The 144179-nt window shown below is 33.5% G+C and overlaps 10 protein-coding genes and 2 pseudogenes across 10 annotated transcripts in view; 5 read left to right on the top strand and 7 right to left on the bottom strand.

Annotated features, from left to right (window-relative positions):
• The window catches only part of LOC124108210 (olfactory receptor 6C76-like), a 4792-nt gene extending 3750 nt beyond the window's left edge, over nucleotides 1-1042 (bottom strand). Inside the window, 1 exon segment of the mRNA XM_046466610.1 lies at nucleotides 1032-1042. Coding sequence (XP_046322566.1) covers nucleotides 1032-1042 — 11 coding nt within the window.
• A 5191-nt stretch (nucleotides 1043-6233) lies between these two features.
• Nucleotides 6234-7172, top strand: LOC124108164 (olfactory receptor 6C74-like). Its single transcript, XM_046466487.1, has one exon. It carries the CDS (start codon nucleotides 6234-6236, stop codon nucleotides 7170-7172), a length of 939 nt encoding a protein of 312 aa, XP_046322443.1.
• A 14882-nt stretch (nucleotides 7173-22054) lies between these two features.
• On the top strand, nucleotides 22055-22993 carry LOC124108161 (olfactory receptor 6C74-like). The gene has a single exon (XM_046466485.1). The coding sequence runs from the start codon at nucleotides 22055-22057 to the stop codon at nucleotides 22991-22993; it is 939 nt and encodes a 312-aa protein (XP_046322441.1).
• A 21200-nt stretch (nucleotides 22994-44193) lies between these two features.
• Nucleotides 44194-45129, bottom strand: LOC124108254 (olfactory receptor 6C75). The gene has a single exon (XM_046466678.1). It carries the CDS (start codon nucleotides 45127-45129, stop codon nucleotides 44194-44196), a length of 936 nt encoding a protein of 311 aa, XP_046322634.1.
• A 7096-nt stretch (nucleotides 45130-52225) lies between these two features.
• On the bottom strand, nucleotides 52226-53164 carry LOC124108282 (olfactory receptor 6C1-like). Its single transcript, XM_046466732.1, has one exon. It carries the CDS (start codon nucleotides 53162-53164, stop codon nucleotides 52226-52228), a length of 939 nt encoding a protein of 312 aa, XP_046322688.1.
• A 25861-nt stretch (nucleotides 53165-79025) lies between these two features.
• LOC124108312 (ubiquitin carboxyl-terminal hydrolase isozyme L5-like) lies at nucleotides 79026-80550 on the top strand (annotated as a pseudogene).
• A 1416-nt stretch (nucleotides 80551-81966) lies between these two features.
• On the bottom strand, nucleotides 81967-82905 carry LOC124108281 (olfactory receptor 6C3-like). Its single transcript, XM_046466731.1, has one exon. The coding sequence runs from the start codon at nucleotides 82903-82905 to the stop codon at nucleotides 81967-81969; it is 939 nt and encodes a 312-aa protein (XP_046322687.1).
• A 20217-nt stretch (nucleotides 82906-103122) lies between these two features.
• On the bottom strand, nucleotides 103123-104079 carry LOC124108209 (olfactory receptor 6C1). Its single transcript, XM_046466609.1, has one exon. The coding sequence runs from the start codon at nucleotides 104077-104079 to the stop codon at nucleotides 103123-103125; it is 957 nt and encodes a 318-aa protein (XP_046322565.1).
• A 7819-nt stretch (nucleotides 104080-111898) lies between these two features.
• Nucleotides 111899-112837, bottom strand: LOC124108310 (olfactory receptor 6C3-like). The gene has a single exon (XM_046466788.1). The coding sequence runs from the start codon at nucleotides 112835-112837 to the stop codon at nucleotides 111899-111901; it is 939 nt and encodes a 312-aa protein (XP_046322744.1).
• A 12748-nt stretch (nucleotides 112838-125585) lies between these two features.
• LOC124108194 (developmental pluripotency-associated protein 2-like) lies at nucleotides 125586-126353 on the top strand. Its single transcript, XM_046466586.1, has one exon. The coding sequence runs from the start codon at nucleotides 125586-125588 to the stop codon at nucleotides 126351-126353; it is 768 nt and encodes a 255-aa protein (XP_046322542.1).
• Nucleotides 126354-128732: 2379 nt separating this feature from the next.
• On the top strand, nucleotides 128733-129677 carry LOC124108279 (olfactory receptor 6C6-like). Its single transcript, XM_046466728.1, has one exon. It carries the CDS (start codon nucleotides 128733-128735, stop codon nucleotides 129675-129677), a length of 945 nt encoding a protein of 314 aa, XP_046322684.1.
• A 12041-nt stretch (nucleotides 129678-141718) lies between these two features.
• Nucleotides 141719-143172, bottom strand: LOC124108208 (olfactory receptor 6C6-like; annotated as a pseudogene).
• Nucleotides 143173-144179: the final 1007 nt, after the last annotated feature.

Here is a 144179-nt window from a genome sequence, read left to right as displayed (position 1 = left end):
TCTGCTTCTTTTTTTGTTTACTACTCCAAAATGACACAGGGGATTCTTGTTGGAGACCAGAACTGAAATGTCTCTGGAGAGCATGGTACTGATGAGAGCACCCTAAAGAAAAGCTGAGTAATTTTAATTAGGCACTTTTAGAAATTATATTTTTTTCTCAACATTAAATAACAGAAAATTGCCCAATGCTAGCAACATCGATGAAGAAATGACAGTCTTGAGTTACTTTGGACTTCATATTGCCAATCTTATTTTTTTTAACCTGAAACAAATGTCTGCCACATAATATAATCTCATTGCATAGAAACATATCAAAAAGCAGAAAATAGCAAGAGGAGATACCATAAGAATATTGTGTTAGTCAGCTGTTGGTTACTCTGACCAAAATAACCAACAGGAACAATTAGAGGGTAGAATATTTGTTTGGATGACAATTTCATAGGTTCAGACCATGGTTGGTTGATGCCGTTGCTGGGGTCTGAAGTGAGATGGTGCATCATGGCAGAAGGATGTGGTGGGGAAGAGCTGCTGACTTCCTGGCAAACAGAAAATATATATACATATATATATGCATATCTGTGTGTTAGGGAGGGAGTGTATCCAGGCACTGAGGACAAAATATAAACTCCAAAGCCATACCTCCAGTGACCTACTTTCTCCCCACACCCCATTCACTTATATAATAACCTCCCAGGTAATCTTTTCAAATTAGGATGACCTCATTTGTTCACCACTCTCATACACTGATCATTTTGTATCTCAATATTTTTCACTGATTTAGGAGCTTTTTGCAGACATCTCATATAAAAACCACAACAAATATTAACTGTGCCATTCAGATTATTATTTGTTGATTGAAAAAAAATTGACTATATATTTTAGGCTAGATTAAGTTAGTAGATAGGCACATCAGCAAGTTATAATGAAAACTAAGAATATAATATAAACATAAAACTCATGAAATTGATCTCTTAAAAAAATCAAATATTGTTTTTTCTGTACTCTGTATGGGTAAATATGTGAAAATACACTCTACCGGCATGGGTATCTAAAAAAGAACAAATAAAAAATATCATTCCTTTCACATTAGAAATCAAACAAGCTAAGTTTATGTGCTGCTTTTATAGTCTGTCTGATTTTTCTGTTGGACAATTTAGGGTCTGGTACATTGTTCCAACTACTGAATTCTTCGAGTACAGTATGTTTGATAGGTATGCTCAATTGGAATTGTTTTTGTTCTTAGAATTGTGTTGTATCTACATGGATGTTCTACCACAGATAAATCTATGGAAATGAAGGAAAAATACTGGTGACTTAGATGAATTGGCTTATTTTAAAAGAATGTTTAATGAAGGACAGGATTTTTCTAACCGAAAAAATGTATCTCCCCACTTTACTGCTTTTTAATTGATTCTTTTTAGTTATATATAATGTTAGGGTTCATTTTGACATAGTATGAAAGAATGGAATATAATTTTCTCTAATTCAGTCCTCCCTGTTACCCATTTCCATTCTCTCCTCTCCCCCACTTCCCTTTTCTCTACTGATTTTTCTGTAATTGCCTTCGAGCAGCAAGATACAATGACAACTGAGAGTAAATAATATAAACATAAAGCTCATGAAATTGGCAAATGAAAAAAATATCCTTAAGTATTGTTTCTTTCACAGTAAAAAATAAAGCAATCAAAGTTTATGAGCTTGTTGTGACCTGCCCAGTCTTAGTAACCAGTGAGAGGTAAAGGGGGGTTAAGAAAGACAAATACTTATAGAGAGAAAGCTGAGACCAGGTGGGACATTGGCCTCTGATGGAGGGACAATGACATAGAGCTAGTCCAACACATTTATTTTATAGGTTTTTAATATCAATAGGTTATTTGTGGGAAGATTTCGGCAAAGCAGACAGGTCTGCAGGTCACAGCACTTGTGAGAAATTGTGTTTATTACCTTATTGTGCTCAAAATTCTCTATCCGCAGAATCTGGTGTTTGAGTGTAAGGTCAAGACTGATATAGTTCTGTATCTTTGCACAAAGCCTGCTCAGGAAGAGCATCACCATATCAACTGAGCAATCTTGTCCTTCAACTTTGCACAGAAAGTTCCCAGCACAAGCACAGCCACAGCCATGAGGCATTCAGAGACTATGATCCAAGTCACTGCTCTTTACATCTTTTATTATCTTGGTCAGATTTTTTCCTATTGGATGATTTGGTGTCTGTTACATTGCTTCAACTACTAAACGATTTGATTACAGTATGTTTGGCACATATGCTGAATTGAAATTATTTTTGTTCTTCAAATTATTTTTGTGTCTACCTAGATTTGCTATGGCAGAAAATATATGGGAATTGAGGAAAAATATTGGTGACTTAGGTTGATCATCTTATTTTAAAAGAAACATCAACAAAGGACAGAATTTTATTTTTTTAACCAAAAAAGTGCTTTTCCCTTTGTTTTCTAATATTTTATCAATATTTTGTGCAAGATATTTCAGAACTTTTTTTTCTTTACATTCCCCACCAGGCTTGTAGGAAAATATTTGCTTTTGAAGATGTTGCAAGTGGGATTTAATGAAGGCTCCATGATTGGCAACTTCTGGGATCAGACCCTTTTATAATCACTTCTCCACCAGTGGAAGAGAGGCTTGCTTCTAATGTGAGAAAGCTGATTTGTTGCCCTTCTTATCATTATGTTGTATTACGCAAGTCTTGCCAGATTAGTTGCTCTCCAGCATCTTTCCATTGCTGTCTCTCGAGAAACAGGCTTTCAGGAATTCCAAAGCCATGATAAACGTGCTGGCAACAGCCTGTGTAATCCTGGAATGAACTCATGATCCCCAATTGAAGCTCAGGATAGAGACCCAGCCCACAGGATGCCTTGGTGAAAGTATTGTAGAACATTCAGGTTTTCTACTCCTGTGAAAGTGCTCAATTTGTAAAACTTAGTTATAGGACACCAGAAACTACTACAAAACAGGACAGACTGTGCCTCCAAGATGAAAGCTTTGTAAATAAGAACATTAAAATCCATTAGGCCTGACATCCATTCCTTTGGATTCTTTTGTACCTGGCAATACACTGCACCAAATTTCTTATTTTTTTCATTTAATGGGAACGTTTTCCTTCTGAGTGAGCTTATCAGTTTGCATTTATTTTTTGTGTTTTACACTTTTCTCATCTAAGATTCCAGCCAACTTTCCTTTACTCCACAATATTTCTACTTTACTCCTTATTTTGCTGTGGACATGGAGATAAATTTTCTATCTTCTATTTATACTAAGTTCTTTAAATGATGAGTAATCTTATTGACTCTTCATATTCATATTTTTTATTTGTGTGAAAATATTTGTATCTAGGGAAACACAATATTTCTAAAAGAAACTAGCACATGCAAAATCTTTTTACCTCTTTTCTCTTCAGCTAGAAAAATGGGAGGAAAAAAATTCAGTTATAAAATGCAAGATGGGCAGCATAGACTCCTCCTGTGATTATTATGCCCAAAAAACACACAAGCCCAAACAAAATCTTTATCTATATAAAACCCTCAGACAAGAAAATGGAAAACCATACCATTTCCCAGTATGAAATTGCTATCTCTCAAACCATCAAATGCATGCTCCATTTCTTCAGTAAAGGGAAAAACAGACTGTAATAACTTTTATTCTTTGGGTAACATTCCTCTTGTACTTTAAAAAAATCTTTTTTAATATTTTATAAATGTTTAAGTGCTAAAGGTCATGACCACAACTTATCTTTTTATAAATTAGTTGGAAATGTAGAAAATGTAGAGGAGTAACAGTAAGAAACACAGTAATATTTACTACTGAGCTATTTTCAGCAATTTTTTATAAAGGCATCATAGGAATATTCTTGAGAAGTTTTTTTTCTCTTCTTTTTTTATTTCTTTTATTCCTTCTTCCTCTTCCTTTTTTTAAAATTTATTGTACCATCTGGATTGAACCCAAGGTCTCATGCAGAATGCATGGGTGTCCTATCATTGGGCTATATCCCCAGCCTTGGGGGTTTTCCAGGGTGTTATGATTTAGATATGAGGTACGCCCTAAAAGCTCATGTGGGAGACAATGCAAGAAAGTTTAGAGTTGACATTACTGGGTCATGAGAGGTTCAGCCTAATCAGTGCATTCATTAATCCCTGGTGGAATAAATTATCTACATGATTTAAAGAACATGTATACAAAAAATGTGCTTTTTTAAAAAGAACTTATTTAATTATATTTCTATTTAAAGTTACTTTCTAGAATGTTGGTTATCGCATTGTTTTTCTGGCCATCATATTCACATGTAATACTTCATGCTTTGAGGTGGTGTGGAGACTATAAGAGATAAATATGTTTGATGCCCCCAAAATGAATACTATGAGATAATTTTAAAATATTCAGCAATTAATGATTATGAACAACATTGTCATTAGCTAGACAATCCTCTCTCAGTTCTTGTTTTGGAAGGGAGAATAGATCATACACTTGATACAACTTAGTTTTTCATTCATCATTTGAACACCACAATAGAAATTAGACTCCACTTTAACATCAACATTTCAGACTTCCCTGTAGACACTGTAACAAGGCTATTAATTAGCTTTGATATTTTGTTTCTGGGGTTAATGATGAAAATCGTCAATTAGTATGTTTTCCCATAAGAATCCCCAGAATCTTTACCAGTTCTGAGTAAATATTCTCTTTATATAAAAACTGGGTATATAACATATGGCAATGCTTTCATTCAAAACTGTTTTCATTCAAGACAGAAAAAACTGTAGCTAGTTCTTAAGAAAAACAGAAAAAAGAAGCATTAATAATAAAATAGTACCATTTTGATACAAATAAATAGCTATGACTTCTAAATTTTAGGTTAGGCTGAACCCAAAGGTTAATCATTTGATTTGTAGAGAAATTAGAATAACATGTTGAAATACCACATGTATGCTGATTGGAAAAAGAGAGAGAGAGAGAGAGAGAGAGAGAGAGAGAGATACATAAATGTTTATGTATATTTCTAAATATCTCTGGATTTTAATGTAAACAGAGTCTCTGATGAAAGGGAACCAAAACAAAAACTGTGGGTGAGAAATTAATTTTTAGAAGATTTTTAAAATATATATATATATATATATATATATATATATATATATATATATATATATACTTGGTTATAATAAAAAAAATTCACAATGCATTAGCAAAGAAAACCCCTGGGGAATATGTGGAAAGTAAGTATTTTTTCTATTTTGTTGTTTTGTGCACAAAAGATTTGTCATGTAAACAATTTTATTCTGAATCTGTGACTACAAGATTCAGCCAGTTAGACTCAGATTTAGAGAAACAAATATCTGTGTAACTCAAGATGAAAGATTCAAAGAACATATTTGAAAGTATCGCTGTTTATCTATTGAACTAACATCATGAGCAATAATTCTCAAAAATGTATATTAAAAATGTGACTGATACATATTATATTATATCTACTAAAGAATTCGGTATTTGAATATTGCAAAATGCAAATTATTTATTATATAGGTAAATCTAATGATGAAGTGAAACTTATTGCAAATTCCATGTAAAATTTCAACTCTCCATTTATTTACTACTTTTGCAACTCATATTGTATTTAGTCTTAAAATTCGGGAAAGTTATTTTTCTGTTAAAAAACTTCTAGTGGTCACTACCAAAAAATATCAAAACTAACCATACATATATCATCAGGAAATAACCATTTAGAAAAGATTTATTGCAAAATGTCAGTTTTAATTAGCTACACGTTTTGGAAAACAGATATATTCAGAAAATATACATCTTTAAAAAAAACTGAGCAGAAGATCATTTTACTAATAACAGGATTAACCATGTTAACCTAAAAATGTTTTGGGTGAGATTGTAAAAGGTAGGTCTGCATGTGTTAGGCAAACTAGGTAAATGTGCAGATACTTCTAGCAGGAAATTATAAAACTAACCATTTGTAAAGTAAAAGTATCTGAAAAGAGAATTAGGAAAAGGAGTATCCAGAAAGAAGATAAGAGTAAGAGGGGTTAGCCTGGAGTTCTATTATGTAAAATTTGAAATCTCTAGAAGGAAAACAAAACTCCTGCATGTCTATTGAGTTTCTGGGTGCTTTGTTATCACTTGGAAAACTGCACTTGATGTATCTTTTAAAATATCTTTCTATTATTTATCACCTCCATTCCCTTGCAGGTCAGATGGCATCTTGACAGAATTGAACCATGAGGAACCACACAGTAGTGACAAAGTTCATTATTGTAGGACTGACAGAGGACCCAAATTGGGAAATTGTAATTTTCCTTTTTCTATTTGTAACATATCTTTTGAGTACTACAGGAAATCTTACCATCATCCTTCTGACCTTGCTGGATCCCCACCTCAAAACACCCATGTATTTCTTCCTAAGAAATTTTTCCTTCTTAGAAATCACACTGACAACTGCCTGCATCCCTAGATACCTGGTCAGCATAGTCACTAAGGAAAAGACTATTTCCCGTGATGCTTGTTTGGCACAGGCACTTTTTACTGTTTTCATAGGTATAACACAGTTTTTCCTGTTGGCAGCTATGTCCTATGACCGCTATGTGGCCATCTGCAAACCCCTTCATTATGGAACCATTATGAGCAGCAGAGTGGGCCACCTGCTGGTTGCTGCCTGTTGGATAGCTGCTGGGGTAGCTATCACCCCTGGAGCTATAGTGAGTCTGACCATAGAATTCTGTGATGGCAATGTTATTGAACATTTTATTTGTGACTACTCTCCTATCCTGAAACTCTCCTGCACAGACACCAAAGACATAGAATTCTCAAATTTTATTTTAGCCATTATCACCCTCTTGAATACTCTGGCACTGGTATTGTTCTCTTATATCAAAATCATAACAACAGTTATGAAGATCCCTTCTGCCCAGGAGAGAAAAAAAGCTTTTTCCACCTGTTCCTCCCATCTGATTGTGGTCTCCATCTCTTATGGCAGTTGTATTTTTATGTATATCAAACCTTCTGCAGAGGAAAGAATATCTTTAAACAAGGGGGTGTTAGTGCTCACTGTTTCTATTGCACCTGTACTAAATCCTTTCATTTATTCCCTAAGAAATAAGCAAGTGATACAAGCCCTGAATGATCTAGCAAAAAGATGTACCTTTACAACTTTGAAATAACAGCTTTGGCTTTTGTGAACACATACTACTGAAACTTAATTAAAAGTTTACACTGTACCAGCTGCTTTTAAAATACATTCCTTTAATTTGTTAGTTTGTATATGGCAGTCATGTACGTCACCCATAAGGAGCCTTCATTGTCCTCCTGGATATTTATCATTGTAGTAGCATTTTGTATCCCCAAGATGTTCTCTCATGCATTGCTTGAGTTCTTTATTCTTAGGATGTAATTGAGTGATTTTGCTCATCAAAATATTCTGCTATGAATCCTTATTAGAAAAATCATATGTCAATAATATTTAACAGTAGATAAGCCATTTGTGAACTCTGTAAATATTAAATGATTTTATTTTATCAATAACTAAGGAAGACTGCCCTCTTAGCCACACAATGTTAATGTTTTATTAAAATATGTGATGTTGCTAGAAACCAAACTGACTTCTTCCTTCACTTCCTTCATGCCTCTGTTCTTTCTCCTTTTTTTCTTATTTTTTATCATATCAAATGACAGTTATTTCCACATATTTTATTATCCTCATATTTTGTATGTGTTCTATTACTGTTTTTAAACATTTCTTCTTTGTTTCTCCTTTGTCTCAGCTAAATATCTAAAAGTATATATTTGTAAAAGTGAATATTTCACATAGATTCCACTACTACTGTGTCATGTTACGGTCTGGTATACCCTGTCTGCTGCATTTGATCTACAGAACTAAGGAAAGCAATCAGACATCGAATCATCAACATGGTTTATGCATTATATTCCCCTTCCTGTGTATGTGTATATCATATCTATGAGAATTCAATTAATCACCACTAGTACGCATCAATGACATGGAATTTTATTCTTTTTTCATGAGTGTGTCTGTATGTTTTGAAGATATGTGATCAGGTTCTAAAATCTCACTCTGTTTCACACATTAGAAGCTATGGGGATAGAAAATTGGTTGTAAGATTTTCTTTGTTAACAACAAACCTGCCTATTTTCCAATTTGAGAACAAAGATTGAAGTTTGAAATATTATTTTCAGATAGACTGAATTTCTTGAGTTAATGTCTTTATAGATTTTATAGTGAGTGTTGCATTCAAAATTTTTCTTGCTGCATAATAATCATGTACAGTGGATTCAATTGAGGCGAATTCATACATGCACATAATTTGACCAGTTTCATTCCCCAGTACCTATATCTACCCTCCCCACGTTTCTCCTCCTGATCTCTTTCTGTATCCTACTCATTTTCCTTCTGCTTCATGAGATCCCTGTTGTTCCTTTTTTCTCTCTAACTTCTACATATGAGGGAAATTTAGAAGACCCTTCTTTCTCACCTTTTCTTATTGTATAACTCAGAAAACTTTTCATTAGTGGGTTCGTTTCAAAATCCTGTGTTAGGTCCTGTGGCTCTTCTCTCAGTGCTTCATGATTATCAGTGTTTGCATTATGTGTTGACAGTTATCTACAGGAATTGCTGCTGTGGGTGTGGACCAGGCAGAGAAATTTTAACAGGTTCTTTTCTTTTACCTTATTATATCAACTAACAATGTCTCATTCTTTCCAAAGTTACTAAAATCCCATCTGATACTAGCCACACTAATGTGCTTTCCTTCAAATTTTGTACATGTTCCATCATTTGTAACATTGTAGTACAGATTTTTCAGAAGAGAAAATAATGCAGAATGTATACTTTTTGCTCTTTAAAATATCTGCAGATAATTCTATTTAAACTGGGAATATAATAAAGCAAGCTGTATGTTTAAAAGCAAGAAATATAATTTCTGAACATGTTTTTCACCACTAGGGCTGCCCTAAACTCTCTGTCACCTTCACATGAGTTAGACTGCAGAGGCTCAGTTGAAGTAGGAGAATTACACACATGGAAAAATCCACTGCCTTCTTTATCAGGATATGCCTAGTATATGAGTTATTATTAACTGATGATGAATTCATAGACAAACACTGGACAAATATTTCCATATTTGAAAGCTAAATCTATAAAGTTTAGATGTGCATACAGTATCTTTGGCAAGGAGGGATCAGAGATATCCATGAAGTCAAAATATAATTTTCCTACTTCCTTTGTGTTTTACCACTTTAGCTGTTTACAAAAAGCTGTGAAATCTTTCAATTTCCAAAGTTTCTTACTCCAACTGAACAAGAATTATTTTCTTGTTGGTGCACAATAGAAATACAAATCCCTGGCATCTTGCACCTGATTATATGTAAATAAACATAGAGTGCCAACTGAGATTCTGTTTGGTGGGAAGACTCATAGACAATGTCATATAAATCCTAGTTTGACCTTAATGAAAACAAAAGCAAGTCAGTCCAGAGTTCATACTCTTCCTAAGTGAAGGAAATGGAGACTTACAAAACCTCAGGGGAAAACATGAGCTCAGGAATCTGACCTATAGCAATCTCCCTTATCTGCCAAATCCCCACTGCCTGCAGAAAGTAAGCCTGCCAGCCCCTCCCATGGCCTGGCCCTGCTAAACCCTATAAAACTCAGATGCTTCTTCAGCCTGTTGCCGTTTTCCCCTCTTGAAAATGTGCCCCTCCACTGCTTAACAAAGCATGGCTAATCTGTTGAGGTCTGTCTCCCTCTCTTTTCCTTTTGTATTCTCTTCCATTTGCTTTCACTAAGTAGCCTCCATTAACACAATATGCATCCAGTGAAATGATTTAAATTTGTGTCAACATAAAACTGAATTATGTATTCATTTATTCAATAAGTACATGTGTATTTATTCCTCTGATAGATTTTTATTGATAATTTTAGAACCTATAAATATAGTGAGAAACATGTACTCATATGAAGAAAATGTGGAACATAGTAGACTATGTCTTGCTTATTTTTTTATAAGCCACACACCTGCTCAAACGATTTAAATGTCTTTTCCCTTGTTTTTAATATTTTATTTTTAAAAAATTCTATTATAGTATAAAATGCACCTTTTTAAAGTGTACAGGATAATGAAGTTTGTCTTATATGTATAACTGTGGAATCAGAATATTCTTATAATTAGTAACTGAATAATTATAAGTAAATATGCCATTATAAAACTATGGGTTTTATAAATATGTCATTATAAAACTAGAGTCAGGAGACTGGAGAGTTTGCCTCAGTAGAACACAGGAGGTATCCCTGTGAGTAAACAGAGGGACTGAAGGGCTGTCCCAGAAACTGCTGACATCCCTTTTGCATTGGAGAAATCCTGCCTTCCTTCCCTGAACTTTATGGATTGCTCCATCTTGGTCTACTTTGAGAAAAAGAAAACTCAAAGCCCATATTTCTTACCTTTGATTTTTTTTTTAATGTTGTGGCCGATTTTCTGAGTCCTCTGGTCATAGCCTATTATCTTTACTTTATTGTTAGCTCTATTTTCCAGATTATATATCTTGTGTCTTTGAGGCCTGAAAATATGTCTTCTCTATGGTTTAATTAGTCAGTGATTCTTTCAATTGAATTTTACATTTTATCTATTCATTAATTTCTGGGACATCTATTTGATTCTTTTCCAAAATAGCTATTTATTTAAATGAACTTTTAATTCCTTTATTTTTTCTCCTGGCTCATCCTTTGATTTTCTTTTAGTTCATTGATCATTTTAACTCTCATTGATCGCTTCATATAGGCTTTCGTCCACTTTGGTGTCTGTGGATTCAGTTGTCAGGGGTTATAGACTTTTGGAGCATGCTAGTGTCCTGTTTTCTCACATTTTCTGTATTTCTATGTTGACATTTGTCTTTTTACTCATATGTGTCATTCTCCCACTGTTGTCTGAAGGACTCTTGTGAGCTGCTTTCACTTTATTATAAATCCCAATCCAGGAATTTATCCTGGCCCATGTCAAAGAGCCCAGTCAATGTGTTTTCAGTGCTTTTTTCCTTACACCCCTTTGAAGGAACATGATGATCACCTGTGACTGAAAATAATTAAGACAAAACCATATGCTAATAAGTCTTTCAGCTTGCTAAATAATTTCTAAACCTCCAATTCATCTGAAGTGGAACATGAGGATAACACACTACAATAGGCTTAAAGGTCGGTATAAAAGAGGAGGAATTGTTATTGTACTCATATGGCATGAACATCAAAGAGAAAGAGGTCAAGGTACAACGAGAAAAAATGGAGAAAGTGAGGAGAATAATGGGGGCAGAAAGTGAAAAGTGAATGAGATTATTAAAAATAGAATGAATAAAAAATCAAATGTATTGATCCAGTTCCTACTTTAACCTAAAGAAGATGACACTGGCAAACAACCCCTCATAAAAAAGTAATAAAATAAATCATTCAAACAAATAAAACTAACAAAAAGAAAGAAAGAAAAGAAAAGAAAAAAACTAGGACCAAAGGAGAAAGCAGGAAAAAAATAAGTAAAAGTATAGAAGGAAAGAGAATAGATCTAAAGCAATACAAAAACAAAAACTAAACATCTAAGCAAGTTAACAAAAGAAAAATCAAACAAAAAGCAGAACACACACACACACAAATCACATACATGCACATACTCATGCACATATGCACTTACCAAAATCAGAACAGAATACAACAAAATAACAAAAAGAAAGAAAAAAGAAACCTACAGAAATTAAATTAAGATATATTATATATAAATATATATATATGTATCTCAGGGGGCACATAAGGTCAGTGAAAGTGACAAAAATAGAGAAATAATGATGAGAAGAGAAAGTATGAGTAATGGAGAAACAGAATATGTAAGTCCAATTAATACAACATTTTCCATTCAAAAATATCAGAGAAACAGACTCTTTCTAGGAACCCAGCCAATCAGAGGTCTGAGGCAATAGGGTCACAGGGCTGAGCATCCCTTGGTTCATCCCTAGTGCTACAAAACTCAAAATGCAACAAACATAATAAATAATCATATAATTTTTAAAAAATAGAAAAAATTTTTAAAAAGAGAGAGAAGAAGTAGAAGAAAGGGGAGTGAAGAAAGAAATTAGCCAGGAGGGGAAATATCAAAACAGTGAAAAGGAGGGAGGGAAGATCATCAAAAGATAGAACAGTGGTGTATTCCAATTAATAAATTATAACACTACAGATTTTTAAAAACTACTGAAGAATGGATTAAGAAATGTAATTCTTGATAGTTGTGTGGGGATCTCAAATCAATACACAAAGTGATACAAGTGATATAGCAAAGAATAACATTAGAGAATCAAAAGTTATTCCTTGGTGATGTTTCTGAGATGGAGGGAGTTCTGAGACTCCCTGTTTGGATTCTGCACAATATTGGGAGGTGCAGAAGATATTTAAGCCTCTACAGTATAATCTCTGAGTGTCTCTGAGTGTGACAGAAGCAGTTGCACTTGTCCTTTCAGCAGTATGTTTATTATTTGACCTATTTAGATGAGTTTTCTGCTTCAAATACTTCCCTACACCCAAATTATTTTACCTCTTCCACCAGTACTGACTCTGACCAAAGCCTCTTTGGCTTCAGAGTTTTTAATGGCATTTCCTAGACATCTAAAATGTCTTAGGATGACTTGATACAACATTGTTGGTGGGACTGCAAATTGGTTCAGCCAATTTGGAAAGCAGTATGGAGATTCCTTGGAAAGCTGGGAATAGAAGCACCATTTGACCCAGCTATTCCCCTTCTCGGACTATACCCAAAAGACCTAAAAAGAGCATACAACAGGGACACAGCTACATCAATGTTCATAGCAGCACAATTCACAATAGCTAGACTGTGGAACCAACCCAGATGCCCTTCAATAGATGAATAGATAAAAAATGCTGCATTTATACACAATGGAATATTACTCAGCACTAAAAAACAACAAAATCACGGCATTTGCAGGGAAATGGATGGTATTAGAGCAGATTATGCTAAGTGAAGCTAAAAACAAATGCAGAATATCTTCTTTGATATAAGGGGGGAGACTCAAAACAGAGCAGGGAGGAAGAGCATGAGAAGAAGATCACCATTAAATAGGGAAGAGAGGTGCCTGGGAATGGGAGAGAGAAGGGAAATTGCAGGGAAGATGGTAGGAGACCCTCATTGTTATGCAAAATTACATATAAGATGGTGTGAGGGGGAAGAAAAAAGAGAGAGAGAGAGAGAGAAACATGTCACAGTAGATTGGGTAGAAAGAGGGGAGGGGGGAGAGGGGTATAGAAGGGCAGCACAATACAATAGACACTAGTATGGCCCTATGTATAAACGTGGCTGTATAACCAGTGTGATCCTGCAATCTGTACATGTGGAAAAATAAGATTAAGATTACGTTCCCCATTTGAATCAAATGTATGATATGTCAAGATGATTGTAATGTTTTGAGCAACTAATAAAAAAATTTTTAAAAAAAGAATTCTTAGCCTTAGTCTCTCTCTTTTCCAGGATGGAAGAGTGGTTTTGTATTCCCTATGAAATGCCTTGTCCCTTGAGTTAATTGTTAAAAAAAAAAAAAAAAAAAAAAAAAAAAAAAAATATCCCTTCCCTTCTTAGAGGAAGGAGAAAGATAAGGGGAAGAGGGCTGGAGTACAAAGGAAGCCTAAGACCTATAAAAAAGGGAGAAGACCCTTGCTTCTGGTGATACCAGGATTCCGGCCATTTTGCGTGTGTTTGTGTATGTGTGTTCTAAAATAATGTTAGAAGGGTTTGTTTTGGATGGAAACATAATACAAACATCCCTGGAATCAGAAAATTGAGGGCATCTACAGCACAATCAATTTGGGCAACAATTTAGTGAGATTCCTCAGGAGACATTAAGTATTGGAGCAATGTAGAATTTCACCTAAAATGTTAGTCTTTGCATGAAGCAAAGAGAATAAATAAGGTTTTGAAATTATCCTTTCAATTACCATTTTTAATGAAGAGAGATTCATTTTGATTCCTTAGTAATTTTCAATGAGAAAACATGAATTCTGAGAAAACATAAATTCTTAGAATTGTGGCCTAAAAGAGATCCCAGATATTCCATAGCACAAATAAAGATGAATAAATGGTTTTCTGGGTAAAACTAAAATTCTTTGGGAAGATCATTCATTCTATGGGGCTGGGGCTGGGGCTCAGTGGCAGAGCAATTGCCTGGCATGTGTGAGACACTGAGTTCGATCCTCAGCACTGCATATAAATAAATAAAAAGCAAAAGTATATCAACAACTAAAAAAAAAAAAATTTAAAAGATCATGCATTCTAGTTAAGAGAATTTGCAAATTACTACAGGTGTCTTGAACACATGTCATTTGAAATGTTAGGGAGGACAGATGAGAGTGACCCAACTCAGTTAAGTCTGAAAGTCTGAAACTCAAGTGGCATTTCAAAGTTGTCCTTAAATGAAAGTGACTCTGGTACCAACTTATTATGTAGGAGTAGAACTATGAGCTGTAGAATTGGGGATGGAAGTAGAAAAATGGACAGTTTAGAACTGGTTACAGGGAAATATTTCACAGCCAGAGATCATGCATTCCTGGAATGTGAAAAAGCTTCCAGAAAGAAAGTTTTTTATCCTCCTCCAACCAGACACAGGGGATTCTTGTTGGAAAGCAGCATTAAAATGTCCCTTGAGAGTATGGTACTGCTGTCTCTCTGACCATAAAATGAGAGCCTCCCAAAGATAAGAGAGTAACTTTAATTAGGCTTCTTTTAGAAATTATGTTTCTTCAACATTAAATACCAGATTTGCAATGCCAGCAACAACAGTGAGGATATGACAGGGGCTGGGGTTGTGGCTCAGCGGTAGAGCACTTCAAGGCCCTCGGTTCTATCCTCAGCACCACATGAAAATAAATAAATAAAATAAAGCTATTGTGTCCAACTACAACAAAAAAATAAATATTAAAAAAATTAGGACATGACAGTCTTGAATTATTTTGGACTTCCTATTGTCAATCTCATTTTTTTTCAACCTGAAACAAATGTCTGACAAAGTCATATAACCCCACAGCATGGGAAATGTAAAAACAAAAACTGAAAAAAGTAAGAGGAAAGGCCACATGATATTGAATTTGCAATTCAAATGTTTTATTCATTGATAAAAAACATATTGAGTGTCTATTTTAGGCAGGAGAAAGTACATAATAATTTTATCAGCAAGATAAAATGACAACTGAGAGTATAATATAAACATAAAACTGATGAAATGAAAAAAAAAAGTCACCAAGTATTGTGTCTTTCACAGGAGAAGTAAAGCAAGCAAAGTTTATGCACTCTTTTTATTTTCTATGTCTGATTTTTCCTATTGGACAATTTGGGGTCTCTCACATTGTTTCAACTACTGAATTGTTTGATTGCAGTATGTTTGGCACACATTTTTCATTTGAATTTTGTTGTTGTTGTTGTTGTTGTTCTAATTGTTTTTGGCTTACCAGGCTTTGCCATGGCAGGTAATGGGGGAGAAACATTGGTAATTTAGGTTGATCATCTTATTTTAGGAGAAACTTCAAAAAAGGACAGGCTCATCTTTCTTTTTTTTTTTAACCAAAAAAGAAAATCAAAAGTGCCCTTCCTTTGTTTTCTAATATTTTGTAAATGTTTGATTCAGTATATTTCAGAACATTTCTTTTTCTTTTCATTTCCACCAGGCTTGTAGGAGAATACATGCTTTTGAAGAAGACTTGGCAAGTGGGCTCTACTGAAGGTTCCAAGACTGGAACCCCCTGGGGTCATGCTCTTTCAGAATCTCTTCTCCACCAGAAGAATAATATGACAAAGCTTTTTTTGTTGACCCTGTTTTGATTATGTTACTTATATATAACTCTTGCCAGCTTGGTTGCTCTCCAGCATCTTTCCATCGCTGTCTCTGGAGAAACAAGCTTTCAGGAATTCCTAAGCCATGATAAATGTGCTGGCAAAAGCCTGAGTAATCCTGGAATGAACTCATGATTCCCAGCTGAGCCTCAGCATAGGGACTCAGGCCACAGGTGGCTTTGGCAGCAGTGTTGTAGAACTTCCAGGTTTTCTACTCACAGACCCTGTGAGATTTCTACTGTGTGTCCTTTTGAAGTGCTGAATTTGTAGTACTTAGTTACATGGCATTGGATATTACTACAGAAGATCCCTGACTGTACCTCCCAAGTGGAAACTTTGTAAGGAATAGCATTAAGATCCAGCAAGTTTGACATCAATTTCCTTTTGGCTCTTTAATACCTGGAAATCTAGAGCACTAAGTTCCTTAATTTTCCTCTTAATGAGAGCAGTTTCCTTCTGAAGTAAACCCTTGGTGAGCTTATCAGTTTGTATTTATTTTTGTTTTTATTCTTTGTCACAACTCCATCCAACTTACCTGTACTCTACTTACTCCTTATTTTGGTGTAGACTTGGAGATGATTTTTCTAATCTTCTATTTGTACTAAGGGCTTGTTAGTTATTCTTCTTGTTAATATATTGTTCTTTATGTGTATGAATTTTTTTTGTATCTAGGAAAACAAAAAATTCATAAAAGAAATTAGAATTTGCACAGCATTTTAATCCCTCCATGTCTTCAGCTAGAGAGATGGTAGTAGTCAGTCAGAAAATGCATGGTGGGTAGCCTAGACTCCTCCAATACACCAATAAAAAACACAAACCCAAAACAAAACATTTATCCGAATGAAATCCTCAGCAGAGAAACTGAAAACAATACCATTGCCCAATATAAAATTGCTGTGTCTCTGACCATAAAATGCATGCTTTATTTCTTCAGTAAAGGGAAGAAGGACCTTTGTTATAACTTTTATTATTTGGGTAACACCCTTTTCTCTTGTTCTTTGAAAAATTCTTTTTTACTATCTTACATATCATGTTAAAAAGCTAAAGGTCACTACTACAACATACTTTTTAGTTTTAAAAAAACCTGGAAATGTAGAAATTGTTGAGGAGTCACAGCAAGAAATACAGTGATATTTATTACCAAGCTATTTTTCTACAACTTTTAATACAGGTACCATTGAAATGCTCTTCAGAAGATTTTTCCTCTTCTTTTCTATTTTTTTCTTCTGTGTAAATAAAAATTATTGTAGTGTTCTGGATTGAACCCAAGGCCTCCTTCATATTAGGCAAGTGTTCCACCACTGGGCTATACCTCCAGCCTTGGGGATTTTCCAGAATGTTTTGGTTTAGATATTAGATGCTCTCCCCAAGCTCATGTGTGAGACAATGCTACAGTTTAGAGGTGAACTGATTGGGTCATGAGTGTTTTCAACTAATCAGTGCATTAATCCCCTTGATGGGGATCAAGTGGGTTGTAACTATAGGCAGGTAGGATGGGGTTCAAGGTAGTGACTTTGGGGTTACATGTTTTCCATGGTGGTGAGGGGATTCTCCCCTCCCCCACCCCTCTCTCTTTCTCCTCTCTCTGCTTTCAATTCCATGACCTGAGGCCCTTTCCTTCACCACACTCTTCTGCCGTGTGGTTTTGCCTCACTGAGGCCCAAAGCAATTGAATCTGTTATCTATGGACCGAGACCTCTGAAACCCTCAGCCCCCAAATAAACTTATTTTCTACTGATATTTTTCTTGTCAGGTCTTTTGTTTACAGTGGTGAAAAAGTTGACTAAAACACAAGGTGTTCCTTTTTTTTATTAACATCAAGATTTCAAGGACTTAAAAAAAAGTATTGCTCTCCTGACATGTCAAATATATCATGGGTAAAGGTGGTTCCACATCTTGCTCGTCCAGGACCCATTTAAGATTGTTTAAGTGAGTAACTATAAGAAGGAAAACATGGTGAAGCATAATCAAAGGCTCTTACATGCTTTCACTCATGATAACAGCAGTCTTCTATATTTCACAGTCAAAGGGTCATAGATATATATCTATAGTAATTACTATGAAAAAAATACCAAAATTGGAAAACAAAATATGATAATTTTTATGGATTATATTGCAGCAACAAAGCCAGCATTTATTTACTTTGTGATCTTGGGGATGACACACTGTAAACTGTATTACTCAGTCTCCTTTGCAATAAGGTCCCTGATAGACATTGACAATGAGAAGCACTACAGTATAATTAAAGTGTAAGACAACACAGGGATTCATTTTACCCATTTTTTTTTTGTTTGTTTATTCTGAGTATCTGTCTCTTGGCCCTAGAAAAAGCACATTACTTCATAGAGGAATTGGTCTCAGGCTTCATCTTATGTTCTTGTTCACAGAGCTAGCTTTATCATAGGTTTTAGCTGTGTAAGCAACAATAGGCAGTGTTCCATCTTCCCAGATAAGAATGCTAACTCTCTGGGGTCCCTGCACTAAGTTTCCAAGAACTGAAAGTATTCATAGAGTATCCCACCTTCAAAAGCACCAATTTCATCTAGCAACTACTCCCAACTCCTGTGTTCTGAGAATCCACCTCTTTCCCTAGAATAGAAAGTCCAAGAGACCAAGGCAAAAGCATGAAGGCCATGTGATCATCCTGAGGGTCCATGCATGGGTACATTCTGTTTTTCAAATTTCCTCCGTGAATAGATATTTATTAACTTGGAGTTACCTCCATGTTCCTGTTTTCTTTTTTTTATTGTTGTTGTTTGTTCTCTCTCTCTCTCTCTCTCTCTCTCTCTCTCTCTCTCTCTCTCTCTCTCTTTTCCCTTTTCTAACCTGAAAAAAAGTCCCATGTGTAAAATTTGTTCCAGCAATATTTCCCTTTTCCATTCTAGACCCTGACTTATGAAAAAAATATAATATTAGTTAATATTAATATAATTAATACCATATGTGGTATTAATACATAATTTCCCCATTAGGTACTACATCTCCTCTTTAGCATTGATCCAGATGTAAACTAACTATATTTACTTACTAGCCAGAGAGATACTCAAACTCATATTGAAGGTTTTGAACTTACAATAATTTTACCTGATCTATATTCCAGCTGGCTTCATTGAAGAGAAACCAAGCATGGTTTTCCCTTGAGGTTCATTGAGCTTTGAGTCTTTGTTTTTTTTTTTTTTTTCTTTTTTTTTTTATTGTTGGTTGTTCAAAACATTACATAGTTCTTGATATATCATCTTTCACACTTTGCAGTCTTTGATTGACACCTTTTATTTCATTTTTAGTGATTAATATTTTTTATGATATGGAGTCTTGCATATAACTCAGGTTGACCTTAAACTTATGATCCTCCTGAGTATCCTGGGTTGATAGCTTTAATGTGTAAAGAACTTTTTTGCAGTTATTATTTTGCATATTGCTTCTGTCCTATATTTTCTCTGTTCTTCTGGGATACCAATTCACATGTATATTAGAACTTTAACTATGCTCCCATGGGACAGAGACAACCATATTTTATATATTCATCAATTGTTCTACATTTATGTATGACTAATAGTTCCATTTCTCTCAAATTTCTTTTATTTCATGCTAGTCATAATAAGTTTCTTTTATTATCAGACTCTATCAAGTATTTCATTCTTATGAACTCTTTTCAAACTTAGTGTGAAGAAAATATATCTATAAAAGAAAAATATGATATTTTCTGTTAGTTTAATATTAAAATATTAGACATTTTATAAAATATAATATAGAAAATAATCTCCTATAAAGAGAATATCCTACTCTACTATATGTGTCTTAATAAATTACTGATATCAATCTCTATAGAAATTTATCTGTCTTTTTTCCTTACCAATTAAAGTAGTTTTTCAACAGTTTTTAAACATTTTACAATACTTCTTAAAAATAAGGAGTAAACATAAAATATTTACTGATTTTAATGTAATTTTACATATGGTTAATAAAAGAATAAATCGGGGTGGGAGGGGAAGGGAAGGGACATGGATTAGAAATAGGGTGGAATGTGATGGACATTATTATCCAAAGTACAAATATGAAGATACAAATTGGTGTGACTATACATTGTATACAAGCAGAGATATGAAAAATTGTGCTCTATATGTGTAATAAGAATTGTAACTCATTGGGCTGTCACATATAAATTAAAATTTAATTAAAAAAGAATAAATCTTCTTCATGATTTAAAGGACACATACAAATATCTGGATGTGCATTAAAAAATCTTGCTTAATTATATTTCTATTTTAAGTTATTTCCTAAAATTTTGGTTATGCCATTATTTTTCTGGCTATCATATTCACATGTAAATAATTCAGGCTATGAGTTGGTAGGGATATTATAAGAGATACAAGTGTTTGACACCCCAAAACACATGAGTTAATTTTAGAATTTTCAGTGATTAGAGATTGTGAACAACATTCACCTCTGAATTCTTCTTTTGGAAGGGAGAATGAGAAGGCTCCCCATAGCCCATACACTTGGTACAACTTAGTTTTTCGTACATCATTTGAATACCACAATATAAATTAGACTCCATTTTAACGTCAACATTTCAGTTTCCCCTACAGACACTGTAACAAGGCTACTAATTAACTTTGATATTTTGTTTCTAGAGTTAAAGATGAAAATAGTCATTAGTATGTTTTCCCATAAGAATCCCCAAGAAGCTATACCAGTTCTGAGTAAATATGCTCTTTATATAAAAAGTGGAAATACAATGCATATCAATGTGGAGAGAAAATTACTTCATTCAAGTCAAAATAAGAAACTGTAGCTAGTTTTCAAGAAGAACATAAAAAATAAGTATCAATAATAAAGTAGTACAGTTTTGATAAAAACAACATCTTAGATTTCTAGGTTTTAGGTAAGGCTGAATCTGGATGTTTGATTTCCAGAGAAGTCAGAATAATGTGTTTGAAAATGAGGCACATATGCTGATTGGAGAGAGATACACAAATGTTTATATATGTTTCTAAATATCTCTGGATTTCAATGTGAACACAGTCTCTGTTGAAAGGGAAGCGAAAAAATATGGGTTAGGAATGAATTTTTATAAGACTTTTAAAAACATGCCTAATACATATTTGATCATAGTAAAAAGAAATTTTCACAATGCATCAGCAAAGAAAACCCCTGGGGAATTTGTTGAAAGTAAGTATTTTTTCTATTTTATTCTGAATATGTGACTATAAGATTGAGTCAGTTAAACTCAGATTTAGAGATACAAAGAAAATATTTCTATAACTCATGATGAAAGATTCAAAGAACATATTTGAAAGAGTTGTATTTTTCTATTAGAGTAGCACCATGAGCAATAATTCTCAAAAATGTATATTAAAAATATTACTAATACATATTCCATTTTCCCTACTAAAGGATTCAATATTTTAATATTACTGAATGCAAATTATTTATTATATAGCTAAAGCTAATGATGCGTTGAAACTTATTGAAGAATTGGGAAAAAATATTGCAAATTCCATTTTCAACTGTGCATTTATTTACCACTTTGGCAAATCATATTGTATTTAGTCTTAAAATCCTTAAAAGTTTTCTTTTCTTGAAAAAGTTCTAGTGGCCACCAACAAAAACCTAAAATCTAACCATATATATCATCAGAAAATAATCATTTAGAAAAGATTGATTGCAAAATGTCAGTTTTTATTAGCTACACATTTTGGAATGCAGATATATCCAGAAAATATACATCTTTCTGAAAGAAACTGAGCAGAAGATGATTTTAACAATAGGGGAATTAACCTTATTAACCTAAAAAATGTTTTCCTGTTTAATGGGTGAGATTGTAGGAGTTAGGTCTGCATATATTAGGAAAACTAGCTAAAGTGTGCAGATATTTCCAGCAGGAAATTATAAAGCCATCCTTTTGTAAAGTGATATATATCCCAAAAAGAGAATTAGGAAAATGAGTATCCAGAAAGGAGATAAGAGTAAGAGGGTGGTCTGACTGCTACATAAAATGTGAAAACTCTCGAAGGAAAACAAAGCACATGCACATCTACTAAGTTGCTGGGTTCTTCATTATCAGTTCAAACTCTGCACTTGATGTATCCTTAAAATATTGCTTAATTATTTATCACCTCCACCCTCTTGCAGGTCAGATGGCATGTTGACAGAATTGAACCATGAGGAACCACACAGTAGTGACAAACTTCATTATTGTAGGACTGACAGAGGACCCAAATTGGGAAATTGTAATTTTCCTTTTTCTATTTGTAACATATCTTTTGAGTACTACAGGAAATCTTACCATCATCCTTCTGACCTTGCTGGATCCCCACCTCAAAACACCCATGTATTTCTTCCTAAGAAATTTTTCCTTCTTAGAAATCACACTGACAACTGCCTGCATCCCTAGATACCTGGTCAGCATAGTCACTAAGGAAAAGACTATTTCCCGTGATGCTTGTTTGGCACAGGCACTTTTTACTGTTTTCATAGGTATAACACAGTTTTTCCTGTTGGCAGCTATGTCCTATGACCGCTATGTGGCCATCTGCAAACCCCTTCATTATGGAACCATTATGAGCAGCAGAGTGGGCCACCTGCTGGTTGCTGCCTGTTGGATAGCTGCTGGGGTAGCTATCACCCCTGGAGCTATAGTGAGTCTGACCATAGAATTCTGTGATGGCAATGTTATTGAACATTTTATTTGTGACTACTCTCCTATCCTGAAACTCTCCTGCACAGACACCAAAGACATAGAATTCTCAAATTTTATTTTAGCCATTATCACCCTCTTGAATACTCTGGCACTGGTATTGTTCTCTTATATCAAAATCATAACAACAGTTATGAAGATCCCTTCTGCCCAGGAGAGAAAGAAGGCTTTTTCTACCTGTTCCTCCCACCTGATTGTGGTCTCCATCTCTTATGGCAGTTGTATTTTTATGTATATCAAACCTTCTGCAGAGGAAAGGATATCTTTAAACAAGGGGGTATCAGTGCTCACTGTTTCCATTGCACCTGTACTAAATCCTTTCATTTATTCCCTAAGAAATAAGCAAGTGATACAAGCCCTGAGGGATCTAGCAAAAAGATGTACCTTTACAACTTTGAAATAACAGCTTTGGCTTTTGTAAAAGCATATTACTGAAAATTAGTGAAAACTACAGCCTGTACCAGCTATCTTTATAACATATCCCTTTAATTTGTTTGTTTTATATTATGGCAGTCATGAAAGTCACTCATAAGGAGCCTTTGATGTCCTTCTGGGTATTTTTCTTTTTAATAACTTGATGAATCCCCATGGTATTCTCTCTTGAATTGCTCAAATCACTTCATTATTTGAATGCAATTGTGTAATTTTTGTTCACCAAAATATCCCACTATGAATCCTTATTAGAAATCTCATACATGGTTTTCTACAACAGATAAGCCCACTTGTGAACTCTGTAGATATTAGCTTATTTTATCAATCTCTAAAAACGACTGCTTTCTTAGCCACACAATGTTAATCTTTTATTAAAATATGTGATGTTGCAGGAAGTTAACCTGCCTTCTACCTTCCTTTCCTCTTCCACTTTCTCTTCCCTTCTGTTTATTTTTCTTCCATTCTTATTTTTTGAACATATAGGAGGACAGATATTTTCATATACTTTCTTTCTCCTCACTTTTTGTATGTTTTCTATCACCTTTTATTAATCATTTTTCCTTGTTTCTCTCCTATCTCAGTTAAATATCCAAAGGTATATTCTTGTAATGGTGAATATTTTATATAGTTCCCACTACTACTTTTTCATATTATATTCTGGTATCCCATATCTTTATGCATTATATCTCCACAACTAAGGAAAACAATAAAAACAGTCATCAACATGGTATATACCCTCCTACCCCCATCCTACGTATGTGTGTATTGTATCTACAAGAATCCAATGAATCACCACCAGTACTCATCAAAGACATGCAATTTTATTCTTCTTTTCATGAGTGTGTCTGTATGTTTTGAAGATATGTGATCAGGTTCTAAAATATCACTGATTCACATTTAAAGAGATAGGGATAAAAAATTGGCTATACATTTTTTTGTTAACAAAAAATATATTCTCCAATTTGAGAACAAAGGAGGAATTTTTGAAATCTTTATCGTTTTTAGATAAACCTACTTTTTAAAACTTATTTCCTTGTAGATTTTATACTGATTACGTTGAAAATTTTCTATTGGTGCATAATAATTATACATAATAGTGTATTATGGCATAATAGTGTATTGAGGCATATTCATACATGCACATAACATAATTTGATCAGTTTAACTCCCCAGTACCTACATTTACATTTACCCTCCCGTCCTCTCTCCACCCAATGTCCCTCTTCTATCCTACTAGTTTTCCTTTTATTTTCATGAGATGTCCATTTTTTTTCTTTTTTTCTCTCTAGCTTCCATATATGAAAGGAATTCATGAGATCCTTGATTTTTGTATTTGGCTTATTTCACATGATAAAACTCTCTCATTCCATCTATTTTCCAGCTTATGACATCATGTCCTTTCATTATTTTTTGTTGTTAAAAATACACACATATACATGCAATATTTTCCATTCATTTGTTGTCAAATACCTAGGCTGAGGGTTTCAATAGAAATCTCTGTAATTTTGAAAGAAGATTTGGAGAAGTAAGTATCTGATTCTCTGGGAAAGAGATTGAAATACATGCTAGGACCAACATTATACCTGGATGGGGGCAGAAGCACTTGTGAAGGACAAATGCTAAAATGGAGGTTCACATTCCTTTGTAAAGGCTGAGAATCAGAACACCACAGAGTGCCCCTTTTCTCGGCTCCCCACCCCATGCATAGTAGCATCCTTTGAGTAGTCATAATAGTAAAATACAGCCAACAGAGCTACAAAAAGACAGATTCATTTTGGGAACAGTGCAAAGAGAAGAGCCAAAGTCAAATGAGAAGGAAGAACCCAAATGGAGACAGATATCTGCACCCACCCTCCAAAACAACTCTGATGAAATATTCTGCCCCCAAAATATAAGTATTACTAAGCAATGCCTTACTTGTGATTACTGAAGTTAACCACAGTAATAGCAAGCTTGAAGCAGAGCCCATCTCCTGGCTGGATTATGCAGATGTCCTCAAGAAATATTCAAAGAATTAATGGCTGATAATTTTCCAAAATTGATGGCACACACAAAATTACAGACCTAAAATGTTCAGAGAATACCAAGAATTAGAAAACTGTGGAGCAAAACAGACCTAGGCATATTACATGAAAGCTGCTCAACAACTAAGACAAAAGGAAGAAGCACCAGGCTGCCAGACAGAAGTTGTTTTAAAGGAACAAGGATAAGAATCATGGCAGATGCTCATGTGAAACTCTGAAAGACAAAAGATAATGTCATGACATCTTTAAGTTCTGAAAGATAAAAGGCAAGTTGACTTAGATATTTTCTATACACAGCAAAAATACTCATTAAAATGAAAAACATAATTTGTCATGCAAATACAAACTAAAGTTTTTATTTACCAAAATATCTAATGTACAAGAAATGTTAAGGAAAGCCTTCCAGCTAGAAGGAACTTGACAGTAGTAAGAATTTGGATATCTATAAAGAAATAGTTGTAATTGAACTAAATGAAGATAAAATTAACTGTTTTGAACTTTAATTATTCTAAAACAAAACTGTCTTTTTAAAGTATAGCTAGTAAAACTGTGTCACATGTTTAGAGCACATTTAAAAGTGAATTACAAGACAGGATTTGGTGATATATTGTTACAAGAATCTCACAGTACACTAGAAATGGTTTATTATTGCTGTTGTTGTTGTTATTATTATTATTATTATTATTATTATTATGGTACTGGAGATTGAACTTAGGGGCACACAACCACTGAGCCACATCCCCAGCCCTATTTTGTATTTTACTAAAGACTGTCTCACTGAGTTTCATAGTGCCTTGCCTTTGCTGGGCCTGTCTTTAAACTCAGGATCCTCCTGCATTTTATGTTAAATGCTAATTAGTTAAAATGTATATTGTGCATTGTGAAGAAATTTATAAATAAAAATTATTTCATGATATAAATTGTACAGAGTGTATATAATGGAAAAATAATAAGTGCCCATTAAAAACCAAAAGAAGGCAGAAATACAGAAAAAGAAGAAATGGGCAAATGGAAATACAGATGATCCCTGACTTGTGATGTTTAGACTTATAGTGTTTTACCTTTATGAAGGCATAAAAGTGATATGCATTCTCTAGAACCTAGCAAGAGTAATATGATATTCTCATGACTCTGGCAGTGGCAGGCAGCTATAGCTCCCAGTCAGCCACAAAATCACAGGGACACCATGTATAAAAGAGGTTTTGTTATCTAACTATAAGCTAATGTATTTGTTCTGAGTACATTTGAAGTAGGCAAGGCAGGGCTGTGATGTTCAGTTGGTAATTTGTATTAAATATATATTTGTGTTAAATATAAATTTTTGATATGATATTTTTAACTTTCAAATAACTTATTAAGATATAACTACATTAAAAGCCAGGGATATTCTAATTGTTACATTTGTGTTTTCTTTTTCTTTTTTGCCTTATTTGATTAAATATTTTACCAGCGTGATGATGTTGAATAGGAGGTGAGAGAGAGAATATAGTGGTCCTGAATTTAGGGGAAAAGTGTCAAGTTTATCAACATTAAACACAATGCTAGTTTTATGTTTATTAGGTGAATATTCTTATTAAGTTATGGAAGATTTCCTCCTATTGCTAAGACTTTGAAATGAATCTGTTTTTTCCTTTCTTTGTTTCTTTTTTTTAAGTATGCTCTTTATAAATCACTTGCTATCCAGTAACCATATGATTTCTCTTTTAACCTGGTGATATTTTTTAGCCTGGTGATAGATTTACTTAAAGTGACTTTCAAAATTGAACTAGACTTGAATATTTGGAATAAATTCCATCCATTCTTGGCATTTAATTAAATTTACATATTGTTAGATATGATTTACTAATATTTTGCTGAGAAATTCTGTCATTATGTTCATGAGAGATATTCGTAGCCTTCCTTCCTTGCAATGACTTTACATGGTTTTTGTATCAGATTAATGCTGATATTATAGAATAATAAGACATGTGCCTTCTGCTTTTATTTTCTGAAAAATTGTAGGCAATTCATATGTTTTCATCTTTATGCCAATTGAATTCACTAATAAAACCCTTTGGACCTAGTTCTTTGTTTTGGAAGGCTGTTAATGAATGACTCAATTTCTTTAATACAGATGGACTTTTTCAGATTATTCTCTGTATGGGATGTGACACCTTGCATTTTTGAAGAATCAAAAGGTTCATTTCATCTACAATTTCAAGTTATGGGCACAAAGTTTTTCATTACCATCTTTATCACTTTTAATATTTACTGAATCAGTAGTGATGACCACTGATTTCTTATTTCATTAATTTTTAATTTCCTTTTTTGGCGTATTTTGTTCAATTTAATTAGTATTTATCAATTTACCCTTCTTTTCCTAAACATAAATTTTATTAAGTTTTGATTTTTTATATTACTTATTTAATTCTTCTTGCTTTTGCCTTAAAAGTGCTCTTCTGGCAATATTTTATAAATGTCTATAATTTACCTAATTTTTATAGGGCTACACCAGCTTTCTTTTGACTAGTTTTAGAATAATATAATTTTTCTATCCCTTTACTTTTAACCTAATTGAATCTTTTTACTTAAATTTGGTGTATTTGTAGATTACTTAAATTGCTTTTTTCCTCAAAAATTCTTTCTTTTTTGGTGGAAGAATATTGGAGATTGAACCCAGGGACTATTTACCACTGAGCCACATGCCCAGCCCTTCTTATTTTTTAGTTTGGATTCTATAAAAATTCTTTATTTTGATCATGCTGGTGAATACATAACTGCATAAATTTTTTATTTCCATAAAATTGTGTAAAGCTGAAATTTGTACAATTAGCCTGAGCAAAAATAAAAGATAAAGCCAAAACAAAGAGGTAATTTTGGTAGTGTGGACAAGAAAACTACAGTAATATCAATAAAGTTAATGGGTCTTTGGGAATAGATATATGCAGAAATATATAAACTGGAAAATCCTGTTACTGATGGTGTTTGTATGTTATTCTGGATGTGTGCATATGTTTTCCTTATTATATAGAAATTTGCATTATTGATTTTGTATACTTTCTATAAGATACATTTAACAATAAAAAATAGTGACATGAGTTTTATTTTAAAAATGTTTATTTTCCATCATATCCAAATTATCTAATTTTTATTTTGTTTATAATACAGTCAAGTGTAAAATTAAACTATAATGTATCGCTTTATTTTAAAATTATTTCTACATATGATTAATTGAAAAGTTACCGCTTTTCACTTAGGGATATGAACACATCATTTGTGTGTAGAAAGCTAACCTTGGGATCAGTTCTTCTCTAGAGAGTGTAATGCCTTTTGGAATTTAATCCTTCCAGATTAAATTCTTAGGTCCTTAAGGCCTATATGTTACTGTGTGACCACAGAAACATTTTACTACCATGTTGGTGCTTGATGGGCAGATGTATGGGAAAGGCAAGACTGATTTTACTTACCTGAACTATAGTGATGATAATAAGGTGTTTATAAAGATTAAATGATATAATATGTATACATGTATATAAAACAAATTTAAATCCTATTCACACTATTGCCATTCAATGCATGGGATTTATGATTATTTTCAATGAAAGAGTCTGGATTAGTACGTCATGAATCATCTTCCTGATTCACCTTCACATTTCAGCTTCAGTTTATTGCAATCAAATTGAAAACAAAACTTTGGAAATGAATAATATTGCCCTTTATGTAGTTATGGAATTGACCTCATAATTTTGTTCCAAGGTTAATGTGCTCAGTTTATGTAATTTGCATGTTGAATCTACTGTCCATGGTAGATGCTGGTTGAGATGATTTTGTGACTCTTTTTAATTATGTAAGAGATTAATTCTTTTTTTTATTTAATTGATTTTATTTTTTTAATACACAACATGGAATACATTTCAATTCTTATTACACATATAAAGCACAATTTTTCATATCTTTGTATATAAAGTCTGTTTACGCCAATTCATGTCTTTATATATGTACTTTTTTGCATTACAATTCTTATTACACATATATATCACAAATTTTCATATCTCTGTTTGTATATAAAGTATATTCATACCAATTCGTGTCTTCATATGTGTTCTTTGGATAATGATGTCCATCACATTCCACCATCCTTGCTAATCCCCTGTCCCCTCCCTTTTCCTTTCACCCCTCTTGCCTATCTAGAATTCATCTATTCCTCCCATGCTCCTCCTCCTTACCCCACTAGAGATTAATTATTTGGTTAGTATTTTAAAGAGATCTGGAAGCAGCTACAGTCCTTTGAGTGGAGCAGTCCTTGAGAGAGGACATTGCTTCCTGATAGCCCTTTCTCCCCACTTCCCACTGAACTCCATTAATTTTGAAATACCCATGCCATTTGAACCAAGTCATCTGTTAATATAAAGCATTCTTTTTTAGTTCAATAAAAAGGTGAATATAATGAATTCCCCAAATGTGCAGAGAGATTTGTGCTTGGGACTCAATCTTTAGAAAATAACAAATTTAACTTTTATTATGGCTAAGAGCCAGTATTTGAAGTGTATATTTATGTATTTAAATTCATTCCTCAATATTTCTCACCTGAAATCATTTTTCAAAATGCTTAGAAGACCCTCAGATTGCTTGTCACTAATTCCAAAATGGAGTGTGACAAATTGGCCTTTTTCACTGCTTATCTGTACCACTTATTTACTCCTCTGCTGACATCTTATATCTCCAATCAGAAGCCCTTGAAGAATTATTTCTCTTATGTCAGATCCCTTCATGTCCTTGAAATATCCCTGACCCCACCACAAACTCTTATATTTGGTCCCAATATTACCTCAAGGAAGATTCAATTGTCTTGAAAATAACCTTATTTTGTTGTTTTTTCCATCTTGCATGCTACCTTAGTTCTGGATCTTACTGGTCTTGTTTGGATTATTGCAAAACCCTGATATTCATTAATTGTTCCATGCATTGACACTAGAGTTTTTTTTTTCTATTTGCTTACCATACTTCAATGACTTCTCATTACAATAAAAATAACCCAAGTTTGTGTTCATGAATGATTTTAGCAATTATTTCTAAATATAAAATAACAATTTTAGTGTGAGATTTCAGCATGGAGGTGAGGATAGCATTTGTGTAGTTATTACAGTAATGCCAGTGTCTGACTCACAGTATCTATCTACAAGTTGTTCCCTTCACAAGCTAAAGACCATTTGTACTGAAAAAACATGTGCACATATCTTTGCTGCTCCCAAACTTCTACCTCAAGAAAACGTGGTATATATAAACAATGGAGTTTTACTCTATGAAATTATGTCATTTGTAGAAAATGAATGAAACTGAAGAACATCATGCTATCTGAAATAAGCCAGATTCAGAAGGTAAAGCAGGTAGGGCATTTTGTAACATGTGGGGCATGTTGCATCAGAAAGGAGGAAACCTAACTTGATGCAGGGCATGCAACATCTAGAGCATGTTGCATCAGAAAAGAGGAAACCTAACTTGCTGGCTGCTACCCACTTCCCGGTCCTGGGGCAACATGTGGCTAAGATAGTGCCTAGCGATCAGCCAGAAGATGTTACTGTGGGGTGAGGAAAAATCAGACCACCTCTAGGATAGGCTCAGAACTCTCCCCACCCTGCTGACCTTTATTCTGATTGGCTCCTGTACATTATATTAGCTGCATGTGTTTTCTCAATAAACTGAGATCCTGCTTTGACTGGTCTCCCTGTCGCTTCTGATTGTCCTCCTGCGAGGGAGGGCTGGGTGTAGGCAGTCAGTGGGCTTTCTCCTTTCTTGGCTCATCCTGGTCGGGGAGTGCTCTTCCCATCTCTCCCACAGGTCAGGAAGGAACGAGGGCTAAAAACTGCGACAAGGGGTTCCATGTTTTCTCTTACATGTGCAAGCTAGAGAGAAAAAAGATCTCATGATAATAGAAGGGAGAACAGTAGTGTAGAGGAGGATGATTAGGGGGAAAGATGGGGGAGGGATTGCAGAATGCATGAGGGAATAAAATATACCAAATTGTACTGTGTGTACAAATATATCAAATATATCACAGTGAGGCCTACTATTATCTGTAATTGCAATTCACCAGTAAACTATTTGTTAAAAATAAAAAAGTACAAATAAAAGGATTAAGTTAGAGTTTATTGTGTTTATTTAATATTTTATATGTATTTCTTTTTTAATTGAAAACTTTTGTATTTATATATGACAGTGGAATGCATTATACTTCTTATTACACATATACAGCACAATATTTCATATGTCTGGTTGTATACATAGTATATTCATACAAATTCGTGTCTTCATACCTAACCTTTGGATACTAATAATCATCACATTCCACCATCATTAATAACCCCATGCCCCCTCCATTCCCCTCCAACCCCTCTGCCCTATATAGAGTTGGTATATTTCTCCCACATTCTTGCCCCCTTTCCCATTATGAATCAGTCTCCTTATATCAAAGAAAACATTCAGCATTTGGTTTTTTGGGACTGGCTAACTTCACTTAGCATTATTTTCTCTAACTCTATCCATTTACCTGCAAATGCCATGATTTTATTCTCTTTTATTGCTAAATAATATTTCATTGTGTATATATGCCACATTTTTAACCCATTCATCTATTGAAGGGCATCTAAGTTTGTTCACAGTTTAGCTATTGTGAATTATGCTGCTATAAACATTGATGTGGCTGTGTTCCTGTAGTATGCTGTTTTTAAGTCCTTTTGGTATAGACCGAGGAGAAAGATAGCTAGGTCAAATGGTGGTTCCATTCCGAAATTTCCAAGAAATCTCCATACTGCTTTCCATATTGGCTGCACCAATTTGCAGTCCCACCAGCAGTATGTGAGTGTACCTGTTTCCCCACATCCTCTCCAACACTTATTGTTGTTTGTACTGAAACCTTCCATTCACCAAAAAAAAATATGTGCACCTATCTTTGCTGCTCCCAAACAATAGCTGCCATTCTGACTGGAGTGAGATGAGATCTTAGAGTGGTTTTGATTTGCATTTCACTAATTGCTAGTGATGATTAACATTTTTTCATGTATTTCTTGATAGATTGTATATCATCTTCTGATAACTATCTCTTCAGGTCCTTAGTCCATTTATTGATTGTGTTATATTTTTTTTTGGTGTTTAGCTTTTTGAGGTTATATACCCTAGAGATTAGTGCTGTATTTGATGTGTGATGGGTAAAGATTTGCTCCCAAGATGTAGGCTCTCTATTCACCTCACAGATTGTTTCTTTTGTTGAGAAGAAACTTTTTTAGTTTGAGTCCATCCCATTTATTGATTCTTGATTTTAATTTTTGTGCCACAGGAGTCTTATTAAGGAAGTTGGGGCTTAATCCCACATGATGGAGATTAGGGCCTAATTTTTCTTCTATTAGATGCAGGGTCTCTGGTTATATTCCTAAGTCCTTGATCCATTTTGAGTTTAGTTTTATGCATGGTGAGAGATAGAGGTTTAATTTCATTTTGTTGCATATGGATTTCCAGTTTTCCCCGCATCATTTGTTGAAGAGGCTATCTTTTCTCCAGTGCATGTTCTTGGCACCTTTGTTTAATATAAGATAGTTGTAGTTTTGTGGGTTAGTATCTGTGTCCTCTATTCAGTATCATTGGTCTACCAGTCTGTTTTGGTGCCAATACCATGCTGATTTTGTTACTATTGCTCTGTAGTATAGTTTAAGTCCTGCTATAGTGATGCCACCTGCTTCACTCTTCCTGCTAAGGATTGCTTTAGCTATTCTGGGTCTCTTATTTTTCCAGATGAATTTCATGATTGCCTTTTCTATTTCTATGAGGAATGTCATTGAGATTTTGATTAGAATCGCATTAAATCTTTATAGTGCTTTTGGAAGTATAGTCATTTTGATAATATTAATTCTGCCTATCCAACAGCAAGGTAGATTTTTCCATCTTCTAAGGTCTTCTGTAATTTTCATTATATAGATTGCTGAGAGCCATAGCCAAGTAGGAATGACGCATGGCATTTTTGGGTTGAAAGGTGACCCTGCTCAGGGATTAGGGTGGCTCTGGGTTTAGGGTGGATTCTGCTGGAATAGGGTGGCTTGAGGTTTAGGGTGGATCCTGCTGGGATTAGGGCATATCCTGCTGCCTCAGGCGCCCACTCCTTGAGTTCCCGTTGAGTTCTCGCGGGGTTCTGAGAGAATTGGTACGCAGAGCCCGGTGGAGGGAGTGTATTTCCCAGGTAGTGTGTGTAGAGTGTTGGTGAGAGTTCGGGAATAAAGAGTTGCTGTTTGAATCTACAAGGCTTTGTGGTGGCTCGGTTATTTTGTGCCCAGCCAGACTGCGGCAATAGATCTTTCACCTCTTTTGTTAAGTTAATTCCCAAGGTTTTGGGGGTTTTTTTTTTGAGCCTATTGAAAATGGGGTAGTTTTCCTAATTTCCCTTTCTGAGGATTTGTCACTGATATACAGAAATACCTTTGATTTATGGGTGTTGATTTATGGGTCTGCTGCTTTGCTGAATTCATTTACTAGTTCTAGAAGTGTTCTGGTGAAACTTTTAGGGTCTTCCAGTATAGAATCATATCATCAGCAAATAGTTCCAATTTGAGTTCTTCTTTTCCTATGTGTATCCCTTTAATTTCATTTGTCTGTCTAATTGCTCTGGCCAGTGTTCAAGAGCTATGTTAAATAGAAGTAATGAAAGAGGTCATCCCTGTCTTGTTTCAGTTTTTAGATGGAATGCCTTCAATTTTTCTCCATTTAGAATGATGTTGTCCTGGGGCTTAGTATAAATAACCTTTATGATGTTGAGATATGTGCCTGTTATCCCTAGTTTTTCTAGTGTTTTGAACATGAAGGGGTGCTGTATTTTGTCAAATGTTTTTTCTGTGTCTATTGAGGTGATCATATGATTCTTATCTTTAAGTCTATTGATGTGATGAATTACATTTATTGATTTCCATATGTTAAACCAACCTTGCATCCCTGGGATGAATCCCACTTGATCAGGGTGCACGATCTTTTTGATATTTTTTTATTTGATTTGCCAGGATTTTATTGAGAATTTTTGCATCTATGTTCATTAGAGTTATTGGTCTGAAGTTTGTTTTGGTTTTTTTTGTTGTTTTTTTTTTTTTTGATGTGTCTTTTTCCTGGTTTTGGAATCAGAATGAAATTGGCTTCATAGAATGAGTCTGGAAGTGCTGCATCTTTTACTATTTCCTGAAATAAATTGGAGAGTATTGGTATTAGTTCTTCTTTAAAGGTCTTGTAGAACTTGACTATGCATCATTCTGGTCCTGGGCTTTTCTTGGTTGGTAGAATTTTGATGGAGTCTACTATCTTTTCACTTGAAATTGTTCTGTTTAAATTGTGTATATCATCCTAACTCAATTTGGGCAAATTATATGACTCTAGAAATTTGATGCCTTCAATAGTTTCTATTTTATTGGAGTAAGATTTTCAAAATAATTTCTAATTATCTTCTGTATTTCTGTAGTGTCTGTTGTGATATTTCCATTTTTATCACATATGTTGGTGATTTGAGTTTTCTCTTTCCTCCTCTTTGTTAGCATGGCTAAGGATCTGTCACTTTTATTAATTTTTTTTAAACAACCAACTTTTTGTTTTGTCAGTTCTTTCAATTGTCTCTTTTGTTTCAATTTCATTGATTTCAGCTCTGATTTTAATTATTTTCAGTCTTCTGCTTTTGATGTTGATTTGTTCTTCATTTTCTAGGGCTTTGAGATGTAATGTTAAGTCATTTATTTGTTGACTTTTTCTTCTTTTAAGGAATGAACTCTATACAATGAACTTTCCTCTTAGAACTGCTTTCATAATGTTCAAGAGATTTTGATATGTTGTTTCTGTGTTCTCATACACCTCTAAAAACTTTTTAATCTCTCCTTGATGTCTTCTGTAACCCATTGTTCATTCAGTAGCATATTATTTAGTCTCCAGGTGAAGTGAATTTTATTTCTTATTTTATCATTGATTTCTAATTTCATTTCATTATGATCTGATAGAATGCAGGATAGTATCTCTACTTTTTTGTATTTGCTAAGAGTTTCTTTGTGGCATAGTATATGGTCTATTTTAGAGAAGGATCCATGTGCTGCTGAGAAGAAAGTATATTCTCTCATTGAAGGATGGAATATTCTATATATGTCAGTTAAGTCTAAGTTATTGATTGTATTATTGAGTTTTATAGTTTCTTTGTTCAGCTTTTGTTTGGAAGATCTTTCTAGTGATGAAAGAGGTGTGTTAAAGTCACCCAAAATTATTGTGTTGTGGTTTATTTGACTCTTGAACTTGAGAAGAGTTTGTTTGATGAATGTAGATGCTCCATTGTTTGGGGCATATATATTTATAATTGTTAAGTCTTGTTGGTGTATGGTTCCCTTGAGCAGTATGTAGTGTCCTTTTTGATTGACTTTAGTTTGAAGTCCTCTTTATTTGCTATGAGAATGGAAACCCCTGCTTGCTTCCACAGTCCATGTGAGTGGTATGATTTTTCCCAACACTTCACCTTCAGTCTGTGAATGTGTTTTTCTATGAGACGAGTCTCTTGGAGTCAGCATATTGTTAGTTTGTTGTTTTTTTTTTTTAATTCAATTTACTAGTCTATGTCTTTTGACTTATGAGTTTAGGCCATTAGCATTCAGGTTTATTATTGAGACATGATTTGTATTCCCATCCATTTTTGTTTATTTTTGGTATTTACTGTGACTTGGTTTATCCTCTGATTAGATTTTTCCTTTAGTGTAATCCCTCCCTCTTTCATTTCCTCTTCTTGGAATATTTTGCTGAGGATGTTCTGTAGTGCAGGCTTTCTAGTTATAAATTCTTTTAACTTTTGTTTATCATGGAAAGTTTTTATTTCATCATCAAATCTAAAACTTAGTTTTGCTGGATATAAGATTCTTGGTTGGCATCCATTTTCTTTCAAAGCTTGGTATATGTTGTTCTATAATCTCCTAGCTTTGAGGGTCTGGGTTGAAAAATCTGCTGAGATACAAATTTGTCTCCCCCTATATGTGATCTGTTCCTCTCTTTTGTGGCTTTTAAGATTCTATCCTTATTCTGTATGCTAGGCATTTTCATTATAATGTGCCTTGGTGTAGATCCATTGTAATTTTGTACATTTCGTGTCCTGTAAGCCTCTTATATTTGGTTTTCCAATTCATTCTTCATGCTTGGGAGATTTTATGACATTATCTCATTGAAGAGACTGTGCATTTTTTTGGTTTGAAACTGTGCGTTCCTATATCCCAATAACTCTAAGATTTAGTCTTTTGATGATGTTCCATAATTCTTGGATGTTCTGTTCATGGTTTCTAACTTTCTTCACCGTGTGATCAACTTTATTTTCCAGATTGTGTACTTTGTTTTCATTATCTGATGTTCTTTCTTCCAAGTGATTTAGTCTGTTTGTTATGGAACTACTGAGAACCTGGAACCCATGTGGGCTCTAGTGGAAGGTGTGGGCTGGATCTCTGTTCTCGCTGTATTCCACTGTTAAGAACGAGCAGTCCTGCACCAGAGGCTAAGCTCTGGCAAGTGTCCATCCTGCCGGGAAAGGTGTGTACCAGGCCCACTGTGCACCTGGGCCCCACAGAGGCCAGTGTGCATGGATGTGGGCCACTCGACTTGACCTCCTGCAGTAATCTGCTCTTTATATATGTTTCCAGGTGTGTTTATACATAAATACCATGTGTATACTTATATGCAAATATTCACATATTTATATAGGTATTTAAATGCATAGATGTATATGTACTTGTTTGTAATTAGTGTATGTCTATGCCTAGGAACCTCTGAAGAATTTGATTTTTTTCTTTACTCCTTTATTAAATAATGGTCATAGGAATATTGATATCTTGAAATTTGCCTTGGTACATTGTTTCTTTCAACTATTAGATTTTGAGGATGCAGGGATAGAATGACACATGAAACTTTAGAAGGCATACACTAGTTATAAGCATGTACACACATCTATACACTTATATGCAACATTTGAACATATGTATACACACATAATGTTTATATTTAAACACACACACACACAAACACACACACACACACACACACACACACACATACTCTTATGGATCTCTATGTTCTGGAAGATTAAATCTAAGACCAGGGGCTGGGGATGTGGCTCAAGCAGTAGCGCGTTTGCCTGCCATGCATGCGGCCCGGGTTCGATCCTCAGCACCACATACAAACAAAGATGTTGTGTCTGCCGAAAACTAAAAAATAAATAAATAAATAAATATTAAAAAAAAAAAAACTAAGACCAAGTAACAGCAGCAGATCATGGGCATCTGGAAAAAAATACTTGGTGCTAAGCGTGGCCTATATTTACTATTTCTAAAGACAGCAGCTTTCTAAGCCTTCATTCATTCATCCATCCACTTCCTTATTGAATAAAATAATTTCATTAAATTTGTGGACTGTGGGAACAGGTTAATGATATAAAGTTTTGCTTCATTTGGACTACATATGACTCATTGAAAAGTACTTAATATTAGAAACTTAATCAGCACACCACTCAACTTTATAAACAATACTTACTTAATAAAATACATGTAACGCTTTTTAATAACATCCTGAGTAAAATAAGAGGAGAGAAGTTTAAGGGATTAAATAGGCCATTAAATATACTCACATAGTTTCTAACTTATGCATAGTTCTTAATAGTAATCCTTTTCTTATAGAGCTTTGCCTAATAGTACTTTTGGCCACTTAAAGTCTAATAAACAGTCAATGCTTTGTTCAGTATTGTATAAACACTACTTCAAAAGGCAGTTAGTTTCATTTGTTTACCAACCATAAACCTTGTTCATAGAGAAATTGATATGTTTTCTATGCTTCCCAGCAATCCCTCCTTGTTGTTTGTAGGGGTTCTGGGTTTGGGATTGGGGTCCCTGATGACTTCATGGTTGTGGCATGCTTGGTGCTGCGAAAGTTTCTGTGCAAAGGCATAGGTTGCCTGGTTGCTATGGTAATGCCCTCCATGCTAGAGTCTTATCAGCTTTGGCCTTAATCTTAGGCACATAACTCCTTGGAATAAAGACACTTGCTTGCTTGATAACTACAAGGTTTCACCAAGCTCTAGTGCTCCTGGAGCTGCCCACCTAACAGTAACTTCAGACAATGGGCCTTCTTGAGAACAACACAAACCTCCTAACATTGCATATTTTAACTATGAAATGTGACTGCAGAATAAGCAACCTTACTGATACTCTAAAGAATAATGGGGTTATGGTACTAATGACCTAGTGTAACCTATTTTTATAAATAAACGTGGCTGCTTGGACAAAGGGCCACTCTGCCACCTTCTCTGCCCTGCACCTTGTCTCTGTGTCTCCTTTCTTTGAGATTCTTTACACCTGATGCCCAACGTGGGGCTTGAATCCCTGGCCCTGGGATTAAGGATCCCATGCTCTACCAACTGAGCCATTTTTCATCTCTTCTCAACAGGTTCATGCTATAGCCAACAACTGTCCTCACCTTTCGGGACCCTATGTAAAAATGTGTAAATCCACAAGTTCCACTTTCTAACGCACTTTGGATAGTTGTTACCCATTTCCCTCCTTTTCATCCTTACTTCTTTCTTCATGTTTTTTATTGATACTCATTCTAAGTTCATTTGGGCTAGTGCCTAAAGGTCTAATAAGGTATCTACTTACATTTCTCATTTATTACTTTGTTTTGCCACCATGGGCAAGCCTATTCTATAAAATGAGTGTGGATATATATATATATATATATATATATATATATATATATATATATATATATATATAATGCTTTTACACAATTTTTGGTCAATAAAATATAAATTTAAATCATAAAATTTCTCTCATATCCTACTGGACATGCTTTGATTAAACAAATACATCTACTCTTAAAACTTACCTTTAATATAAAATAAAAAAGGGGATCTAGCCTCTCTCATAGTAATAATGCTTTAAATATTGTTTTATTTACAGTTAATACACTCAACATACAATATAAACTTTATACTCACAGTTGGTTATCTGCTTTGGATAGACATTTTATTCCCACCAGCCATTACCAAAATTTTATGTAATATATAGATTTCCACCATACCCAGGAGGACAAGACCCTATGCCTCTGATCACATGGAGAAAAAGATAGACTGCTATGCCTATGTCAGTAGATCCAGTTTGGATTCAACTCAATGCATGATACTTATCAATTATAAATGAACATAAGGAACTTCACAACCTGATCCCCAAGTTTTGTTTGATTGTGGATGAGGAAAATATCACCAAACAAAAGGACAAAGATCACTCTCCTCTAAAGAGAAGATACACTGAAAGAGGATCCCAAGCTACTAGACTTCCAGTGACTTGGGGAAATACAAAATATTAACAACATCAGTTCAACAGCTGTTGGCTCAAATGAGGTTAAAATGTCCTCCAGAAAACTTAGTTTCTGCTTTGATTGCTAAACTCACACAGAACTCTGTAAATGCTTTGGTCTTAACAATGATGTTGTTCTTTTGTTGTACCCCAACAATGGAAATTCAGTACAGTCAGACTCCTTGACTTCTAAAACCCATTATGCTATCTGGGTTCATTTGGCTAAAATTGTTATATAACTACAAAAATGTCTCATGGTACCCATTATTGTCTTAACAGGCTAACTGTGTTCTTACCATCCCTACAGGATTTAACAGTCCACCTTTCTGCATAGTGTATGCATAAAAGGGCTATTCCCTTTGATAAAAACTGTGATGATTCAGTGAGCCTTCTCTCTAAGACAAAATTGGACACTTTGACATTGTCCTTAGTGGGTATCCCTGGACTAGCTGCCGAAGCTTACAAAACCACTATAAAACTGGACTATGTTATAGTAAATAATATTAATTATACCTCTATGGCAATTAATATGCTTCATGAAGAACAAAAACAACATCATCACACCATATTTGACAATTGGGCCGCAATTGATTATTTGTTACTATTACATCATGAAGCACATCAAGAGTTTAATAATAAGTGTTGCTTTAACTTAAGTGATAACAGTAATTCCATTTCAAAGGAGTTAAATTACTTTAATGATATAATTGATAAGGTCTGACAAGATGATGAAGATTTAGACTTATTGGATTGGCTAACTTCGTGGTTACCCAACTTTACTTGGGTCAAACAATTATTCATAGGTGGATGTTTACTAATAATGGGATTATTATGTTGTACTTGCTGTTGTCAATACCTACCCTATTTTTTTTTGCCTTCAACAACATTAAGAAGGAAACAAATATTATTCATCCAAAAGGCCTTTAAAAAACAAGAAAGGGGAGCTGTAGGGGTTCTGTGTTTGGGATTGAGGTCCCTTGTGGCTGTGGCATGCTTGGTGCCTGGAAAATTTTATGAGTAAAGGCATAGGATGCCCAGTTGCTATGATAATGTCCCCCATGCTAGAGTCTTATCAGCTTTAACCTTAATCTTAGGCACATAACTCCTGGGAATAAAGGAACTTGCTTGTTTGATAACTACAATGCTTCATCAAGCTGCCCACCTAACAGTAACTTCAGACAAGTTAACTTCACAAACCTCCTAACACTGCATATTGCAACTATGAAATGTAAGTGCAGAATAAGCAACCTTACTGATATTCTAAACAATAATGTGGTTATGGTACTAATGACCTAATGTAACCTATTGTTATGAATAAACGTGGCTACTCGGACAAAGGGCCACTCTGCCACCTTCCCTGCCCTGTACCTTGTCTCTGTGTCTCCTTTCTTTGAGATTCTTTACAGTTATTCACACATTTCTGCCACTCCCCTCAAAGATTAAATGGTATTAATTATTTTAATTTTAGAAGATGTTGAAGATAGCATTATTAAATGACTGTACCTAAACAGTTCTCTTAGCCTTGTGTGAATTAGGGGTAAAGAAAAATAATTTTTATGAAAGCGTAAAGATAATATAGAAAGTAGATACATAGAACTGGAAAATGCCACCACCATTCCTGAGTTATCAAGTTGGTCCTAAAAAAAAGAAGGAGGAGGAAGAGAGGGAGGAGGAGGAGACGAAGACAATGATGACAAATGTGGTTTACTTTTATAGAAACATAAATAAGTAGATTATTTTAGAAAAATATTGCTGGATGTGGTGGCACAGGCCTATAATCTCAGCAGCAGGAGGATCACAAGTTCAAAGTCAGCCTCAGAAACTTAGTGAGACCCTGTCACAAAATAAAAAATAAAAAGTACTGGAGATGTGACTCAGTGGATAAGTGCCCCTGGGTTTCATCCCTGGTATCAATAAAGGAAAAAAAAGAAAAATAAAAGCATTAAGGCATGTATTCTTAACTTAGAGGAGTTTAGTTAAGTACAAAATGAGACACAAAATGCCATGCAATGTTTAAAAATAACTCCCATCCTCTTTTTTCTATTCTAATTAAATTATCTCTTTGTTTCACCTTTCCAAGTAAGTGTGCATATACAGACACACATACAATTAAGACTCTTCCAAATTTGCCTGGTTGTATGATTCTTACTTAGACTTCATGGGTGATAATCTCTCGTTGTTCTCTCTGTCTCTTTCTTTCACTTTTTTCTTGCAGTAAGGGTGATTAAACTCAGGTCTTCAGGCAAGCTAGGCAAGTGTTCTATCACTGAGCTAGATCCCTAGTGCCAGATCTTAATGATTATAATTTTGTTTTAGCCAATCACCACCTGTTATAATTTCAAGTGATTCAATGCTCGGTGTATGAATATTGCTTTGTGGAGTATTTTTTAGTATCTAGAACTTCCGGAATGTTTCATGGAAATGAGAATTAAGGAAATTCCAATGTGAGATAATGTTAAGGAGTTTTCATTCTTAGCAACCATTTAACTTTGCTAGAATCAACTTCCAAGATGATTATTCACTAATGAAAATCAAATGACTATGTATACATTTTTGTATCATACAAACAATAATGTGACATTGTCCAATGATTACAAAAACAGTATGAGACAGTGAATGCTACATACATACAATTTACATATGCTTGAAGGAAGACTTATTAATGAAATATTACAGTGTGAACAATAAAAATTACTATAAATAATTTATTGAAAGTCTATAAAAATGATCATCAATGTTTGTCTGGTACATTTTTCATAAAACCTCAGCAATCAGAATTTCATTGTTTTACAATACTTTACAATACTATTTCACCTTAGAGTATAAGGCTGAACTTTGAATAATTCTGGGGTTAGGGCTGACAAATCCCTGAACAGTTGAAAATTAATGTATAATATTAATTCTCCCAAAGGTTAATTACTGATAACCTGCTGCTAATTGGAGGCCTTACTGAGTACATGAACAGTCAACAAACTGCTCATGAGGAAATGATTAGCATCATAGGGTGTTTTAAGAGGGTACTTGCAATACTTGAGCTCCCTAAAATAACAACAAGAGATGGCTACAAAATGAGTATGTAGTATAGTATTACAGTATAGTAGTATAGTATTACTACGGTTCATTTCATGCATCGTTTACTTGTGATTACATGTCTCCTCACTGGAAATAGTACCATGTATTGTGTTTATGTGCAGAATTTCTGATAGATTTTAAGTTTCTATAATATATTTGCATATGTTTTGTGGTAGTAAATGATAAACTAGACTATTATCTATATATATTTTATGCATTCATGATATAACTTTCTTTTAATTTTTTAAATATTTCTAGGTTATGTAGTTTGTCGGCAAGCTTTTTTCAAATTGTCACAAATCTCCAAAAAATGTGCATGTAAGTGGACCCAGGAAATTCAAAGCCATGTTGTTCAGGGTCAATTGTATTAATTTTGGAAGAATTTATAGTAAATCGTTTCTTTGACATAATTATAAAATAATGGAATAAGCTCATTAAGCTAAAAAAATCATTTTTTTGAATGAGTGAAGAGAATGGAAACTTCTGTGAAAGAGACAACAGAAGGATGAAGACAGTACTTTAGATTGACTAACAGAGGAAAACTAATGCATTCAGAATTCAGATATCACCATTTCCAAGCCATTCTATAGAGTGAATATCACACCATTCTAGAGTCTTTGTTATTTTCTTCATCATGTCAGTAGGAAAAAACAATTTTGTATCAGTTGAAAGAATCTAAACACCATTCAGAAAAACAATTTTTGACAATAACAATTTCTTTATTTCTAGTCATATCAAAGAAAGCATTTTAGAGAAATTAAGATACATATTTAAGCATTTCATATCAAATAAGTTTTATATATATATAGACCATACTTTTCCTTTTTAAAAATTTGATTGGCAGAAACAGAGAAATTCTGAGTTAAATCATTTATTTTAGGGAAAATATTACCAAGGGAAAATAATAAAGTAAATATCATCTCTTCTAAATATTGCTGCATTCCACCCACCACTTCCCCCAAGGAAAAATAATATAAAAATCAGGACAGCCTCAAATTAAACAACAGAGAAACTCATTTCTTTTTTTCTTTTTTTGGTACTGGGAATTTGGTACTGGCCACTCTACCACTGAGCTATACCCCCAGTTCTTTTTATTTTGAGATAAAGTGTTGCTAAATTGTTTAGGCTGGACTTGAACTTGCAATCCTCCTGCTTTAGCCTCCCATGTAGCTGGGATTACAGCTGTGTACCATCTTGCCCAGCCAGAGATAATATTTGTGAAAACACATTTTATCTTAAATTTCTATTTAATGTATCCACACATTTTACTACATTTTATTGATAAATTCATTTAGAAAAGAATTTAGTTTAATAACATATTTTGATCACATCAAAAAGGAATTTTAGAGCAATTAAGATACAAATTTTATCCTTTTAATAAAAAATAAGTTTTATACTTAATTGTTGTTTTAGTAAACTTATTATTTTATAATAATCTATTTTGTGAGTAAATTCACAATCTATCTTCATTTGATATGAGAAACAGTAGGGATTATTGATTTACCTAAAATTTAATTACACAGGTACAAGATCTATATATTAACTTAAAATAGTTAAGAACCTGTTTTTAGGCTAACTGGAGCAAGAGGTTATATAAATATTTGATATACAAATATGCCTTATCAACGGAGTGAAATGAAGTATTTGAAATAATTTATGTATTTTTTCATTCAGTTTTGCCTCAAGAGGTCCATTTTCCCACATACTCACATTCGTTAATTTGCAGAAAATACCATCCTCTGGACCATGCTCTTGAAGGCCTGCTTTACTTGCTGATTTCTTAGTGTATATATGAAGGGGTTCAGGAGAGGAGCCACTGAAGTGTTGAGCACAGCTACTCCTTTGCTTAACGTCACCCTCTCCCTTGCAGAGGGCTTAATGTACATGAAGATGCAGCTGCCATAAGAGAGGGAGACAACTATCATGTGGGAGGAACAAGTGGAAAAGGCTTTTTTCCTTTGATTTGTAGAAGGAATTTTCAGAACTGTCCGGATGATATTTGTGTAGGAGAGAATAACTAATGTTAAGGTGACCATGAGTGTTACCACAGCTAAAAAGAACGCCATGAGTTCTAGAAAGTGAGTGTTTGTGCAAGAAAGCTGCAGAATTGGGGAAGAGTCACAGATAAAATGATCGATTATATTGGAGGCACAAAAATCCAACTGCAACAAAAGGAGGATTGGTGGAAAGATGATCAGGAATCCCGCAAGCCATGAGCTAAAGACAAGAAGGATGCAGACTCTGCTGCTCATGATGGTCTTGTAATGAAGAGGTTTGCAGATGGCCACGTAGCGATCATAGGACATAGCAGCCAGGAGGTAAAATTCTGTCACTCCCAAGAAGATGAAAAAAAATAACTGAGCCACACAACCGTTGTAAGAAATGGTTCTGTCTCCTGTCACAATAGTGACAAGGAATCTGGGGATGCAGACAGAAGTGAATGAAATTTCTAGGAAGGAGAAGTTCTGAAGGAAGAAATACATGGGAGTCTGCAGATGAGGATCTGAAAGGGTGAGGATGATAATGATCAGGTTCCCAGTCACACTTAGCATGTAGGTAACAAGAAGAAACACGAAAAGTACAACCTGCCACTGTGGGTCGTTTGTCAGTCCAAGAAGAATAAAATCTGTTACTGCAGTGGAATTTCTCATTATTTTTTCTCTTTATCAAGGTGTCCTCTAGGTTAATTCTAAAGTAGGTGAAGAAATAAGAAATCCATTACCCTAATAAAGAAACAAGTAGAAAAAAATTTTTTTTCTGTGTCTGGTTTATTTCACTTAGAATAACATCCTTCAAGATTATCCATGATGTCACAAATGCCAATGAGGCAGTATCTCCTTTATAAAGCTGAATAATATTCCATTGTGTATGTAGATGTATATACATATAAATAATTTTATGTATTATGCTATAGTTTATATATATATATACATATATATATATATATATATATATATATCTTCAAAGGGTACAGATTTGTGGAATAAATAGAACTACAGAATTAATATACAACATGAGTACTATAGTTAATATTATATTGTATCCTAAAAATTTGCATTGAGAGCAGACTTTAGGTGTTCTTGTGACAAAAAATATAGAGAAAGGTGATGGGTTGGGTAATTTGCTTGACTGTAGCAATCATTTCACTACATATATATATATGCACATATATATAATACATATATATATATATATATATATATCCACACACATATATAACATGATTATACACCTTAAACATATACAAGAAAAAGGAAAACATGTAAACACACACAATTTTAAAACAACTGCTGCCTTTCGTTTCAGAGAAAAATAATTTTGTAGTACATTAATACAAAATACTTTTTAAAAACTCTGTTATTACAAATATTAATTATTCCTTTATTTCCTTCATTATATTCTCATAATTTTAGTATGAATCTCTGTCTTCTGAATATTTCAATATATTTTTTGAAAACAAGGAAAAAGATTAAAATCTTTAAAAAAATACACTTGAGAACTCACTCCCAGTATAGCACAGTACTCTGGAGTGACTTTTTGATGTTACTTTCCTCTTTATTTAAAAATATTTTTACTTTAAAGGATGTCTTTCTCTTCCTCCATTCAAACCTTTACAAACTATGAAGATAACTCAGTCATCCAAAGCAATGTGTCCATGATAATCATATATGGAAATATCCGATATATAGGAGGATACTACCAGTCTAAGTTCAAAATTTTGTACTGCAAGACAACTACCAATCTGTTCAAATGGCCTCTGTTATATAAAGCAGTACTTAAATTTTCACCAATTTTACTTTTGTAAACTGGAGGCACTCCTATTTGTCTTATTTTCCAAACAATAAAGCACTTTCCCATATTACTTCTTCTGTTTTTGTGGATGATGAATGGGATAATTCAACATTCAAGGTAAGGTTTGAGGAGGCAAAAATTATTATTTTTTTGTTTTTGTTTTGCATCTCGTATCACTCTTGGTGTCACACAAAATTTGTTTGTTCATATTAAATGTTATTTAAATTCTTTAGTTATACTTTCATATAAGATCATTTTCAAAATTCTTAAGTATCCAAATTCTCTAAGTCTATATTTCTCTTTTGCTTTCTATGTTTTCCACAGTTATTAGCGCTATAGAACAGAAAAACATTTCTTTAGGATTAGAGAACTAGTTTAATAGTTGAATCAATTTTACCCCAATTTTTATCTGTAAAAATATATTCCAACTTTTCATTATCTGCTCTCTTTGTTCTCATAGGATAGGCAGCTTTTTGTCTTCTACTTTTATATGATGGGTGTTGATCACTGTATATAAAATCCACATTGAACCAAAGTAAAATATGAAGTTTATATACTCTATCTTAAAAACTATCAAGTAAATTATTTTGGATTTTGTTCAAATATTATTCCTAAATTTTCTGGCATTGACTATAGTACAAATGATTGTAACCTGATATCTAGACACACACACACACACACACACACACACACACACACACACATACACAGATCATATATTTCTATCAGTCACTAAATATTTATGCTATAGTGAACAAAAGTATTGCATGATGTTATTGACTTACAGCATTTTTAAAATTGTCTTTCACTTATAAGTTTCATGGAATTTGTGTGGTTTCATTTTAATTATATGCAATGTATATAACGGAAATTGGTTGTATAAATAAAAGTGTATATTATTAAAGAAATATTATATTCTTCAAAAACATACTTAGTTTTGTGGTAAATAAGACTGCTTTAGTCAAACGACCTTCCTAATGACTTATTAATTTGTCTAAATATGCCTACTTTGGAATTGTTCAAGAACTTTTCAATCTGCTCTTCCTCTGTCATCTTATAATTGTAACCAGATACTCAAAATGTTAATTAAAGAACAATTACAAGAGCTTCTCTACAGTGTTCACAAGAATGGCACACATTAATCTTTTTGCATACAGTACCCAAATATACTAAGGATGGAAGGTCCCAGGTTATCCTACCTATGTCTCTTAAACAAGTATTATCTTGATACTTGAAATAAGTTAGGTTGAAGTGAAGGCTAATTGTAGTGTCTTCCCAAGCCTAATGGACAAGATGATATAACCTATTGTACAGAAGCAATGTTATTCAGGTGAGCCCTAATTTTATCTTCTTTATTTACAATGGGCTCAAGGGAATTAGTTGAATGAATAAACAAAAGGCACCCTGGAGACTGGTGTTCTCAGGACACGAAGTGCTAAACAGTAGTCCAAATTAGTATTTAATTTCAAATGAAATACATTGGTGATAGTGGTCTGAAATCAAAGTTCAGGAAGGCTTAGAACAATTTCCATTTTCTTCATAATCTATGATTTCACAAGGAGAAGAAACAAAAGAATAGATCAATAGAGATTAACACTCTAGAAGCATACAAAACTGTGAAAGCATGAGTTTTTCTATTTTAGAGAAAAATTAAGAATTCATTGTGATGGTTTAGAATGGCCTAAAGCAATCTCCATTATTCTACATCACAAAAGATATAAGGTTACCTTTTAAGGTTTTACAGTTTCTCTGACTGACAACATAGAAAATCTGGTCATGGTTATCATTACTACCATTTATTCATTTACTAATTATTTTGGCATATTTATTATGAGTTGAATTCAAACTTAGTTTTTATTTTTTCACTCTTACTGAGTGAGAATTTTATATTATTTAAAAATCTCATAGTGACTTATCCAAGTCCATCGCAAACAATATTCCTTCACAGTTTATCTTATTACACACTGGTTTGAACTAAAAAGACTCCATTCACATCATCATTTTTATAGTTTTATTTAGTTTATGCTTATCAGGTATCCATGTATATAAATATTTAAAATTCAATCAAAATTTGGATAGATCATTGTTTCTTTGGTAGAGATGAAATTATTTAATACATAAAATTGCTATGATAAAGAAAAAAGCTAAGAAATACAGAGTATATGCATAAGAAAGAAACTATCAAAAAGAACACCTGTATTAAACTCATGTATGTCACAGAAATTTATCAATAATCAGAATCAATACTTGAGTAATATGCTTTAAGCATGCACATGTTTAATTAAAAATATCATTGGAAAAATAATTATATGTGTTTGTCTGTAGGCCAGAATCATTTAAAACTATTCTTTATACAATACCTGTAATTAAATGAAGACAAGTGGAAATGGTCTTAATCTATAGAACTGATTTCATGTTAACTTGATATCTGCAAAATCCCTGTTTCCAAAGAAGGTCATCTTCAGTTTCCAGGTCGACCTGAATTGTTGAAATGCATTACAAAACCAGTACAGTATTGAAAACCCAGGCATAGAATAACAATTTAAAACCATGACATACCTCTCACAAATGTAACAATTTATGTGGTTTCACAAAATTTAGCAGATCTTTCATTTATATCAGTATTTTCCATAATGGTTTATAGACACATACATAAGTCTGACATAACATAACTGATTAAACCTTAAGTATACAATTTAATCAAGAAGTAAATGAATATTTTAATATAGCTTTTTAAAATAATGCCATTGAATACTGAAGACTGCCTTAAACTTATTATTTAAGAGTTTACTAATGATAAGACCTTATCTTAACTTTAGTTCATTTTGAAATTCAAGACTGAAATCATATTTTTCCCAAGTGAATGAAGGGATACTATTTATCAGTTGCCGATATGCAAAGTAAAGGAAAGATAATATATGAATATGTAGTTTTGGTCTTTGTTTTACAATACCCAGAAGAAAAATTATTAAAACAAATATGGTTACAACTATGAATAGGAAAAAAAAGTAAAATATTATGGATGGATTTTGTCTACAGCATATTAACTAATTCTTTTCTTATTTGTATTTGTAACTTTCTTTTAGGTTCATTTGGGTGATCTCCAGTTTATAGCAATTCTGAATAAAGATTCTATGCATATTAACAGAGATGTGTTTGTAACAAATGTAAATTTTCACTTTACTTGGTTACAATAACTAGAAGTGGGATTGTAGAGATTTGTTGTTGTTATGTGTGTATTTAATATCACAAGAAATGTCAAATTCTACCATTATTTTCCCTATCTGCCATGTGTGAGTCTCTCTTGCTCCACCTCCTCTTGAGTATTTCATTTTCAAGTTTTGATTTTTAAATATTAGTCATTTTATTAGCTAGAGGATTCCATTGACTTTAATTTAGTTTACCTAGAAACCAGTGATATTGAAGATCTTTTACTACACTTAGTTGCCATTTGTATATTGCCTTTGGTAAAGTCATGTATTTAGATATTTGGCCATGTAAAAAATGTGTTTCTTTTTTGTTGTGTTTTGACACTTCTTTACATATTCTGGATATACATATTTTTATTTGTTTGAATTACATATAGAATATAAAATATATAAAAAATATAAATATATAACTATTTTTTCCTTAGCCAGTTAATTTGCTTGGTGGTTGTGGGACCTACAACTCCTTGAGTAATCATGTTTTTCCTTGCATAGATGCTCCCTCTATCTGCCAAATTTGTGCCATTCTAGTTTATCATGATGTGTGTTCTTATCAGAAAGATCCTTGGTGATCCTATATATGTTCTAAAAGCTCCAGTTGTTGAACTAGATGCTATGTTTCTCATAAATAAGGAAAATTATTCATCAAAGTTCTGTGTCATTTCTTATAAAGTAAAATGAGTTTATTTCTCTGAATCAATTTATTTAGCTCTTTGTGACAGCAAATAAAGAAAATAGTAAAATAAACATAATAATTGCTGGAAAAGAACCATGAGAAACAAAAACAGATGCATATTTTGAATAAGACAGTGCAAATGGTAATCCCCTTCATGAAAGCAGTGTGGGTGTGTGTAAAAATAATAATTTGCTGTCAGGTTTCTGGTTTCTTCCTCTAGCATATAAGCTGTATCAACACTGGTCTCTGCTATTGGCAGTTTGACCTCTAGGAAACTCAGGTTTAAATTTAATCCTTAGTCCCATAGCTATATTTTCCATGAGTCCATTATTAAGTATTTAGATAAATGATTCAGGGTAACAACATCTTTTGCAAAATTACTCATCTTATCCTCTTACTTACCATATATCTTCCTTCAGATGGGTATTTTGCTGAAAAATCACATGGAACACAAACACCTAAATAATCTAGTTCCATTGGAAGACTCATTAAAGCACCAGACACTTTAATTTCTCTTTTGAAATGCTTGGCTACACAAGTGTCTGGTGCAAAATTTAACTACTGATCATGAGTCAGTGTAAAGTCTTGTATCTGGCTACTTTTAAGCTTCTTGGTAACATGAATACCAGATATATACCTGTTTAATGGCTACCAGTGAAGAAAAAATTCCACTCTTAAATATGATTTAGGGCCATACTTGTCCTAAATTAGAAATGGTATATTGCTATTTTCATTTCCATTGTTTTTAGTAATCTGTCTCATTTCTCATCACCTCTCTATATAAACTTAATAAAAAGTTTGTGTTTACTCATTTCTTTGATGCAATTTTTAGGTGCAAATTAACAAAAACAGTGCAAATTTTAGCACTGTTTTAGATTCTTATAACTGAGAAAAATGACAAAGACACCTATCCACATAGATTAGATAGAGACAAACAATGAATATGATAATTCATTATGTTGATTCACAATAAGTAAAAATTTGAATTTGTTAGATGTTGGAGATACTATAGAAAAATAACAAAATCTCAAGAAAGGTTGCCACTTTATCATTTCCAGCCCCTTTTCTTTTATCTTTTATGATTGGTGTGTAAGAATGACACATATAGCAGGATTCCTTATAACATATTCATATAATACATATACATAATCTCATCAGTTTAATTCCCCAGTACCTCCTCTTACTCTTCCCACTTTCATCCTCTCATCCCCCTCTTTTGCCCTATAAACCTCTCTTCTTCTATCTTATGAGATTGCTTTCTTTTCTCTTCTCTCTTTAGCTTCCACACATGATAGGAAACAAGATTCTTTATTGGTCTGAATTATTTTGCTAAACATGCACTCTAATTCTACGAGTTTTACTGCAAATGGCACAATTTCATTCTTCTTTATTGCTGAATAAAATGCCACTGTGTATTTATATCATATGATCTTTGTACATCCACCTGTTTTTGCACATCAAGGCTGGGTCCATAACTTGGCTATTGTGGATTGCACTACACTAAGGATGGGTATACATGTACAGCTTGCTATATCGTGCTGACTTTATTCTTTAGATAAATGTCAAGAAGTGGTATAGCTGGATAATATTTCTATTCCCAAATTTTCAATGAAAACTAATTAAATTTTTAATCAATTATATAATGTTTATAATATTTCCTTTTGCAAAATAGTAAAGGGAATTTCTGGAAAAAGTAAGTAAAAAAATCACAAAATATATTTTCAATGTACACTAAATAAAATACACCAATATTTAAAAATATTGTCTATTCTATACCTGAGGATAATGTCTTTTCCTGAGCAAAACATGATATACATTTTTTGGTAAAACAATTATTATTAAAAGGTTCTGATTAACAAGTATTGGAAGAGTGGCATATCAGAAAGAGAGAAGATGACTAATTAGAGTGAGAAATAGATTAAATAAATATGTCTATAAACTCTTCAGAAAAAAAGAATGAATGAACAAGAATGAAAGAGAGGGAAATACTGATTTGAATTGGCTACTGAAATATAATTCTTCTATATTTTAATTACTCATCAATATGCCTTTACCTCAAGACACCACATTTTTTCATCTGCTTTTGAAAAACACAATCTTCCTTGCCATGTTCATGAAAGCTTTCTTGACTTGCTGATTCCTCAGGCTGTAAATAAAGGGGTTGAGCATAGGAGCCACTGAGGTGTTTAGCACAGCCACTCCCTTGCTCAGTGATAATCTCTCTCTTGCTGAGGGTTTAATATACATAAAAATGCAGCTAAAATAAGAGATGGAGATGACAATCATGTGGGAAGAACACGTGGAAAAGGCCTTTGTCCTCTGAGTAGTAGAAGGAATCTTCAAAATGGTTCTGATGATATATATGTAGGACAGAATTATTAGTGCCAAAGTGAACATCAGAGTAAACAGAGCATAGGAAAACCCCATTATCTCTAGGAATTGTGTTTCTGAACAAGAAAGTTGGAGTAGGGGGAAGTAATCACAGGTAAAATGGTCAATGATATTGGACCTACAGTAATCAAGCTGTAGCAGAAACATGAGAGTAGGGAAGATGATTAAAAATGAGGCCAGCCAGGAAGCAAAGACAAGCATTGTGCAGACTTTGCGATTCATGATGGTCATGTAGTGCAGAGGTTTGCAGATGGCAATGTAGCGATCATAGGACATGGCAGCCAGAAGGTAAAATTCAGTGACTCCCAGGAGAATGAGAAAAAATAACTGAGCTATGCAGCCATTAAAGGAAATGGTTTTATCTCCTGAAATAATGGTACCTAGGAACTTGGGTATACTGACAGTTGTGAATGAAACTTCTAATAGGGAGAAATTCCTGAGGAAGAAATACATGGGAGTCTGAAGATGGGAATCCAGCAGAGTAAGGGTGATGATGGTCAGGTTCCCAGTGATGCTGAGCATGTAGGTGAGGAAGAGAAAGATGAATATTACCACCTGGAGCCTGGGATCATCTGACAATCCCAGGAGGATAAACTTTGTTACTTCTGTGTGGTTTCTCATTCTTTTTTGCTTATTTTTTGTCTTATCAAACCTATAGGAGAAAGCACAAAGAAAAAAACACAAGTTTTAGTTTAATAAATATCTAAGTTTGGATCTGGAATTATTCTGAAATATCATATCATTTCCACCTTTAGAGTAAATGGAAAGGCACCTGAGGGTGACAATGATCCTTTAATTTCCTCTGTTACAGTGAAAAATACTTTAGTCAAAGTGGATTAAGACATCATTTTGTATCAAAACTTCAATGAGATGCCATTTTGCCCAAGTTAGAATGGTTATTGTTAACAAAATAAGCAAACCAAACAGCCCTGCCCCACAGATATACTGGTGAATATGTGGAGAAATAACTCATAAATTTTAGTTCAAAAGGTAAATTAGTAATGTATGGAGAACAGCATGGTGGTTCACAAAAAATTAAAAACAAAACTACTAGATGATCCAGCTTTTCCTCTCCTAAGCATATAGCATAAAGCATATATTTAAAGGAAATGAGGTAAGCATATCAAATCTGTAGATGAATGGACAAAGATAATGTGGTACATGTATACTGGAGTATTATTCAGCTATGAAGAAAAACAAAATAATTTGCAGCAAATTAGTTGGAAATGGAGGATATATGTTAAGTGAAATAATCCAAATACAGAAAGTCATGTATCAAATGTTCTCTATTATGTAAGGAAACTAAGAAAAGTTGAATACTGAAAAGTAGAAATATTGATTTCTGGTGATTGGGAGGGAAAATGGGGGGTTGAATGGGGTGGATGGAAGGAAGAAGGGTGGTTGATCAATGCAAACTATATGCATCTATTGAAAATCATACTGAATTCCATTAACATATCTAATTAATATACACACATAAAATGCATTTATAAAATATAAGAAAAAAATATAGGTATAACAAAGATTGCAAGTGTTTGTAACCACATTTTTCTGATTACAGTTATTATATCTTACCTTTCATAGATGTTCCTGCAACAGTTCTTTCCAAATAGAATCATCTTTAAGTCATTGTTCCAATGTAGGTAGACTTCTCCCTTTATTAAAAGGATAAGAATCACATGATCACCTCAATAGTTGTAGAAAAGGTCTCTGATAAAATATATCACCCATTCATGTTTAAAATGCTGGAGAAACTAGGAAGAGAAGCAGCTTAACTCAACATTGTAAAGTCTATGTATGACAAACTCAAAGCCAATATCACACTGAATGGAGAAAAATTGAAATTATTTCCTTTAAAATCAGAAGCAAGACAAGGTTGTCTACTGTCACCATTCCTATTCAATATAGTCTTTGAAAACTTGTCAGAGCAACTAGGCAACAGAAGAACATTAAAGGGTTTCAAATAGGGAAAAAAATCAACTTATCTGTTTACTGACAACATGATCCTATATCTAGAAACCTAAAAATATCTACCAGAAGATTTTAGAGCTGATAAAAATTAATTTCTCAAGTGTCAGGATACAATACCAATATTCATAAATCATTTGCTTTCCTATACTCCAAGAGTGCTTCTCTTGAGAAAGAAATCAAGAAAACTATCCCACTCACAATAACCTAAAAAAAAAACACCCCCCTCCAAAAAAACAATCACTCAAACAAACAAAAAATTATTGGAATTAATCTAACCAAGGTAGCAAAAGCTCTACAATGAAAATTATAGAATACTGAAGAAAAAAATTGAAGATCTTCAAAAATGGAAAGACCACCTATGTTCTTGGATTAGGCAGAATTAATATTGCCCAAATGGCCATATTGCCAAAAACAACACACAGATTCAATGCAATCCCCATCAAAATAACCATGGCATTCTTTACAAACTAGAAAAACAGTCCTGGAATTCATTTGGAAGAATAAGAGACCCAGAATAGTCAAAGCAATCCTGAACAAGAAAAGAAGGTTGCTGGAGGAATCTCAGTACTTAATCTCAAATGACATTGTAGAGCTATATTAATAAAAACATTATGATATTAGCATTAAATTAAAATATATGCAAATGGAATAGACTTAAAGACACAGTAATAAACCCACATACTTACAGCTATCTGACATGTGACAAAGGTACCCAAATACACTTGTTGGAGAAAAGATAGCCTGTGTCACAAATGTGCTGAGAAAACTATGCATCCATATGGAGAAGCATGAAACTAGATCCCAACCTCTCACACTGCACAAAAGTGAAAGTACATGAAAAAATGCTCACTATCTCTAGCAGTCAGAGAAATGCAAATCAAAACCACCCTAAGATACCATCTCACTCCAGTAAGATTGGCAGCCATTATGAAGTCAAGCAACAATAAGTGCTGGCGAGGATGTGGGGAAAAGGGTACACTTGTACATTGCTGGTGGAACTGCAAATTGGTGTGGCCAATATGGAAAGCAGTATGGAGATTCCTAGGAAAGCTGGGAATGGAACCACCATTTGACCCAGCTATCGCCCTTCTCGGTCTATTCCCTGAGGACCTTAAAAGAGCATACTATAGGGATACTGCCACATCAATGATCACAGCAGCACAATTCACAATAGCTAGACTTCGGAATCAACCTAGATGCCCTTCAATAGATGAATGGATTAAAAAACTGTGGCGTTTATACACAATGGAGTATTAGGCAGCACTAAAAAATGACAAAATCATGGATTTTGCAGGGAAATGGATGGCATTAGAGCAGATTATGCTAAGTGAAGCTAGCCAATCCTTAAAAAACAAATGCCAAATGTCTTCTTTGATATAAAGAGAGCAACTAAGATCAGAACAGGGAAGAAGAGCATGAGGAAAAGATTAACATTAACAGAGACGAGTGGGGGGAGAGAAAGGGAGAGAGAAGGGAAACTATGGAAATGGAAGGAGACCCTCATTGTTACACAAAATTACATATAAGACTTTGTGAGGGGAAAGGGGAAAAAAAAACAAGGGAGAGAATTAAACAACAGGGGTAGAGAGGGAATATGAGAGGGAAGGGGAGGGGGGATAGTAGGGGATAGGAAAGGTAGCAGAATACAACAGTCATTAATATGGTATTATGTAAAAATGTGGATGTGTAACTGATGTGATTCTGCAACTTGTATTTAGGGTAAAAAATGGGAGTTCATAACCCACTTGAATCAAATGTATGGAAGATGATATGTCATGAGCTTTGTAATGTTTTGAAAAACCAATTAAAAAAAAGTGGATCAAAGACCTAATTTGGAATAGAACAAAAATTCTGCAACTACTAGAAGAGAACATAGGGTTAACACTCCAACATGTTTGTGCAGCCACCAACGTCCTTAACAAAACCCCTTAAACTCAAAAAATAAAACCAAAAATCAATATGTGGAATGGCCTCAAATAAAAGCTTTTACATAGCAAAGGAAATGATTAAGAGCATGAATAGAAAGACTAAAGAATGGGAGAAAATCTTTGCCTGATTCTCCTCTGATAGGGGATTAATATCCAGAATATATAAAGAACTCATTATATTTAACACTAAAAACAAATAATATAATTAATAAATTGGCAAAAAAAAACTAGATGGACATTTCTCAAAAGAAGAAACACAAATGATCAACATGTAAAAAAGTTATTTAAAAACTCTAGTGATCAGAAAAAGGCAAATCAAAAGTACAAGAAGATTTAATCTTACTCCTGTCAGACTGGCAATTATGAAGAATCCAAATAATAATAAATTCTGGTGAGGATGTGGGGGAAAAGGTACACTCATACATTGTTGGTGGGGATGCAAATTAGTACAACCACTTTGGAAAGCAGTATGAGGTTTCCTCAAAAGACCAAGAATGAAACCACCATATGACCCAGCTATCCCACTCCTTGGTATTTATCCAAAAGAACTAAAATCATCATACTATACCGATATAGTCACACCAATTTTTTAACAGTGCAATTCGCAATAGCCACGTTTTAGAAGCAGTACAGGTCAACAATAGAATGAATTTTTAAAATGTGATATATATACATACATACATACATACATACAATGAAGTTTCACTCAGCCATAAAAAAAGAATGAAATTATGGCATTTTCTAGTAAATGGACGTAACCGGACAACACCACACTAAAGGACATAAGCCAGACTCAGAAAATCAAATGTTGGATGTTTTTTCATATGCAGAAGCTAGAGAAAAATAAGGGGAAAGATAAGGGGTCATAAAGATTTAGGGAAAATCAGTGGAGTACAAGAAGATGATGAGAGAGAGAGGGAGGAAGGATAGGAAAGGGGAGGAAATACCAAATGAATTTAACAAAATTGCACTATGTACATGTATAAATATACCATAGTGAATTTCACCTTTATATATATATCTGTAAAGTACAAATTAATAATAAACAAATAAATGAGTGAAAGGAAGACCAATAGAGGAAGGAGTATGGGGGTAGAGGGGAAGGAAAAGGAGAAGGGACACTGGGGACTGAAGTGGAATAAATTACATTTCTTGCTGGTATAACTTTGTCAAAATGAACCCAACTATTATGTACAACTATAATAAACTAATAAAACAAAAAACTTAAATTACTTTGAGAATTATTAAAAATAGGAAAGATAGATTATTTATAGAAAGTGAGTGCTTTGTCCTTAGCTATCTATCAACTTTTACTACCACTTTTTTTATCAGCTTTTCCACTCCCACTACCAACACATTGGAAGTCAGAAATACTGAAGCCATTGCCATGAGCAACCTCGGGTGTCAGAGACAGAGGGGGAGAAAGAAGTAAATAGCAATGTACCCTCTAAGGCTGAATGAGGTTTGTATCAAGTGAATCTCTTGCAAAATTTTATATTTTGTAGACCTGAGTGTGTTTTATGACCTTTGTGCCTCTTCTACCTAGTTTTCTTTCTAGTTAATAAATGTTATTATTATTGCTAATATTTGAGGATATCCTCACTTAAAAGGATAGAAAAGCATACCTTGAGAAAATTTGTTTTAATTATTTATTTTTAAAAAATGGTAAGTTTTTATGCTTTCATTTTTAAAAACAATATTTTGGTCAGGTGCAGTGATACATGCCTGTAATCCCAGAAACTCAAGAAGCTCACACAGGAGGATCAGAAATTCAAAGTCAGCCTCAGCAACTTATCAAGATCCTGTCTCAAAATAAAAAATAAAATGGTTTAGGGATGTGGCTCAGTGGCTAACTGAACCTGGGTCCAATTCCCAGTACCAAAATAAATAAATAATAAAAAATAAATTAAAAGGACTGGGGGTAGTTCACTTATAAAGCACTTCTATCCACAGGGTCATAGATATTTCCATAGAAAAGAATGAGGACATGAAATTTTGAATCCATTCCATTTTTTAAGTTAGAAAATTGTTTATTCCTCTGTGCTCAGCTTCCTCATCTAGAAAAATGTTTTTTTCTTCTGTACAAGTCAATCTCATAGGATGATTATAAGTATTAATTTAGTTAATACATGGGAAAGATTTGGAAAAATATTTAACAATTAATGAAAGCTGTATAGACTTCATTCTGTGGATAAAGTATTCCCTAACCCTGAGCCAGAAATCTTTGGTATTATGTGGGTGTCCTGTACAAAAGTCTATGTCTTAGATAAATAGAGTTTTGGGTTTTTTTTGTTGGGTTGTTTTTGTTTTTGTTTTGTTTTTGTGTGTGTATGTGTTTGTGTGTGGTTTGCTGTGGATTGAACCCAGGGTCTTGTGCATGCAAAACAAACACTTTACCCAGACCTAACTGAGTTATATCCCCAGCCCCAACTAAGCTATATCCCCAGCCCAATAATTAGCAATAAATATATTTAATACCAAGAAGATTGCATAATAACAACAGAGTAGGAATTACCTGATTACATCAGACCTATCTTTACTAGTTAAGGGATTTCTTAGCTTTGTGGCATCATCAGCCAGGATTTGGTCATTGCACATTAGGCATGTTTTTTCATGGCATTTCAACATTGGTATACATGGCCCAATTTGTTTCTCAGAGCCTCATTAATATTAATCTTTCTGGAAGGATTGTGAAGCTTGCAGACTAATACACACTCACATACACATATATGCATGCACTATAACTAGAATTTTGAGTAACATGTTGTAATGACACCCCAAATCCCCTTTCCATCACATAAGGTAAAATACTGATTGTACACTTACCATTAGAACCTTATACTCATTCCTCCCAACCCTTAGACTCTATTGAAATCTTTTGTGAATTCCATTATTCTGTGCATTCTTGAAAGTTAGGATTTTCAAGGCTATTTTTCAACATTTTCTAGTGACTAGCATAGGTATAGTCAATGTAAAAGAAACATTCATCAAGGTAATTAATATTGAGTTTGTTGTTGAATCAAATGCTGCCTTTAGGCACAGTTCCCTATTTTATGCTCTGTGCCAGCCTGGACAGTACTTATGTTTTATCTTTTCCCTTACAAGAGGTATTTCCCAACATTACTTACATTGCAAAGTATTCTTACATACTTGATCCAAATTTCTTATACTGAGTAAGTTTAAAACAAAATACAGGTAAAGGAAACTATGTTTCCTTGATATATAAGTTTAAAGAAAACATATTTTTCTAACATTTCTTTTATTCTCCTTTCAAGCTACTTTATTCCTGCTCTAGTAATGTCACTCTTACTGCTTCAGAGTTTGTAATTATAAGCAAGAGTTTTCCAGAACACCCTGAAGTGACAAACTACCTTCTCACTAAATAAACAAGTTTGGGTTTCTATTGAAGGGATTTCAATTACTTACAGATATGGAATACCTTTATTGTATAAATATATTTTACATTATTTTTTATATAGTAAAAAATATAAATGCTGGTTTTTTTAACTCATTTCAACTTTATGTGTGTCTATTTCTACTTAAAGTTGCTATTAATATAACATTTTTGAATGATAATAATAATACCAGGACTTATTCTTTTTTTACTACTGACTAAAGCTGTGAAGGAATGTGGGAGGAGGTATGAGGGAAGACATCAAGAGGTACAGGAGGGGTTTATGAGAGCATCAAAAAAAGAACATTTCTATATAAAGTCTCTAAAGACCAGAGATAAGACTAAAAGAAGCTCTAGTAGCAGATGATCTCTAATCAAGAATTAAGGGTGGAATACTCTGCTTTTAATGTAAGAATACTTATGAAAATTCAACAGATTGTAATCATTTGCCAGTATTAAATAAGATTGATAAAACTGTGAACATTTATACAATTTTGATATTTAATAAGGTGCATGTGATTTTCAGAACCTTCAACTATTCCAAGGATTTATTTGTGTAGCAGATGAAGTATATCTTCAAACATTTAACTCAACATTTCAGTTTTCATATCTGATATTTTTTCCTTGCTTATGTTATTCAACTCCAATTTTCTTTTACCCATTACATAAAAATGACTTCTTACTACTTATTCAAATATCTGACACATTGCTTTAGTCATTCAAAATAAAAATTAAAAGTGACATTTAATATTTGTGAAATAAGTTGGGGGCAACAAAACATGGTCAGGACTTTCCTATTCCTTCCAAATCCTACCATCAAAAAATATTTAAAATGACCTTCCAAATAGTTTAGATGAGATATGGGCAATATATTGGATACCCAATGTGAAAAGAAATTCTTACTAAAGGATACATTAAGTTTGAAGAATCAAAGAGATCCTTCAGAAGATCAAAGCGTTCTTTAGAGACCACGATAAGAGACTTTTGTTCCATTTGATTTGTGATGTGTGTGTGTGTGTGTGTGTTATTTGTAATAATTGTTTTTGTTTTTGTTGCACTGGGTTGAAATTTTCCTTAGCAATGCAATGACTTTGAAAAGCTACTTTTTCAAGTGTTTCTATATTTACTCAATTCTCTCTTCTCCATCAAAACCCTCGCAGAGGTCATTAGAGAAATTCTATAGATCATATCTCCACAAAACATACTTACAGATCGAGTTACACTCTTTCTTTCCACTTTCTGAATGTCAAGAGCTGTCCAGTGTCTAGGTTAACTCATTAGAGAACAGGCTAATTATTTAATTCAACATGTGGGCCACTCTAGCTCAGCTTCATAACCACAGTAAAATGCACTTCTGGCACTGCTTAGGCACTCTAGGTCCTGGGCCATGCCATCCAGGGGGTTGGTTCCTTTGAGAACATCTGTCAGCATGAATAAAGCAAAGATTCCTCAGGAGAACAGATTGAGTAGTTGGAATACTTATTGAATTTTGTTTTTACTGTTTATCAAAATCATTAAGGTGGTTTTCTGTAAAGAAATGGGAATAATTTATATTTATTAATTTCAGTAATGATGGGCAGGTTCAATTCTCTATATTCAAACCAAAGGGAAAAGAGATTATCAAACCACATTTGATGATCATTTCATACACTCTAACACTCATAGCTGTAAGAGGTCATAACTTCATTTCATTAACTAGCCATCTATAATTTACACAAGAGAGGAAGAGGAAATGATGATAAAATTATCATATTAAAACATGATTAATTTATTATTTATGACATAAAGTATTTGTGTTTGTCAGAGAGGCCTAAGTTTAAAATACAAATGTGCCATGCAACGGATTTGTTACCTTGAGTTACTCAATTTCATTAAGTTTCAGTTTCTCTGTTGAAAAATGCAGTTGAAATTTCAAGTGTATTTTTGATAACTAAATAAATTATATAAACAAATATGCTCCATAAATCATGTGACACTTAGAATAGATGTTTTAATTATTCTATTATTCTTTTAACTAGAATTAATTCTCAACTCTGGGAGGGGTATTCAGAGTACTTTTGGTCAGCTAAATGCATTATTTATTTCAGTGACTAAAAACTTACATTTTATCTCAATTAAAACATAAGTATGAAATTGTTGTCTTTATTCCTAGATAAAGTATTGGAGTTCAAAGATTTTTGTGTAACTTCCATAAATTCATACAACTAGCAAATGTCAACTATGATCTCAGACTCCCCAAAACTAAAGTATATTTTCCTAAGCACAGAATTACAAGTCTGTATTTAATTAAAAATACAGAGATGCAGATATCAATTTCTGCTTTTATCAGTAAAAATGAACAAACTAATATAATAAAGAGCATACTAACCATTTTATGTGCTTTTTAATATATCATTTCAAAATGGAACCCAAATACATTCTTTTTAATATGATTAAATGTTGATTTTTAAGTATTGCATCAATGCTGAAATTTGAGTGTTCCCGTGCCGTCTGTATGTCCAACTTACCTCTGATTTTCATGTCATTTCAGTACTACTCAGAATGGCTGTTGAACAGTAAAAATATTACCCAATACTATTGTTGTGATCCAGGGAAACCAGAAGTCCTAAGAAAGTTTCCCTCTTTCTTCCATTGAACTCGTTTGATTTTTGTCATCAATGTTTTTATCTTTGTTTCTCCATTTCGTCCAGAGTGGATCTATTTTTTTTGACTGTGGAAACTGAGAAGCAAAAATATAAAATAAAGAAAATATCAGAAGGTGTTTTAAAGTTGTTTAGCATGACTTCTACATAAATTTTGTGTAGCATGAACTACTTAATGTTTTATCCATGCTCTCTCCACTGGCTCAAGGGACCCATTCAGTGAAAATCACAAAAAGAATGTACCATACTCAAAGGAATATAAAACATCATACACTTTGGTACTGAAATTCAAAAAGGAAGCTTGGGGAACAGTGTCCAGTGAGACAAAGAAGAAAAATGATAATAGTCAAATGATAACAAACCAAGTCTGAAATTTTTTTCCCTTGATGATATTTTCTGGGATGGAAATAGCAACAAAACACAGAATCTTAATTCCTGCTGCAGATCTCTACGCAGTGCCCCATGACATTTTTCAAACTGAGCAACTGGTGTATTTCATTAACTGCATTCATTATATTCATTATTTTTATTCAGTATTTCTTTAATAATTTTTACTACCATTATAGTGCTCACACTTTATACATTTTTTTTGCTTACCCCATTGCTCAACATCAGTGAAGAGTTTCTTCTTTTTATTGATTAATGTTGTAATTTATATAAGTATAATACTTTTTTAAAACTATTTTTTAGTTGTAGATGAACACCATACTTTTATTTATTTATCTTTATGTGTGCAGAGAATTGAACCCAGAGCCTCATACATACTAAGTCAGTGTTCTACACCTGAGCCACAACCACAGCCCAAGTATATATTTTGAGTTAGTATATACCCTGAAAAAATAAATAAAATGATAGGGAAAAAAGTTGAAAAACAGTGCAGGTTTTTAGCAAAAGCTATGCAAAATATAAAAATAGGGCAAGGAGTGTTTTGTTCTTGTTGTTTTAAATAAGGTTATTATATTGATTATTATTGCTCAATGATCTTAAGTAACTAAACTCTTCAAAGCATTAATTTACACATTTATAAAAGGGACATAACCTCTTCTAATTTGCCATATGGCTGTGATGATTAAGTTAGATATGGGACAGAACATACCTAGTCCAAAAAAAGATATGCAATATGTGCTTTGTATAAGAGCAATTATTTTTTAAGAGATTTCATTCTTATCTAAAAAGAAAAAAATAAATATATATATAAATTTCTGCCAGACTTGCAGGTGGCATAAGAGCAACGAAGTCAACCAAAATATTTATTTTTATATGAATGTTTGAAGGAGAACATATAAAACTGCAAAGAACACATACTTTCAGCATAACTAAGAAACAGATAATATTTTAAACTTCCAGTTACTTTTAAGTGGAAAAAACAAATGCCCAAGTCCATCAGAGAATGGGAAGAATTGGACAGATACGGAAAACAGCACACAAAATAGTTTGTTCTATTTGAATATTTATATTCATTATTTTTATTCAGTCTTTAAAATAAATAGAACAATAAAATAAAAAAAAAATAAAAAATAAAATAAATAGAACAAAATAGTTTGTTCTATTTGAACTATTTCATAGTTAATGTAATTTTAAAAAGGAAACTATACTAGTGACAGAGAACATAAACTTAAGATTATTAAAACACTAACAGAATGTAAAATATTTTCATTATAAGAATAACTAGCAAAGTGATTTAAATTCTCCAGTCACTGGTTTTCTAGTCAGATTATAAAGTGACAATTACGTGGGAACTACAGATAGGTTTAAAAGGTGAAACAACATAATCACTTGCAGATTAATTAAAACAGAACCCTGCACCTAATAGACGAAAAAGTAGACCAAACTCGTCACCATGTTGGCCCAGGCCCTGACTTCCTTAACAAGACCCCTAAAGCTCAAGAAATAAGATCAAAAATCAATAAATGAGATGAATTCAAATTAAAAAGCTTTTTCTCAGCAACAGAAATAATAATGTGAAGAAAGAGCTTACAGATTGGGAGAAAATCTTTACCACATGCACCTCCAATAAAGCATTAATCTCTAGGATATATAAAGAACTCAAAAAACATAATACCAAAAATACAAATAACCCAATCAATAAATGGGCTAAGAAATTAAACAGACACTTCACAGAAGAAGAAAGTACAATAAATCGGCAACTATATGAAAAAGTGTTCAACATTTCCAGCAACTAGAGAAATGCAAATCAAAACTACACTAAGATTTCGTCTCACTCCAGTCAGAATGGCAATCATCAAGAATACCGGCAACAATAAATGTTGGCAAGGATGTCGGGAGAAAGGTACATTCATACATTGCTGGTGGGACCGCAAATTGGTAAAACCACTATGGAAAGCAGTATGAAGATTCCTCCACCATTTGACCTAGCTATCTCACTCTTTGGTTTATACCCAAAGAACTTAAAATCAGCATACTTCGGTGATGCAGCCACATCAATGCTTATAGCAGCTCAATTCACAATAGTTAAACTATGGAATCAAACATCCTTCAATATATGAATGGATAAAGAAAATGTGGTATATAGACACAATGGAATAATACTCAACTTTAAAAAATAATGAAATTATGGAATGTGCTGGTAAATGGAAAGAGTTGGAGAATATTATGCTGAATGAAATAAGCCAATCCCCCCAAAAAAAACAAAGACCAAATGTTATCTATAATATGCAGATGCTAAATCATAATAAGGGGGCACTACAGAAGAATAGAGTTACCTTAGATTAGATGGAGGGAAGTCAAGGAAGAGGAGGAGAGGGAATGTGAGGATAGGAAGGATAGTATAACAAAGCATACATTATTGCTGTGTGTGTGTGTGTCTCCATGACCAATTTGATTCCACAACATGATACATCAAAGTGCATAAATGCAGTCTACTGTCATGTATAAGTAATTAAAACAAACTTTAAACAAATTACAGGAAGCTAAAGCCAAGGAACTTAGCACTGCAGGTAGCTTTGGTTTGGATATAGAAGGATAGAGGAGAAGTAAACATTGATTTCTCTGGTTGAAAATTCACCATAGCACTCATTCAGGTCAATACATACTTTCATTTGCTTCTATAAAATACTACCTTATGAACCAAGTGTTTGAAGCTTTGTTGCTGGTTCCTCAAAGTATAAATAAAAGGTTCAACATGGGAGGAACAGTAGTGTTGAGGAGAGCTACTCCTTTGGTCAGTGACGCTCTCTCTTTTTCTGAAGTCTTGACATACATGAATATGCAGCTTCCATAAAAGATGGAAATGACAATAATATGAGAAGAAAAAGATGGAGAAAGAGAAGTGATGAGTGACATTGTAAGAACAGAAATCTAACCAGAGGATAAGTATGAGTGGTGGGAAAATGGTCAGAAATCCTGCCAAGAACCAAAGACAAGAAGGGAGCAGACTTTCTTATTCATGATGGTGGTGTAATGCAGTGGCTTGCAGATGGCAAAATAGTTATCATAGGACATAAGAGCTGGAAGGCAAAATTCAGACACACCCATGGAGATGAAGAAAAATAGTTGACCTAAATTGTTATAGTAAATGCTCTTGACTTTGGTAATTATTGATTCCGAAAACTCCAGGGGTGGGAAATATTGGTTAATGTAATGCTATTTATTTATTTATTTATTGAAAAAATAAATGACAGTGGAATGAATACAATTCTTACTAAACATGTACAGCACAATTTTTTCATATCTCTGGTTGTATATAAAGTATGTTGACACCAATTCGTATCTTCATACATGTACTTTGGATAATGATGTCTATCACATTCCACCATCCTTGCTAATCCCCTGCCCCCTCCCTTTCCCTCTCATCCCTCTTCCCTACCTAGAATTCATCTATTTCTCCAATGCTCCCCCTCTCTACCCCACTATGAGTCACCATCCTTATATCAGAGAAAACATTCGGCATTTGTTTTTTGGGGATTGGCTGACTTCACTTAGCATTATCTTCTCCAACACCATCCATTTACCTGCAAATGTCATAATTTTATTCTCTTTTATTGATGAGTAAAATTCCATTGTGTATGTATGCCATTTTTTAATCCATTCATCCACTGAAGGGCATCTAGGTTGGCTCCACAGTTTAGCTATTATGAATTGTGCTGCTATAAACATTGATGTGGCTTTGTCCCTGTAGTACGCTGTTTTTAAGTCCTTTGGGTATAGACCGAGGAGAGGGATAGCTGGGTCAAATGGTGATTCCATTCCCAGATTTCCAAGGAATCTCTATACTGCTTTCCATATTGGCTGCACCAATTTGCAGTCCCAACAGCAATGTATGAGTCATCTGGAAAAATAAGAGACCCAGAATAGCTAAAGCAATCCTTAGCAGGAAGAGTGAAGCAGGTGGAATCACTATGCCAGACCTTAAACTATACTCAGAGCAATAGTAGCAAAAATAGCATGGTATTGGCACCAAAACATACTGGTAGACCAATGTTACAGAATAGAGGACACAGAGACTAACCCACATAACTACAACCTACATCCTGGGAGCAAAATTTTACCCCTAACACATCAGATAGAGCACTAATCTATAGTGTATATAAAGAACTCAAGAAGCTAAGCATCAAAAAAAAAAAAAACAAATAACCCAATCAACAAATGGGCCAAGGACCTGAACAGACACTTCTCAGAAGAGGATATACAATCAATCAGCAAATATATGAAAAAATGTTCATCATCTCTAGTACTTATATTAGAAAAAAAAATAAAAACAGAAACTTTCCCATAACTCAGGGCCCTAGAAAAGCCAGAGGAAACTAATTCTAAAATCAGTGAAGACAGGAAATAATTTTCAGATCTGTAATTAATATAATTCATAATAAAAAATACAAAATATAGATGCAGAAATGTTAGATATTTGAAAAGGTAAATATGATTGACAAAGCCTTAGCTAAACTAACCAAAAGAAAGACAGAAAATATCCAAATCAATGAAATTAGGTATGAAAAAAGAGCTATCACCAAAGATACTTCAGAAATCCAGAAGATCTTTAGAAATACTTAAAGATCTATATTCCAAAAAACTAGAAAATCTAGAAGATATGGGAATTTCTAGGTATATGATGTACCCAAATTGAAATATGAGGATATTGAAAATCTAAACAAACAAATATCAAGGAATGACATTGAAGAAGCAATTAAAACCCTTCCAACAACAATAACAACAAAGCTCTTCACCAGATAGATTCTCAGCTGAGTTCTTCCAGACCTCTAAAGCAGAACTAATCACAATGCTTTTCAAATATTTTCATGAAATAGAATTGAAGGGAGCACTTCCAAATTTATTCTGTGATACCATTATCACCCTGATACCAAACCCAGACAAAAACACAACAAGGAATGAAAACCACAGACCAAATCTCTGCTGAAAATCAATGTAAAAAAATCTTAATAAAATATTAGCACAGTGAACTTAAAAACACATTAAGAATATAGTAGACAATGATCAAGAGGGTTTCATCCCAGGGATGCAAGGTTGGCTCATCATATGCAAATCAATAAATATGATTCACCACATAAATAGAATTAAGAACAAGAATCCCAGAAACATTTTAATAGAAACAGAAAAAGCTTTGTCAAAATTCAGTAGTGATTCATGTTGAAAATAATGGAGAAACTAAGGATAGAAGAAACTTACCTCAACATTATAAAGGCTGTATATGGCCAACCCAAAGCAAATATTATACCAAACAGAGGAAAACAAAGCATTTCTTCTAAAGTCAGAAACAAGAGAAGGATTTTCACACTCAACACTGCTATTCAATATAGTTGTTGAAACTCTAGTCAAGACAATCAGGTAAGAGAAAGAAACTAAGGGGACATAAATAGTAAAAATGAAGCCAAATTATTTATTTATTAATGGCATGATCTTATATGTAGAATACTCTAAAAATCCAATAGATTTCTAGAACTGATACATAGAGTCATCAAGGTACCAGGATACATGATTAGCATACAAACATCAATAGCTTTATTATACTCCAAAAATGAATCTGATAAGAAAAAAAGAAATAGATCAGGAAAACTATCCCACTCACAATAAACACACACAAAAAAAACCTGGGAATAAATCAAATCAGGGAGGTTAAAGACCTACCTTTACAATGAAAACTACAGAACATTAAAGAAAGAAATTGAGGAAGACCTCAGAAGATGGAAACACCTCCCATATTTTTGGATAAGCAGAATTAATATTTTCAAAATGACCATAATACCAAAATCACTGTACATATTTAATGCAATCTCTATTAAAATAACACTGAAATTCTTCACAGACCTAGAAAAAAATATCTTAAAATTCATTTGGAAAAAATAAAAGATCCGGAATAACCAAAGCAATGCTAACGAAGAACTAGGATGCTGGATTTATCATAATACCTGATCTCAAATTATACTACAGATTTATAAAAGCAACAACAGTGTGGTATTGTCAGCAAAACATAAAGACCAATGGAAAAAAATAGAAGGCACAGAGATAAACTCATACAGATATAGTTATCTGATACTTGGCAAAGTTGCCAAAACATAGGTTGGAGAAAAGCTAGCCTTTTAAAGAACTGGTGCCAAGAACAGTGAATATAAATATATAATCTGAAAATAGGGATAATTCAAATCCTTCCTTTTCAATCTGTATTTATTTTATTTCTTTCATACCTCTAATTCTTCTTTAAAATATTAAATACAAAAATATAAACCCAATAGGGACATAATAATAAAGAAAATACAGGCCTGAAACTGAGAAAACAACAAAACAAAACCAAACCAGACATATAGAACAATGGAACAGAAGATAAGACAGTGAGATAAAACCACAAAGCTATGGTCATTTGACTCATGACAAAAGTGCCAAAACATACATTAGGGAAAAGACAGACTCATTAATAAATGGTGCTGGTAAAACTGGATGTCTACTTGCAGAAGAAATGAAACTAGTTCCTCATTACTCACCTGCACACATACACAGACAAAAAAAAAGAAAGAAAAAGAAAAAAACAGGTCCAAGTGGATCAAAGACCTAGGTGTATGACCCAATAATTTGCAAATGCTATTTTAAAAAAACATAGGGGAAGACTCCAACATGTAGGCATAGGCACAGACTTCCTGAATAGGACCCCTATAGCTCAGAAAATACCAAAGATTGATAAATGCAGTCACATCAAACTACTACTCCCACAGATATAATCATAGAGCCTGGATGCTATAATATTATGAAGGTCCTTAAATATCCATGGTTTTTCCACTATCCTCATTTTAAGACGAATAAAATATGCCAAAATTAAGAAAAAGATCTTCCTTTAGATATTTGCTTTAAGTTTGCCTTACTTGAATCAGCCTTGTTGGAAATACATCCCTTGTAGCAGAAGAAATGAATTGTTTGCCAGCTTATCTCCCCACTTCAAAAAAGAACCAAGTGATTTGCAATTTTTTGGTTAATCAAATAAATACTAATGGAAATGAAAGATTCATAATGAGACAATAAAATGCATTTATTTAGTAAATCCATTTATTTATTTTGGAAAACGGCCTAAGAGAATTTTACTTTTCATACTTTAAATTTCATTTGATGCTGTAATCTTTTTGTATTACATTATTTGTTTATTCTAATTTGTTATACATGATGGCAGAATACAATTCATTTGATATTACACATATAGAGCACAATATTTTAAGTCACTAGTGTACACAAAGTATTTTCACACTATTCATGTCTTCATACATGTACTTAGAGTAATGATGTGTAACTCATTCCACCATCATTCTTACCTCCTTGCCCCCTCCCTTTCCCTTGCTCCCCTTTACCCTATCAAAAGTTCCTCCATTCCTCCCATGCTCTGCCCCCATTGCATAACCATTATGAGTTAGCATCCTCATATCAAAGAAAATATTTGGCCTTTGGTTTTGGGGGATTGGCTTACTTTAATTACCATTATATTCTCCAACTCCATCTACTTACCTGCAAATGCCATGATTTTATTCTCTTTTTATGCTGAGTCATGTTCCATTATGTATATATACCAAAGTTTCCCTATCCATTTATCTACTGAAGGGCATCTGGGTTGGTTCCACAATTTAGATATTGTGAATTGTGTTGCTATAAACATTTATATGTCTGTGTCCCTGTAGAATGCTCTTTTTAAGTCCTTTGGGTATAAACCAAGGAGTGAGATAGCTGGATCAAATGGTGGTTCCATTCTAAGTTTTCCAAGGAATCTCCATACTGTTTTCCAGATTGGCCAGACCAATTGGCTGTCCCACCAGCAATGTATGAGTGTGCCTTTTCCACACATCTTCACCAACACTTATTGTTGTTTGTATTCTTGATAGCTGCCATTCTAACTAGAGTACCTAGAAGACCCAAAACATTCCACCAAAAATCTCCTAGAACTAATAAATGAATTCAGCAAGGTAGCTGGATATAAAATCAACACCCCAAAATCAAAGGCACTTCTGTACATCAGTGACAAATCCTCTGAAAGAGAAACTAGGTGTCATGTGTAAGTAATTAGAACAAATTTTAAAAAAGAAACTAGGAAAATCATCCCATTTACAATAGCCTCAAAAAATATATAATACTTGAGAATAAACTAAATGAAAAGGGGAAATATCTATACAATGAAAACTACAGAATGCTAAAGAACAAAATTAAAGAAGACCTTAGAAGATCTACCTTGTTCTTGGATAGGCAGAATTAATATTGTCAAAATAACCATACTACCAAAAGCACTATACAGATTCAATGCAATCCCAATCAAAATCCCAATGAAATTCCTCATAGAAATAGAAATATCCATCAAGAAATTCATCTGGAAAAATAAGAGACCCAGAATAGCCAAAGCAATCCTTAGACAGAACAGTGAAGTAGGTGGCATCACTATACCAGACCTTACACTATACTACAGAGCAATAGGAACAAAAACAGCATGGTATTGCCAGAAAAACAGACTGGTAGACCAATGGTACAGAATAGAGGACACAGAGACTAACCCACATAACTACAGTTCTCTTATATTAGACAAAGGAGCCAAAAACATACATTGGAGAAAAGATAGCCTCTTCAACAAATGATGCTGGGGAAAATGGAAATCCATATGCAATAAAGTGAGATTAAACCCCTCTCTCTCACCATGCACAAAACTCAACTCAAAGCGGATCAAAGACCTAGGGATTCAAGTAGAGACACTGTGCCTTATAGAAGAAAAAGTAGGGCTAAATCTTTATCATGTCAGAGTATGTCCTAACATCCTTAATAAGACCCCTATAGCACAAGAATGAAATAAAGAATCAATAAATGGGATGGATTCAAACTAAAAAGCTTCTGCTCAGCAAAAGAAACAATCAGTGAGGTGAATAGAGAGCCTAAAGAATGGGAGCAAATTTTTACCACATGCATGTCAGATAGAGCACTAATCTCTAGGATACATAAATAACACAAAAATCTTAACACCAAAGAAACAAATAACCCAGTAAATAAATGGGCCCAAGAACTGTACAGACACATCTCAGAAGAAGATGTATAATCAATCAATATATGAAAAAATTTCAACATCTCCAGCAATTAGAGAAATGCAAATCAAAACTACTCTAAGATTTTACTCCAGTCAGAATGGCAGATATTAAGAATACAAACAATAATAAGTGTTGGCAAGGATGTGGGGGGCGGGGGAGGTACACTCATACACTGCTGATGGAACTGCAAATTGGTGCAGCTAATATGAAAGGCAGTATGGAGAATCCTTGGAAAGCTGGGAATGGAACCACCATTTGACCCAGCTCTTCCACTCCTCAGTCTATACCCAAAGGACTTAAAAACAGCATGCTACAGGGACATAGCCCCATCAATGTTTACAGCACCACAATTCACAATAGCTAAACTGTGGAACCAACATAGATGCCCTTCAGTAGATGAATGGATAAAGAAAATGTGGTATATATACACAATGTAATGTTATTCAGCATTAAAAGAGAATAAAATCATGGCATTTGCAGGTAAATGGATGAAGTTGGAGAATATAATGCTATGTAAAGTTAGCCAATCCCAAGAAAACAAATGCCAAATGTTTACTCTGATTTAAGTGTGCTGATTCATATGTGGTGGGATGGGGAGAGGCATGGAAGGATTAGATGAACTTTAGATAGGGCAAAGGGGAAAAGGGGAGAGAAGGGGAGGGAGGGGGCATAGGGTTAGGGAAAAAAAAACAGCAGAATGAGATGCATCATTACCCTAAGTACATGTATAAAGACATGAATGGTGTGACTCTACTTTGTATACAGAGATATGAAAAATTGTGCTCTATATGTGTATATGTGTATATGAATTGAAATGCATTCTGCTGTCATATATAACAAATTAAGATTTAAAAATGAAAATAAAACTGTATTTCTTCATAAGTCATATTACCAACTTCTTGTTTTTAAAAACAGTACTTTATTATATTGCTTGCAGACCACTTGAAACACCAAAATCAATAAAAAACACAAAATGGGAATATTTGGCACTGAGTATACCATGAAAAGGACACTTGTTTAAGTGATGAGATACAAAGCAAGAATTAGAACATCATCTTGTTTAATCTCCCCTTGGAATGTGCATGATGCATAGCTCAAATGTACTTTTTTTTCCTGCTCTGAGCAGTTCCCTAAATGACTGAAATTGACCCACGTGTTAATTTGAGGATTTTAAATATACTTTAGTCAATTGGCAAATTTTCAAGTACAAGGTCAATCAACAATGTAGACTGATTTTATGTGAAATAAATACTTACAACATCAGTCCTCACATCTGGAGTTCAGCCTAGCATTCCTGATTTATTTAGTTATAATTTCTTTCCTTGGTAAGGAAGACCCTTACTATGGATATGAAAATATATTCACTTTGTCTAAATCTCATGAACATTGAGAAATTCAGAACTGTTAATGTATATGCTTGTGAGAAGTAAGTTTTCCACCCATAATAAAGAGCAGCTAATGATTTTTCCTTCAGTCTCAGTTACCTCATCTCTCAAAGTCTCTCATGTAGCCCCTTTGTGTATAACCCACATAACCTCTCAATTCTGACAGCAACTGATTTGTATTCTATCTATAGTTTTAGCATACTTGAATGTCATACAAGAGGAATCATATAAAACACAGACTTTTGGTTTGCATTCATTCACTTAGTATAACTGTGTTTTATTAATGTCAATTATGAATCCATAATTGGCTTGTCCTGGTCCAAGTACTATTCCATGATAGAGATGTACCACTCTTGTGTTTCCATTCACCACTTTATAGCAACCATGACTAAATATATTATGTGCATTAACAGAGATGTGTTTGTGTAAATACAAGGTTTAATTTAACTAGGAGAGGGATTGCTCTTTTTTGTTATTAAGTGTATATTTAACACTATAAGAAAATATCAGGCTGTACTATTTTATACTCTGTCAACCATGTGTGAGAATCTCTTGCTCTTGCTTCATCTTTTTTCAGGTTTTAGTAAGGATTTTTCTGCTTGTTTGCTTGTTTGTACATATTTTTTTTAATTTTAGTCATTCTAATGGATAATGTGGTAGGAGTTCATTGTGTTTTAATTTTTGTTTCCTGAGGACCAATAATATTAAGCAAATTTTATTTGACATTTGACATTTCTGCATTGTCTTTAGTAAAGTTTGTATTCAGATATTTAGTCATTTTAAAAAACCTGTTTTCAGTTTTTTTTCTGTTTGGATAATTATTTATATATTCTGGATATATAGCTTTTTTATTTGTTAATGTAGACTACCAGTGCTTCATTATTTAATAGAATCATTGGTGATTTCAGACCAAATCAAGTTAATTAAGTGGTCACAGATTTTTTTTTCTTTTGTTGTGAATTTGTTTCCTGAATATAATTTTTATATCAAATAATATTTAAAGAGAACAGAATTTACTCTATGTAACTAAATACAAAATTTTTAATGTACAGTAATAATGGCTTAAGGAATTTTCAGGAAGTTTGAGGACAGATTTTAGGTCAAAGTTTCTGTAATAACCTCAAAGACACTTCACAAAATTGAGTCTCCATGAAAAGTTGCTCCTCAGCAATATAGTGCTGTTACTGTAAGCTCTGAGTTCATCTTCGCCTACTGTGAAGATTCACATTTTTAATGAGTATATATGGTTGGCAGAATCAAATGCCATTTACAACTGAAAATGTAGTTCTTACAGTCTCTGCTAGAGATAAGCACATTTGAAGAATTTGGGAAGATGCCAAATAAGCAAATACATAAAATGCTTTAAAATTTTATCTCTTAGAATGTAATTTGCATGAATAAATTAAATAGAATTTATTACAATCTCTAATTTATAGATGAGAAAGCTAGGATGTTGCAATTGTGGTTAAGGAGAACCACATTAGGTAGAACCACATTAGGTACCATACAAAGACAGTTGTCCTATTAACACTAATAATCTTCATACAACTGAAATATTTTTTGAGTAAGTTGTGTGTGAATGGTTGTATGCTGTTAATTTTTAATTGGCATTGTTTAAGATAATATTAATACTTATACTTCATTAAGCAGTTAGAAAGGTAGTGGCACATTTGTAAGAACTTTTTAAGCCTCATCTTAAGAAATATTCACAGCTACCCTCTGAAAAAATTTCTGCTCCTAATTTTCATGTGGGAAAACTGATAATTGAGAGTTGAGGTCATTTGCCTAAGATCATCATGGAAACAAAGAGTATTTCCTAAGATCACACAGAGTAATCCAGGAGTGAGACAGAACTTTCCTAAGTTAATCATATTATTGAGTGTCATTATGATATATCACTATTGTCTCTAAGGAAACATTTCAAGTTAAGAAAACAACAACAAAAGTGTGATACCTAAGAGAATCTGATCATAGGAATCCAACTAGCAATACCAGATAAGAATCCAGCTGTGACAACTGTGACCCTCTGAGATGACATGGGCAGGCATTCCTGTGCCGTGATTAGCTGCTAACAATAAAACAGGCCTGCAACTTACATAGACCCTACCCACCAGAAGAAACAGAGATTCTGGTTTTGTTTCTAACTCTGGTTTGAATACTACAATAAACCCTTTGAGAGATAATAATGAAAAAATGTTTTCATTACTGGACAAATTACATGGATAATTAAGATAAATGAGATCTCAGTATTTAGTAAAAAATTATTCTCAAATTGGTAAGCCTTCTGCATCATTCTTACACACTTATGTGATCCTATAAAATAAAATCAATATATCCATCTTTATTTAGCAATATATCCAATGATATAGATGGAGTAATAAAAGAAGTGACTTGGGCTTGGGGACTGACACACAGGAGACTAACAGTAAACAATTAAATATTCTGGAGAAAATTAGAAAGAATAAAATTTTGGAGAAAATCAGCAGAAAGAGATGTCGGACATGATAAATACCTGATGGAGAGTGACTAAGTAATAGTCATGAGGGAGATAATGAATTATCAACCACATATTGTACGGCTATGGCTGAGGCTGGTGGTATGAATTCAGTGTTCAATACAAATATGACAGAGTCTTGCCCACGAGACAAAGGAAAATAGAATACACTGAAAGTGTATCACAGTTACCATGAATACATACATTATATCTGAACTTAGCAACAGAAGAGTCAGGGAATCCAGAGTTTCTTTGACTACAGTAATTTTATGTGTTGTCCAAGAGATTTAAGTTTAATTCTTAAGGAGCAATTTTCTCCAGAATATTTAATTGTCTAGGGTATGATAATTTCCATAGAAATACCCACAATTCAAGTGTGATGTTTGGATGTGCTCACTTAGCAGGATTGCCTTGTGTGCTTTCACTTCACAAGGTTTCTCCCCTCCTCCAGGAGTTGCTGGGGCAAACTCTCCAATCAAACCTTTCTTAAGATATGCATTGGCCACATGTAGTTACTTATTTCCTGTGACTGTCTACATTCTTTAAAGGGGAGACAAAAAATACTCACTTCAAGGTACTGTTATAATCTTGGAGGGATCAGTAAAATCTTAATATAGATCAAAATACCAAATTCACCTAAAAAGTATTGGTTTCATTTGTTTCTCATAATAGATTGACTCAAAAAAAAAATAGCTCTCATGCCTGTAAACCTAGTGGCTCAGGAGTCTAAGGCAGGAGGATTGCAAATTCAAAGCCAGCCCTACCTAGCAAGGCTCTAAGAGACTCTGTCTCAGAGTAAAAATTTTAAAAGGGCTGAGCATGTGGCTCAGTGGATAAGCACCTCTGGGTTCAATCTGTAGTCCACCCCACCAAAATGTAGCTCTTTCTTAGAAAGCATACGAAAGGAGTAATTACTATTTCCTGCTTTCTATTCATTTCCTCATGATTGACCACATGCTTCATCCTTCACTTTTACAACTTTGGGTTATTTATAATCATGGTTCTCTTTGCCCAGAATATCCATATTCATTACATTCGTATTTACTGATACTCCCTCCTGAATAATGCAGATGTTGTGAATAACCCCCGCCCTTTACGTTGATATAGCACTTGGTATGTTTTTATAAAAATTAATTCTATAAATGTCTAGCATTTTAAGTATAGTGGAGATGGTATTATCTTATATACTTAAATAACTGGCATGTACTTTCAATTCTGTTGTTTTAAAAATATGTTTAGAATAATGTCTGAATCATCACAATCACTTAAAAATTAGGAAGAGCAGGAATATTCTTATCTTGATTGTAGAATATGTTAATACCCGTATGTAGATGTTGAGGTAAAAAGACATAGTCTATGCATAATCGCTTATTTTATTATTTATGAGATGTTATCCCAGATTGTTTAACACATATTATTTCACAATTTTCCTGTTTTACACATGAACTTCAATAAAAAATTAAATCCCAATATTTTCTGGATGTAAAATGAGAAACACTTTAAATAGTTTGACATGGCCTAAAAATCTAGGTATAGTTGATACAACTTTTTTTTTCAAATAAATCTAGGGGAATAATATACATGGACTGGTACATTGGTCAACTGAGTGGAAGATGAGTTCATGATTTATGATATGAGTTGAAGCCAGATATAGCTATTGGGAAGAGTATTGCCACTGCTTTGAGAGCTTTGTGATCTTATTCTCATTTTACATTGAAGAAACACTGGGGTTTGTTATTTGATTTAAGTCCATGCAAAAAGCAAACAAGAAAGCTGTGCGATTAATACATGTTAAATAATCTAAGTTATTATCTTTTAAATCTTTTTAATCAAGAAATAATGTGATTCTTTTTAACACAACATATATGATAAGAATGAAAACTAAAGTAACAACAAAAGAAGACAAGATTTATCACAGGCTTAGGACAAAAATGAGCTCACATTTACCAATTATTGTGGAATTGATCATAATTCTGATAGGGTAAAAAGCACAAAATCCAACCTTCTATCATCATCAATGATAACATTGCCTGGACTATTTTTCTGCATGTGAATTTTAGAATGTTTAGAGAAGAATCACTCTTTTTTTTAACAATAGCCCCCAAACCTGTCATAACATAATTAAGCATAATCTGAATAATTATAATAGAAATAATAGAAAGTTCTTTAAAAACTGTGTTTCTTATCAGAAACATCTAATACATTATTTCAAATGAAAATCACTATATTATAAATATATAATCTAACTCGTGATATGAGAGAAGTAGACTTGTACCATAATTGCCAACTATAATATCTGAAATATTGAATTATCAATGTCTTTTTCACTTTGTTTATTCATGATAAATTACAAATAACACTACTTATTTCCTAAGGGAATTTATTTTTTATTTCATTTTTGTAGTTGTAAATGGACAGCATGTCTTTATTTTATTTGCTTATTTTTTATGTGGTGCTGAGGATCAAACCCAGTGCCTCAAACATGCAAGGCAAGTGCTCTGCCACTGAGCTACAGCCCCAGCGCCTCAAAAGGAATTTATAAAATAAATATTGCATATGCTTTGCTTAATACAAAATAGACAATGTGGAATAATATCACAAATGTTATATCTTGTCCCTACTGTTAAAAACTATAAACTCATTTCTAGACTCTCACTTTCAGTTCTCCATAAACTCTTGCCAATTTATCATTCATTTTTATTAGTCATTTTTTCATGTGTAAGTTTTTATTGGTGCATATTAATTACACAGAATAATTGGTTTCATTGTGTTATTTTGTACATGCGCATAACATGAGTTAATCAAATTAATTTCATTTTTCTTGATAGGTTTTACATTTTCTGTCCTCTTTCTCACATATGTATAGAATTTTTGGAGTTACTTAATATACCTAAAGAAAAATACCTCTGACTAATGGAGACTATTAATTGTACATTCCTAATAAAATTGTTGAAAGAATTAAATGTGCCCCCTAGGTTTAATTGAAAAAAAAAAGTCATATCAATAACTACACCCTATCTATTCTAGGTGATGTCAAAATGTTTCAAGAATTATTCTACCTGACTAGCTCTGTGGCAGGCTTGCTGAGATATGTGGCCAGGGGCAGCTAGTGCAGAGGAATGCCAGGCAGAGCAGGGCAGTGTATGGCCAGTGACAATGACCAGCAAGACTGGGCAGTGGTGCCCCATGGAAAGCAATGCTGGGGTCTTCACCAAGCTCATTGGAGCTCATTAAAGAATTTGGTTGCTAATGGGCCCAAGTAGAAGAAATATGCAGTTTAGAGCCTGAGAATTTTGAAAAAATAAAGCCAGTTCATAGTTTAACTTTCCTTTTCAAGTGCCAGCCAGAAGAACCAGCAGGCTCTGCAGTTCAGTATGCCAGACTTAACATGGTATTTTTTACAAAGCAGATAATTAATGATACATGTGTTACTCAAGGCATTGGACGTGTGTATTGAACCATACCCATCAATGTGTCTATTTAGGAGAGACATTATAGGAGTTTAAAATTTTTTCACCAAGATTTGATGCAGCTATGAAGGGTTTGGCCCTGAACAATTCTGATGTGATTCAACAGATACACCACAGTTTTGCCAGACAGCAAATGTTTGAATTTGCTGCAAAGACATCAGCCAAAGAAGATGTTTTTCATTTTGTCAGTTATGTAATTTTTAATGGAAGACTGTAAGAATTAAATGGATTAAGAGAAGGACCCATTTATTTAGGTGTGTGTAATCAATATGTCAGGATCAGCACAGTACAGCCAGTCGTAGAAAAAAAGAATATAAAAGTACAGTGAAGGTGAAATTTGCTTTAACTTAATGGCTACGTGACTGACAGAAAAATAACATATAAGCAGAAGATAGCAGAGTTACAAAGACAACTTGCAGAGGAACCTAAAGAAACAGATCAGGATAGTAATATGTTAAGTCCTATTCTATCAGAAGTTGCCCCAAATCTGATGCTTATTGCAGAAGTACAAGATTAAAAGATACAAGATTGAATCCCAGGGATGAATCCTACTTGATCATGGTGCACAATTTTTTTGATATGCTTTTGTATTCGATTCGCCAGAATTTTATTGAGAATTTTTGCATCTATGTTCATTAGAGATATTGGTCTGTAGTTTTCTTTCTTTGAAGTGTCTTTGTCTGGTTTCGGGATCAGGGTGATGTTGGCCTCATAGAATAAATTTGGAAGAGCTCCTTCTTTTTCTATTTCTTGAAATAGCTTGAAAAGTATTGGTATTAATTCTTCTTTGAAGGTTTTGTAAAACTCCGCTGTATACCCATCTGGTCCAGGGCTTCTCTTGGTTGGTAGTCTTTTGATGGCTTCTTCTATTTCTTCCTTTGTTATTGGTCTGTTTAAATTGTGTGTGTCTTCCTGACTCAATCTGGGCAGCTCATATGACTTAAGAAATTTATCGATGTCTTCACTGTCTTCTATTTTATTAGAATATAGGGTTTCAAAATACTTTCTAATTATCTTCTGTATTTCTGTAGTGTCTGTTGTGATATTGCCTTTTTCATCCCGTATGTTAGTGATTTGAGTTTTCTCTCTTCTTCTCTTCGTTAGCATGGCTAAGGGTCTGTATTAGAAGGAAGCATAATTATTAGCTAATACCTCTTGTAGAAAAGGCAAAAGAAAAACAGAATTCAAAGAAAGCTCAGGAAACCAAATGAAGAGGATGCTTTGGTACATCTACACATTTCTGCTTCTGTACTTATTTTTATGACACTGTTAAGTATAAGAAAACTTTGAGCAACATCCTAATTGACACAGTGCACATTGGGCAACAGTACCAGTATGACTTGTCTTTAATGCATGATTAATAAACTTTTTCCCTACCTGCATCATGTGCACACAGTGCATATTAAATAAAAGTGATACATTCATTTTATATCTGATCAGTTGATTTTTAACACAAGTGTCAAAGCAATCAAACAGAAAAGGAGAGTCTTCAACAAATGGAGGTAGAATAGTAGAGCTTAATATCCACGTGGAAAAAAATAAATCACGAGCCCCCTACCTCACAAAAATGAACTTAAGTTGAATCATAGATATAAATGTACTTGCTAAAAATATAATTTTTTTTCAAGAAAACATTGGTGAATATCTTTGTGACCTGGGAGTAGCCAAAGGTTTCTCAGGTCATATAAAGCATTAACCATAAAAGATCCAGAATTAGGGTTCATCAAAAATTAAAAACCTGTCATTAAAAGACACCTTAGCAAGAGTAGCTTGTATAGAATGACATCTTTAAACTAGCTTTATAAATTTAGGTTAATAAGTATACGGATTTTATTCCTTTGATTTAATTATCTTTTTTTAAAAGAGAGAGAGAGTTTTTTTAATATTTATTTTTTTAGTTTTCGGTGGACACAACATCTTTATTTTATTTTTATGTGGTGCTGAGGATCGAACCCAGCACCATCCCCTGCATGCCAGGTAAGTACGCTACCGCTTGAGCCACATCCCCAGCCCAAGATTTAATTCTTATAAAGTCCATGATAGAATTTTTTCATAATTTAACATGGTTGATCTGCTTCTTCTTTCATGATTGCAAATGTATTGTGACATCATATTTTTTTTCTGCTTGTGACTAAAAATGTATGAATTGTTTAAAAAACAAAAAATAATTTGTCTACTGTATAATAATACTGAAAAACTTTATTTTATCTCTGCTTTACTCTTCTTACTACTTCTCCTCTTTATTGTCATAATTATTTTTATTATTAACACTCACGTTTAATACCAGGTAAGAATGAAAATTTCTAAAGTCCACATCTTTCCTGATCCTCTTTCTATCAAACTGAATGCCCTTTGTCTGTTCCAAAGCAAACTACTTCTATTTAAAATCATAGTCATTAATCCAGATATTCACATTTGCCCAAATACATTTGAATAAAATATTTGAAAAATTAGAAAATTCTGAAGCAATATTTAGAATTATCAAATTTATTAAGAAGAGAAATTTTAACAAGGACATGGGAGGGGAAAAAAACAACAACCTTAAGTAAAGGAAAGTTTTGAGATGTTATGCCTAACATAAAAAAAACATTAACAAGAAATTTATTTTTCTTTCATTACTAATACTTTCATTTACCAGAGAGAAGCATCACTTTCTGGATGGTGTCCTTAAAGGCTTGCTTCACTTGCTGATTCCTCAGAGTGTATATAAATGGATTCATCATGGGAGCAACAGAGGTATTGAGAATAGCAACTCCTTTGGTCAATGATGCTCTTTCTTTTGCAGAGGGATTAGCATACATGAATATGCAACTTCCATAAGAGATGGAAATGACAATCATGTGAGAGGAGCATGTAGAAAATGCCTTTTTTCTCTGACTGGCAGAAGGGAGTTTCAGAATTGTCCTCATGATGAACATGTAGGATAGAATTATTAATGCCAAAGTGAAAAGCAGAATCACTATCGCAGAATAAAATCCAATCACTTCTAGGAGCCATGTATCTGAGCAGGATAATTGCAATAGGGGGAAATAGTCACAAGCAAAGTGATCAATGACATTGGAGCCACAGTAATCTAACTGGAGAAAAAGAATAACTGGTGGGAAGATGTTTAGGAATCCTGCCAGCCAAGCACAAAAGACAAGCAATATGCAGACTCTCTTGTTCATGATGGTAGTATAATGCAGGGGTTTGCAGATGGCTACATAGCGATCATAGGACATGGCTGTTAGAAGGTAAAATTCAGTTATACCCATGAAGATGAAGAAAAACAACTGAGCTGTGCAATTATTATATGAAATTGTTTTGTCCTTAGTAATAATTGTGCCCAGGAATCTAGGGATACATACAGTTGTAAAGGTGATTTCCAATACAGAGAAGTTCCTGAGGAAGAAATACATAGGAGTCTGTAGATGAGAGTCCACCAAGGTGAGAGTGATGATTGTCATATTTCCAGTGACACTCAATATATATGTGATAATTAAAAAGAGAAAAATCACAACCTGAAGCTCTGGGTCATCTGAGAGCCCTAGTAGAATGAATTCTGTGGGTACAGTGCGGTTTTTCATTCTCAATCCTTTTTCCACCCCTTTAGAACATAAAATGTATGTTCCCCTATAATGTAAAAATATTAGCATGAGATTGAAGATAGGACAAAACACTTTACAAAGATTCATAAAGATGAGTTTTATGTAAAATAAAATAAAACTTTGTGTTCATCAGTAACCCCCTCCCATTTCCATTGTATCTTACATCAAAATAACTTGTGTTGCCAGAAGTTAAATATTGATCTCTCTTCATTGAAAATATACTGTTACAGGACATGGGTAAAAGGTTACAATGATAATATTTAAATAGAAGCTATTTCTTCCAGTATTTCTTTGAAATTATGTTTCTATTTATTTATAAAAATATTTACTTTGTAAAACACATGAATATATTGCAATATATTAATATATTTTCCTTTCCTCAATATTACAAAACTAATCTAGAATACAGCATGATAAAATAAGAGTTTGAAAGTCTTCGAAGTTTATTTAGGCTTACCTTCAGGTGTTATATTTTGAGTAACTCAGTCCCATGTAGCTTAGGCAACTTTTACAGGTTTAACAACCAGTCACTGTAATAATCATCTCACATTAGAAAGTACATGTTTATTCATGGAAATGTGTTAGCATCCTCTCCTAACTTTCCTACTTCAAGGTTTGGCTAATGCAATTACTTTCCTTTCCTCATTTACTTTTCTAGTAAAAGGAACAAAACAAATCATTGTCTAGAATTTAATTCATAAAATGCATGATTCAATCATTTTTACAATATTGCTGTAGCAAATGAACAATTGGATAATCAAAATAACATTTACTGGGGAGAATATATTCTTTCAGATAGAGAATGTCCTGTTTAAATATTATTTCCATCACAGAATAACATGTAACCATAGGGATAAAAATTAAAAATAAAATTTAAAAAAATCCACGCGTTTCTGTGTTCTTGTCTTGGGACCCCATTGATGGTATTATCAGTAATAAATAACAAGTAATTTTGTTATTCTCTATCATAATACATATTACATTTAATTTATACATTTCAAAATACAATTATAAAATTAGAACACTTTTAATATTGAAAATTAAATAATTGAAGAATAACAAGCTTACTTTCTGGTATTTCTTGATGATCAAGTCTGAAATTCTACCACCTGAGTTTCTTAAATAGTCATATTTCACATCTGGCCAAATGATTCAGCAATATATTTGATTTCCTTTGTACTCTCAAAACAAATGTGGTGATTTAACCTTTCCATGGATCTCTGAAATTTCGTTCACTTTAATTAGAGACCAGTCATATTTGACCAACAAGAATATTAATTCTTTTTACAGTAAACTTGTTGGAACATTTTACATTACAATCAATCATACTTTTCTCTGTCTCACAAGATCCATGTGTAAACAGAGTTAAGTTTACATTAACTAAAGTACTCTTCCATTTGTTCTTTCCATACAATACAAAATACTTTTTAAAAACTTTTTTTCTGCATTTACACAAACGTTTTAAATAAATATTTTGCAAACCTATAATCCTACATGCATATAACATTTTCCTTAGTCTTCAGAGAATGTTACATTTTCCTGCAAATGCTGATTTGAACAATATAAAATAAGAACTATTTCAATCTATGTATGATATAGAAGTGGAGTTGTGTTATTTTTATCTGTCTCTTATTACCTTGGGAATTCATTAAGCAAACAAAGAATGCCAAGAAGGGTTATCATTTAAAAAAACAGATTTATCATTGACATTAGTCTTTTTATTAATATTAAAAGAAAATATAAAATGTATTAATGTTAAAAACACAAGTATATAAATAACATGTGATATTGGGTGTATAAAAGTTGGATTTAGAATTTGATTCTCCTATGGTTGTTTGAATTCATTAAAAAAAAATATTTTAGTTGTAGTTGGACACAATACCTTTACTTTATTCATTTATTTTTATGTGGTGCAGAGGATCAAACCCAGGGTCTTGCACGTGCAAGACCAGCACTCTACCACTGAGCCACAAACCCAGCCCTGAATTCATATTTTTTACTTTGAGAAATTCTGGATCTATCTTCAGGAATGTTAGCATATTTGTATCTCTTGAATTTTGGCAACTCAGTCAAATCTTCCTTACAATAACACAGGGAGGTGGTAGAAAACACTACTTGAGTTTCTAGTCTGACTTAAGAGTCTTCCGAAATGGCCAGTGTTAAGGATCTATGATGAGTTTTATCCCTCTATCATCATTTACATTTAGGGAGAGACTTCCTATGCCTATAACTAATGTCATAACAATATTTGCTAAAAGTTGCATTTACTCCCCTTCATTGTATTGTATACTTTAATTGAACTGTTGCTTATTGTTTTACATATGACATCCTCTTACTGCAAGAATAGTTATGAAGCAAGAAAATAAATATTTAGAAATCTGGTATTAAATATTTAAAATTATGTATTAAAATTGTTCTGCATTGAGGGATATAAATTTATAACTAGAAAAGTATAATACTCATACATCATACATAAGTTTATATATAACACACATTTTCTATTTAGCAATTTCCTCATTTTTTTCATATATAACAAGTGTGCAAAGCATGTGTTTATTAAATTTCAGAAGTGCAACCGCTGATGGATTGGAAAATGAGATGATCTGAAAGTGGGACAGAGGAGAGAAGAGAGGGAAAGATGAGTAAACCACTAGTTAACTCAGAAAAATACAATGGTATTGAGTTGTGTTGAATTTATGATTGATACACATTATGAAAGGCATTGAAATGACTGATTCAACATATTTATGTATAAATAGTAAAAACTATTTCCTATCTATGAAAACTGCATTCCATGGCCTCTGTTAATTGCCCTATTTTTCTCTGTAAACCCTTTAACAGTAATAAATATAGCAATCATTGTTTGAGATTTATTGATTATCAGGTATTGACCAAATATTTTGCTTATCCATTTTTTCTAAACAGAACAAAAACCATATGAGGCAAGATATATTCATATAAATGCTTGAGAAAGAAAGAAGTTAAGAAGTTAGTTAAGTATCTAATCCCCATCATTTGTATATTTGTCAGCAGTGTAACCTTATTGATATTTTTAGAGGACAAATAAGATGAATCTCTTATCAGACAAAGCATAGCATTTTATGTAAATATCCTATTATATGTGCTTCTTTAAAATCTTTTCTCAAAATCTTAAATAATGAATGGCCTGCTGTGGGGACAAGTGCATGGAGTACTGCATACATAGAAAATATTAAGGGCCCCTGAGTGGCTAACCACTCCCCTCATGCTAAGCATGTGAGCAGCAAACTGCTTACCCAGTAGGCACAGCCCTGGTTGTGAGGCCACGTGTTGCAGTCTCTGTGCTTGCTCCAAGGCCCAGTCCTCAATCGGTTGCTGCAAGGACAGTTAGCAAGAAATTATATTGGTGGCTGCCTGTAATCTGCTTAGCTACTACCTGAGTAAATATACATGGTAACTGTGCGATAAAATCAGACCTGCTTCCTGCTTAGTCTCCAGAGGTCTTGATTGGTAACTCCACAGCCACATTCTCCTCTACCCTGTTCTGTGGATCTCCTCGCTGGATGAAAGAGAGCCCACGTAGTCTGACTCTCTTTTTCCACAATCACGTGCTCCTTTTTATTTCCTATCTTTATTTCATTATTTTTAGTTTCTATTAGTACTATAGTTTTTCTCCTGACCTCCTAATATTTCATTTTTAATTTTGACTGATCTATTACACATACTTCCAAAAACAATATAGGACACTTGCTTTTTAAATAATATGCCCACTTATCCCCAAGTTGCTCTGGGAATGAATTGTCACTATGTTTTAAACCAATTAAACATAGTTCAGCTACCAGGTCCTGCACTTCTTTGAAAGGGGAGTGGAATTTTGTGACTGGCAGAGCTATATGGTGGAACAGGACTCTCTATCCACCATTGCTTTATAATTTGTACAACTATACTCACATGCAATCAGTTTCAGAACAGCAAAGGCAACCGGGTAAAACATCAACAGAAACTGGTTGTAGTATAAGAATAAAAATTGACACATCAAAGACGGTATGATGGATGGTTTTGTATAATCTTTTTCACCTCTCTCTAACCCTAGGCAGCTCAGTGTGGAGAGTGACACCATCTGAATGGGGGACGGAGAGGTAAATGAGTGTAGAAATTGGCCTTAGGCCCCAATTCCAGACCTACCACAATAAACACAGCACCAGGTAGACTATTGACTTAAGATTGTACCCATGGACTAAACTTCGAGATTCACTCTGGCACAAGAGAAAGCACAAATCCTTTGGGATTTACTCACTTTCTGGTTCTCAAAACCACCAGTCAACAGCTGTGGACTTGGGTTTTGGACAAATCTCTTGGATGAAAGACCATAGCTGTTGTAGGCTTCAGGTTGCCCCAAGCACTGCACCAGGTTCAATGGCCACACAATTACATTCCAGTGTTGAGCTACTCTTTGCAGCCCAAGATTATAAGGCCAAAAAATTATAGCCCACATTGCCAGCTGCGGCAAACCTGTGGCAATGGTTGCAGTATTTATGGGCTTAGGGATCATGCCAGATATCTACCCAGAATCTCTGAATAAGATTACCTTTAAAAGATGTTCCTTAACAAAGTGAGACTGAAAAGACTGAAAAAAATGTATACATTTTCAACAAGTAGACATCAATGCATGACCAAAGAATTAAGAACAATTGAGGAATCATGATGTCACCAAGTAAATAAAATAAGAAATCAATGACTGGTTCTAAAGACAGATATGTAGAAATTACTTAACAAAGAATTCAAAATAGCTGTTTTGAGGAAGCTCAGTGAACTTCAAAAAAATACAGAGAAACAATTCAGAAATGTATTTGATAAATTTAATACAGAGATTGAAATAACAGGAAAAATCAAATAAATATTGAAAATACAATGAAAAATGGAATTCTGAGCATTAATTACAGAACTGATCAAAAAATGAGAATCTATATTCAAATAATTACATTTAAGAGAAAAAATGTTAGGAGAAGAAACTAAAAATAATGAAAAAAGTTCATAGAATTTATGGAACAGTGACAAAAATGAAGAAATGTATAAGTCATTAGCTTTCAAGAGGGAGAGAATGATAAATTGGTAGGAAGATTATTTCAGAAAATGATAGCAGAAAACTTTACAAACATGCGAAATGATATGAATATCTGGGGATGGGGGCAAAGGTCCCCAATAAGGATCATTCAAATAAGACTACCCCAGGACATATTGTAATCAAGCCATCGAAGATGGAAAATAAATCTTGAAAGCAGCAAGACAAGAGAAACAAATAATATATAGGGGATATTGAGTGTACCTACAGAAGACCTCTCAGCTGAAATCTTAGAAGGTGGGGTGGGATTATGAATTCAAAGAACTGAAACATAGCAAAACAACAACAGCAACAAAAGCTTTGCCAAACAGTAATATTGTATCCGGCAAAGTTGTCTTTCAGAAATGAAGTCAAGATTAAGTTTTCCAGAAAACTAAAAATTTTCATGTGTTTTATTTTATTTTTAAAATTAAATAAATTTTTAAACATACATAAAATATAAACATTATACATGATAATAAAGTACCATAGAATTGTGCAATGTTTAAATTGGATTAAACAAAATTATCTTCTTTCACCAGTATCATTCTTCATAATGAAAACATTCAAAATATTCTGCTCTAATTTTCTGATATACACAGTCCATTATTATTATTCTCAGTCACCCTGCTGTGCTATAGCACATCAGAACTTTTGGCTCCTAATTAACTGTAACTTAGTACACCTTGGTCAACATTTCCCTGATATTCCTACCATCTCCATTCTTCTTTCCTCTGTTAATATCATTTAACACACCTTCTAAGAAATAAACATTATGTGTGTGTGTATTTCATATATGAGTGACATCATGAATTACTTGATTCTATGATTCTATCTTCTTTATTTGTTTTTTAATTTATTCTAATTTGTAATATATGACAGCATAATGCATTTAGATTCATAATACAAATATACAGCATAATTTTTCATATCACTGGTTGTACACTACATAGATTCATAACATTTGTGTCTTCAAACATGCACTTAGAGGGATGATCTCCATCTCATTCCACTGCCTTTCCTATCACCATGCCCCTTCCTTTTTTTCCCTCCCCAGTGCTCTATCTGGAGTTTGTCTATCCCTCCCATATTGCACCCCCACCCCCATTATGAATCAGCATCCTTATATCAGAGAAAGCATTTGGTATTTGTTTTTTTGGAATTGGCTTACTTCACTTAGTATTACATTCTCCAACTCCATCCATTTACCTGCAAATGCCATGATTTTATTCTCTTTTAGTGCTGACTAATATTCCATTGTGTATATGTACCACATTTTCTTTACCCATTAATCTACTGAAGGGCATCTAGGTTGGTTCCACAGTTTAGCTATTGTGAATTGTGTTGCTATAAACATTGATATGGATGTGTCCCTGTACTATGCTGTTTTTAAGTCCTTTGGGTATAAACCAAGGAGTGAGATAGCTGCATCAAATGGTGGTTCCATTCCAGTTTTCCAAGGAATCTCCATACTGCTTTCCATATTGGTTGCACCAATTTGCAGTCCCACCAGTAGTGTATGAGTGTGCCTTTTCCCCCACATCCTTACTGGTAATCTTAATATATGCCATTCTGACTGGAATGAGATAAACTCTTAAAGTAGTTTTGATTTGCATTTCTCTGATTGCTAGAGATGTTGAATATTTTTTCATATATTTGTTGATTGATTGTATATCTTCTTCTTAGAAGCATCTTTTCAGTTCCTGGGCCCATTTATTGATTAGGTTATTTGGGGTTTTGAGTTTCTACCTTCTTTATTTATTTTTAATTTATTCTAATTTGTTAGAATTAAAATTTGTATATCCTAGAGATTAGTGCTGTATCTGCTGTGCATATAGTAAAAATTTGTTCCCAAATTGTGGTTCTCTATTAACCACACTGATTGTTTCTATTGCTGAGAAGAATATTTTAGTTAAAATCCATCCCATTTATTGATTCTTGATTTCATTCTTGTGCTATAAGGGTCTTAATAAGGAAGTTGGGGCCTACTCTGACATGATGGAAATTAGGGTCTACTTTTTTTCCTATAAGGCGCAGTGTCTCTTGTTTAATTCCTAGGTGTTTGATCCACTTTGAGTTGAGTTTTGTGCATGGTGAGAGATAGGGGTTTAATTTCATTTGTTGCATATGGATTTCCACTTTTCCCAGAACCATTTGTTGAAGAGACTATCTTTTCTCCAATATATGCTTTTGGCACCTTGTCTAATATAAGATAACTGTAATTATGTGGGTTTGTCTCTGTATACTCTACTCTGTAGCATTGGTCTACAAGTCTATTTTGGTGCCAATACCATACTATTTTAGTTACTATTGCTCTGTAGTATAGTTTAAGTGTTAATAGGACATAGCAGTGAGAATCAGCCCCATGAAGACAAAGAAAAAGAGTTGACCTGCACAGTTGTTATAGGAAATGGTCTTATCCTGGGTGACAATAGTGCCTAGAAACTTAGGGATACGTATGTACAGTTGTAAATGGGATTTCTAAAAAAGAGAAGTTTGGGAGAAAGAAAGAAATATATAGAAGCCTATACATAGGAGTCCACCAAGGTTAGAGTGATGATAGTCAGATTCCCAGGGACACTTAATATGTACACAAGAAATAAAACCAGGAAAATCACAATCTGAAGTTCAAGATCATCAGAAAGGTCTAGTAGCACAAATTCTGTGATCACTGAGGGTTCATCTCTCTCTCTCTTTCTCTTTTTCCTTGTCGCTTGGTCTCCCCTTTTTTTCTTTTAAAGATATTGGGTGTAAAAAAGAATTAAAGAGAGAAGAAAGATATAATTTATTATGAACAACATAGTCTTTATTGATAAAATTCTAAAATATTTTCCATAATCTCTAACAATTTTATCTACATTACTCTCTGTATTATTTTTTATTACATATTTATAAGTCCTGTTAGAGTCTGTAAACAAGTCAAAATAACACCTGGCATTTTGCCAGGGGAATGTTAGAGTTCGTAAACAAGTCTGGATGGTGCCTGGCAAAATGCCAGAGGGAGTGGTTTGAGAAGTAACAAAAGCGAGCCATTACTTGTGGAGATTCCTGATTGGTTGACTGCTGTATCTAGTTTATGTTAATTAGATAAGCTGTGTGGAATGTATAAATACTGCTCCTGTCCTGCAATAAACGGCTTCCACTCCTGCTGTATCAATGTACACAAGTTATTCTTCGTCACCCCCCCCCCCCCGGTTATTTTGCTGCAGCCGGACTGCGGCAAAGTCCAGCTTCTTTTCTTCTGGTTCTTTTATTTTAAAACTAGCAGCAGTATTTAGGGAATTTTTATACAGTAAGCCACATCATTGAGAGATGACAAATAAAATCAATAATTTAAAAATTATTACTAGGGCATATTTATGCAAAATACTATCATTTTTGTTGAAATAATCACATGAATCATGCATTTTTCTTTTCCCATGGTGAATACATTAGATCATACTACAACCTAAAAACAAAAATAGATTATCTTGATTTTATCAAAAGGCAAAAGTAAAAATTTGAAGGCTAAAGTAACAACCCATCACTCCTTTTTATGATATAAGAAATCAACTAATAATTCTGTTAAAATATGAAATACATTTTAGAAACATAAATTATTTGATTTAATTATTCATTTTATTTTTAGTATTACTGTTTTGGAGTAATTATCAAGATAACATAAGAACATTCTATACATATTATGTATATATATTTACTATAAGATAAATAATGTGATTATTTTATGTAGTAACCAGGTAATATGTTTATTTATTAATTTATTTTATAATTCTATTAAAATCTTTAATGTTTGATGTCTTTGATAATCTTTTTAGAAAAAATACATAATTTTTAGATAATTTTATTTATATATATATATATATATATATATATATATATACACATATACACACACACACACACATACACATGTGTGTGGGCTCTCTCTCACCCAGCAAGGAAGGAGGTCCATAGAACAGAGTAGAAGAGGGTGTGGCTGTAGAGTCATGAATCAAGACTTCCAGAGACCAAAGTGGAAGCAGGTCTGATTTTATTGCATAGTTACCATTTATATATACTCAGGCAGTAGCTAAGCAGATTACAGACAGCCACCAATACAATGTCTTGATAACTGTCCTTGCAGCAAACATTTGAGGAGAAGGTCATGGAGCAAGAACTGGAACCACAACACATGGCCTCACACCAAGGCTATGCCTACAGGGTAAGCAGTTTGCTGCCCATGTACCTAGCACAAGGAGAGTGGCTTGCCACTTAGGGGCCCTTAACATATTCCATGTATGCAGTACTCCATGCACTTGTCTGTGTGTGTGTATATATATATATATATATATATATATATATATATATATATATACACATATATACCTACACATATGGGGCACATAGTATACAGACATTTTTCACTTATGGGCTTAAAGAAATATTATTTTTCATTTTGCTTTGAAGCATGAATTTGAAAGTAATACTTGCCTTAGATCTTAGCAGCTCTGTCGCTTGGATTATAAAATAGTATATTTTCCAATTGAACATCATCCTTCCTTATCCATTAAGTTTTATGGAAAAGTATTTTCTTCCTTTTTCATTTTGTCCCACATTAGGCACTCATTCCACAGATCCACTCATCCACAAGGATGTCTAAAAATGTACAGGAAACCTCTCCCATTCACCTTAACCCATTCAGTTAGTCCCAGCTCTTCAAACACTGCCTGGGTATGCTATTCTGTGGATTTGGTCTGCTAAGTCCTGACAACTATCTTTTCCATATTTTAGATTTTCAAATTTCTGCTATGAAGGACAGACATTAGCAAAGTTCACACTAATCAAATTTGATTTTATATTTTCTCTATTTTACAATGACAAAAGGGAAATATTTTAGGAAATAAAAATGTAATGTCAAAAACCTTCAGAAAAAAAAATATGTTCCCCTTCACTAATATGATCTAGAAGTTTAAGAAAGTAATATTTAAAGAAAGAACAGAGAAAGATATGACACCATTAGGTATTATAAGTACAGATTCTTAAATCAGAATTTTACTTCCAACTGGTTTTACTTTATATCTCAAATACTTCAAGTCTACTTCTTTTGTTTTCTGAAGAATTGATCTCCTGGGAACAAGATAAAGTCCAGGCCATATCTCTGCTATCTTATTGACCTTGAGGGATTTCTGTTAGCCATCCTTCAGTTTCTCAGTGGCCTCCTAACTCTTCTCTATTGGGGATCTCCTTTGAGAACGGTTACATTCATTTATGCATCCCATAGAGAATCTACAAAGCTCAATGCTATTCTGCAAACTATTTATTTCCATTGACTGCAATTATATAATATTTTATTATTATTTAATGTTTCATGAGCAACAAAAATAGCTATGAAACATACTTTGTTACAAAACCTGAACCCTTAATCTAAATGATATTTAATTATATTTTTAAAATATAAAAATTTTCTACATATGCCTTTTTGATTGTTCATACTTTATCTTTGTTAGATGTTGGTCACCTATAAACTAGTGGTTATTCTATTACAGTAAGTTAAAGAATAACTATTATAATGTACATATTTTTCTCATAATTTAAGAAAATATTATTGCCTACTTTAACTAAATTTCATCCTCATTCTAAAGTGCAATATTTAATTGCCATGCCAACTTTCCTCATCTTACTATTCATCTTGGCTTTACCTGTATTTATCATCACTTCAACATTTTAATAAAAAATAATCACAAAATGATAAACCTTTGTTTATATGATATTTTGTTGGTGGATTGCACCTCTTTATTCTCTTTCATGTTCTTCATGCTTCTCAAATATTTTTACAATAAAAATAAAATATCAGATGTGTTCGTCAGTTTTTCATTACTGTGACTCAAATACCTGATAAGGCCAACTTAAAGGAGGAACACTGATTTGGGGATTCAGTTTCAGAGGCTCAATTCATAGTCTGTGAACTCCATTGCTCTGTGCCCCAGTGAGGCAGAATATCATAGTCAAAGGGCCATGGTGGAGTAGAACTTCTCAACTCTTGGAAGGCCGGAAGAAGGAGGAAGCAAAGGCGGAGATGGCAAAGGGGAAGGAGAGGAACTGAAGGAACAAGATAAAATTGGTTCTCTTGTGTTTTATGTTGAATTACATGGACATATTTATAGCTTTCAAAGTTCTTCTATACCACATTAGTGTTTTCATAGATATAACAAGGAAAATTTAAATTGACAATTCTATGTCTTTGGAGTGCTTCAGTTAGGACAAAGTATTTTGGTATTATTTTTGTTTGTTTGTTTGTTTTTGTTTTTGTTTAATATTTTGAAAGCACATGTTAAATTTAGATTTCTCTCTTCTTATCTAATACTTTTTCCAGACTGTTTCAGCACTTTTCTACATTGTACCTGGAATTAATAATATCTCCAGAGTCTTCTTACTTTATTGGGAATTGTGAACTGAGATAAGAATCTAGCCCCAGTTTTATCATATACGGCCTTTAAAATGTAGAGGTAAATTTCTTCTGTCCCTAGTTGCTTCAGGATTTTTAACATGAATAGGTGTTGTATTTTGTCCAAACCTATTTCTACATCTAATGTGGGGTGTTATAACTCTTGTCCTTAATTCTATTTATGTGGCAAATCACATTTATTGATTTGTGTTGAGCCAACCAGAGAAATCAGTCAAGAGAAGGAAATTAAATAAATACATATAGGAAGAAGTCTAATCATCTCTGTTTGCTGATGATATAATCCTATATCTACAAGACTCCCTCCTCATAAAAAGAAAAAGAAAAAGAAAGAAAACTTCACCAGAAGACTTCTAGAGCTGATAAATGAATTCAGCAAAGTACCAGAATATAAGACCAAAGTTCTTAAATCAATATATTTTCTATACATGAATGGTGATGTTGCTGAGAAATAAATAAGAAAAACTCTTCCATTCATAGTAATCTCAAAAAAATCCCTTGGTATTAATATTAATCTAACCATGGAGATGAACGATCTCTATAATGAAAATTATAGTACTCTGAAATAAAATTGAAGAAGACCTTAGAAGACAGAAAGATCTCCTATGTTCCTAGATAGGCAGAATTAATATTGTCAAAGTGGGAATACTATGAGAAACAACATTCATATTTGATGTGACTTCCATCAAAATATTAATGATATTATTCACAGAACTAGAAAAAGCACTCCTGAATTTTATCTGGAAAATTAAGAGACCCAGAATAGCCAAAGCAATCCTAAGCAAAAAGAGAAAATCTGGATGCATCACAATACCTGACTCCAAATTATACTATAGAGTTATAATAACAAAACAACATGTTATTAGCATCAAAAATAGAAATATTATTGGAATAGAATAGAAAGCACAGAGACAAACTCAAAAACAGAGTAATCTGATACTTGACAAAGGTGTCAAAAATATATATTGGACTGACTCCTTAGCCCATTTATTGATTGGACTGTAGTGTTTTTGGTGTTTTTTATATATCCTAAAGAAGATATTCAATCAACAAATATATGAAAAATGTTTAACATCTCTAGTAACTAGAGAAATGCAAATCAAAACTATTCTAAGATTTCATCTCACTCCAGTCAGATGGCAGTTATCAAGAATACAAAAAACAATAGTATTGATGAGGATATGAAAGAAAAGGCACACTTATACATTGCTGATGGGACTGCAAATTGGTGCAGCCAATCTGGAAAGCAGTATGGAGATTCCTTAGAAAACTTGGAATGGGGGCTGGGGCTGTAGCTCAGTGGTAGAGTGATTGCCTCGCACATGTGAGACTCTGGGTTTGATCCCCAGCATCACATAAATATAAATAAATAAAGATGTTGTGATCATCTACAACTAAAATATATATATTAAATAAAACTTGGAATGAAACCACTATTTGACCTGGCTATCCTATTCATTGGTCTATACCCAAAGGATTTTAAAAGAGAATACTACAGTGATGCAACTATATCAATATTTATAGCAGCACAATTCACAACAGGCAAACTGTGGAGTCAACCTGGATGACCTTCAGTAGATGAATGGATAAAGAAACTGTGGCATATATATATACACAATGAAATATTACTCAGAGAATAAAATTATGGCATTTGCAGGTAAATGACTGGAGTTAGACAATATCATGCTAAGCTATGTAAACCAATCCCAAAAAAACAAAGGCTGAATGTTTTCTCTGAGAAGTGGATGCTAATCTATAATGGGGGGGATGGGTTGCATGGGATGAATGGAGGAACTTTGGATTGGCCAAAGGGGAGGGAGTTCAGGGGAGAGGGGTGGGGATAGAAAAAATGGTGGCATGAGATGAACATTATTACCTTAGGTACATATAGGATTGCACAAATGGTGTAACCCTATTTTGTGTATAATCAGAGAAGTGAAAAATTGTGCACAATGAATCAAAGAGCATTCTGCAGTTTTGTATAATTGATTAGAACAAATAAATTTAAATTTTTTTTTAAATTAAATGTATATGTGTTGGAGAAAACATAGCCTGTTTAACAAATTGTGATATATATATATATATATATATATATATATATATATATATAATTTTTTAAAAACTAGGCAGCCATACATAGAAGAATGAAACTAGATCTTGATCTCTCATCCTGCACTAAAGTTAACTCAAAGTGAATCAAAGGCCTAGAAATTAGATCCAAATTATATGGTCAACACCCCAATAGATTGGTACAGGCACCAACTTCCTTAAGAAGACCTATAAAGCTCAAGAAACAAAACCAAAAATCAATGAATGAGAAGAAATCAAATTGAAAATCTTCTGCACAACAAAGGGAAGAGTTAAGAGCATGAAGTGAAGAGCCTACGGAATGGGAGAAAAATTTTGCCAGCTACTCTTCTGACCAGAGATTAATATTCAGGACATACAAAGAACTCAAACACTTAGCACTGGCAAAACAAATAATTCAATTAATAAATGGGCCAAAGAACTAAACAGATACTTTTCAAAAGATGAAATACAAATGGGCAACAAATATAAACAAAAATAATTCAATATCCCTAAAGATCAGGGAAATGCAAATTAAACTAAATTGAAAATTCATCTCATTCCAATTAGAATGGCAATCATCAGTTAGCCAATCACGAAAAACCAAATGCTGAATGTTTTCTCTGATATAAGGAGGCTGATACATAGTGGGATAGGGAGAGGGAGCATGGGAGGAATAGACAAACTCTAGATAGGGCAGAGGGGTTGGGGAAGGGAGGGGGAATGGTGTTAGAAATATGGTGGAATGTAATGATCATTATTATCCAAAGTACATGTATGAAGACACGAATTGGTGTGAATATACTTTGTATACAACCAGAGATATGAAAAATTGTGGTCTATATGTGTAAATAAGAATTGTAATGCATTCCACTGTCATATAGAAATAAAAATAATAATAATTTTTAAAAAATAATACAAATAATAATTCATTCTGGGGAGGATTTGAAAAATGTACATTCATAGATTGTTGGTGGGACTGCAAATTCACACAACCTCTCGGTAAAACAGTATGGAGATTCTTCAAAAGATTAAGAATGGAACCACTATATGACCCAGCTATTCCACTCTTTAGAATTTATCCTAAAGAACTAAAATCAGCACACTACAGTGATATATGCATACCAATGTTAATATCAGTGAAATTCAGATTAGCCAAGTTATAGAACAAGCCTAAATGCCTGTTTACAGATGAATGGATTGAGAAAATGTGATATAGAAACACAATGGAATTGTTAGTCATCAAGAAGAATGAAATCATGGCATTTGCTGGTAAATGGATAGACTGGAGAACATCATGCTAAGTGAAATAAGCCAGATTCAGAAATGATTGCTCTCATGTAGAAGCCAAAGAAAGATAAGGGGGGAAAGGGGTGCGGTGGGGATCCCAATAAAATTGGCATGAGATTTCCCAGAGCCTTCAGACATTATTGCAAAGATGTTTGAAACTTTATTTCCTAGTGTTCATGTCTGAGTAGTGAGGTGAAGAGAAAATCAAGACTTATTGTCAACATCTCCTCAAAATATAATCACATTTTTCCAATAAATATTTTCAACTTTTGACTGACCATATGTATTTTTGTATGTTGTTGTTTTCTTTCACTTTTCATTAGTTTTATTAATCTCTTTAGTTTATCATGTCCTCCCTCATATTTAGTAAGCAAAGCTTATTTTTGTTTGTTTGATTTTGGTACAAAGAAACTTTATACCAAGCATTCTTTTACATGCTTGAGAAATAATAGTCAAGAAACGTGATAGAGACCTAGTTCACATGAACTAGATAGAGACACAGTAAATAATAAACATGATAATTTTTAAAATTATATTATTAGGTAATAAAATACTATAGAAAAATCAATGAAAGCCCACACACATAGACTAGGCTAAGGATTATGTATAGTCCTGCAGTAGAGCTAGGTTTAAGATTAAGTCAGATATTTAGGACTTGCTCATTAAAGTAGCAATGCTCAAACAAAGACATTAAGGAGATTTCAGTGACAGAAAATTTTATGACTGTGTCAGGAAAACCCAAGAACTGAGATGATCACATAGAATTTGTGATCTATGAGTATTACTGACAGAGTTTCCAGGCTTTTCATATGACTCAATATTTTATCTTATATGCCACACAGAGCCTGGTTACATATTACAGGGCCAATTATAAAATAATCTGTTTATGGCTTGTTTTGTTAATTCATCTTAAATGTTTTCAAAATGTCTCAAACTGTACCTTTTCCCACTTAATCTGGTTCTAGAAGAATTAATGATGAGCTGGTTAATTTTAGGTGTCATCCTGGCTGAACTAAGGGATACCGAGATGACTGATTAAACGTTATTTCTGGGTATGTCTGTGAGGGTGTTTGCATTTGAATTTGTACACTGACTTAAAGAGGAAGGGCCTCCCTGTTGTAGGTGGACATCGTTCTTTCTATTGATAACTCGAACAGAACAAAAAGGTAGAAGGAAGATTGAATTTTCTCTCTTTTGACCTAAGAAATCCAACTACTCTTGCCCTTGGACAGTTCTAAGGTTTAAAATTCAGACAAGGCCTTCAGCTATGTACTCCCCCACCTCAGATCTTTGGTCATGGGTTAGAGCTACACCATTGGCTTGGTGGGCATCCAGTTTGCAGATGGCAGATTATGTGATGTCTATTACTACAGCTGCATAAGTCAAATCTTTCTAATAAAATTTTTCTGGACTTATATCTCCTATTGCTTTAATTTCTTTGGAGAAATTTTACTAATACACTCTACTTAGGAACATAGAAAAAATACCTTTCAGGAATTAAGAACTGGGTATGCTACTACTTCTTCTTAAGTTTAATGTTAGAAAAATGGTGTTATAAAAATCTTAAAATGAATTCTGGACACACTGACTTAATAAGATTATGAGATCTGAGATTATGTTTGGCTTTGTTTTTTAAAATATTCTTTTTTGCTTTTTAACATTTCCACTTTTGCAGCTTTGTGCATATTATTTTGTGGCTTTTTGAAATATTTGGTTTTTGGCGAATTTCTATTTCTTGTCATTGTTGCTCTAGGAGTTAGTTCCCCTTATTTACACACTGGGCATGATTTATGACACATCTCTCTTGTAACTGGTGATTTTAAAACAGTTATTTGTTCTAAAAGATGTGTGTGTTAAACTACTCTGCAACTGCAGAAGACTACATATTGATAGAGAAAAAAGCCTGACATTCAGAGAGTTTATTTTTGTTTTATCAAGATTCATTCTATGTATGTACTAGCTCAGCAAAATTTCTTCAAAATTGAGTGTATTGATTTGTGTTCTTCATATTATATATGGTAACCATGGGTCCTGGCACATATTAACTATGCTTAGAGAACATGATCAAATCTTTATGAAAATATTAAGTAGGGCACAATTTTTCTCAAAGTTATAAAACTACTGTCATATTCCTAAAAGATATTAGTAAGAAAAAATACAATTCTCTTGTTGCAGACTCTAGTTGACAAGTGAGATAAATTTCAAGGATCACTAATCACACAAATGCAGAGTACAACCTATTTCTACATTACAGACTAACATTCCATCTATAAGGCAAACTTCTTCAACCAATGACATCTTCTCTAAACTACCGTAATAATTGGTGATAAATTTGCAACATATGTTACATTTGGGTTCTGTCTAATTTCATATCATAAACATTCTCTAGAGTATGTAAAGAAAAATTTATGTAGAGTTTTGGCCTGGAAAATGGACTGAACCTGCCTGAAAGAAATTATGCATTCTGCACTTTATTGGAAAAACTCAACTACACTAGATACCTGCTGGGCAGTATCCAGAATGTGCACTCATTTTAAAGATATTTGCAACTTCTTACAGGAGGAGAAGCCTTATATAGAATACTCCATTAGAATTATACTTTTGATTTACAACCATATAAGGCATGTTTTTTCTAAGGAAAAGGAATATGCAACTGAGTTAGACAGTGATTTTCCTAATAGAATTAATAGAAAATTGAACCTTGATTTCAAAAGGTCCTTTTCATGGCCATATAAGTAATGTCACTGATTTATGTCTGACTTCGTTGTCAATATCAGATAAGGGAGTAATGTCTAAAATACATATGAAACTTGTACAACTACATAGAAAAGAAAGACAAATTACCTAATTTAAAATAGGCAAGATTTTGATTAGAAATTTCTCTAAGAGGGGGCCAACAAGTATATGGAAAGAACCTCAATGTCACTGATCATTAGGGAAATTAAATCAAAACTACAATGAGATACCATGTCACCCCTGTTTGTTCGGAGAGCTATTATCCAAGAGACAAAATGTAACAATCATTGGAGAGAATGTGGAGAAACTGGAACTCTTGTGCATGGTTGATGAGAATATAAAATTGTGCAGCCACTATGGAAAATGGCACAGAATTAAAGGTAGAACCAACTTATGATCTAGAAATCCAACTTCTGTGTATAGATCCAAAACAATGGAAATGAAGATCATAAAGATCTATCTCACTATCATGTTCATTGTAGAATTATTCACAAAAAAAGATACGAAAATAAATATATATATTTCATTTTAAACACACACAAATTATTTTTTAAAAGACAATTTTGACATACGTATAATGTGAATGAACCTGAAGGACAATATACTTAGTTACATAAGCCAGTAATGGTAGGACAAACACAATGATTTTACCTATATGAAGTATCTAGAGTAGACTCATAGAAGCAGAGAGTAGACTGACAATTTCTACATGATTGGCAGAAGAGAAAACAGGAGTTATGTTCAAGTTGTATACAGGATTTCCCCTATGCAAGATGAATAAATTCTAGAGATCTCCTGTAAAATATTGTGCCTATATTTAGCCATGATGTATTGTGCCTTTAAAACTTGCTGAAGTATTTAGATCTCATGTCATGCGTTCTTACCCAATAACAATTTTTTTATCTGAAAATGTTCAAAACTATATCAGTTGGATCTAGAGAAAACTATGATAATTGCTGATTTTTAAATTTTTTTTCAGTTATTGATGGACCTTTATTTTATTTATTTATTTTTATGTGGTGCTGAGAATCGAACCCAGTGCCTCACACATGTGTGACAAGTGCTCTACCACTAAGCCACAACCTTAGCCCCTAATTGCTGATATTTAATAGTTCAGACAATTATTCTATATGCTCTACATATTTGTTTTTATCCTCATAATAAGTTATTAATGCTTCATTTATCTGTGACTACTTCTCAGTATCCATAATCTTAAGTTATACACAGATACACATTATTTTACATTTTGAATATACTATGTGGAATAGAAATTTAATAAATTAAACCAGAACTTTACATGTAATGGAATATTTTTCTTTGCAATGAAGCTTATATTTTATACAAAACAGAAACTTAAAATATTTTACTTTAGAATCTACTAATTTGGATATATGCCCTGTTTATAACTAGTCCATGAAACATGAGAAGGATATCTAATCCCATATCTAAATATTTTTTCATATATATATATATATATATATATATATATATATATAATTATTAAAAACACATATTTTATATATATTATATATACAAAATATGTTCAAAGGATATATATTATATATTATATATATATATATATATATATATTTAATATATTTCATACACAAACACATATCATGTTTTGGATTAGTTTTAAACAACACATGAATGTGTACACACACACAAACACACTCATAATCAAAAGAGAGCTTACAATGGAATTTGAGAAAATAATTTTATCCCATATATCTAATACTTATTTCTTCACTATTTTCTATAGCATGTGTTCATTAGATATTTGTGTTTGTGTGTGTGTGCGTGTATATATATACACGCACACACACATATGTATGTATATATTTATATGTGTGTCTACCTATACATCTATGGAGACATCGTAGGAAATGAAAATATGAAAGTCTATTGAGCACCTAAATCGAAAGACGTATTATTAATGAATGGCCCAGGTTACTTTGTGAATAGAAAAATAACATGTTTATTCATTTATTTTCATTTTTAACTTTTGAATTATTGTTAGTATTCTTTTTATTATTGTAGTGCTGGGGACTGAACTAGAACCTTGCAGATATAAGGCAAGGGCTCTACCATGGAGCTACAACCCCAGACCTAGTTCTTGGTTTTAAATGAAAAAAAAATTACATTTTTCATTCACTTATGTAGCATTTAAGATTTTTCTAGAAAAAAAATGTAAAAAAAACTCAAGGGAATTTCTGTAAAACATAAATAAAAACACAATTTATATTTTGAGATGTGTTAAGTAAAATATATCAATATCTTTGTGTCTCCTATATATAGGGATATGTTTTTTCCTGAACAAAATTCAAATTGAAATTTCCTTTGTAAAATAATAATTTATTAAGAGGTTGTGATGAATAAGCACCAGAAAAATGGGGTGTCAGAAAGTCATAAAAAATTATTTAAATTTGGTGAGACATATGTTAAACAAATATGCCAGTAAACTGTTAGGAAAAAGAAAAGTGTGAATGTCAAGAATGAAAGAAGGGCAATACTTATTTGAATTGGTTACTAAATTTTCATTCTTTTTGTACTTTTAATTACACATTAATGTGCCTTTACCTCAAGACACCACGTCTTTCCGTGTACTTGTAAAAAACACAATCTTCCTTGCCATGTTCATGAAGGCTTGCTTGACCTGCTGATTCCTCAGGCTGTAAATAAAGGGATTGAGCATAGGAGCCACTGAGGTGTTTAGCACAGCCACTCCCTTGCTCAGAGACACTCTCTCTCTTGCTGAGGGTTTAATGTACATAAAAATGCAGCTGCCATAAGAGATGGAGATGACAATCATGTGGGAAGAACACGTGGAAAAGGCCTTTGTCCTCTGAGTAGTTGAAGGAATCTTCAAAATAGTTCTGATGATATATATGTAGGACAGAAATATTAGTGCCAAGGTGAACATCAGAGTAAACACAGCACAGGAAAACCCCATTATCTCAAGGAATTTAGTGTTTGAACAAGAAAGTTGGAGGAGGGGGAAGTAATCACAGGTAAAATGGTCAATGATATTGGACCTACAGTAATCAAGCTGTAGTAGCAACATGAGAGCAGGGAAGATAATTAAGAATGAGACCAGCCAGGAAGCAAAGACAAGCATTGTGCAGACTTTGCGATTCATGATGGTCATGTAGTGCAGAGGTTTGCAGATGGCAATGTATCGATCATAGGACATGGCAGCCAGAAGGTAAAATTCAGTGACTCCCAAGAGAATGAAAAAAAACAACTGAGCTATACAGTTGTTAAAAGAAATGGTTTTATCTCCTGAAATAATGGTACTTAGGAACTTGGGTATACTGACGGTTGTGAATGAAACTTCTAATAGGGAGAAATTCCTGAGGAAGAAATACATGGGAGTCTGAAGATGGGGATCCAGCAGAGTAAGGGTGATGATGGTCAGGTTCCCAGTGATGCTGAGCATGTAGGTGAGGAAGAGAAAGATGAATATTACCACCTGGAGCCTGGGATCATCTGACAATCCCAGGAGGATAAACGCTCTTACTTCTGTATGATTTCTCATTTGCTTCTTCAGTAGTTTTTTCTTGTTGAACCTATAGGAAAAACCACAAATAAAGCACTTACGTTTAGAATTTTAAAATATCCAAGTGTGAAGCTGGAATTTTCCTGAACTATTATGCCATTTCCACCTTTAGGGAAAATGGAAAGCCACCTGATAATGACAATGATCCTTTAATTTTCTCTCTTTTACAGTGAAAAACTCTAGTTTTAGCAGATTAAAAACTACTTAAGTATCAAAACTCCAATGAGGTGCCATCTCACCCTTAGAATGGTTATTGTCAAACACACACACACACACACACACACACACGAGAGAATGTTGATTAGAATATGTCGAAGAAGAACTCTTATAAGCTGTTGGTAATAATGTAAATTAGGACAGCCATATGAAGAATAGCATGTAGGTGCTCAAAAAACTAAAAAATAGGCCAGGTATGGTGGCATAGTCATGTAATCCCAGCCTCTCAAGAGGCTGAAGCAGAAAAATCATGAGTTCAAAGCCAGCCTCAGCAATGATGAGACTCTTGTTATATTTTAAATAAAATATAAAATAGGGCTGGGGATGCAATTCAGTGGTTGAATGTCACTGAGTTCAATTCCCCAGTATGCTCCCCACCAAAAAAAAAAAAAAGAACTAAAAACAGAACTACAAAATTGTCTGATCTTTATACTACTGGGTATATATTCAAAAGAAATAAAGTCAGCATACAAAAGATATACTTGCATGCCCATGTTTTTGTGACACAATTCACATTGTAAATATAATAAGGGTCTAGACGCTCTTCAACAGGGTAATGGATGAATAATATATAGTATATATACCAAGGAATATTATTCAACCATAAAGTAGAATGAAATCATTTGGAACAAAATGGGTGGAATGAAGGGCATTATGTTTAGTGAAGTATGCTAGACACAGGAAGACAAGTGTCACACGTTCTCTCTTATATGTGGAAACTCAAAAAGAAAAAGTAGAATGGTGACGAATAGGGATTATGAAGGATACAAGGGTGAGTTGGTGGGAGAGTGGAAGAAGGGTGATTGAATACGATCAATGCATGCTGTATATACACCTATGGAAATATCACACTGAATGTCATTAACACGTGCAATTAATATGAATGCATAAAATAAATTTTAAAATAATAAGAAAATGATTTTGTATCACACAGCTTGAAATGGTAGGGCCAAGATTTTTAGCCAGACTTTTTTGATTCCAAATGTTATTTCTTACTGAAAGGTTAAGATGTGTGGCTACAAAATATCTTCCTTTTGAGACACTGCTCCAATATCAATACACATTTCCCTTTATTTAATAGTTTAATTACATTGAGAACTGCCAAAAATGGGAAAAGATAATTTTTTTAAAGTGGTTGTTTTGTCCTTAGCCATCTACCAATGTTGATTAACACTCATTGGCTTTTCCAACTCCTGCTACTACCTCATTGGAAGTTGGAAATACTGATGTCATTGCAATGAGCAGCCTCAGATGTCAGGGATAGAGGAGAGAAAGAAGCAGAAACGAACGTACATTGGAAGGTTTGAACCTGAGAGTTATTGTATATAAATCTCTTGCAAAATTTCATGATATTTTAGTCTACTTGTGTCACTTTTATGATGTGTATTCCTAGTCAACTTATTTTGCTTTCTAATTAAAATAATAAATATCATTATTATTGTTATTCATATTTGAGGATGCCCTCAGATAGATAGATAGGCATATCCCAAGAAAACCTGCTTTAGTAGTTTTATTTATATTTTTAAAATAATAAGTTCTAATGCTTTTTTAGAGCTAAAGTTTAAATGCTATTGCCAAAGATATTTGCATAAGAAAGAGGGGAAATGTCTGGTTTTGAATCAAATCCAATTTTTAGGTCTTAAAAATCACTTACTCCTCTGTGCTCAGTTTCTTTATCTACAATACAAATCAATCTCATTTGATAATCAAAAGATTTAAATAAGTTAATATATGTGAAGCATTTGGAAAAATGCTTAACACTTAATGGAAATTGTATTGATATTTTTCTACAGAGAAAATGTTCCCTAATCACTGATATGAATACCTTTGGGATTAGGATGATGGTCCTCAGCCCGAGGTTATTTTAGATAAATAGGAACAAATACATTTAACCCCAAGAGAATTTCACAAGAACAACAACAACAATAATAGAGTAGGAATTACCTGATTGTACAGCACCTATCACATTTAGGCAAATGATGCTTAGCTTTTTACTTTTACCCTATCTACATTATGCTGACCTTTCTAACCATGTTTTATGTACTTCTTTCATGCTACCACACGCGTGCGCGCGCGCACACACACACACACACACACACACACACACACATTCTACTCCCATCTCTCTCCAGGATATGATCATTGCCCCTGGAAATTAACTATTCACAGCACATCAACATGAACCATGGCTAGTTTGTTTTTCTGTATTCATTAATTATAACCTTTCTGGAAGTGATTGTGAAGTTTGAAGTCAACTATAACAGTATTGTGAGTGGCATATTGTAATGACACTCCAAATCACCTCTTTCCATCACAGGAGGAGTATCCATTGTATACATATCATAAGAACTCCTAGTCATTCCTCCCAACCCACTATACTTAATCTATGCTGAAGTCTCCTGTGAAGTCTACCATTACTCTGTACATTCTTGAAAAAACGGGTTCTTACTCCTATTTCAACATTTTCTAGTGACTAGCATAGTTATATTGGTTTAAAAGAAAATTTCATCTAGTTAATATTGAGTTTGTTGTTAAAATAAATGCTGCCATCAGGCACAGTTCTCTATTTAATGCTATATTCTAGCTTGGACAGTACTTATACTTTATTTTTCTCTTATAAGATGTGTTTCCCCACATTACTTACCTTACAAGGTATGCTTAAACACTTGACCAAAATTCCCTATATTGAATAAATTTAAAACCAAAGACATGTAAAGGAAACCATATTTTATTGATACATAAATTTTGAAAAACTTCATTAAACGTTATTTCTAATTACTTTTGTAACATTTCTTTATAATCCATCCTTTCTATTCACTTTACTCCACCTCCAGTAATATCAAACTTACCTTATCAGAGTTTTCTTTGTGTTAAAATCAAGAATTTTTCATAATACCTTGAAGTAACAAACTACATTCCCATCAAATAGACAAAATTTGGTGTTAGTCTCAAGTTTAAAGTTCTTGTAATTACTTACTGATGTTGGAAACTCCGATTTTTAACAATACATTTTACTATTTTTAGTACATTATTACTATTATTTTTATATTATTATTATTCCATAGTGAAAATGTATGAATGCACTGTATTTTAACCTTGGTTCTAACTTATTGGATATCTATTTTTCTTCCAAATCTTTGTTAATTTTAACATTTTTTCTGAATATTAATAATAACACTACTCACTATTTTCTTTTGGCTACTGATTAAAAATTTGAAGAAATATAGGAGGTTTTCTGAAGGAAGATATCAATTAAAAAAATGAACATTTTTTTCAGCACATCACCAAAAAAATGAACACTTCTATAGAAAGTTTTCAAAAACCAACAAAGCAGGTTTAATGAATCTCTAGCATTAGTAGATCTAATGTCAATAATTGGGGGGGTGGTATACTATGCTTTTATGTAAAAATTCAATGGATTATTTTCATTTGTTAATACAAAAGAATTATAATAAAATTATGAGTATTCATATTCCTTTGAAACAATAATTAAATATTGAATAAGGTATATATGATTCCTACAGCCTTAAACTATTCCAAGGATGTGTTTGTGTAGAGGATGATGGGTATCTTCAAAAATGTAACTCATCAGTTCAGTTTGTTATTTGTGAATGCAGACCCATATTTTCTCCTGGAAGAACATATCTTAGGTTGTTAAGTTCTCATTTCATTTTACTCATTGTATCAAAATTCTTACTTTCTTTCCAAAGAACCTAAGACAGATTCCTTGAGTCATTAAAAATTAAATTACTAGTGATATTTATTACTTATTAAATAAAATTTTTGCACTTTCCAAATCTCTACCACCAAATGAATATTAATAATGACTGCCTAAACAAATCAGATAACATATGGGCAATATATTTGATGTCCAAGGTGAAAAATTAACATTATACTAAAAGATATATTAGTTTTAAAGTATCAAAGGATGTTCCTTTGAGTCTGAGATAAGAGATTTTTGTTCCATTTGATTTCTGATCCATCCCTCACACACACTCTGTGTGTGTGTGTGTGTGTGTGTGTGTGTGTATATATATATACACACACACACATATATCTGCTGTTTGTAATAGTTTTCTTTTATGTTGCCCTAGGTTGAAATCTTTCTTAGTAAAGCAAAAACTTTGAAAATCTAATTTTTAAATATTTCATTTGCTCAATTATGTCTTCTTCAATTAAACCCCAGTAGAAATCATCAGAAAAATATCAGAGTAACTCATATTGCCACACTCTTTATTTCTATTTTATAAGTTTCAACAGGTGTTCAAAGTCTAGGTTAGTACATTAGAGAACAGGCTAATTATTGAATTCAAAGTATGGGCAATCTCTAGCTCAGCTTCGTAATCACAAGAAAATGCACTTCTGACACTTCTCAGGCATTCCAGGCTCTGAGCTATAATATGTTCCTTTGAGAAAGTCCATCAGCATGAAAAAAGCAAAAACTCCTCAGGAGAACCGACTGAATGGTTAGATTGGTTGTTTTATTTTTACAGTTTCTCACAATTATTTTAGAATATTTTTCTCTAAAAGAATAATAGGGGACTGGAGTTATGTCTCAATGGTAGAGTGCTTGCCTGGCATGTGTGAGGCCCCGGGTTCCATCCTCAGCACCACATATAAATAAATAAAACAGAAGATCCATTGACAACTTTAAAAAATTTACAAAGAGTAATAATCATAAGAATAATTTATATTTATTAATTTTAGAAATGATGGGCAGGTTCAATTCTCTGCATTTGTAGCAGTGCATACAAAACAAATCAAGGGAAAATACATCAAATCACATTTGGTGATCACTTCATAAATACTAACACTTGTGTCTGTAAGGGTTTATACTTTTATTCCATTAACTAGTGATCTATAATTTATACAAGAAAGGAAGAGGAAATGAATTAATAACAAAATTGTCATCTCAAAACATGATTAATTTATTATTTATTACATTAGGTATGAGCTTAACTTTTAGACGTAGATTAAAATACAAATGAGTCATGCAATGGATTGGTGACTTTGGATGTGTTACTTAATTTCATTAAGCTTCAGTCTTAACATGCAGTTGGAATTTCAAGAATGTTTTTGAGAATTAAATAAAATTATGTAAACAAAAGTACTTCATAAATCATGTGACTCTTAGGTTCTAAGAATAGCTGTGTTGATGATTTTTCTTTTGATTGGAATTAAATCTCAACTCTTGGAAGGGTATAAAGAGTAGTTGTGGTTTACCAAGAGCAAATTTATTCCAATGACTGAAAACATTTATATTCTATCTCAATCTTTATAAGTTAAATATGAAATTGTTGTTCCTATTCTTAAATGAAACATTAAGACTCAGAGATCCTGTACTTCCATTAATTCAAAGCTATCAAATGTGGAATATAATCTCAGATGACCTATAATTAAAGTTTGTTCTCTTAAAAACAGTACTACATGTCTCTATTCAATTAAAAATACAAAGATACAGATAATAATTTCCCGCTTTTAATCAATAGAAAAGGAATAGATAAAATAAAATATCCTAACCATTTTACATATGGTCTTTTTATATGACTTCTAATGTGTCAAGTTTCAAAATATATGCTACCATATTCTATTTAACCTCCATCAAACTAAACCAAAGTCTGTTATCTCAGTCTCTAAGGTTAAGTCAAGCAGTGAAGTATTGAATCAATGCTGAGATTTGAGAGTCTTCTCCACCCTCTCTACATCCAACTTACCTCTGGTTTTCATCCAGTTTCACTAACATCCAGAATGACTGGAATAACAAAAAATTCGACAATGCCTTTGTTTTAATCCAGGGAAATCAGTGTTTCTAAAAATATTCCCTCTTTCTTCCACTGAACTAGTATGATTTGTTTTAAATTATAGATTTTGTACCATTTAAAATAAAAGTCAATTTTGATAGTGTCAAAACTTTTGCCTTAATTTTTCCATTTTATTCAGAGCAGATATATTTCTTTGACTACAAATAGTGAAAAAAAAAGCAAAAATATAAAATTGTGAGGAAGAAGAAAAAATATAAAATAGTATCAGAAGTGCCTTAAAAATGTTTGGCATGGTTTCTATATAAATTTTATGTAGCATGAGCTACGTAATATTTTTGTCCATTTTCTCTGTCACTGGCTCAAGGGACCAATTCAGTGAATGAAAATTGCCAGAAGAAAAATGTAAACAAAACTCAAAGGAATATAAACATAATACACATTACTATTGAAGTTCTAAAAGGAAGCTTGGGAGACAGTGTCCAATAAGACAGAGAAAAAAATATTAACAAACAAATAGCAACACTAAGTATAAAGATTTTTTTCCTTTGATGTCATCTTCTGGGATGAAAAGGGCAACCAAATACAGAATCTCAATTCCTAATGCAAACCTCTACCCAATGTTCCATGACAATTTTCAAACTGGGAATCTACTACTTTATACTGAATCACTCCTTTATTTCCATTGTTAGTCTGCTTTCCTATAATAATTTTTTCTACCATAATACTGCTAACACTATAAATATTTTTTTTCTTTCTCATTCTTTTGCTCAACAGTACTGTGGTTGAAGGGTTTCCTGTTTGGATTGATTAATGTTGTAGTTTTTATGTCAAATAAAATATCTGGAGTTAGTATCCTCCTGGATAAAATTATCATTATTCCACTATACCCAAATGAGGTATAAATATGGAGAAAAGCCAAACATTTGTTCAGATCCTTAGCAAAAAAAAATACAAAATATAAAAATAAAGCAAAGACTAGTGTTTATATTTGTTTGCATTTTATTTTTTCAGACTACTCTTATATTGGCTACTATTGCACAAGGATGTTAGTCAAGTTACTCAACTTTTCTAAGCATCAATTTACCCATTTATAAAAAAAATACATAACCATGTCTATTTTGCCATATAGCTGTGATGATTAAATAAGATATGGTACAGGACAACCTAGTCTAAAATAAAGCATGGAATAAATAGTTTTTAATGAAATTTCTATCACACTTGCAGTTCGCAAAAGAGCATTGGTGGTTACATAAATATTCAACTTTATGTGTACATTTTGAAAAAAATATGTATAGATAAACAAGAACACGTACTTAAACCAAATCAAGGAAATAGAGAAATTGCAATTACTTCTAAGTGGAAAAAAAAATATCCAAGTCCTACGGAGACTGGTAATAATTGAACAAATATTGCAAACAACATGCAAAATAATTTGTGGTAGATAATAATTAGTTACATAGTTCATGTTAATTTTTAAAAAGAAACTGTATGGTAGTTAAATGAAAAATAAACTTTAATATTATTAAAACAACAATGTATTATAAAATATTTTCATTATTAAGAACAACTAGTAAAGTGATTTAAGTTCTATAGCCACTGGTTTTCTAGTCAGTTTTCTAAATCAGTGATTACATGGAACCTACAGATAGCTTTAATGGGAGACACAACATAGTCACCTGCAGGTTAAAAAGAAAGCTGAAGCCAAGGAGCTCAGCATTGCAGGTAGCTGTGGTCTGGATATAGAAGGACAGAGGAGAAGTAAACTTTCATTTCCCTGGTTGAATCTTCACCATGGCACTCATTCAGGTCACTACATATTTTCATTTGCTTCTGTAAAATACTACCTTATGAACCAAGTGTTTGAAGCTTTGTTTTACTTGCTGGTTCCTCAAAGTATAAATAAAAGGGTTCAACATGGGAGGAATAGTAGTGTTGAGGAGAGCTACTCCTTTGGTCAGTGATGCTCTTTGTTTTGCTGAAGGCTTGACATACATGAATATGCAGCTTCCATAAGAGATGGAGATGACAATCATGTGAGAGGAACAAGTGGAGAAAGCCTTTTTCCTCTGACCAGCAGATGGGATTCTCAGAATGGTGCTAATGATGCATATGTAGGACAGAATCACCAATGCCAATGTGAAGAGAAGAGTAACAAAGGCAAAGTAAAAGCCAATCATCTCTAAAAGCCACGTATCAGAGCAAGAGAGTTCGAGAATGGGGAAGTAGTCACAAGAGAAGTGATTGATGACATTGGAAGCACAGAAATCTAACCTGAGGATAAGCATAAGGGGTGGGAATATGGTCAGAACTCCTGCCAGCCATGAACCAAAGACAAGAAGGGAGCAGACTTTCTTATTCATGATGGTGGTGTAATGCAGTGGCTTGCAGATGGCGACATAGCGATCATAGGACATAGCAGTTAGAAGGAAAAATTCAGACACACCCATGGAGATGAAGAAATATAATTGAGCTAAACAGTTGTTATAGGAAATGGTCTTGACTTTAGTAATTATTGACCCCAAAAATCTGGGGATGCAAACACTGGTGAATGCAATTTCCAAGAAGGAGAAATTCCGGAGGAAGAAATACATAGGGGTCTTTAGATGTGAGTCCAACAAGGTGAGAATGATGATGGTTAGGTTTCCAGTGATGTTTGATAAATAAGTTACGAATAAAAAGATAAAAAGTATAACCTGAAGCTCTGGGTTGTCTGATATGCCCAAGAGTACAAACTCTTTAATCATTGTGTGATTTCTCATTCTGAATTTTTCTCTCTTCCAACAAAGTCTATTGGTGCAAAACAAAGCAAATATGTAGAAGAAGTTTGGTGGTAAAGTATTAAAAATTTAATTTGATATTAATATCTCCAATGATGCTTTTGCAACATCCACTCATTCCTATTAAATCAGAAAACATGCACACATCTTCAGTTGTGATCAAATGTGGATCCCAGACATATTTTAAGTCTCTTCATCAATAAATTTATACCAAACCTTGAAGTATTTTCAAATTTTCTGTATGTGCAGTATACCTTTGAATTACAGATTTCTTCAAAAATATTTATCAAATAAATCTGTAGTTTGAAAATTTAGACATTGTCTTCCAGGTTCCAAGATTATATACTTTTAAGACTAAATTAGTTAATTTTTACTTTAATTCAGATGCCTTTTATAAACTTAGAAAATTGATTGGTGGGAATTGGTGACCTAATCACAGTTACTAAACTTAAATAGTGATTATTTTTATTATCAATATATAAATGTGATTTTTTTATTCTCAATAAATATACTTTTTAAATATAGCCATGGGAATAAATGTGTTTCAATCACAGAAATATAGAACTAGAGTTACTGTGGTTATAAAAAAAGTTCTAAATTTATGAAAAGAAATACAGAGGCCAGAGAAATTAGTTAACATTGAGATAGAAGTCAATAATATATAGATATATACAACCTAGTAGTGCTTTTATAGCATTTTATACTCATTATTTAAATTAACAAATGAGTTTTAAATTTGTATTATATTCACTTTGTCCCTTTACTCTTCAGCTTGCCTGAGGACAAGACAGAAATCATAAGGGGTTTCCTGATGCCAATATATGGCATTGTTTTTCCTTCTCAAGGCTAAACAATCAGAATAAATGAAATTTTCTCTAGGATTTACTTTATATAAATCACCTTCTCCACAATATACCCTATAGGACTTCTATCTGTCCTGTTCTGTCTCCCTAGCAGTCAGCACCATATCTGCAATAGAAGTTCTCAACTATATTTGTTGTATTTCTTTTTCTCTTTAGCACAAATAGGACAACTCAACAGATAAGAAGTATTAATGCTGACCGTGTGCATTTTTTTCTTCTTTTCATTTTATTTTTCTGTCAATCAGTATTTGTATATATTTGTCATGAATATATCAGCAAAACTAGAGACTCAAATGCAGAAACTATTACTGTGGTTTGAAAAAAGGTTGAAACATTAAAATGTAAAATTACAATAATATTTCTGTTAGATTGGTAATTTGACCATCCTTGTTATTTATTCCAACAAAATAGGCTTTGTATGAGAGAAAAAAATAAATTTATTGAAAGATATGGAACATACTTTCTAGTATGTCTGATGATGCCAATCAGAAACATAAGCCAAATATTTCTTGATTTTCTTCAAATATAAAATTTAACACATTCATAACATACTTGAGGAGGGTTTTTTTTGTCATTTTGCTCACTCTTTCCCTGTGTCTATTACACAAAAGCCTTTCACATATAGAAAGTATAGGCTGAATATCATATCAGATTTCTCTTAGCCTTGATTATAAACAGAATCATTGCTCTGACCTGAACTTCAAAACCTACTCCTGCAAACCTGAATGTTCTTTATATAAATTTCCACAGATTACTGCTTCAACATATTGTAAGGTGAAACATTTCAAAACTCTGTGCATAAGATAGAGTATCACACAAAGATAACACACTTTATGTTCTCTGTGTACTATATAACCCCCAGAAGCTAGATTGAAGAAAAGAAGCATTCAAGTGGAGATAAGTTCAAGAGAGGTAGTGGTGTCATGATGTACCTTTCTGGAGAGCCAAGCCATAGTGCAGCATAAAAGCAAAAGAGTTATAGTCAGCTGATACAATCAACCTACTTTCCCTTTGGCCGTACCTAATTTTCCTAACATGCACATGGACTTAGGCTATACTCAGGAGATAATGTATTTTCAATTCCTTGGGGGTTGATTAAATCCAGGACTGAGCAACTCCACAGTGGATGGTATCCATCTTGAATTCATTTATACATCTCTGCCAACATATATCAGAATGAATGACTAATAAATCCTTTTAAAATCCTTACAAATCAGAAGAGTGGGGCTGGTTCAGTGGTAGAGTGATCACCTAGCATGTGTGAGGCACTGGGTTCAATCCTCAGCACCACATAAAAAATAAGTATATAAAACAATTATGTCAAACTACAAAAAAAATTTTTAAAACTCAGAAAAGCACCTCAAGCTTTAGCTTTTAATTTTTAATGTTAAAGTTAATGCATGCTTAATTATGAGAGTATAAAGTAACCAGTAGAATGTTCTTTACATTTCCAAACAAACTTCCATTTCCCTCAAGTCTTCAAATTATCCAGCATAAAGCATTGTTTTCTGTATCCTCCTAAAAACATGATTACATTTACACTCATAGAATTTTTTCTTTATAAACTAATGCAGTTTTAATACACAGTATATTCTGCAACTTTCCTGATTTTTTTTCAGTTAGTAATCTTTAATGAACATTATTCCTTATCAAGTTATCCAGAAAGAACTCATCCTTTTGTAACAATTGGCTAGAATACCAGAAGGAATTATTTTTAATGTAATAAATTTAATTGCTGGCTTGAAATTACAGGTTATATTGTTTTTAATTTTATATCATTAGTTATGATGTTATAGTATGTTCTTATGCATTCCTTTGCATCTGTACAAATATAACTTTCTGATACATCAACATTTCTCTGCTACAGACAAGAACAAATCTTTTGAGTTGCATCCTAACCAACACTGGATGTTATAAATCACTTATGTTTCACAAGCAGACAAAAACGATATTCTAATTAATTTAATAATAAAGGCAGTATCATTAGAACCAGATCATAGTACATGGGTTTTGAGGTTAAAGAGATAAAATTTCTTATCATTACCCTAGGTACATGTATGACTACACATGTGGTGTGACTCTACATCATGCACAGAGAAATAAAAAGTTGTGCTCCATTTGTGTACAGTGAATCAAAAAGCTTTCTGCTATCATGTATGACTGATTAGAACTAATAAAAAATTAATTGAAAAAAAAAACTAGACATGATGGAACAAAGACTTAGCTGGAGCAGATTCTGCAAGATACCTGTCTGCATTGAGCATAGATGTCCTTAAAATCCTTGGTGCAAATGGTGAAACAAGAAGTCAATAAAGAGGGAGCCATTTCCTTTTTTCTACCCAATCAATAACAGGCTATCAACATTTCTATTAGTTAGGGAGTGAAGGGGCAAGTTTGAAAGCATAGCTGTTCCCAACCTTTGTAGCAAATTAGAATCACCGAGGGAGATTTTAAAGATTTTATGTCCTGAATTCCGGTATTCAAGACGTATCTCAGTTTAACTAAGAATTTCTGGAGGTAGGAGTCAGACTGCAGAGTTTCTTGCAGATCCCTGATAGATCACCCTGGAGAAAAGTCAAGGAACCAACAAGCCAGGCTTTCAGCCCACAACCTTCCTTCATGGAAGTAGAGAGAAGTCTCCTTTGTACAAATGTGAAAGAAGAAGAACTATAACTTCTTTCCCAGACACTGAACAAATCATTTAGTGTCTCTCAGTCTCATATCCATTTACTTTAAAATGGAACTTATAATACTTACTGCTAAGAGTGACTTTTTAAAATTATACTATAATATGCAGTAAAATATTTGCACATATATGGCATACAGTAGATATTTTTCCTTGCTGTAAGAGGACAGGACATTCATTACCAGTTAAGTATAAAAATCAAAGCACTCTGTAGTGAATTACCTTAACTTTTTGTTGCCTTGGCATCCATTCGGAGTCTAGATTTTACTTTTTATACCAGAAGCAGGCTTAGCCACTCTTGTTTGTTTGTTTGTTATTAGTATTTCTTTTTTATTTTTTAATTTTTGAAATGCCATAGTGAATACTTACATCTAGATTTTTTTTATTAGTTGCACATGACATTACAATGATGTTGGCATATCACACATTTGAACCAAATGGGGTATAATTTCTCATTTTTCCAAGTGTACAGGTTGCAGAATCACATTGGTTATACAGTCACCTATATACATACAGCAATATTAGTGTCTATTTTATTCTGCTGCCCTTCCTATCCGCCCTTCCCCTCTCCTCCCCTCCCATCACTTCTCTCTACCCAATCTAATGTGACACATTTCTTTTTCTTTCTTCCCCTTCACATCATCATACATGTATTTTGTATAACGATGAGGGTCTCCTTCCACCTTCCGTGCAATTCCCCTTCTCCCTCCCATTCCCTCCCACCTCTCTTCACTATTTAGTGGTAATCTTCTTCTCATGCTCTTCCTCCCTACCCCATTTTGAGTCACCCCCCTTATATCAGAGAGGACACTCTTGACATAGGTTTAGGTCTCTGTCTCCTCCTAGTTCCTCATTTGGGTAGGGCTGGATATCTGCATTAGGCAACTGCCTCCTGGTGACCATCTTCCTATGGCACATGTAGAAACAATCAACTTGACTCTGTTCAGTGATCCCACACCCCACATGGACTGTGTAATATGTTGTAGTGAAGCAGGCCAGAGACCCCCTACCCGAAGATCCTCACCATAATTGTTCTTCATAACTGAATATCAGCAAAGATTTCTGCAAAAGAGCTTAGGGGGTTAGAACTTCCTAGTTCCTGTTGCTCTGTCTTGCAAAAACTGATTTTAACTGCTGATATTACTCCTGCTTTTGTGGTAACACATGTAAAAACTCTGACTGTTCTAAAACATAGAAGAAAAACACTTTCTGAGAACTCAAAGAAAACATTACTTTATGTAGACCTCTGCAAAAATGTAAACCTTCAAGGCCCTCTTCCCACTAGGTATAAACTTCAAAGAATTTCTAGACTTTGTCCAGAGAATCTTTTAGGTGATAGGCCCTCTGGACCCTGCAATCAATAAACCTGCTTTCTTAAAGTTGAGAGAGAAGAAGAAGAAGAAAGAGAGAGAGAGAGAGAAAGAGAGAGAGAGAGAGAGAGAGAGAGAGAGAGAATTTCTTAGTAAACTTGCAAAATTTATTTGCCCTTTCTTAGTATCAGTTTCCTATGCACAAAATGAAAAGATTGGTACTTTTGACTCATAGGATTCTGTAACAATTAAATGAGATAATGCACAAAAGTGCTTAGCAGAGTAGTTAAGTTATACAAATCCCTACTATATAAGTGTTATATATTTTTAAAATGTACATTTTCCAACTAATAGAGACTGAACGTTTTTAAGTATTTGTTTTTCTTGTCCATTAATTGGCTGGCTTATGTTCATTTTACATTATCTGGTCTTCTTTACTAGCAGGAGACATATATGTATAATATTATATCTTATCTGTTGCAATGTAGTTTCAGCTTACGTTTTAACTTTTTACAGTGTAGTTCAACTGGCAGTCTTTCATGGATTCTTAGTGGTCTGTCTTTCTAAAAACATCCTTATCCAGAGATCTCAAATTTATAAAAAAATTATATTCGTGTAAATTTAATACTTTTATGCATATTGTTTTGACATCTCTATCCTTAATTCATCCAGGACTTTTTTTTTTTTGCAGTGCTGGGGAGCAATCTCAGGCTCTTACCCATGCTAGGCAATGCTCTACCTCTGAGCTTCACCCTTACCCCAGAATTTATTTCTCTGTGAGATACAGATCTATTTTTTGGTTTTGTTTGTTTGTTTGTTTGTTTTTGTTTTTGTTTTTGTTTTCCAGTGGAAAGCCAACTTACCTAACAACTCCAAGGTCTATATAAACAATATGCGAGGCTGGACAGTGAGTTATCAAGAGACCAAGGTCACTTTAGTCTTCTATTAGTAACATTTTTTACCCTAAAATTCTCACTAATAATATCCATATGCAATCTTACAGGTAGGATGGAGCTGGATCTGCTGAACTAAAAAATTGATCTGGGATTATTAAGCTTCTTACTTTTCTTGGGAAAAATTATTCTTTTTTGCAAGAGCCTTGTTGTCCTCCTATCATTTCAGTCTTTTTCATAAATATATGCACTCCTTAATTTTTGCCTTTCAGGACATCTGCTTTTTGTTAATTTTTTTTTATTAATTAGCTGATACCTTCTGTTTTCCTCTAAACATTGACACATGTCCTGCCTGCCTCTTCTCTCCCTCTCCCCCCCCCTCTCTTTCTCTCTCTCTCCATATTGTGTCCAGAGGTGGGTGTGTAAGTCCAACAGGGCTGCTGCCCAGCCTTCTCACCCATTCCATCTATAGACCAACTGGGGATGCACTGCACATTTCATTCCAAGAGCCCCTGTCCATTTGTGACAAGGAGTATTTGAGAAAGGAGGCACAGGAGTATCACTGCTTTTCTGTCTGACCCTGATCAATCCCAGTTTCCTACCCCATCAGCCAAGCTCCTTATCTCAGAGACCAGAGCACCAGTTGCAAATGAATATGTCCTTCATTATTCTCCACTGTGCAATCTGATCAACCAGACATGGTGGATGCCATGGCCACTGTGAGTTTCTACCTAGTCTGTATTATAGTTCACTCCTATGTCCAGACAGATAAATGGCATAAGCAGTCACCAATCCAGTGACAAGTCTCCCCTTGTTTCCAGAGTGTGAGACTTCTGCTTGCTTTCTGCACATTCTTCTTCTGCTTCCTTTAGGGATAATATCAACCCTACAATCTCTCCATGGATGGAGATTTTCCTTCAGTGAGAACAGAAAGGATGGTACGCCCTGTCTTTACCTCAGCAGGCTTGTTCCTGAGATTTATTTCTATGATCATTCATTGAAAGAAGACAAGGAGAACTTGACAATCCCAAAAGTTATAGTTCTCCTTTCGTTCTGGTTTGCTAGCAATAAGTACATACCAGAAGCATCCTCTTACTAGAAGGATGTGAGACCTCTGCTTATTTAGGCAGCAGAGTGGGTACTCACATCTTCTTCCCTAGATTGCTCTCACAATAAATCCAGATTTTTAAAACTCTCTCTGGAAGTGGTTTTTGCAAGCACTCAGTGTCTCAATTTTTCATTGAGACACTGAGTGCTTACACATTTCAGTGTCTCAATTTATCCAAGGTATTGGTTACGAAATCACTGTATTCTTGAAATTTGACAGAGTTCAGAATTCCTGAGTCCCCTATACTATGAAGAATAAAAAGGTTAATTTAACATTTGCAAAGTGTCTCTTTAGCTTGAAAGTGAGAAGACTGATCAAGAGTGCAGGCTATTAAATTCTTATCAAAATTTTAATATCATTTTCAAAGAAATAGAACAACTCATTTTAAAATTCATATTGACTCAGGAAAGACTTCAACAAACCAAAACAATCTTGAGCAAACAGAACAAAACTGAAACCCTAAACTTCCCTAATTTTAAAATACATTATGAAGCTATTATAATCAAAGCAATGTGGCACTGGCATATAAACGAAAACAACAAGAAATGGAATAGGATAAAGAGCCCAGATATCAACCCCAAATTATTTTATTTTTAACAAAGTTTTCATGAACACACAACAGAGAAATAATATTCTTTTTAATAAATAGTGTTGGAGAAACTGAATATCCACATACAGAAGGGCAAAGTTGAACTTTCATCTCACACAGTAAAATTTGTTTAGAAAAACAAAACTCTACCCAAAATGGATAAAAGACTTAAATGTAAGGACTACAACTGTTAAGCTGCTAGGAGAAAACATGGAATTAGCTCAGGGCATTGCTTTGTACAATGATTTATCAGAAACAACTCTCAAAACACAGGTAACAAAAGCAAGAGTAGACCAAATGGGATGACAACAAGCTAAAAATATTCTCAATGGTCAAGGAAACAAATAACACAGTGAAGAGGAAACCGTGGACTGGGAGGAAATATCTGCCAATCATGTATCTGACAAGGAACCAATATGCAAGATATATAAGGAATCAAAGCAACTAAAGAGCAAGAAAACAAGTAATTCGATTTAAAAATTGGCAAAGATTCAGAACAGACATTCCTTTAAAGAAGATAAGCAAATGGTAAACAAGTTTGTGAAAACACAGCCTCTCTAATCATCAGGGATTTTAAAATTAAAACCACAATAAGATATCAACTCATGAAATTTTGAATGCCTGTTATAAGAAAGATGAATGATAACAAGTGTTATAAAGGATGTGGAGAAAAGGGAACCCTGTACACTGCTGGTGAGAATGTACATTATTAGTACAGCAATTTGAGAAAATAGTATGGCAGTTTCTCAGAAAACTAAAACAGATTACTTTATAGTCCAGTTATCACATTTCTCCACACTCCTGGTTATGTATGGAAAGGAAATTAAATTGGCATAAGAAAGAGACATGTACACACTCCCATGTTGATTGTGGCACTACTCACAATATCTAAGACATAGAATCATCTTAGTTGCCCAGCAGGGGATCAACAGATAAAGAAAATGTAGTACATATACACAAAGGAATAACATTTGGCCATAAAAAGGATAAAATTTTGTCTTTGGCAGAAAAGTGGAAGTAACTGAAGGACATTGTGTTAAGTGATATAAGCCAGAAACAGAAAAATAAGTACTACATATTCTCTCTCATATTTAGAAACCTAAGATTTTTGAGTGCAGAACAGTGATTACTAGAGGTTGGCAAGAGTTAGGGTGTGTGAAGAGTGAGTAAAGGAGTCTGGATTTGATTAGCAAACACTGTATATATGTGTTGAGATATTATTTTAAACCCACAATTAATGCATGTTCATCAAAAGTAAAATGATTTCAAAAATTAAGAAAAAGTAATTAATACATGGTGAAAATGTCCACAGTTTGGCAAGTAACAAAGTAAGATGTTTAACTCAGTCTCTGATTCAACTACACCTAAACAAAAATAACTGGAAGAAAATGTTCTTATATATGAATGATTATTTAAGGGTTTGAACACCATAGAACACCATAGAAATTTAACACCATAGAAATTTAACCTTTATTTTATATTTTACTTTATTTTTCTTCTAGGATTTCTACAGAAAAATTTTATCAACTTTTGAATCAGAAACACATCTACCAAAATTCCTTAGTGTTGCCAATAAACTTGTTCTCAGGAGTGTGACATAGCCCATCGGCATTGGCATCATCTGACAGCATGTTAGAAATTCAAAGCCTATTAAAGAAAAATGCTATATAAAAATCTGAAGGTTTTCAGGTGTCATGACAAAATTCCTGTATGCTCAAGGAGATTGCTTTTTCTTCCTGGATTTCTATCCTGCCACTTTTTATTTATTTCATGTGTTTTATTTTAGTATCTTTGCACCTTAATTATTCCCACATTTAGCAAAGCAAAGCACTTAAAAATTTAATATTTTGGCCATGTGTTTTAGATGCTATTTTAAAAAGTAAAAATGGTGATGTTAGTAGACGTAATACTTAAAAACATGTTTATCTTTGAATGGAAATATATAATATCTTCTTAAGCCTACATATAGATCATTCAGTAAAAAAAATTAAACGAAATATCAGATTCTCCAAAATTTAATTTTCTCAATGAAAAAATTTATAGCTAAAATGTTCAAAGGGCACATTAAATATGTATTACTTGAGAAGCTATAATTTCAAGATTTATTATTTAAATCTCCCCTGACATTGTTATCATTCCAATATGAAGTGTTCCTCCAAATCTCCCATCTTAATACTATAATTTTCAGAGGTGAAATAACTGGATTGTAAAAGCTGCAGCTTAATCAGTCCATTCTAGTTTGAATGGACTGGGTAGTAAATGTAGGCAGGTGGGGCATGACTGGAAGAGATGAGTGCAGACCCTGGAAGAGTGCATCTTCCCTATGCACCCACTCCTTCTTCCTAAGTCTGCAATGTTAGCTGCCTTCCTCCCCTGGCCCTTCTCCTGTGATGTGCTACCTCACTTTGGGACCAGAGCAAAGGAGTTGTACATCTTAGGCTGGGGCCTCTGAAACCATGAGCCCCAAACAATTCCCTACTGTAATTTGTTCTTGTAGGTATCTTGGTAACATCAATTAAAAGTAAACTGTAACAAACATGTATGCTTGTGTTTTATAGTGAGACATCAAGATGAACGAATTTGATAACATTAATCATGATGTTATGGAATCCAGTGCAAATACAATCTCTCAAAAAAATATGGCTGGGATAAAAATGCAAAAGATAAATGTGAAAAGGAAATTAAGAAAAAATTCATTCATAAAAAACATTAAAAGAAATAAACTAGGAAGACATTCAACTAAGGTATTGATAGCCTAGGGCTCTGAAAACTATAAAACCTTGATGAAAGAATGTTAAGAATACATAGGTAAATGGAAGACACCCAAGTCCACAGATTAGTTAATTTGCTATTGTTAAAATGTCCATATGAACCCATCATGATTTACAGAGACAATGTAACCCTATCAAAATTCCAATTTTTATTTGCAAATTACCTTTTTATTGCCACACTATCGGTCTAGTAGTTGAAATGTTGTTAGTTTGACTTAGAAACTGAATATTTAACTTGAATTAAAAATATATATCCTTTCCCATATGGGTAGTAGCTATTTTCTTAGGCACTATTATCCTAAGTTGTCTTCTCAACAGCTGGTTAAAAAAGAGACATATTATATACAAATGATTTTGTTGGAAAGATGATTGAGGTTGAATTTAATGACAATGTTCATCTTCTGTGAGTATATGGTTGGATGAACTTTGACAAATATGTGTAATTATGCAACCATTACCAGAATAAAAATATAAAATGTTTCTGTCACCCCCCAAAAAAATGTTCTCCCATAATACTTCTCTAGCCAATCCCTGCCTTCAGTCCAAGCAGATACTCACTGATTATATTTTTGCCTCAATAGTTCAGCATTTTCCAGAGTTATAGAAATGTAATTATACAGTATTTTTATATGATTATAAAACCAATTTATATCACTTTTTTCACTCAGTAATACAATTTTTAGGATTCATTCATGTTTTATACATATGGGTATTTCATTCAATTGTATGTATAAATCACTTTGGGATTTTTCACTGATGCTCCAGATAGTGAATTGTTGATGTTCCTGTTACACATTTTATTGAGTTTTCCTAATCATTTGTGATACTTCTCAAGGATACTTTCTCTTCATTTTCTACTTAAATTATGGGGGGGGGGATTTTATTGCCAATGATTAGTTCTTTTGTCACACTGGTCCCCGGAGAAGAGTTTGTTTTTGTTTTATTTCAACATATTCCCTGGAGTTGGCAGTAAATAGAAAATTATGTGACTGCAGCATTTATAAGTGGTATCTCTTTCTTAGAAGAGTTATTTATGTTTCAATGGTGATTTATTTTTAATTTCCCCTTTTTTCTTTCATTTTAAAGAGCATGTATCCAATTGAGACTTTGTATAAAAGCAATCTCAATTTTAAGAACAAAATTTCAAACATTCAGCATATCTGGAATGAAAGCTAAGTGCTTATTAAAATTTTTGACATAAGGTCCCAAGTTTCCAAAGGCATATTAATCTGAGGAAAGGTGGAAATTCTTTCCTTTGCCTCTCTCCACAAAAATCACTGATAATAAATCTTCTTACTGGGTTATAAAATATCATTATATAAACAAGTGAAATTGTCACAGAATGGAATGAATTACAACTCAAAAAAGGTAAGTCTAATATAATTTCAACTTAATTTCAAAATAAGAAACTAAGACAAATATATAAGGAGAACCCCCAACTCTATATACTAATAATATAATCTATTCACATACCATTATTCTCTCTCTCTCTCTGACCCTTTTAATCAAATATTTGCATGGCTAAAGTGATGTAGAAAAAAATACTGAGCAATTTTTCCCTAGAATTTGGGAGAGCATGGTTCTACAACAGTCTCTTAGACTCACATGTTTCAGAAATGACTGGACTAACTCCTAGAAAAGCTTGAAAATCAGAACAGAGTAAAAATGGGAATCTTAGACATAACAATGACAGAAATATGCAATTCTACAAAGTTTATGACCACTAAATAGATGAAGACTGCAGGTGTTCAGTTTTGATTTAAAAAATATTAAAACTGCTCACTAATATCTATTTTGGAAAATCACATATTTATACATGAAATATACCAGTGATTTTTTTCATATTAGTTTATAAAAGAAAAACAATATTAATATGGAAAGGAAAGCAATATTAATAAATCAAAGGAAAAGAATAAACGTAACATAATGCTTTAGAAACCCATTTCTTTTAAAAGTCCACAAATAAAGCATATAATGAAGCAGATGGACATGTTTAATCAAACAGAGGAATAGTATAACATGAGACTAAATAGAATTCCCGTATGTAAAAAAAAATTAGAAAAAAATTCTCTTCTGAATATTCTAGACAGTTTTGTAAATAATAAGTGGAAGTAAAACAAAGTGCCAAATTATATAAATAGATAAGAGAATATTTTTCAAAAAGATCATCTAAAAAGAAGACAAAATATTGTTTATTAAAATATATAATTTATATATGTTATCATTCTTTGTTTGGTTTGTCCTAAACACTGCTAAATGAATATTCTGTTGAATAAAAAAAATACAAGAAAATTGATAATAGTAATCGTATACTCAATGCAGAGAATATGTCAAAAAAATTAAAAGTAAAATTTTCAACTATTAGAAATTTATAGTATTTTAGTCACTGACTAACACAGTAACTGTAATATAATCCTGAATTTGAAATATCACTGATACTCATGACAAGGTGCACATAGCTTAGCTGTCCTGAGCCCTGCTGCCTTTGCCGTCTCCTGGTGTTCCTGGAAATGTCAGGCGCAAATGACAGGGTCACTGAGAAGAACTTCATTGAGGAGCAATTCGATGAGGAAAATGTGATTTTAACACTGGTCCCAGTCACAGAAGAACAAGAATATCCAATAAAAACAAGTGTTTCTTCAACTGCAGAAATCAAACAGGAAGTCTGCCTTCCTGAAACAAAACCTAATTGTAAAATACGACCCCTTCCCTTGCCGACCATTTTGCCTCCAATTAATAAGGTTTCTCGGGATACTTTGCGAAACTGGTGCCAACAATTTAATTTGAGTACTGATGGCCAGAAAATAGAGGTTTATTTGAGGCTACAGAAGCATGCATATCCCGAACAAAAATTTGATATTCCTGAAACATCTCAGGAGGCCAGATTGAAGCCAGTTTCCAGGAAATGGAAGGCAGTGGCCAATGCAGCAGGGCTTCAGGAAAGTCATAATAAGGTTAAAAGAGAGGAAGAGACTAACATGATTGAAGTGGTAAATTCAGCTCAGGAGTCCATATTGGCATCTTGGGCAAGGATCGCTGCCAGAGCCACTCAGCGCAAGGCTATGAACTCGTGTCCCATCACTACTTCTGTGGAGGCCTTTTTGCTGCAAACCTCTGGTGTCAGGTGGTGTGTGGTCCATGGCCAATTTCTTTCTGCAGAAACAGCAGGCTGGGTTTGCCTGCAGTTCCATGCAGGTCAGACTTGGGTCCCTGACACTCCCAAGAGGATGATTTCCCTCTTCGGTTACCTGCCTGTATTTTTCCACCCTCAGGACTAGAAGATAATATGTTATGCCCTGAATGTGTAAAAAGGAATAAGAAGACGATGAAAGGATTAATTATAACAAGAGAGAAAAAGCAATGCACTGTAGGAGACCAAAAGGTTCCACCTTAAGCAATGTTGAAGTACTATTTTGATCTGAAGGCAATTGAGAAGAAACAGACAAAAAGTTTTCTTCTTTCCCACTATTGGCCCCAAAACAGGACATAAATTTGCAAATATTCCTCTTCCCTCCCAGGACAAGTGGTTGGAGAGCCCATAGGTAAATCATCACACAGCCTGATGAATGCTGGGCTAGTTTCTTGACCGTCTTTCATTTTCAGTGTCTCCTGATCATTTGTGTCAGACTCAAGTATTAACTATATATATATATATATATATATATATATATATAAAGCAGAGCTGCTAGGTTTATGGGGAAACTGAGCAAAAGAGTTCTTTTATGCTTCTCTTTAATATTAATTTTTTGTGTGTGTACTAAGATTGAACCCAGGGACACTCTACCACTGGGCTATAACCCTAACCCCATGCCTCTTTTTTTTTGTTTATTTTTTGGTACTGGGAATTTAACCACTGAATCACATCCCCAGCCCTTTTAATTTGAGACAAGTTCTTCCAAGGTTGCTTAGGGTCTAACTAAATTGCTGAGACTACCCTTGATCTTGCAATCCTGTCTCAGCCTCCTCTAAGTAGCTGAGATATAGGTGTGCATTATCTCACCTGGCTTTAATATTAACATGTCCTATTAGTGTTGTACATTCCTTAATTGATGAGTCAATATTGGTATATTATTAATTTTGGTGGTGGGTGGGGTACCAGGGATTGTACTCAGGGGCACTCAACCACTAAGCCACATCCCCATCCCTATTTTTGTATTTTACTTAGAGATAGGGTCTCATGAGTTGCTTAGCATCTTGTTAAATTGCTGAGGCTGACTTTGAACTTGAGATCCTCCTGCCTCTATCTCCACAGCCACTGTGATTACAGGCATGTGCCACCAAGCCCGGCCTATTATTAATTATTAACTACCTATTGTTACTAGTTATAAGGAATTATTATCTTTATGTGGCACTGAGGATCGAACCCAGAGCCTCACACGTGTAGTCAAGCACTCTACCACTGAGCTACAACCCCAGTTGTATATTTGGTTTCATGCTTTTTGTTGAACGTCTTATGATTTTGATCTGTGTGTGTGTGTGTGTTTGTGTTTTACTAGGGATTGAACCCAGGAAAACGCTACTACTAATCTATATTCACAGCCCTTTTTATTTTTTATTTTGATATAGGGTCTCAGTAAATTACTGAGGCTGGTTGGGTGTGGAGATACACATTTGTAATCCCCCAGAGACTTGGGAGGCTAGGTCAAGAGGATTGCAAGTTTGAGATCAGTCTCAACAGCTTAGCAAGACCCTGTCTAAAAATAAAAAGAAGGAGTGTGGCACAGTGGTAAAGCATCCCTGGTACCCCCCTCCCCCCCCCAAAAAAAAGTTGCCAAAGCCAGCTTTGGATTTGCAATCCTCCTGCCTCAGTTTCCCAAGTAGTTGGGATTATGGCCCACACCACACTGGCCACTGACTAAGGTTTGACGTGTATCCAACATTCTGCATAATTCATAATTATCTAGGCCCTAATGCTCCATTCCTCAGTTCTACCTATTTTTTCCTCCCGCCAAGCCTCTATAAATCAGATCTTTTTACTGACATTGTAACTTTGCCCTTTTTAGGATGCTTTATATTTAGAATCATACACATGTATTTTAAAATAGTCTGAAATATGTATTTAAGGTCTCTTCATGTGTTAATGGATTATTTTTTTTAGTGCTGAGTATATCCATCCTCAAGATATACCACAGTTCATGTATTCATTCAGCTACCGAAAGACACCTTGGTTGCTTCCAAGTTTTGGCAGTTACGAATAAAGCTGCTATAAACATAAAAAAAAAGAAATATCACTGATACTCATTCTAAAAAGACAAATTTAGAACACTTTGTGCAGGTATAATGAAAGTAATAGAAAATGAATTTTAAATAATTAACATATAATTTAATTATATATATGTACAGGAAAGAGGTCATTTGGAAGTAGCAAGCACATATTAAAAAAATATATACATTATTAAAATTCTGGGAAAATTTTGTTTGACTGTTAAAGAAAGCAAACTAGAAGGAATTTTGAATTAACCTATAGCATATAATTTCGTGTCATCTAATATTTTTGGCTAGGAAAACCTTTCAAATGCATAAATCTAAGAATGATTATCTTTTTCTGCTTTTGTGTATGTGTGTGTTGTTTGTGTGTGTTCTAATGCACATTTATTTAAATTTTCCTTCTTTTCCTATACAGATTTGATAAGGTTCACCAAAAAAAAATAAATAAAATGAAGAACCAATCAATGGAAATAGAGTTCATTCTGTTAGGACTGACAGATGATCCACAATTGCAAATTGTGATTTTTCTGTTTCTATTTCTCAACTACTCATTGAGCCTAATGGGAAACTTAATCATTGTTCTTCTCACTCTACTGGATCCCCGCCTGAAGACTCCCATGTATTTCTTTCTCCGTAATTTCTCCTTTTTGGAAGTCATATTCACAACAGTGTGTATTCCCAGATTCTTGGTAACCATTGTGAATGGAGACAAAACCATTTCTTATAATAACTGTGTAGCTCAATTATTTTTTTTCCTTTTACTGGGAGTTACAGAGTTTTACCTCCTGGCTGCCATGTCCTATGACCGCTATGTCGCCATCTGCAAGCCTCTGCATTACCCAGTCATTATGAACAGCAGAGTGTGCTACCTACTGGTGCTCAGCTCCTGGGCAACTGGATTCTTAATCATCTTTCCCCCTTTGGTCATGGGACTCAAGCTGGATTTCTGTGCTTCCAGAATCATTGATCACTTTATGTGTGAAACTTCTCCTATCCTACAGATCTCTTGCACAGACACACATGTCCTTGAAATGATGTCTTTAGTCTTAGCTGTGCTGACACTTGCGATCACGTTGGTATTAGTGATTCTCTCTTATGCTTGCATCATTAGGACCATTCTGAAATTCCCTTCTGCACAGCAAAGGACCAAAGCTTTCTCCACCTGTACTTCCCACATGATTGTGGTCTCCATGACATATGGTAGCTGTATCTTTATGTATATAAAGCCATCCGCAAAAGAAAGAGTGACTGTATCCAAAGGTGTAGCTTTGCTGTATACCTCAATTGCCCCTTTACTAAATCCCTTTATCTATACTCTAAGGAATCAGCAGGTGAAAGAAGTCTTCTGGGATGTATTACACAAGATTTTGTGGTTTTCAAAAAACAAAATTTAAGAACATGTTACAAATTATAAACTTAAAAACTGAAAACCAGTTCCATATATTTGTTATGATCATGTTTTTCTACCTCATCAGTTACTTCACAAAGGAGATTCTCTTGAAAAGTTTTATGACTGTATTCCACTGTTCATTTTATTCTTTCTCACAAAGAATTTTGCTTTGCCATGGTAACATCCTTCAGTTTTTAAATCCAAACTGTAACTAACCTTTCCTTATAAAATAATAGATTCGCCAAAACATGACTTTTTGCATAAGTATACCTTGATGGATATAATTCATTAATTAATTCATCATGTCTTGTTCCAGACACTGGGTGGAATAAAATCCTTAGTTTTAAGAAGTTTTCATTACCTGAAGGACACATACCTATAAGCCAAATATTGTTGCACAGTGTGTGTAATTAGTGTTGTAATAAATAACAAAAATATTATGTTGTGGATAAGATAACTTCTATGGTATTTAAAAGATGAGGAATAATTTTCAGAAAAAAAGTAATAACCTGCTAAAACTAAAAATATGTATAAGGAAAGAAGACTGAGGTGCAAATAACACAAGGCTATTAGGTAACTATATGCATTTGGAGGCAGTAAGACTAATGGTTAGAATAGGGTTTTGAGATATTTAATTTGGTTCAGTAAAAGTTTTACCATACACTTTCTAGAAAATAAATGTGCATAAGTCATGCACTTTTCTTGCCTTAGTTTCTCCATATGTAATGTAGGAGAAATAAAAGCCATTCTCTCATTCAATAAAAATATTCTGTTGGAGTTGCTCTTTGAAGGATAACATTTAAGTTTGTGAAGAATTCAAGAATGTGCTATTTGATATGCTAATACAGGTACAGGCAACACTAAAGAGGTGCAGTAGGGTACAATGAGGCTTCAGAGGCTGAGGCAGTAGAATCATGAGTTCAAAGCCAACCTCAGCAAAAGCAAGGCATTAAGCAACTCAGTGAGACCTGTCTCTAAAGAAAATACATAATAGGCCTGGGCCTGGGGATATGGCTCCGTGGTCAAGTGCCCTTGAGTTCAATCCCTGGTACCAAGAAAGAAAGGAAGGAAGGAAGGAAGGAAGGAAGGAAGGAAGGAAGGAAGGAAGGAAGGAAGGAAGGAAGGGAGGGAGGAATCAAATAGATGGAAAGGTTAAAACATACAGGGGCCTATTAGCCAGAATACTGTTTTGGAATTATACCTAATGAATCAGTAATTTTCAAATACCTTTATAGTGATTAACTAGATAGATTTTAAGTTTAACATCTTTTTTTGTTTTCAATTGATGCATAAAATTTGTATATATTTATGGTATATAGTGTAATATTCAGTAAATATACACATAATAATACTCAAATCAGGATATTTACTATATAGATGACCTCATGTATTCACCAGTTCTTTTAATGTATCAAGTTTTTATTCCTAGGGCTTCATAAGACAAAGGGGAATGTCATACATAGTTAATACATCATATATTTAATAAGCACCTCCCAATAATTTTGAGGTCATAGACTTTCTTAACATTTTCAACTAAAGTCATTGAAAGAGTATGTAAAATGGAAATTTCAATATTCACCTCTTTTATTTTAGGGAGTTTGCTTTTGAAATGAAATTGAGATGGATGTCTTAGAATGTAGAGGACAAAGAAGAGATCATTGCTTTAACCTCTATAAATTTTGAGGCTTAGGATATAAATGTGACAGTGAGTCTAGAATACAGATAATAGAGTGACAAAAAATTATACCCATTATATAATACAATTATATCCATTTGATTCTTTTCTTTTTTAAAAAATGAGAGAGAGAGAGAGAGAATTTTTTTAATATTTATTTTTTAGTTTTCGGCGGACACATCTTTGTTTGTATGTGGTGCTGAGGATCGAACCAGGGCCGCACGCATGCCAGGCGAGCGAGCTACCGCTTGAGCCACATCCCCAGCCCCCATTTGATTATTTTCTCAAATTAAAAGTTTAATTGTTTAATTCACAAAATAAAAGTTTAAATGTCTATTTTTTTCCTAAAAATACTTAAACTTTTAGTGAAAATAATCAAATAGATATAATTGGGTTTAATTTACCATTTCTACTCCCTAAAAATGTACATTAAATTATTTTTAAAAGGTTTTTATAATCATCTAATAAATCTTTTGAAGCACACAGAAATTACCTAAATGAGAAGTTATCCAAAGAACCAGATCCCTCAATCAAAAAAGGACTTGGGTGAACCACATAAAAAATAAACCAAGAAGAAAAAAGATAAAGATATTTTAGGATATTTTAGTATTGTTTTAATTATTTTCTGCTGTATTTCTGACTTGATAAATATTAAGTTATAGTTTGGGTTCTAATTATTCATTTCTTTCCATTTTTCACATCTTTAACTCATCCTCTTAGCCCAAAGGAAAACGTCACATTGTTTTCCCCTCAATCTTTCACATTCTTTTTCCTTACAAGCTCTCCCAAATCCCTTTCTGAAGTCAAAGTTTCCTAGGGTGTGGGTTTATTGTAATAAACAACTATGGAAGCAATGCTTTAGAAACATTTGCCTAATTTTATACACATGTATATATTATTATATTTTATGGTGATTTAAAATCCTTTGGGTATATTCTAAGGAGTGTGTCAAAGGTGGTTCTATTCCTAGTTTTTTGAGGAATCTCCATACTGCTTTCGAGAAGGACTGCACCAATTTGCAGTCCCACCAACAATGTATGAGTGTTCCCTTTTCCCCACATCCTTACCAATATTTGTTGTTATTTGCATTCTTTATAATTGCCATTCTCACAGGAATGAGATGGAATCTCAGTGTGGTTTTCATTTGCATTTCTCTAATTGAGAGAGATGTTGAACATTTTTTCATGTATTTTTTGATCATTATTTTTTTTCTTTTGAGTCTCTTCAGTTCCTTTGCCCATTTATTGATTGGGTTATTTTCTTTTATTTCATTTTATTTATTTATTTATTTATTTTGGTGTTGATCTTTTTGAGTTCTTTGTATGTCCTAGGAAATAAAGCCCTATATGATGTGCAGATAGCAAAGATTTTCTCCCATTATGTAGGCTCTCTCTTGATGCTTTTGATGGTTTGCTGTGAAGAAGCTTTTCAGTTTGATGCCATCCCATTTATTATTTTTTTTTATTTAATGTGCTTAGGAGTCTTGTTAAGGAAGTCAGTTCCTGTGCCATATGTTGAAGTGTTGGGCCTATATTTTCTTCTAGTATGTGCAGGGTTTCTGGTCTAATTTCTAGGTTCTTTGTCCACTTAGAGATGACTTTTGTGCAGGGTGAGAGGTAGAGTTTAACTTTCATTCTTTTACATATGGATTTTCAGTTTTCCCAGCACCATTTGTTGAAGAGGCTATTTTTTTTCCAGTGCGTGTTTTTGGTGCTTTTTTCTGGTATTAGGTAACAGTATTACACTTTCCTCATTTAAACTATAATATTATTTGATTTTCAATGTGAAAAAATTTTTATGTATTCATCTTTCTTCTGAGGTAACTCATGTCATATAATCTCATAACTTTTTCAGTCCATGTGAATGGGCTTGTATTATCAGGACCGTCAACATATCTTCATTTCTTATCATCATATGTATAAATATATGTTTATCTTCTTCATTGCCATGATCACATTTGAAAGACATGTGAATGCATGAACAAACTGATTTGAATTTTCATTGACACATGAATGTTATCATCACCTCTATTTATTCATGCTCTAATTGTTTGCATTACGAACAATAGCAGAAAAATCCTCTTCTTATTTTAATTAATGGTCAATGTCTTTACTGCTCAGTTTCAAGCTAAACTTTTAGCACATTATGAAATAATATTTATGATAACAATTGGCATATATATGATGCCATTTGATAATTAATTCTTGTAATTTTCTCTCAAAGAATCAAATGTATATCTTGAAAATTAAAGAAACATGAAAAAGATACACTCATACATTGCCGGTGGGACTGCAAATTAGTGCAACCACTATGGAAAGCAGTATGGAGATTTCTCAGAAAACTTGGAATGGAATCACCATTTGATGCAGCTATCCCACTCCTTGGTTTATATCCAAAGGACTTATAATCAGCATACTACAGTGATGCAGCCACATCAATGTTTATAGCAGCTCAATTCACAATAGCTAAACTGTGGAACCAACCTAGATGTCCTTCAATAGATTAATGGATAAATATGATGTGGTATATATATTCAAGGAAATATTACTGGCTTTAAAGAAGTGTGAAATATGGCATTTGCCAGTAAATGGATTGAGTTGGAGAATATCATGTTAAGCAAAATAAGCCAAACCCCCCAAACTAAAGGCTGGATGTTTTCTGTATTATGCAGATACTAATTCACAATAAGGTGGGGCCACTAGAAAAGAATAGCATTACCTTAGATTAAATAGAAGGAAGTGAAGGGAGGGAAAGGGAGGGGTGGTACAGATATAAAAGATAGTAGAATGGAACAGTCATTATTATTTTATGTATATATGTGACTACATGAGCAATATGATTCTATAATATATAAACTCAGAAAAATGAGAAATTATATCCCATCTATGTATGTTATATCAAAGTGTATAAATGCATTATACTGTCATGTATAACTAATTAAAACAATTAAAAAATAATAATAATAAAAGAAACATATGAAATTCAGTAGGAATCTTCCTAAAAATTCTGAGTACAATTTTTCTTTAATAAACAAATATTGGTTTTAAGAAGGAATGGTCATTGTACAATCTCATAATTATTGGTAAGAGTTGACAAAATCTGTAGCTCTACCTTTGGTGAGGCCACAGGTAGTTAGTTTTAGATCAGACATCTTTGTACATGTTCAGAACTAGTTGAAAGACAACCAAGAATAGAGGGGCTTTATAGATTATAACATTATGTAGGTTTGAAAATGCTTTCCACAAGAAATAAAATCTAGTTTGTATAGATAAGAGGGTTTTTTAAATCTTGAAACTATTAACATTTTCAGCCTGATAAATTTTTGTTCTCTATTGGTGTCTTTCAACAAATGATATCTGAAAAATTAAGTTACCCACATGATCAATAACTCGTATCATATACATAACTCAGTTCAAATAAGCCATAGCTATAAAAATAAAGGTATATAACTTCAAGATAAAATCAAACTAGATAATACATCTGTTCTTGGACTAGATTGAACCATGAGTCATAAAGAAAAATAATTGATAAATTGAAGTAATCAGTAATGTGCTCTTCAAAACCCATTGTTTATGAATGGAAATACAAGCCACAAGATAGATAGATAAAAATTGCATATCTGAAAAAGGACTTGTATCACAATAGTTAAAGAATCCCAAAATATAATATTAGTGATAAAAATTTAAATGGGCACATATTTATGCAGTGATTTTATCAAAGGAATTATACAAATGGCTGAGAAGTATAAAAAGATGATCAACATCACTAGCCTTTGGAGAAGTGAAATTATAATTACTATGAAATACAACTATATGCCCTTTAAAATGGCTAAAGATAGAAATGTACATATATATTTGCCAAAATATTTGTTGGTGAGGATGTGGAGCCACTGAATTCTTCACAAACTGCTGATGGAATATAAAATTATATCATCACTTTAGAAAATAGTTTAGCACTTTCTTTAAAAATCAAACATCTACCTATCATATAAACATTACAGCCATTACAGTCCTGAATATTTACTCTGGAAAAATGAAATCTTATGACCCCATGAGATTTTGTAATCAAATGTTTGTAGCAACTTTACTCATTGTACCCAACAATAGGACACAAATCTACTGCCCCTCAACAGAGGTTATGAATAAATAAGTAGAGGTAGAACAACGAAAAGAATACTGATGAGCAATCAGAAATGCATTCATCTATATATGGAATATTATAAATGAATATCAAAATAATTAGACTGAAAGAAACCTGGTTAAAATGAATACTGTATTATTTTCTTTATACAATATCCTAGAAAGTGGAAAAAATCTATAGAGACATAAAGTGGATCAATCATTCCAGAGAATGTTGAGAGAGACATGATGAGAGGGATTACAATGTTGCATTAGGAATCTTTTGGCAGCAATGACTATCTTCATTATCTTGATGTGGTAATGGTTCAATTTTATATAATTCTTAGAAAATATACAATATTTTATACATCAAAGATTATCATACACTTTAAACATAGGTTCTTTATTACGTAGTATACCTTTATAAACTTTTTAAATGTATTGACCAAAATCAAACCATCATGGTGAATAAGCATGTTGGTTTTGCCTGTGCAATCTAACCTGTTTTCTAAAATTGTACCGTTAACAAAAAAAAATCTAATGTTGTTTCATATAAGGATAGTGGCAATTAAAACCATTAGCAGATACAAGGTTTACTTCTCAAAAGACAAAATCTTCCTCCCAATCCCAGTTCCTTTTCTACCTTAAAAAAAAAAAAAGTTAGATAATTCTGACCTGAGGGTAAACCACAGACTCTTATCAGATAGCACCACTGTGGATCTGTACATTCAATAAATATTTCAGCCAGCTTCCAGCCAGAAAAGATATATTTTCTTCATTAGGGGCTTTATCCATTAACTTGACTTCAGGATAAAACCACATCATTTTTCCAGTCCACTTCTTTGGGTTATTATAAGATTAATACTTCCACCTTTTCAATGACTATCTTTAGAATCTGATAAGCAATGCCCTATATTTTGGACCCCTATAGCAATTCGTGAGGAACCTGAAGTTCCCATTTAATATTGAAATTCATAAAATTTTTATTCATAATTAAAAGCGTGATTAGTATTATTATCATTGAATGATTCTGAGAATCTTCTCAGACTTCTAAATTTTGGGTACCAGCCACCTATTCCGAGAGTTCTATTTTCAATTTGTTCTAAAATGTTTTTCTTTGGGTATTTTGATTTCCCAGAAAACAAGATTATTATGAAGATCATTTAAAAATAACACTCAGTCCATTTCATTCATTTATAAGTGTAAACTATTTAAATTAGTGTCACTACAGAGAATATCACAGATGTCTACCTAGAATTTATGAAGCCATAGAGCACAGACAAGAAGCATTAGCCTGAGGGCCAAGTCCACTTGGTCCTAATGTCATGGGAAGGCCAGGAATATCACAAGAGGAAGTGGGTTCCTTGTTTCCTGTGTCCTTATTAGGCAAGATTAGTGGCCTGATCTTTCTCCCTCACATGGCTATACATATAAAGGTTTACTGAAAGCAAAAGAATATTCAGTGTAGACATTTAATGGTCCTTTTCCAGAGAGAGAACAGCCCCTGTGGTCCCTGGGAGTCCTGTGTATATACTCCTTTAGTTCCTGGATTGTGTCAAGCCTGCAGACCTAATTGAGAATGACCATGGTGGTATGTTGATAGGACCCTTCTTAAGTGTTCAATTTGCCTGAGAATCTTTACTGATTGGTTTATGTTTCAAGGACTGAATTTCATGTGTGTGGGTGGGTGGGGGATCCTTGTTCTGCCCTTGTGGTTTGTGTGCCCACTTGGAATCAGGATGAGACACCCTGTTATCTAGAGAAAGCTGACTGCACATATTGTCTGCCTGAGAAAGCTGATTTTATCTCCTTCTGTGACTTTGTCCCTGTGACCTCCCATTATTCCTGCTTATTCCTATTTATCCCACCAATTACTAACAATACCCCACTGGCCTAAAGAAGATCCTTAGATTTCTAGTAGTTGAAACTTAAATTCCTTATGGTTAGTGGACTTTGGGTTCTTTAGTTAAGGAATAAGCAGAAGAAAACTTATTAATTAAAAAAAAAACTCCTGCCCCTCTAAATACTTAGAATTCTCTATCATATATTTTAGTATTCAAACATATTTTTTGTACTATGACATTTTATTTTATAGACTTCACTCTACTGTCATTCAATTTCCAGAAGCTTGCCCATTTTGTCAAGTCTGATACAAGTTCTTGGGCAGTTGTTTGGTGAAGTAATGAATGAATGAATGAATGAGAAGTTTTCATCCCAGGATTTGTGAATCAATGACTGAGAAGAATTTGTCCTAAAAGATCTTGGAGTAGAGATATTGTTCTACATGGAACACATATAGATCTTAAAACTTAGACCTGTTTTAGCTTGACAAAATCAAATTGCTTTAATAGTAAAATCTTTTCTTATGTTTGTTGCTCTTTTTCCTGATTCTTCCCTGCATCAGAAATCATCTACTATGCCCTATAAAACCAACCAGGACATCAACATGAATAGCTTTCATGGATTTAAGCATTCATAATGGCTAGGAACTTCAAACAGCCCTATATGGTGGGGAAAACTTAATTAGTACTTCTCATCCCTCCCTACCTGTCCACCACAACACTGATATCTCTTTTCTTTTTTGTTTTCTTTTTTTCTTTTCCTGTTTTTTTTTTGTTGTTGTTGTTGTTTTGTTTTGTACTGGGGAATGAACTCAGGGGCACTGGACCACTAAGCCACATCCCCAACCCTATTTTCTATTTTATTTAGAGACAAGGTCTCACTGAGTGAGACCTAGCACATCACTTTTGCTGAGGCTGTCTTTGAACTTGCAATCCTTTTGTCTTAGCTTCCCAAACTGCTGGGATTGCAGGCATGTGCCACAGCACCAGCAATATCACACTTTGAGTCCAGCCAGTGATAGAAGCAATGATTTGCACTCCTGACCATGGCTTTGGTTTTCATACAATCTACATTGAATTATATATAGCTGAGTCAACCTCACACATGACTTTCCTAGTCATTATCTGAGAGCATATGACCAACTAGGAGGCCACTTCTCAGAGTTTCCTTCTCAGTATGGTATGTTAAAACCATGAGAGGACTTTGTGCAAAACTTGAAAGTGGAAAGAGAAGCAAAGGTTATTTTTCTCCAAAAGGGTTTGAAGTCAGACTGATGAGTTAACATGACATCCAGAGTACCTTCTAATTAAGTGTTTTAGAATTACCTAATTTGCTGATAAGGTTTTGAAAAGTGGAGCCAGAATTAGACAGGCATTTAGTATAAATAGGTAAATCAAGTCAGGTTGGATCAAGGAGGCTAATTTGAGTAAGTCTGGAAGTTGGAGAGGGATTGAAATGCTAATGCCTTCAGAGCACTTTCTACACCCTTATCAAGATAACCTGCCTCTGCTACAACCTGTGGCTAAGGTAACTTGTCTCAGGGGTTGTCCCTCCCTACAGGAAATTGTTAATTACATCCCCTTCCAGCCCAGATCATCCCACTTTGGCTCCTCCAGCCCATCTGCTGAAGGTATTCTGACCATGGAAATAGGAAAGCCTCTGTCCCCCAATGAGCAGACGCCCTGGGAGTAACTGGTGCCCTGATTCCCAGGATTGGAATGCCCAGCAGTTCCCCACTGAGGCTATTAAGATAACTATGCAGAGGCACTACCTCGTTTCCATAGTAACATCCTTGGATGTGAGAGACTCTGTGTTTGTATTAATCTGGACCTTATCTCAGTTAAGTAGCATTAGGGTTAAAGGAATACCGGTTAGAGTGTAGGGTAATATGGATAATATGTAATCTTTTTTGAGTTAATAAACTTGGCAGGAGGGAGGAGCAGAAAGCACACACCTCTTCCTCACTTCTTCTCTCCACTCTACTCCACCTTGTCTGCCTGCTTCTACTTCGCCTGTGTCTCTTCACAGGGTTTCTTCACAGGTGTAATTTACAATCATCTTCTCAACTTTTTCCATCCCACTGAACATCACAGGGCCTAATCTTAAAAGCAGGAAGGAGAGAGATATGCAGGGGAAGAGAGCAGGAGACAAAGGAACCCTAAAACCTATATTTAAAAAAAAAAGCCAGAACGCCTTCACCTCTGAGGATACCAGGATACCAGCTATGGCCTCCTTCTCCCTCCCTGGGGAAGCCTATGTCACTGCTTTTTAAATAAACCCTCCTTTATATTCTTGCCTCTGTGTGCTTCTCTAATGTTATACTTCAACATGTGGGGAAACAGAACTCGTCACTAGTAACCAGCAGTATCCAGAGCACTCTCTCAGAAATTATAGAAATTCATTGCCATTTCCCATTCACACTTCCTGCACCTTCTCTGCAGGCCTCCAACTGAAACCAGATTTAAAGTTAGGTAGTCAGTGTAGTTAGGTAAATCGGGTCTAATATTGAGTGAGATCCAAAATGGAGGCCATGTTGAGAATGAATTCCGGGAAAAGCTGAACAACTCTTGGAATGTTAATGAAGTCCTGGAAACACAGGACAACTCATGGAATGTTAATGTCCCCAAGGCCCAGAGCCCATCCCAAAGAAGTGTTAATAAAACAGCTCCCAGCAAACTTGAAGAAGCTGACTCAAAAGTCCTTCCTGCCCAGATTACTTCTTTGGTCCACCTGTGTCCCACCCTTTGGGCCTTCCCACCTACATTCCATCACTGAAAGAACTATAAAAAGGGGAACACATTCGCCTTTCAATGGATTCCACCTCTTGGGTCCCCTTCTTCCTCTAGGAAAAGTCTTTTCTGGTGTTATTCTTCAACATTGGGGAAGCAAGGACTCATCACCGGCCAACAGCTGTAACACAACCTGAAATCTTCAGTATTAGTTTTCTCAACATTCTGTCATCAACACTCAAAGTTTGGCTTTTGGCTCCCTCAGGTCTTGAAAAGCAAGTAGAGTCTTGGAGTCTGTCAAATTATAAAAAACAAATAATCTAGGTGTTTGTTTGTTTTTTCTTTGCTGAAGTGAGCTCATAAAGAGAGGAACAAAATGTGGAATGTATTCCTCTAAAGGCATCCTTCTTCTTTTCCCTGAGGGATAATTTCTTAAGCTTCTCTTCCTGGATGATGGGAATGGAGGAATGGACTCAGCAGTAACGTGAGAACAGCCCATTCCTATTAACTCCACTTTGACATATTTCATTTCAAAAGGACATGGAAGGATAGTTTTCAGGGATTGGTGTTCAATTTACCCACTTCCCACACCAAAGAAAATGATTCACTTGTGGAGAAATCCCTCAGAGAATAAAATACCAAAGTATTGGAATAAGGGAGAAAAAAATGGGCTATTTCCAAAGAACAGGAGACATGCTGCTAAATCACAACAGCATACAGAAGGAGCTATGGATGCATGCAATAGCATGGGTGAACTTTGCTATGTTGAACAAAAGAAGTCAGACATGAAATTCAAACAATGCAGTTTTTTTCATATGAAATTTTAGAACAGGCATGACTAATCTACAGTGACTAAAGATCATCAGTATATACTTTAATTCAATGAGATGAGGTGTTTTTATACACATGCCTCAAATATGTAAGTATTTTCCCAAGCCAAGATATAAATGAATTGTAGGTTGAATTTCTTTCACGAGTTAGTATCATCTGAAGTGTTCAGAGACTGTAAATTTAGAACCAAAGCCTGGTGTTCAATTATTTTTACCACAAATTACATCTATTTGTTTACAAATAACTTATTTGTAATTATTATGATTCCACAGGAGAAAATTTTTCAGTGGAATATCCATTCTGTTCATGTGTTATAGCTCTCATTGCAATACCCTTGAATTTTTATTTTCCTTATTCATCTTTCAAGATTCGTTAAGTGATGATTCTTCTTGAAAGATTACTTTGCGCTTTAAAATTACTTAGATTTTCTACTTTTTCTATCACAACATCAATCACATTATATGAATCATCATGTTTTGTGTATCTATCAATTTTAGCAATGCAAAATACTTAAGAGTGGATGCAATCCTTAGCAATTAACATATGTATCAAATATTTAACTAGCTATGTCTAGCAAGTTTGCAAAAAGCATTTAGTATATAAAGAAGCCCTTTATGAGAATAGACATTTCTAGATAAAGTTAGAATTTTATATTCTGGATTGAGGAAGGCAGTTTATTCCCAGAGATTAGGAAGATCCACTCAGAAAAAAGAGGAGAGAGGTGCAGATGGACAGAGCAAACTTAATAAGATATAAATAGTCAAGGGAAAAAATGGCAGAGATCCAAAGTAATGCAATAGATAACCATATTGAGTTTTCTCATTTATGTTCCCAAGAATGTTATTTATGTCTAACTCTGTCTTGTTGTTTTGAAAAGGAGCATATACTGGAGAGCTTCTCTCACCTGCTGGTTCCTCAGGGTGTAAATGTGATATACCTAGCCTAGTTCTCTCTTTAGATCAGAAGCCAGCTTGTCACAAGTTATGAAGGATTCATTTCTGTTTTCTGTAAAAATATTAGGATGTCTATATGGCCTGTCCATTAGTTGATGTTGTAAAGCTGATTGGAATGCCTGCCCGTGCCCTGAACTCACCCATGCCCAGTTTTCCCTGACCAGATAACAACCCTTTCCTAAACCTTAGTGACGCTTCATAAATTCTGGCCTTCCCTGGCCAGATAACAACCCTCTCTGAGTCTCTAAGACCTCCATAAATTCTGATGTCGGGGTCAGCAAAAATGTAAACTTGTGTTATGCTCCTCAGAGTTTTGTTATCTGTAACCCCCCCTTGTGTAACTTTTGGGGCTATACAACTGGGCTGCAAGGAAGCTTCGCCGCTGTCCTTGGCTCCCACGATTTTGATGGGAAAGGCAGCCTGGCCGGTCGAAATAATAAGCTTGATTTAATTTGATTTTAATTGGAGTCAGAGGTCTTTTCTTGCGTCATGGTCTAACAAATAAAAGGTTTGAGTAAAGGGGCAACAGAGGTATTGAGCACAGCTACACCTTTAATTAAAGTCACCCTTTCTTTTGCTGATGGTTTCATATACATAAATATACAGCTCCCATAAGTGATAAAGACAACAGGTGGAAAAAGCCTCATTCCTTGTTGACCAGAAAGGAATTTGAGAATGATTTTGATGTTGAATGTGTAGGAGAGGACCACTAAAAACAATGTGAGGGCAAGTGTCATCACAGCTAAAACAAAAGCCATCAATTCTATGAAACGTGTATCTGTACAAGAGATCTGCAGGATGGGAGAAATGTCACACAGGAAATGATCAATCACTTTGGAAGCACAGAAATCCAGTTTGAGTCCCAGGAGCAAAGGAGGAAAGATGATTAAGAATCTAGCTGCCCAGGAGCTTAGCACCAGTAGGTAGCACACTCTGCTGTTCATAATGACTGGGTAATGCAGAGGTTTGCAGATGGCGACATAGTGGTCATAGAACATGGCAGCCAGGAGGTAAAACTCTGTAGCCCTTAATAGGAAAAAAAAAAAAAAAAGAATAATTGAGTTGCACAATAATTGTAGGAAATTGTTCTGTCCCCAGTGAGAACCCTTATCAGGAACCATGGGATGCAGACTGTTATAAACAAAACTTCTAAGAAGGAAAAATTTCGGAGGAAGAAATATATAGGAGTCTTAAGGCAGGGATCCAGCAGGGAAAGGAGGATGATGACTAAGATCCCCATCAGGCTCAAGATATAATTGAAAAATAGAAAGAGGAAAATCATAATCTATAGCAGAGGGTCATCTGTGAGTCCAAGCAAAATGAATTCTATCTCCACTGATTGATTCTTCATTTCTCTTTTGTCCTATAAAATTACAGAAAATAAAAACTAGTATCACAAGAAATGATGTCTTCCTTTTCAGCTATATGAAGTTTCATTTTCAGAAACTTACCGATCACAAGTATTTCTCAAATAGCTTAGAGTTCATCACAATGAAAATAACTTCTACTCCACTCATCATCTTTATTAGAACACTGAGAAATCCTTCCCTTGTCCAAATCAAAGTAGGTCCTATTTACGAGTTTATAGGACACTTAATAGTCATTTGAAATGTAGCTCCTCAGTTTGATTCATGTTAATCTATGACCAATCTTTCAAATGCTTTATCATAATAGGCTGATCAAACATTTAAGTTGTTTTTGTTTGTTTGTTTTGTACCAAGAATTGAACTCAGGGTCACTTAACCACAGAGCCTCACCCCCAGGCCTTTCCTGTATTTTATTTAGACACAGGGTCTCACTGAGTTGCTTAGGGCCTCACTAAGTTACCGAGGCTGGCTTGGAATTGAGGTCTTCCTATTTCAACTTGCTGAGCCAATGGAATTATAGGCACGCACCATCACACCTAGCTTGATATATTTTTTTTTTGAATATAGCTAATATTCAAGTGACACAAAGGTTATAAGAAATAGTTTTCTTCCCAGTATCCATAATACCTAAAAATTAAGGGATACATGTGATAGTATAGGAAATTTATAAAAAGGAAAAAATATATGAGTTTCTGATGAGCATTCAGCAGGGTGAGTTCAGGAATGATCAGATCAAAGCAGTGCTTAAATAATTGAGAAACAGGAAGATAAATAACACAATTTTCAAATGTGGGTCATCATTTGAACCCACTATGATGAACATTGTCACTTATGGTTTTCCATTACCATCCTCTGTCTTTTTTCAGGTTTAAATGATGAGGGTTAGGGAGAATCTCTGTCTAATAAGAGTGATATCTAGTGCTTAAGTTAGAGCTAGCAAAATTATGTTTCAGGCAGAGTTATGGAATGCTCATTCATGTTTTATAGGTAG

This window comes from Marmota monax, unplaced genomic scaffold, assembly GCF_021218885.2.
Source record: "Marmota monax isolate L192 unplaced genomic scaffold, Marmota_monax_Labrador192_F-V1.1 WCK01_AAM20220418_F8-fsc00151, whole genome shotgun sequence".
NCBI lineage: Eukaryota > Metazoa > Chordata > Mammalia > Rodentia > Sciuridae > Marmota > Marmota monax.
The sequence above is the reverse complement of the archived record's forward strand: the minus strand, read 5'-3'. Positions and strand labels throughout refer to the sequence as shown.

Bases quoted from the DNA above. Each gene is read 5' to 3' on its own strand.
- LOC124108209 (XM_046466609.1), bottom strand. From the start codon at position 104,079: ATGAGAAATCATACAGAAGTAAGAGCGTTTATCCTCCTGGGATTGTCA.
- LOC124108279 (XM_046466728.1), top strand. From the start codon at position 128,733: ATGAAGAACCAATCAATGGAAATAGAGTTCATTCTGTTAGGACTGACA.
- LOC124108310 (XM_046466788.1), bottom strand. From the start codon at position 112,837: ATGAGAAATCACACAATGATTAAAGAGTTTGTACTCTTGGGCATATCA.
- LOC124108254 (XM_046466678.1), bottom strand. From the start codon at position 45,129: ATGAGAAATTCCACTGCAGTAACAGATTTTATTCTTCTTGGACTGACA.
- LOC124108164 (XM_046466487.1), top strand. From the start codon at position 6,234: ATGAGGAACCACACAGTAGTGACAAAGTTCATTATTGTAGGACTGACA.
- LOC124108282 (XM_046466732.1), bottom strand. From the start codon at position 53,164: ATGAGAAACCACACAGAAGTAACAAAGTTTATCCTCCTGGGATTGTCA.
- LOC124108194 (XM_046466586.1), top strand. From the start codon at position 125,586: ATGTCAGGCGCAAATGACAGGGTCACTGAGAAGAACTTCATTGAGGAG.
- LOC124108281 (XM_046466731.1), bottom strand. From the start codon at position 82,905: ATGAAAAACCGCACTGTACCCACAGAATTCATTCTACTAGGGCTCTCA.
- LOC124108161 (XM_046466485.1), top strand. From the start codon at position 22,055: ATGAGGAACCACACAGTAGTGACAAACTTCATTATTGTAGGACTGACA.